Genomic DNA, 144179 nt, shown 5'->3' with positions numbered 1-144179 from the left:
ATCCAAGGGCATGGAGTGAGGTATCATCAATATGCCGATGATACCCAGTTGTACATCTCCACCCCATGTCCAGTCAACGAAGCAGTGGAAGTGATGCGCCAGTGCCTGGAGGCTGTTGGGGCCTGGATGGGTGTCAACAAACTCAAACTCAACCCAGACAAGATGGAGTGGCTGTGGGTCTTGCCTCCCAAGGACAATTCTATCTGTCCATCCATAACCCTGGGGGGGGAGTCATTGACCCCCTCAGAGAGGGTTCGCAACTTGGGCGTCCTCCTCGATCCACAGCTCACATTAGAGAAACACCTTTCAGCTGTGGCAAGGGGGACGTTCGCCCAGGTTCACCTGGTGCACCAGTTGCAACCCTATTTGGACCGGGGCTCACTGCTCACAGTCACTCATGCCCTCATCACCTCGAGGCTCGACTACTGTAACGCTCTCTACATGGGGCTACCTTTGAAAAGTGTTCGGAAACTTCAGATCGTGCAGAATGCAGCTGCAAGAGCTATCATGGGCTTTCCCAAATATGCCCATGTTACACCAACACTCTGCAGTCTGCATTGGTTGCCGATCAGTTTCCGGTCACAATTCAAAGTGTTGGTTATGACCTATAAAGCCATTCATGGCACCGGACCAGATTACCTCAGGGACCGCCTTCTGCTGCAGTTAGGTCCCACAGAGTGGGTCTTCTCCGGGTCCCGTCAACCAATGTCGCTTGGCAGGACCCAGGGGAAGAGCCTTCTCTGTGGCGGCCCCGGCCCTCTGGAACCAACTCCCCCCAGAGATTAGAATTGCCCCCACCCTCCTTGCCTTTCGTAAGCTGCTTATAACCCACCTCTGCCGCCAGGCATGGGGGAACTGAGATACACTTTCCCCCTAGGCCTTAAAATTTTATGCATGGTATGTCTGTATGTATGACTGATTTTTATATAATGGGTTTTAACTGTTTTTAGTATTGGATTATACTGTTTTGTTACTGTTGTTAGCCGCCCCGAGTCTGCGGAGAGGGGTGGCATACAAATCCAATAAATAATAATAATAATAATAATAATAATAATAATAATAATAATAATAGTAAAGCCACACCCACAAAATAAACCATGCCCACAGTGCAGTAATAAAATATTTGCAGCTCTTCACTGGTCTGAAGAACCCACTCGTGGACCTGAGGGCATTTGTCCACCTCACCAAAGTAGATAGGGATGGGCATGCTTCAGATCACTTCCCTTAAATGTTGCTCTCTTATGGGTGTCTTTGGAAGTGTGTCTTTTCCATTGCAGCCCCTGCCCTATGGGATATCTTTCTCTCCAAGATCCAACAGGCTCCACCCTTCTCACTTTCTGGAGAGCCCTTAAAACAGCACGGTTGGATGAGGAATTCTGAGAATTGAAGTCCACAGGTCTTAAAGTTGCCTAGGTTGAACACTCCTGCCTTGAAACCTGGGTCTTCACCAGTAATGGGCTGAACCTTGTGGGTTCAGTACAAAACCTTAAAATGTTACTGTGCTCCTCAACAAATAATGCTGTCTATCACTTGTCCTTTTTGTGGCTATTCAAATAATGTGACTTAATCAACTGAAAAAGAGTCCAAGCACCTACTTGAAAACTTACCTTGGTCGGTAAGCCATTCCTACCCCGTCACATGGCCGGCAAGCCACACCCAGACAATGAGCCACATCCATAGTGTGGCAATAAAAATTTTGGCAGCCCAACACTGGTCTTCGCCCAGGTGATGGGATAGAGTGAAGTCAGGATGAGATGTGAATGTGGGTTGCCAGATTTTTTTTTCCATTTTCAGTTTTATTGTTTACGCAATTTCATATTGCCTTATACCCTCTGATTGATTTTAAGCTGCCCAGGGTCATTTTGAAAACGGGTGGATATGTAAAGATTTGCACAAATGCATACATTGCTCTTGCCAATATGTGCTGGAATTTCTTCCAAATAATTAAGCACCCTCCGAGCTTTTCCCTGCTTTCATGCCATGCTTCGCCGGTGTTGCCACCAAACTTTGCCAGCAAAGACCAGATTGCACACACAAGGCATCTGTTGAAGCACAAGAACATTCTGTGCAGCTGATAAATTGCAGAATAAGTTGTGCTCAGCAAAGCTGGGTTGGCGGTTGCTGCAAAGCAGGCTTACACCCTAAAGTAGCAAGGCGACATTTTGATAAACCACCCACATCCCAGTTACAAGCCTCGGTTAATACACATTCTCCCCAACCTGGTTGCCCCCAATGTTTGTTTATTTGTTTGTTTATTTGTTTAGTTGTTTATTTGTTTGACTTCTATGCTGCGCAATCCTGAAGGACTGAGGGCGGCTTAGAAAATAATAAGATACAATACAGAAAAATAAAAGCAATAAAAACTAAGTTGAATATACAGTGGTACCTCTACCTAAGAACACCTCTACTTAAGAACTTTTCTAGATAAGAACCGGGTGTTCAAGATTTTTTTGCCTCTTCTTAAGAACCATTTTCTACTTAAGAACTCAAGCCCAGAAAATTTTTCCAGGAAATTTGAGAGCGGCACAAAGACCCGGTCAGTTTCCTGCCATTCCCCCTTTAATCCAGGTCATCTTGGGCTTTTCTGGGCTGCCAGAAGGAGCCTTTTGGTGGCGCTTAATGAGGCTTTGGCAGTCCAGACCAAATGAAGCATTTTCCTTTCTCTGGGTGCTTGGAGAGGGAATAAATCTCTGCCAGCGCCCAGAGAAAAGAAACACTCCCTTCACTCTGGGTAGCCCAGAGCGAACGGAGCATTTTCCTTTCTTTGGGCTCTTGGAGAAGAAATAAACCACTTCGCTGTGGTGACTCCCTCGCGCTGCCTCCCATACACCTGTCGCGAGGTTGCCTACCAGACTGTCTGGGCGTGGAAAGGCAAAAAGAGCCACTTCACCCGGCCAGATCAACTCACCTTCAACCAAACTGAGAAGTCACCACAGTGAAGCAAAGGCGCTGGCTATAAAGCGAGAGAGCGAGAGGAGAGGGGAGCCCTTCAGCATGGGAAGAAAGAGGAAGCAGGTAGCAGCAGCAGCAGCAGCATCAACCGCCTTTCAGTCAAAGGAGCAGAAGGTTCACCCCTCTTGCCTGCGTAGGTTTCTCTCTTTGGCGCAGTGTATGGGAGGCAGCCTTGCGCCGGGTGTATGGAAGGCGCATGCTCCTCCTCGCCGTCTCAGAGGCCCTCTTTTTTAAAAAAAAAGCCTTAAAGTTTTGGATTTTTTTGATTCCCCTTACCTTACCTTCTTCCTTCGGCAGCGACTGTCCCCCTCCTCTTCCCCCCACCCAAATTCCAAGCTTTTATTTCTTTCCTAATGGGTTTGCACGTATTATTTGCTTTTACATTGATTCCTATGGGAAAAATTGCTTCTACTTACAAACCTTTCTACCAGGCCTGCCGGCAAAGCCAGATCTTCATGGCCTTGTGGAAGGCCAGTAGGTTGGGAGCAGTATGGACATTGGGGGGTAGTTGGTTCCACAGAGCTGGGGCAGCTGCAGAGAAAGCCCTGCCCCATGGTCCCACCAACCTGTATTGTTTAGTCGACGGGACTTGGAGGAGGCCAACTCTGTGTGCTCTTATTGGTCTCTGGGAGGTATGTGGTATGTTCACAATGTCAACCCACCATGTGGTTTTAGTGCATTAATTCCCTATTGTGTTTATTTGTTCATTCCACTCCCTCCCTCATCACAGTATGTGACATATTCTCTTTTGTTGATACTCAGATGCAATCAGAATTTAAGTCAATTAATTAGATTCTGAGGAGGCAGCATTCGATTAACAGTATATACCTAGAATAAAGAGTTACATGTATAGAAACCAGTGAAGGGCTGTAAATTTTTTTACTATCACACTGTGGGTGTGGCTTATTTTATGGGTGTGGCTTGCTGGCCATGTGACCAGGTGGGAATGGCTTGATGATCATGTGACCGGGGTGGCTTAAAGGTCATGTGCCTGGTTTAAAGGTGGCCAACTTGACGTCAGTCATGTCAAGGGTTAGGGTGCCTGGCCTCTCCTTGCCTCAAAGAGATACAATTTCCCTATCTATTTACTATTACTGAACATCCAAAATATACTATTTAATTCTATGTATATATGCCATATGTGTACATACATATTACACACAGACACACAAAAATATATACTGCTCAAAACAATAAAGGGAACACTCAAAGAACACATCCTAGATCTGAATGGATGAAATATTCTCATTGAATACTTTGTCCTGTACAAAGTTGAATGTGCACAACAGCATGTGAAATTGATTGTCAATCAGTGTTGCTTCCTAAGTGATTTCATAGAAGTTTAATTTACTTGGAGTTATATTGTGTTGTTTAAATGTTCCCTTTATTCTTTTGAGCAGTGTACATTATCTACTATATAAACTGTATGTGTATGTACAAACAGACACACAAGCACAGCTCTTCTAAAATTGTATACATTTAACCTCATTTACTGCATTAGAAAAATTATACCCAGAGCCCAGAAGGGCAAAATAGAAAAAAAAAATCCATTTTTTTCTACTGGTTCTGTGTACCTGACTACCCGTAGGAGCCCATCATTGATAGAAACGATATAAAAAACACTGAGTTTACAAGGGACACTGATAATTTAAAGATGTACGGAAATATGTTATCAGTCTCTTAAATATAAAATGGATTAGGATTAACTGATCTAAGTGTAGTTCATAAAATCATATAGCAAAATGTTCTTCCTGTTAATGATTACTTCACTTTCAACCACAAGCACATAATAGATTCAAACTAAATGTAAACCACTCTAAACTCGGCTGCAGAAAATACGACTTCAGCAACAGAGTGATCAATGCCTGGAATGCACTACCTGACTCTGTGGCTTCTTCCCCAAACCCAAAAACTTTAACCTTAGACTTTCTGCAGTCAACCTCTCCCTGTTTCTAAGAGGTCTGTAAAGGGCGTGCAGAAGCGCACCACGGTGCCTCCTGTCCCTGTCCTCTTTTATTGTTACTTTTTACCTAGGTTATGTTTATACAAACTACTACTATCCTATACATGTTTGACAAACAAAGAAAGAAACAAACAAAAATAAAATAGAATCACTCAGGGAAATGTCAAGAGGGTAAAAGAGGAAGTAGAAAGGGAAGGGAGAAGTGTAGAGGGGAGTAGGAAGAAGGAGATGGAGATAGAGGGAGGGGGAAAGAAGAAAAACAGACTGATAAATAATGGCATACCATAGGTGCAAATAGGATATTGATTCATGACTGGTTGGATAAAAATGTATAATTATGTTTCTAACTGATATGTTTTAAGGTACAGTGGTACCTTTACTTAAGAACTTAATTCGTTCCGTGACCAGGGTCTTAAGTAGAAATATTCTTAAGTACAGTAGAAGCAATTTTTCCCATAGGAATCAATGTAAAAGCAAATAATGCGTGCAAACCCATTAGGAAAGAAATAAAAGCTTGGAATTTGGGTGGGAGGCAGAGGAAGAAGAGGAGGAGGACAGTCGCTGCTGAAGGAAGAAGGTGAGGTGAGGGGAATCAAAAAAATCCAAAACTTTAAGGCTTAAAAAAAAAGAGGCACTCTGAGGCAGCAGCCAGAGAAAGGAAAACACTCACTCTGGGCTGCCCAGAGCGAAGGGAGCCCAAATGCTCCCTTCGCTCTGGGCAGCCCAGAGCGAGTGTTTTCCTTTCTCTGGGTGATGGCAGAGATTTATTCCCTCCCCAAGTGCCCAGAGAAGGGAAAATGCTAGACTGCCAAAGCCTCCTTAAGCACCACCGAAAGGCTCCTCTGGCAGCCCAGAAAAGCCCAAGATGGCTGGGATTAAAGGGGAAATGGCAGGAAACTGGCCAGGCCTTCCTGATGATCTCAAATTTCCTGGGAAATTTTTCCAGGCTTGGGTTTTTAAGTAGAAAATGGTTCGCAAGTAGAGGCAAAAAAATATTGAACACCCGGTTCTTATCTAGAAAAGGTCTTAAGTAGAGGTGTTCTTAAGGAGCACTGTAGGACAGAAGGAAAAGGGGGAACATGATCGAAACATTTAAATATGTTAAAGGGTTAAATAAGGCTCAGGAGGGAAGTGTTTTTAATAGGAAAGTGAACAGAAGAACAAGGGGACACAATCTGAAGTTAGTTGGGGGAAAGATCAAAGGCAACATGAGAAAATATTATTTTACTGAAAGAGTAGTAGATTCTTTTTTTTTTTTTTAAATAATTTTTATTGATTTACAAAAGAGATTATGTACAAAGGGAGAAAGATACATCGATTAACAACATTGTGATAACCTAACATACTTGCAGTTATACCATAATTGCTCCATTCAATTATTTACATATCATAACTTATTGTGGTTAACATAATACCTCTCTATAGTTCGTTATTTTTTGGATCTTTGGATCTTCCTCCCAACCCCTCCCCCCCATTGAACTGTAATAGTTCTAAAAGGTCTAGATTGTTTATTTGGGCGGCATATGGAAGCCGCGGTTTCGTTAGTGTAGTATTTATATCAATATGTATTTACATTTGAGAAGAAATCGTGCTGGATTGATCAAGATGTTCTTAGTAGTCCGATATTATCCTTCAGAATTCTAGAGTTTTTCTACAGTCATTTCTACGCTTTCCACTTATATTTTAATATTTTAGCATTTTAATATATCTACTTTTTGTAGTATTTCGTTATATTTTCCCCTTTTCTTCATTTATTTCTTTTCTTACTTTTTACCCAATTGTAAAATTTTTCCCAATTTTTGTAAAATTTCGAATCTTCTTTATTTTTGAGTTTTTGAGTAAGCCTGTCCATTTCTGCACAGTCATAGATTTTTTTGATGATTTCTCTTTCAGTTGGTATAGTATCTCTTTTCCAGTTTTGTGCTATTGTTATTCTAGTAGCTGTAATTATATGGTGTATCAGGTACGTGTCTTCTTTCTTGTTTTTCAAATCAATTATGCTCAAAAGGAATATTTCTGGTGTGAGTTTTAAGGAAACTGTTGTGATTTGTTGTATCCATGTTTGGATTTTTTTCCATAGCTTTTTGATAAGGGGGCAAGTCCACCATAAATGAAAAAATGTTCCAATTTTGCTATTGCACCTCCAACAGTTTGGTTTTATGGTGGGATAGATCTTGGCCAGTCTCGTTGGTGATAGGTGCCATCTATAAAACATTTTTTGTAGGTTCTCTTTGTATGGAATTGATTTAGTAATTTTCAGGTTTCTCCACATTTGTTCCCATTGTTCAATGTAAATGGGATGCCCTATGTTTTTAGCCCAGGTAATCATATTCTCTTTTACTAATTCAGTTTCCATAGAGTACCCCATTATATAATTATACATTTTGGTTATAAATTTTTTCGGATATCCTAATAGTATTTTATCAATTATGCTTTCTTTTTCTTGGATCCCTTCTTTTTTTTTGTCTCTATTCCATTTCGTCAAAATTTGAGCGTAGGACCACCAGTCAATATCGATATTTTGGTTTCTTAGTTGTTGTCTGGATTTTATATCTCCTTTCTCATCTAATATGTGATTGTAGTTCAATATTTTTGGTGATTGAAATAAGTTTGGGTGTCTGAGCGCTTCAAGACTGGAGTACCATTTTGGAATTCTGTGGTAATGTTCTTTTTTAGTTTTTAACCACACATTTATTAAGGAGTCCCTAATCATGTGACATCTAAAGTATACTGGCGTTTTCCCTTTTTCGCTCCATAGGAAACTGTGCCATCCTTGGAGGATGTTATGGCCCTCCAAGGCCAAAAGTCTTTGATCTTGGAGCGTTATCCACTCTTTAAGCCATAGAAGGACCGATGCTTCGTAATAGGCTTGGAAGTTTGGTAATCCAAATCCGCCTTGTGTTACTCTATCTTGTAAAGCTTTAAATCTCACCCTTGGTTTTTTCCCCGCCCAGATAAATTTTGAAATGGTTGTATTTATTTTGCTGAAAAATTTTTGGTTTAATTTTATTGGGATCGTCTGGAATAAATATAAAAATTTCGGTAGTATAGACATTTTAATTGTGGCTATCCTCCCTGATAATGAGATATGAATTTTGTTCCACCTTATTAACTGTTGTTCTGTTTTTTTAATGAGGGGTTCGTAATTATCTTTTTGTATTGTACCACATCTATTCGTTAGTGTTATGCCCAGGTATTTAACTTTTTTAACAGTTTGGATTCCTAATAATGTCTCTAATTCATGTTCTTGTTTAGTGTCCATATTTTTGGTTATAATTTTAGTTTTTTGTTTATTGATTTTTAGGCCGGCCACTTCTCCATACCGTTGTATCTCTCTCAGCAGGTGTTCCCCTGTTTCTATTGGATCCTCCAAAATGAATGCTAGGTCATCTGCATAAGCCTGAACTTTAAATTCGTGTTTTTTTGTTCTAAGACCTATAATTTCCATGTTGGATCTTATTTGATTAAGAAGTGTTTCTACTGCCAGGATGTATAGAAGTGGGGATAGAGGACATCCTTGTCTAACACCTTTTGCAATTTGAAAAGATCTTGTTAATTCCCCATTAAATATAATTTGAGCCGATTGCATATTGTATATAGATTGGAACATGTTTATTATTTTTGGGCCGAATTGCATTTTTTTAATTAATTCAAGAATAAACTCCCACCTTAAATTGTCGAAAGCTTTTTGGGCGTCCAAGAATATTAATGCTAATTGTTTTCCGGAGTGTGTCTCATAGTATTCTAGAGTGTTAAGAATTATTCTTGTATTATTCCTTATGTATCTGCCTGGGAGAAACCCATTTTGATCTTCCTTTATTGTTTTGTTTAAAATTGGTTTAAATCTTTCCGCTATTATTGTCATGAATATTTTATAATCAACGTTGAGGAGGGATATGGGCCGATAGTTTTGTATATGTTTTCTTTTTTCCGGGTCTTTCGGGATTAGACTTATCAAGGCTTGTGTCCAGGATATTGGTAGCAAGCCTTTTTCCAATACTTCATTAAATATTATTACTAGGATTTCTAATAAATAGTCTTTTAGTTCTTTGTAGAATTCGGCCGGTATCCCGTCTGTACCTGGGGTTTTACTGTTCTTTTGTTTGGTTATTGCATATTCCACTTCTAGTTTGGTTATTTCTTTGTTTAGTATGATTTCATCTGATTCTGATATCTTTTGTATTTCCGCTTCCTCAAGATATTTATTTAATTGGGATTGGTTTGTTTCTTCCTTTTGGTATAAATGAGCATAATATTCAGTTACTATATTCTTTTTTCCCCCCAGTGTATGTTGTAATTCCCCATTTTTATCTTCTAATGTTTGTATGTATCGTTCTTCTTCTTGCTTTTTTAATTTATAAGCAAGCCATCTGCCTATTTTATTCGCATTTTCAAATTGATATTGATTGGTCTTCCTTAGTTTTGTGACAATTTCATCTTGTATCATTAAATTGATATTGTGCTTTATTACATCTATCTCTTCTCTTATTTTTCCGTTTTGGAGGTCTTTTTGGGCTTCTAATTCTGCGTGTTTTAATTTGGTCTTGAGTTCGTTTAGTTTCCTATCTTTCTGTTTCTTTTTTTTTGCTAAATAAGCTATTGTTATGCCTCTCATAAATGCTTTTGTTGTGTCCCAAATATTCTGAATAGTGGTATCAGTATTCCAATTATCTCTTAAAAATAATTTTAATTCTTGTTTGATATGTTTGATATAATCCTGATCTTGAAATAACAGTTGATTTATGGACCACCGGTGTTGACCTGGGGTCGGTATTTTAATTTTCATCAATATTGGTTGGTGGTCTGCCCAAATATTTGGACCTATTTCAATTTCATAGATTAACTTCCCAAAATTTTGGTCTGCCCAAATCATATCAATTCGTGACCATGACTTTTGCGGTGATGAGTAAAAGGTGTATTCCCGTGCAGATGGGTGCCTTTCTCTCCAGATATCTGCCAGTCTATATTCCCTTGCTATTTCCTGGAATTCTGGTGGTAGTATTTTCCTGTCTTTTAGTTTTTTCTTTGCAGATTTAAAATCTTTTTTGGGATCACTCACTGCATTATAGTCTCCAATAATACAGATGTCCCCTTTTTGTACCTGTGCTAATTGTTCAGCTAGTTTTTGATAGAATTGTTTCTGTTTTGTGTTTGTGGCGTAGATCGCCACTATCGCTATTTCTCTATAACCTATTTTAATTTTTACAATTAGAATTCTGCCATCTTCATCTGAGTAAATTTTTTCCGGTTGGTAAAAGTCCTTAATGTACAAAGCAATCCCTCTCTTTTTTGAGTCTGATAGGGCTGTGAATAATTTACCTAATTTTTTATTTTCTAAAAGTTTACAATCTTGCTTCCTAATATGTACTTCCTGAAGACATGATATATCTGAATTTTGTTTTAATAATTTTGTCATTATCTGTTTTCTTTTTATCGGAGAATTCAATCCGTTGATGTTTACAGAGATCAACTCAAGTATCTTTCGCGTCATTTTCCTCCCTCTTCTCTCCGGTTACCTTCTCTTCCTTTATTGACGTTTAGCCGCCGCTCTCGTTGTTACCCTTTGTTCTTTTTGTTGTCTTTCCTCACCCTGTTCTTCCTCTCCTCCATCCTCCCTCCGTCTCTCCTCCTGCGATAGTTCCTCTATGGTCTGGCGAATCTCTGTGTCTTGCTCTAAATTGTTTTGAATAAAATAGTCCGCTTTCTCGAACGAGTCTATTTTAATTTTTTTTCCGTTCCATGTTACTAGAAGACCGTCCGGAATTAGCCATCGGTATGGGATTCCCCTTCTCAGTAGTTTTGCCGTAAGAAAGTGGAATTCTCTTCTTTTCTCCCTTATTCTTTTCGGAATTTGTTTGAGTATTATAATTTCTTTTTCTTGGTACATAATTTTCCCGCTTCTTGTTGATTTGTATATTTCATCCCTGATGGACTTTTTCGTAAATTTTACGTGGACCTCTCTGGGTAATCTATGGTTCTTGGCATAGTTTGTTTGTATTCTATAAATTTCGTCAATGTGGTCCTTGACCTCCTCTAGTTCGATCTGTGTGTTGTCAGTAATCAGCTGGGCTAATTTGTTAAATAAATCTTCGTCTGTATTTTCCGGAATGTTTTGGAAGCGAAGGAAATAAGCTGCTTTTTCCATCTCCAGGATTGCTATTGAATTTCCGAGCTCATTATTGGCCGCAATTAATCTTCTTTCTGATTCAATTCTTCTTTCATCGATTCTTTTGGTGTCTATTTCAATATTTTTTATCCTCTGTTCATGGTTTATTATAATTTCTTGTATACCTTCGAGTTGATTTTCCAGGCCTTCCATCTTTCCAGACATCTTTTCAAAGTTTTGTTTTGTTTCCTCGTGGTTTTGCCTAATGGTTTCTTGGGTAACTGTAGCTACCTCTTGGCTGCGGACCATAAACTCTTGAATCAAACTTAGTGAAGCCTGAATTGATTGCAGAGAAGTTTTGTCGGTGGTTGCCATTTCTGTGTTTGGTTTTACAGTTTGCATTGTCGGAGTTCCTGGTGTAGCTTTTTTTTGGTATTTAGAGAAATTAGTTGTCATACTCCCTAACCAGACGAGGATAGTTGACAGATTGTCTAAATTGTCCAAATTATCCCAAAGTAGTGACCTTTCCACGTGTTCAATTGCGTCGTAAAGATAGGGATGTTATTTAAGTCACAGTTCAAAAATAGTCTTGTTTGGGAGGTTGAAATAATTAGGCTCGTTCTAACACAGCCGAATTCTCCAATATTAGTAGAAAGAAGTTAAATACAGAGTGCAAAATTTCTGATTTCTACTTTCTAATTAATTATATCTATGTCTATCACTTAATTGTTCACTTATTGGCAGTTAGTCAATTACAACAGTGTTCAATCAGAATATGAGTAGAATTTAGATAGAAATAAGGTTTAAATACAGTTTAAGATAAATAGTTACTCCTTCATAAAAACTATACTCTAATATTAATGTTAATAGTAATCAAGATTGTGTGAATTGATTTAGTAATAAAAGATAATAAATAGTATAGATATTATAAATATAAATATTATAAATATTATAAATAGTATAGATCTATCTTAAGTTAATTCAAGCTTAGTCTTAAAAAACCTTACAACGTTCTATAAGTACTGTTATAAACACTATATATAATAATTATTAATTAATCCTTCGTAGTATTGTTTAATATCAACTATCAAGTATCAATTAATTTAAGGTTCTTGGTATAACCCCTAAGCCAATAATCAGTTAATCACAATTAATCACAGTTAATCATTTTGGACTGTTAAACCGAGGGAAATCAAGACAGAGACAAGATTTCTTAATCTTAGTTAGAGGAGGAGGAGGGGAGGAGGGGGAGAGATTAAATTAGGGAAAGCACATGGGCATAAGGAAGGGCAAGAAAAAAAAAATGTAAAACGAGAGGGAAGATAGGCAAGGATGAATCAGCAAAAAGGAAAAAAAGAAAAAAAAAACGAAAGAAAGAAAGAGTGGGGAAAGAAAACAACACAAAACTAACAGTTACAATGGTCAATATTGATAATAGTAAGAGTGGTAGTAATAATGTTAATAAAATATACTAATGTATTAAGAAAATAAATGACTAATATAAGTAGTTAACATAAGTAGCATAAGTGATTATAAATACGACACGTTTCACTCGGCTCCAAATTTGCAGCGTTGGTTTCAATTAGGCGTCAGCAGTTCAGTCAGTAACTTTCAGCGGCGCACGATGTCGACAACGATTTCAATTCTCCCACTAGGCAAACAGAAGAGAGGGACGTCTTCTCTTCTCTCTGTTCTTCTCCTTCTTTCAGACAGCTTGAGTTTTACAACCCCCCACAGACCATACCGAAGCAACAAGCTTTTTGCTTTTAGCTTTTAGCTTTTAGCCCTCCTTCACCCTCTTCCGCCTCTTCTCTGTTGCCTCACAGCTGAGTTTCTTTGATGGTGGCTGATTCTCTGGACTCGCTGGAGGGGAGGAGGGGCAAGTAGCGCAAACGGCGGTTGTCTCAGCTCTCAAACCTCTTGCAACTCACGCAACTCCTCTCGCCGTTCTTGCTTGTCTCTTGCTTGTTTCCTTCGGGGTGATAGATGGCTGTAGAGGAGTCCTCTTAATCCAGCAGCACAGCGTCCCCAACACTCCAAATCTCCCTTCTTGTTAACCGTTCCCGAATCTCACTCCAACTCGTTGCAGCGCTTTCCCACCACGCCACGCCAGCCTTACAGCTCCGGTCCTTCTAGGCTCTCCGTCCCGTTCTCCGCTCCCGAGCCTTCAATATAAGCTCTCCAGCCAGCTGCAACTACTTCCGCCCACCATCAACGACTTACTTTTCCCTCAAACAATAACGCGCTCCACTCTCTTCAATCGCCGCTTCTTGATTATAGGAGGCTATATCATTGTTTTCCACCTCTGAATCTTCCTGGGTAGGTATTATTAATGTTGTTGTAGATATATATAAAAAGAATTTTTTTTTTTTCCCCAAACCGCTGGTGCCGCCGCCGCTCAGTTTTTTTTGCTTCCTGATGACAGTTTAGCAAGCCAGGCCTTCGGGCTGAGGACAAAACCCCAGCTTTTTTCCCCGCCAAAACACGGGAGTTTCCCACCCGCTAGGGGGGGGAGAGTTGCGGACCCCCCAATAGCTGGATGCTTCCCCTCACTGTAATTCTTCCCACCAAGAAGAATTAACACCATTAATTGGTTTTTTAACGGGAAATCTCGAGTACAAACCAGGAGCTTCTGACTTGCACGTCGCTTCAGCCTGGCTCCACCCCGGAAGTCAAGAGTAGTAGATTCTTGGAACAAACCTCCAGCAGACGTGGTTGGTAAATCCACAGTAAGTGAATTTAAACATGCCTGGGATAAACATATATCCATCCTAAGATAAAATACAGGAAATAGTATAAGGGCAGACTAGATGGACCATGAGGTCTTTTTCTGCCATCAGTCTTCTATGTTTCTAAGTAGAGATACCACTGTATATGCATTGACAGATGGAAACTGTGCAGGAAAATACAAAACAAAAAAAAGAATTTAGGTTGATCACATTGGTCCTCAAATCAGCTGCATTCCATAAACCAGGGATGGCGAACCTTTTCTTCCTCGGGTGCTGAAAGAGTGTGGGTGCGTGTTATCACACATGTGTGAGTGCCCACACTCATAATTCAATGCCTGGGGAGGGCGAAAACAGCTTCCCCCGCCCCCTGGAGGGCCTGTTTCCCAACTTCTAGTGGGCCCGGTAGGCTCGTGTTTCGCCCTCCCCAGGCTGCAATGGCTTCCCTAGAGCTGGGCAGGGTAAAAATGCCCCCCCCGAGGCTCTCTGGAAGCCAAAAACACCCTCCCGGAGCCTCTGTGTGAGCCAAAAATCAGCTGGCTGGCACACACATGCATGTTGGAGCTGAGCTGGGGCAACATGCCCCCAAGGAGAAAGCCGAAGCAGCCGGGCGTTTGACAAGTCTCGGCAGCTTGGGAAGTTCTCCTCTTCCTTCTCCTCCCGTGTGACTCCTTCTGGCCAGCTACTTCAGTGTGAAAGACCAGGCGCCTCAGCTCCTGAGCGCCTTCTCCTTCCCTCCCCTTCCTCTTCTTCCTCCCCCCCCCCCTCAGCCAAGGCACGATCTTCAAAGGGACTCTCCATTTAGCCCTCTTGCTGAACCCTGGCTTCCAAAAAAAATGGGGGAGGGGAAGAGGAAGGGAAACAGAGAGAGAGAGAGAGAGGGAGAGGGAGAGGGAGGGAAGGGGGGACAGAGAAAAAGAGAGAGGGAGGAAGAAAGAAAGAAAGAAAGAAAGAAAGAAAGAAAGAAAGAAAGGAGGGAGGGAGAGAAAGAGAGAGAAATAGCGAGAAATGGGGAAGGAAGAGAGAGAAAGTGAGAGAAAAAGGAGAGGAAGGAAGAGAGAAAGAGAAAGAAAGAGAGCATGGGGGAGAAAGAGAGAAATAGAAAGAGACAGATGAAGAGAGAAAGAAAGAGCTAGAGGGAGAGAGAAAGAAAGAAAGAGAGGGAGGAAGAAAGAAAGAAAGAAAGAAAGAGAAAAAAGAGATTTTTTTTCTCCATGTAGACCAAATTTTTAGTCAAGGACCCCCCCCCCCACCGCCCCCACCACCCGTCAATGGTGTCCCTCTTTACCAATGTGAAAATCTGGTCACCCATGCCATAGGTTCGTCATCACTGCCATAAACCAGGGCAGAAATACCAGGCTTCCTAAATGCCTGGGCCCATTTTGCTGAAATTTCAAGCCAGATGCTACCCAAGACTTCCCAGTAATAAAGCTTCGGTTTCATTTCCTTTAACCTAATAAAAACTGGGGGAATAAAAGGCTGAATGTTTTATAGAAAGAGAGAAAGCTCATCTTCCCGGGTTGCCCCCCCCCCTCGCCCCAACCAGAGCAAATCACTGTCTTTGTGAGGTGACTTTGGCAGGTGGGCACAAATGACCTTTCAAAATTCTCTAGAGCGTTTATGGCAGGAAAGTGGGAGGGGGGTGCGTATGGAAATGATTTATTGCAATATCTTCCAGCAGAGGAGAAATTCTTCAAGAAGGACAGGACTTTCTTAGAGAGGGCAATCAGAGCATTACTGAAATAAATAAATAAATCATAGAATCGTAGGTCTGGAAGGGAGGTCTTTGGAGGTCTTCAAATCGAATGTCCTGCCCAAGGCAGGATATCTTGTTCCATCCCAGCCAAATGGCTGTCCACGTTTGGCTTGAAAACCTCCAACAATGAAGCACCGCCAAACAAATTTGTCATGAATACTTCAATTTGGGAATAATGAGCTGAGCAGAACACAGGGGTAAAATCTGACAGGTTCTGACAGGTTTTGGAAAACCAGTAGTGGAAATTCTGAATAGTTCAGAGACCAACAAATACCGCCCCAGAGTGGGGTGGGAATGGAGTTTTTGCAATATCCTTCCCCCTGGAGTGGGGAGGAAATGGAAATATTACAGCATCCTTCCCCGAAAGTGGGGAGGGAACCAATTTTTTTTACTATCAGTTCTGTGGGTGTGGCATGGTGTGGCCTGGCAGGCATGGCAGGAGAAAGATACTGCAAAATCTCCTCTCCCTCCCCACTCCAGGGGAAGGATACTGCAAAATCTCCATTCCCTCCCCACTCCAGGGGAAGGATACTGCAAAATCTCCACTCCCTCCCCACTCCAGGGGAAGAATACTGCAAAATCTCCATTCCCTCCCCACTCCAGGGGAAGGATACTGCAAAATCTCCATTCCCTCCCCACTCCAGGGGAAGGATACTGCAAAATCTCCACTCCCTCCCCACTCCAGGGAAAGGATACTGCAAAATCTCCACTCCCTCCCCACTCCAGGGGAAGGATACTGCAAAATCTCCACTCCCTCCCCACTCCAGGGGAAGAATACTGCAAAATCTCCATTCCCTCCCCACTCCAGGGGAAGGATACTGCAAAATCTTCATTCCCTCCCCACTCCAGGGGAAGGATACTGCAAAATCTCCATTCCCTCCCCACTCCAGGGGAAGGATACTGCAAAATCTCCACTCCCTCCCCACTCCAGGGGAAGGATACTGCAAAATCTCCATTCCCTCCCCACTCCAGGGGAAGGATACTGCAAAATCTCCACTCCCTCCCCACTCCAGGGAAAGGATACTGCAAAATCTCCACTCCCTCCCCACTCCAGGGGAAGGATACTGCAAAATCTCCACTCCCTCCCCACTCCAAGGGAATGATACTGCAAAATCTCCATTCCCTCCCCACTCCAGGGAAAGGACACTGCAAAATCTCCATTCCCTCCCCACTCCAGGGGAAGGTTACTGCAAAATCGCCATTCCCTCCTCAGTCCTGGGGAAAGGGTATTGTAAATCCCCAATTTCACCACTAGTAGAATATGGACCCAATCATCTATTAGTCTGCAATCTTAGCTTGCCTATTTATGTCCCACAATTCCACCCTTGGAAAAAATACCTGAAGAGGAAAGGTTTGGCAGATGGAACTGGCAGCTGGATCCAGGCAGCAGCTGGAGGTATGACAAAGGTAAGGTTCGAAAGCTCTATTGTGGAGACCATTGCTGATTGAAAAATGGATATAGCTGGATGTTGGGCACAAATGGGAAAATATTTTGATCAACCAGCAAGAAGGTGTAGGTCACATGTTATGATTTAAGCTACAGCTCCTAGACACCAGCCATGCCAACTGATGTTGATTTCATCCAGATTCCTGTGAACAGAGTTTGTATAGACTAGTGATGATGAACCTATGGGTGCCACAGGTGGTACACAGAGCCATATCTGTTGGCATGTGAACTGTTGTCCTAGCTCAGCTCCAACATGCATGTGTGTGCCGGCCAACTGATTTTTGGCTCACACAGAGGCTCTAGGAGGGCGTTTTTGGCTTCCCGAGAGTCTCCAGAGGTATGGGGAAGGACGTTTTTACCCTCCTCTGGCTCCAGGGAAGCCTTTGGAACCTGGGGAGGGTGAAACATGAGCCTACTGGGCCCACCAGAAGTTGGGAAACAGGCCATTTTCACCCTCCAGAAGGCCTCCTGGGGGTGGGGGAAGCTGGGGGAAGCTGTTTTCGCCCTCCCCAGGTATTGTATTATGGGTATGGGCACTTGCGCATACACAATAGTACACGCCCACGAGCTTTCGGCACCTGAGGGGAAAAAGGTTTGCCATCACTAATATAGACTCAAACTGTTGGCAGACCATCCATTTGGGGTATCAGGTGGTCCATTCTTGCCCTAACCAACTGGATATCAGGTGGAAAGAATCAGGGCCATTCATAAGGTTGCATCAGAGGAGGTTTATTCAAGCCTATACACAAAGTTCCAGACTAAATTGGCACCAGATAAGGGCCAATGCATTTCAGGAGGGATTCATTTTGGGGCACTTGTGATAATGCAGCAACTAAGCTCATGACTCACTTAATTGCCTGCTCTTCTCCTTCAATGGGTTTGGTATTCAGTTTAATTGAATTAAATTCAGGATTCAAATGGAATCCTTCTGTAAACTCACCAGAGTCACCATGAGTGAAATAAGAACAAAATTCTCTCTCCTGTTGTCAGCGAACCAAATAGCATCTGAGAAAATAAATCAACTTCCACGTCTTATATTTTTAGCACAGGGTCCGATTTATTAACAAAGCCAATTTGGATTCTGCATGATTCATTCCAACTTAAGGTCCCTTCAGATTACATCCAGGTCAAAAGCTCATCTCCCATCCCCCCCCCCCACAAGTGCAATCATGAGGACAAATCTGATGCAGGGATTTCTAATTCCTTCCTGTGTTCAATTTACTTTGGATTCTGCATAAAGGAATATCTCTCTCACTCTCTCACTCCCCCGTTCTTTTCTCACTACCAAAACTGTGTTAGGCCAACATTTGACTTCACATATTGACTTTGGGCCTGACATTTGTTGCAGGACCCAAACTCCATCCTCATAAATAAAATCAAGCTTTTCTTTACTATCCATCTGCAGTCTGACACTCACATTAGATTAAGATTGTAAGGGGAGGGTGCATAAATAAGTCTTTTGCTTATTCCACAAATTCTTGTTATAGGTTAGAATAAAATATGAGTATAGATATAGATAAGAGTCAGGGTGGCACAGTGGTTAGAGTGCAACATTGCAGGCTACTTCAGCTGACTGCTAGCTGTAGTTCAGCAGTTCAAATCTCACCACCGATTAACTCAGCCTTCCATCCTTCCCTGGTGGGTCAAATGAAGACGCAGATTGTTGGGGGGCAATATGCTGATTCTGTAAACCCCATAGACAGGGTTGTAAAAGCACCATGAAGTGGTATGTAAGTCTAAATGCTATGCTAGATAATTTCCAGCTAATCTGGAAAATTGTTCTAAATAGAGATGTGTGTGCATGTGTATCTATTTAAATCATTTCCTTTTCCTGATTATCTCCCATACTTCTTTTTTTTTTTTTGCATTAATAATCAGTGCCTGAAAATACAAGCTTGGAATTGATTACCGTCGCAAGTGGAGTTCCGTTCATTCAGGAAAGGCATTGCACTTTTGCACCTCAGTTCTGGTTCAGAAACAGGCACCGATAGTTAATTACACAGAGTGTAGAAGATAACTTGGAAGGAGACACGCTGCTTTGCAGTGTATGGAGGCCATCGGTCCATAAATAAATGCATCCCCTGCATAAATGCAAATGAGCGAGCAGCCACTGGTGCAGAGAAGACAACGACTTGACAGGCTGGAGCCTCAGGGAAACAAGCCTCAGGAGTCCTCCTGCCGCTCCTCCGCTTTCCTCTGGCTCCTTCCTTGCACCAGCTTTACACAATTCATTAACTGTTTGTCTTTAACCCTTTCAACCCTCCCTTTTCCCTCCCGTCCCTCCTCTATACCATTAATCCTCGACATGCGACCATTGGCTGCTGATTGGTTTCCGGACACAATTCAAAGTGTTGGTAATGACCTATAAAGCCCTACACGGTATCGGGCCAGATTACTTGCAGGACCGACTTCTGCCGTATGAGTCCCAGCGACTGGTTAGGTCCCACAGAGTTGGCCTTCTCCAGGTCCCATCAGCCAGACAATGTCGCTTGGCGGGGTCTAGGAGAAGAGCCTTCCTTGTGGGGGGCCCGGCCCTCTGGAATCAGCTCCCCCTGGAGATTCGCACTGCCCCAACCCTCCTTGCCTTCCGTAAGAGTCTTAAGACTCACCTATGTCACCAGGCTTGGGGCAATTACGTCTCAGCTCCCTGTATGATTGAACTGTATTCTTATATTATATGCTGTGAGTCGCCCTGAGTCCTCGGAGAAGGGCAGCGTACAAATCTAATTATAAATGAATAAATAAATTTCTTTTAAGACAATTCAAAGTTACAACAGTAACTTTTCGTCACCGGGGACAGTTAGCCACCAACCAATCAACTAGCTGCCAAAGCCAGCAGCCAGAAGCCATGGTGCGATCGATCGCAGTAGTGGTGGGATTTTGTTTTGTCCCTCTTTTGACATCCTTTCTGTTGTGTCTAGAGCAGTGTTTCCCAGCCTTGGCAACTTGAAGATATTTGGACTTCAATTCCCAGAATTCCCCAGCCAGCACTCACTGGCTGGGGAATTCTGGGAGTTGAAGTCCAAATATCTTCAAGTTGCCAAGGTTGAGAAACACTGGTCTAGAGGACAGTTTGTTATGGGTACCCACCCCTATGTTTTGGGTGGGAAAATACAGAGTTTGGATTGGTTGGCTCAGCCTGGCAGCAGGGCTACAAATAGCTGCCAGGCACGGCCATCTTGGTGATTATTGTTAGCAGTTTCAGTTACTGGTTATTGTTGTTACAAGTGAAATAAACCTTACGAGTTCTGTGGCCTACGGTGTCCTTATTGGCAGACTAAATACTTTCTTTAATAGTGATAGCACTTAGACTTATATTCCACTTTACAGCCCTCTCTAAGCAGATTACAGAATCAGCATATTGCCCCCAACAATCTGGGTCTTCATTTTACCCACCTCAGAAGGATGGACAGCTGAGTCAACCTTGAGCCTGGTGATTGATTCTATTCCTCTATTTCTTCAATGTTAGTGTAGACTGTAGAGAGTTGTCCCTGGTAAGTTGTCAGAGTAGATCCATCCAAGCTACCTTTCTTGTTGACTCAATGGAAAATGAGAGATTCCAGGCAGCAAAGCAGTGCTGCCATCTGGTGGCTTAAAAAGTCATCTGATCCGAGAGTCATTCAAGAGCAAGAAAGGGATATACTGTATTTTAGGTCATAAGTTATGACTCATAACTTGAACAGAACAGAATAAGAAAGTTGGAAGGATCTTGGAGGTCTTCTAGTCCACCCCCCTGCAGAAGCAAGAAACCCTATACCTGTGATGGCGAACCTGTGGCACTCTGAGCCATATCTGCCGGCATGCTCGAGCGTACATTTGTGCACTGGCCAACTGATTTTCAGCTCACATAGAGGTTCTGGATGGGCATTTTTGGCCTACAGAGCAGTGATGGGCTGCTGCCCCCATGTGGGGAGGGGGAAGCAGTGGGGGTAGTAGGTTTATGCTCTATTTATTGAATACTTAATAGTTTTTATATTGTCCTCCCTTCTCTAGTATGATCCTGAAGTACTTTTAAAATAGGAAATAATTAAATAGTATGTTTTTACCCATAAACGATTAATCATTTTAATCATTATCTACAACTGAACTTTCATAGCAATGAAAGAAAATTGAGCTACTTGCCTAATGAACCTTGTGGGTTCAGTACAAAACCTTAAAATGTTCCTGTGTTCCTCAACAAATAATGCTGTCTATCATTTGTCCTTTTTCAAATAATGTGACTTAATCAACTGAAAGAGTCCAAGCACCTATTTAAAAACTTACCTTGGTCGGTAAGCCACTCCCACCCAGTCACATGACCTTTAAGCCACCCTTGTCACATGATTGTCAAGCCACTCCCACCTGGTCACATGATCAGCAAGCCACACCCACACAATAAGCCACGCCTACAGTACCATAGTAAAAAAAAAATTGCAGCCCTTCACTGCTCCGGAGGGCCTCCAGAGAGGGCAGGGGAGGGCATTTTTGTCCTCCCCAGGCTCCAAGAAAGTCTCTTGAGCCTGGGGAGGGCAAAAAAGAGGCTTACCAGGCCCACCAGAAGTCAGGAATCTCAGAGCCCGAGGCTTTGTGTGGGGGGGAGGAGTCATGCGTTGATGCACAGGGGGGCTTATTGAATGATCGGTGTGAGCACATGCATGCGCGCTTTTGGCACCCAAGGGAAAAATGGTTTTCCATCACTGCTCTGTACTATTCTGGACAAATGTCTGTCCAATCTCTTCTTTAAAAACTTCCAGCGATGGAGAATTAACAACTTCTGAAGGCAATCCTTCCAATCCCTTCAGTCTGAAAAATAAGCTTGCAAAGATGATCACTATCACAGTTTCTCCAACTAGGAGTAAAAGACTTTATCTAGGAGCATCACCATCACCTGCAAACAGTACAGGTAGCCCTTGACATATGACCACAATGAGGACTAGAATTTCCATTGTTAAGCAAGGCAATTGTCAAGGGAGCTGCATCCCAATGTTACAATTTTTCTTGCTACAGCTGTTAGGCGAATCACTGCAGTTATTAAGGGACTCGTGTGGCCAGGAAGCAAATCTGGCTTTCCCCCCTAGACTTTGCCAAGAAGTTGCAAATGTTGACCACAGGACCCCGGGATCATGGGTGGGCTGCTGGGGGTTCACAGTGATTCCGGAGATAGCTAAGATTGTTTGTTTGTTTAATTAATTGGATTTATATGCCACCCCTCTCCAAGGACTCGGGGCAGCTTACAACATACAAAAAAACCAAATACAATAGCTAAATCCAATTAAATTAAAACAGAACAACAATCTAAAATCCCGTTGTGATAAAAATCAGTCATACCCATTCAAACAACAGCCATACAAACATTCATGCACCAGGGGTCTGAGATCTAATCACCCCAAACCTGGAGGCATAAATGAGTCTTAAGACTCTTGCGGAAGGCGAGGAGGGTGGGGACAGTGCGAATCTCTGGGAGGAGCTGATTCCAGAGGGCCAGGGCATCCACAGAGAAGGCTCTTCCCATAGACCCAGCCAAGTGACATTGTCTGGTTAACAGGATCTGGAGAAGGCTGACTCTATGGGACCTAACCAGATGCTGGGATTCATGCGGCAGAAGGCAATCCCTCAAGTAATCTGGCCCAATGCCATGTAGGGCTTTATAGGTCATTACCAACACTTTGAGTTGGGTCCGGAAACCAAATGGCAACCAATGCAGTCCGCGGAGTGTTGGAGAAACATGGGCAGTCTAAGAAGGCCCATGACTGCTTGCGTGGCTGCATTCTGCACAATTTGTGGTTTCCGAACACTCTTCAAAGGTAGCCCCATGTAGAGAGCATTGCAGTAGTCAAGCTTCAAGGTTGCAAATGGTGATCACAGGACCCCAGGATCAGGGGTGGGCTGCTGGGGATTCGGGCGATAGCTAAGATTCTGTGCAGACTCAATTTTAAAAATGCAAATGACCAGCCATCTGCAAGGAGCATAAATCTTTCCATTCCCCACCATCCAGTCAGAGCTGAAGAAGCTTCCTGGCTGAGAAAAGAAACGTCTTCAAAGAAAGTCCAGAAAGTCCAGTTGCCTCTTGAAAAAAAAAGCACCTTTCAGACAACCATGATCCAGGTGACTGAAAATCTCCAGAGACATTTACAAGTCCAAACCACAGCTTTCCTTATCAAGAACAAGTACAGATAACCCTTGATTTGACAACAGTTTGTTTAGTGATCATTTGAAGTTACAACAGCAGTGGCAAAAGTGACTTATGATGGTTTTTCATACTTACGGCCACTGTAGCATCCCCATGGTCGGGCGATCAAAATTCAGATGCCTAAAAGGCGACTCATATTTAGGAAGGTTGCAGCATGGGGGGGGGGGTTGTTGTCATGTTATCCCCTTTTGCAAAGTCTGATTCCCTTAACAACTCTTTTACTAATAACTGCAGTGATTCACTTAACAACCGTGTTTGAGAAAGCTCATGAAACGGTACAAAACTCACTGAACAACTGTCTCGTTTAGCAACAGAAATGTTGATTTCAATTGCAGTCGTAACCCGAGGATTACCTGGGTCTGTTGTCTTCAATCTATATAGCAGAAGCTGTTTTATCTTTAGCCCTGGTGAGTAAGTACAAGTTGCAAGATCTAACATTCGTTCTTCATCCTGCAATGCAGGGATTGCCTGAAAGTGACAAATTGAACTGGAGCCTCAAGCCACACAAACAATCTGGTCTTTCCAGCTCTACCTGAATTTGATAGGGATTTAATCTGAGACACCTTGCATGCAGGTTATTTTGCACTGGGCTTCAGCAGAAGCTGTGATTTCATAACATACCCTATTTTTCGGAGTACTGTATAAGACTCACCTTGGTTTTGGGGGAGGAAAATAGGGAAAAGGATCTGCTTACCAGATATTCATCTGGCTAGCATCCTTAGTCTGCTCAGCTTTAGCAAATTATTTTATCCCCTGGTTTGGGCTTTTAAAAAAAACCTTATTCAGAGAGAGTAGCAATGAAAGAATTGCAGGCCAGTAAGAGCTGGAAAATCCTTAGCACCTATTTAGGGCTGGAAAGAAACATATGGAGCAACTTAGAGCAATGAAAAAACCCTGCAAAGACTTAGGGCTTGGAAAACATTCTTTGCAAAGAGTAACAATGAAAGAGCATGCAAAGTAAGAGCTGGTTAGGGCTGGAGGGGGGGAAGCTTCGAAAAAAGCTACATTTAGAGTGTAAGATGCATCTGAATTTTCAGCCTCTTTTAGGAAGGAAAAAGGTTCGTCTTATACCCCGAAAAATACAGTACAGGGAAAATTTTAACATAATGCTCCTAGAGAAATCGGTCTGAAATAACCCCTTTTTTGAATAAATGGCTAAAAAATAACAATCCTGGATTGCATCTTATAAAATCATTTTTACAACCTACTTATCTCCTGGCTGTACAATGGTGCAGCTAAATTCCATTATACCGAGGCTGTGGACATAGCAGGATTCATTTTTTTCAGCCTTCTTTTTGTAAATTGGTCACTAGTAGTGCAAGTTCAGCTCTAAGCATTCAAATCTCAGTGACCAAATATCCTGGGGCATTCGAAATTATGTTGTAGAAGCCTTGTTATTAAATACACTACGGTAGTGTTTCTCAACATTTTAAGATGGGTGGACTTCAACTCCCAGAATTCCCCTACCTGCTTTGCAAACAAAGATCGGGTTATTTTGACAACCCTAATATGAGAAGCCTGTCCATCGTTCAAAGTGGAATTAAAGCAGCACAGGTGACAAAGCGTTGTTTTTGCTGACGCCTCTTCTTCATCCAAGCACATAAAACAAGCTACGTAAAGAGAACTGATCAAAATTTCCAAACTCAAATTCAGCATCCCCCCCAAAAGCCAGGATTTCTCACATTTACTCCCGTCTTGCAATCCCTGCTTGGAAAAGAACAAAACAGAAGTTCTGGTAATTGGACCTCAGAAGGAAATTGGGCTGGTTTGGGGGGCTGCCAGCAAGCCAGGAATCCTGGATTTTTGTTACAGGACAACTGAGTTTAATAAATAACTGCACAAGGTTCAAAATATCATGATTTTTTAAAAAATCCCTGAACCTGTTGTAGAAGTAAATACACAAAAATTAAAGGGAACACTTAAACAACACAATGTAACTGCAGGCTACTGAAGCTGACTGTAGAGCTGTAGGTCAGCAGTTCAAATCTCACCACCGTCTCAAGGTTGACTCAGCCTTCCATCCTTCCATCCTTCTGAGGTGGGTAAAATGAGGACCCAGATTGTGGGGGCAATATGCCGGCTCTGTGGTGTTGCTAACATGTTATAAGCCGCCCTGAGTCTAAGGAGAAGGGTGGCAAAAAAATCAAATAAATAAATAAATTTATTCATTAAACCCTTTAACATATTAAATGTTTTGATCATGTCCCCCCTTTTCCTTCTGTCCTCCAGACTAGACAGATTGAGTTCATTAAGTCTTCCCTGATCAGTTTTATGCTTAAGACCTTCCACCATTTTTGTAGCCCATCTTTGGACCCAATCAATTTTATCCATATCTTTTTGTAGGTGAGGTCTCCAGAAATGGACAGTATTCCAAATGGGGTCTCACCAGCGCTCTATACAGCTGGATCACAATCTCCCTCTTCCTGCTTGTTATACCTCTAGCTATGCAGCCAAGCATTCTACTTGTTTTTGCTAACACAGAACTGCCAATTCTCAGATTGAGAATTCCTTTTCTCCAAGAGCCTATACAGAGCCACAATGGTGCAGTGGTTAGAGTACAGTCCTGCAAGCTACTTCTGCTGATCACCAGCTGCCAGCAGTTTAGCATATCAAATCTCAGTAGGCTCAAGGTTGACTCGGCCTTCCATCCTTCCAAGGTCGGTAAAATGAGAAGCCAGATTGTTGGGGGCAATAGGCAGATTTTCTATAAACCGCTTAGAGATGGCGGTATATATGTCTAAATGCTATTGCTAATGCTAATCCTCAACTTACAACATTTCATTTAGTGACCGTTTGAAGTTACAGCGGAACTGAAAAAGTGACTTATGATTGTTTTTCAGAGTTACGACCCTGCAGCATCCCCATGGCCCTGTGATCAAAATTCAGATGCTTGGCAATCGACTCGTATTTATGACGCTTGGAGTGTCCTGGGGTTGTGTTTTGTGACCTTCCAACAAGCAAAGTCAATGGGGAAGCCAGATCCACTTAATAACCATGTTACTAACTTAACAACTGCACCAGATTCATCTAACAACTGCGGCAAGGAAGATCATAAAAATGGAGCAAGAACTCAACCATCTTGTTTAGCGACAGAAACTTTGGGCTCAGTTGCGCCCTTAAATCAGGGGCTATGTGTATAGTCACCCTATGGGGAATTTACCTTTGCAAGTCCTTCTGAAATGCCAAAACCTAATACCCATGTTGAATAAAGTATTATTAGCTACTTGGTATTCATTCAAGAAACTTCAAGAATCTTTAAAAAAAACCTATGATGGCGAACCTTTTTTTCCTCACATGCCATAAGAGTGTGCACGTGTGTTATTGTGCATGCATAATTCATAATTCAATATCGTACATAATTCAATGCCTGGAGAGGGAAAAAGCAGCTCCCCCTGCCCCCCGGAGGCCCTCTGGAGGCTGGAAATGGCCTGTTTCCCAACTTCTAGTGGACCCAGTAGGCTTGTGTTTTGCCCTCCCCAGGCTGCAAAGGCTCCCCAGGTTCCAATACCCTCCCCAATCCCCCCAAAAGTTCTATTAAAGCCAAAAACATCCTCCCAGAACCTCTGTGCAAGCCAAAAATCAGCTGGCTGGCAAACACATGCATGTTGGAACTGAGCCAGGTCAACAGCTCGTGTGCCAGCAAATATGGCTCAGCGTGCCACCTGTGGCACCTGTGCAATAGGTTCACCTTCACTGACCTATGAAGTCTAAAATCATGCATCGTTTTCCTTCAAAGCTGTCGCCACTAGTGTTGGGAGAACCTAACTTGCAAAGTTCCGCATGCTGAACCCGAACCCAATCGGCTTTGGCGTTCGTGAAACGCCACCACCCGGAAGGAGAGTGAGGAATCCCATCGTGGGATTCCCCACCTCCTTTTGCTTGCAGTGCTGCAAGAAAAAGGAAGTGGGAAATCCCATGATGGGATTCCCCACTCTCCTCCTGGGCAGCAGCGTTTCATGTTGTTCGGCCAAATGCCAAACCTAAACTCTAATCGAACTTTTTTAAAAAGTTTTTAAAAGCATTGCTGCTGTTTGGGTAATGTTCAGGTTCGGAAAACTCACCCGAACTTCACGGCAATGTTCGGGTGAGTTCACCGAACCCGAACTTCCTGAAGTTCGCCCAACACTAATCGCCACCACTCATAAGGAAATTCAGTCAAATAAACATGCAAAGGTTTATTTATCCAGATGACAGTCCTAATGAGGTTGGACTTTAATCCTAATTTCTAGACCTAATTTCTGTGTTAAGTCCATGAAAAGCCAGCTTGCATTTGCCTTAGAATCTTATAGCAAGACCATTAGAAATAATTCCCCATAATACTTTTAATACTGGGGAATTATTATTATTATTATTATTATTATTATTATTAATTGGGGAGGCTTACAACATATAAAAAAGAACAGTACAATATAATGTGCTAAATCAAATTAAGTAAAATTTAAATGAACTACTCCAAAATTGTTAATTCTATTTAAAAAAATAATCATACTCATTTGAACCACAACCATACATAACATTTTGCCAGCTAGGGGGTAAAATCTAATCACCCCAGGCCTGGCTATGTAAGTGAGTCTTAAGACTCTTACAGAAGGCGAGGAGGGTGGGGGCAGTACGAATATTGGGGGGGGCTGATTCCAGAGGGCTGGGCCCCCCACAGAGAAGGCTCTCCTCCTAGGCCTTGCCAAATGACATTGTCTAGTTCAGTGTTTCCCAACCTTTTTTGAGCCGCGGCACATTATTTACTTTTAGAAAATCCTGGGGAATAGTGAGGGGGGGCCCCTAAAAAAAAGTTTACACAAAAAAATCTCTCTCTTCCTCCCTTTCGCTCTATTTCTCTCTCTCTCCCTCTTTCTCTCTCTCCTTTCCTTCTTCTTTCTTTCCCCCTCTCTCCATCTCTTTGTTTCTCCCTTCCTTCCCCTTTTTTCCCCTTCTTCTCTCTCCCTCCTTCCCTCCCTCTGTCTTTCCCTCACCCTCCTTCCCCCTCTTTCTCCCTCTCTTTCTCTCTCCCTCTCTTGCTATCTGTCTCCCTTTCTCTCCCCCCTCTCTCCCTCTTTCTCTTTCCCTCTCTTGCTATCTCTTTCTCTCCCCCTCTCCCTCTTGCTATCTCTTGCTATCTCTTTCTCTCCCCCCTCTCTTTCTCTCCCCCTCTCTCCCTCTCTCTTTCTCTCCCCCCTTTCCCTCTCTCTTTCTCTCTCTCCCTCTCTTGCTATCTCTTTCTCTCCCCCCTCTCTCCCTCTCTCTTTCTCTCAGCAGCCGCATTGGGCAGTAGCCGTGGGGCGGCGGCAAGGTCGTCAGCTGTGAGGCGGAGCTCCGGAACTGAGGCACAGACGGCGGCAGCTAGACGTGTTGCTAGACGCCGTACATGCTGGCGTTGCGCTGGGCATGGACGTGGGGCTGGAGCCTCCGTCCTGGCCCAGACAGCAGGCAAGTGCCAGCCACGCAATTCTAGCATGTCCAGCCGCCGCCGTCCGTGCCTTTGTTCCGGAGCTCTGCCTCACAGCTGACCACTCTGCCGCTGCCCCATGGCTACTACCCGCTGCCGCTGCCGCCATCAACCTCCCACTGCGCGCCGCCCTTCCACTGCCGCTACCCTTCCACCAGGCCCCAAAGCTCACCTGCTGCCGCCGCCAGGGAGGCTCCAGCCGGGCGGGGCGCTGCAGTTGCCGGAAAACTTGGAAGGCGCTAAGAAGGAAGCTCAGCTTCCGTTCTCACAACTTTTTGCTCTTCGCAAAAAGTTTCGAGACCAGAAGCTGAGCTGCTTTCTTCGCGGCACACCTGACCATGTCTCGCGGCACACCGGTTGGGAAACACTGGTCTAGTTCACTGTGCCGCGATACATGGTCAGGTGTGCTGCGAAGAAAGCAGCTCAGCTTCTGGTCTCGAAACTTTTTGCAAAGAGCGAAAAGTTGTGAGAACGGAGAGCTGAGCTTCCTTCTTAGCGCCTTCCAAGTTTTCCGGCAACTGCAGCGCCCCGCCCGGCTGGAGCTTCCCTGGCGGCGGCAGCAGGTGAGCTTTGGGGCCTGGTGGGAGGGTAGCGGCAGCGGAAGGGCGGTGCGCAGTGGGAGGGTGATGGCGGCGGCAGCCGCAGCCGCAGCAGGTAGTAGCCGTGGGGCAGCAGCAGAGTGGTCAACTGTGAGGCGGAGCTCCGGAACAAAGGCACGGACGGCGGCGGCTGGACATGCTAGAATTGCGTGGCTGGCACTTGCCTGCTGTCTAGGCCAGGACGGAGGCTCCAGCCCCACGTCCATGCCCAGCGCAACGCCAGCATGTACGGCGTCTAGCAACACGTCTAGCCGCCGCCGCCTGTGCCTCAGTTCCGGAGCTCCGCCTCACAGGTGACGACCTTGCCGCCGCCCCACGGCTACTGCCCAATGCGGCTGCTGAGAGAAAGAGAGTGGGAGAGAGGGGGGAGAGAAAGAGATAGCAAGAGAGGGAGAGAGAGAAAGAGGGAGGGAAAGAGGGGGGAGAGAAAGAGAGAGAAAGAGGGAGAGAGAGAGGGAGAGAGGGGGGAGAGAAAGAGAAAGAGATAGCAAGAGGGAGAGGGAGAGAGAGGGAGAGAGGGGGGAAGAGAAAGAGAAAGAGATAGCAAGAGAGGGAGAGAAAGAGAAAGAGCGAGGTGGAGAGAGAAAGAGATAGCAAGAGATAGCAAGAGGGAGAGAGGGGGGAGAGAAAGAGATAGCAAGAGAGGGAAAGAGACAAAGAGAGGGAGAGAGGGGGGAGAGAAAGAGAGAGAAAGATAGCAAGAGAGGGAGAAAGAGAGAGGGAGAAAGAGGGGGAAGGAGGGTGAGGGAAAGACATAGAGGGAGGGAAGGAGGGAGAGTGAAGGAGGACAAAAAAGAGAGGAAGGAAGGGAGAAACAAAGAGATGGAGAGAGGGGGGAAAGAAAGAGGAAGGAAGGGAGAGAGAGAGAGAGAGAGAGAGAGAGAGAGAAATAGAGCGAAAGGGAGGAAGAGAGATTTTTTTGTCCAAACTTTTTTTTAGGGGGCCCCCCCTCAATGTTCCCCAGGATTTTCTAAATGTAAATAGTGTGCCGCGGCTCAAAAAAGGTTGGGAAACACTGGTCTAGTTGATGGGACTTGGAGAAGGCCGACTCTGTGGACCTGAGCGGTCACTGGGATTCATGTGGCAGAACAAGAATAATACTAAATAATTCCCCAGAAATACTACTGCTTGCATCCAATTGCCACCAATCTGCCACAGGTAGCCCATCACAATCAAATGCAAAATTTCCGCTGTGGTGCTAGGCATTTATTAAAGTGAGTTTTGCCCCACTTTTGTGACAGTTTCCCACCACAGTTAAGTGAATCACTGCAGTTGTTAAGTGAATCATAAGCCATTAAGCAAACCTGGCTTCTCCCACTGACCTCAATTGTCAGAAGCCAGCTGTGGAGTTTACAAATGGCAATCGCAGGACTCCAGGTCATAGAGGTAGGGCAAAGTTGGCTCTTCTGACTTTTGGACTTCAACTCCCAGAATTCCTGAGCCAATCATGCTAGCTCAGGAATTCTGGGAGTTGAAGTCCACATGTCATAGAAGAGCCAACTTTGCCTACCCCTACTGCAGGACAGCGCAATTGTCACAAATATACGGCCGTTACCAAGGGCCCAAATTTTGATTACATAACCATGGGCATTTCAACAGTCGTTATGGTATGTTATGTTGTGTATCTGTTTTTTAAATGATGGGTTTTTAGTTTTAATTATTAGATTTGTATTGTATATTGTTTTTCTATTACTGCTATGAGCCGCCCCGAGTCTACGGAGAGGGGTGGCAGACAAATTTAATAAATAAATAAATAAGTGCTGTTGTAACTTCAAATGGGCACTCAACAAATGGCTGTTAGGTCAAGGACCACCTGTTTTTGCCAAGCAATCCCCAAATAGGCATCGGGTCCATTCATCAGGAAAAAGACTAAAAAAAACCCTCTTGTGCATGTGGCATGACAGAAAAAATTGAGAGGGGACATTACCCAATGTGCTATAAAATTATTCTGGTTTTAATCAAAAGCTGGGTTCTGCTTCTAAAAATAAAGAAATATATACTTGCTATTTGTAGGCTATCACCAAGGCATAGTTCCCAGCAACTGGTCATTATCCATGATCTATTCACAACCTGTAATTTAGGGTAGTACTTTGGAACTCTTTCCCAGCCTGGAAACTCACATTCCTTTCCAATTACCCTGAAGTTTAGTTTCAGCACTTTGAAGCACAACTGAATCCTACGCACTGGGAGTACAGATAAGTTCTCGAGTTACAACTATTCCTTTGGTGAGTGTTCGAAGTAACAGTGGCACTGAAAATTAGCAATAGCGCTTAGACTTATATACCGCTTCACAGTGCTTTTACAGCGCTCTCTAAGCGAGTTTTCCTGGCAAATCTCTTCTGGTCTTCTAGTTGGTAATCTAGTGCTGCAAGAAGGATTTATGGCAGTAATGGCGAACCTTTTTTTCCTCAGGTGCCATAGAGCATGGGGGCGTGCTATCGCGCATGCACGAGTGCCCATACCGATAATTCAATGCCTGGGGTGGGTGAAAACACCTTCCCCCACCCCTTGGAGGCCCTCTGGATGCTGGAAATGGCCTTTTTCCTAACTTCTGGTGGGCCCAGTAGGCTTATGTTTCACCCTCCCTAGGCTCCAAAGGCTTCCCTGGATCTCTGGAAGCCAAAAACACCCTCCCAGAGCCTCTGTGCAAGCCAAAAATCAGCTGGCCAGCGCACACATGCACGTTGGAGCTGAGCTAGGGCAACAGCTTGTGTGTCAGCTGATATGACTCTGCGTGCCACCTGTGGCACCCTTGCCATAGTTTCGCCATCACTGGTTTATAGTCTAGTTAAGGAAAGCCTTTGGAAATTATCACACCAGCAGCATAAAAGATAAGAAAACAATTTCTTGGTATAATGTTCAGTCGTTTCTCCTGGGCCAAAAGAACAGAACGATGGGAATAGCAATAGCAATAACACTCAAGACTTATATACCGCTTTACGGTGCTTTACAGCCCTCTCTAAGCGGTTTACAGAGTCTCCATATTGCTCCCAACAATCCTGGTCCTCATTTTACCCACCTCGGAAGGATGGAAGGCTGAGTCAACCTTGAGCCTGGTGAGATTCAAACTGCCAAATTGCAGTCAGCAGAATTAGCCTGCAATACTGCATTCTAACCATTGCACCATTACGTCTCGGACATATGACTGTTTTTCACACTTTCAAACATTGTAGCGATCCAAATTCAGACACTTGGCAACTGACTCATATTTGTGATGGTTGCAGCAAAGTCAATAGGGAAGCCAGATTCACTTAACAACCGTGTTGCTAACTTAACAACTGCACTGGTTCACTTAACAATTGTGGCAAGAAAAGGTTGTAAAATATGGCAAAATTCATGTTGTTGAGCAACATGAATTTTAGGCTCAGTTGTGGTTGTAGATCGAGAACTATCTATACTGTATAGTCATTGTATGGAGAATTTACCTGGCTGTTTAAAGTCCTTCTGGAATGCAAGACCTACTCCACCTTGAACAAAGGACTGGATACCCCACAAATTAGCTATTTGATACTTATTCAAAGAATTAAAAAAACCCACATACATTTCAATTAGAATAAGAAAACACACATATTGAATAAAACTTGCTGCTATATGAAGGATCAGAATTTAAACAATTTTTCCATGTGTTTGACTCAATTTAACATGCAAAAGCACTCTCCAGAGTATATTTATTTATTTATTACTTAGATTTGTATGCCGCCCCTCTCCGAAGACTATATGGTACTTGACCAGGTTTTCTCCTCCAGCCGTATTAAGAATTCCAGTTTTGTTACTAAAAGTTAATCTGCATTGTGGCATGTGACATTTTGATATAAGTGTTTCAATGGTCATCAGAGATAAGGGGAAAAAAGTAGATTACTAAAGGAGCAAGAGAAAATACCATATTTTTCTTAGCATAAGATGCACCTCTCCCCCGCCCCCCACCCCCACCCCAGCCGTCATAGGATGTCGTTGCATCTTATACACCGAATACAGCCATTTTTGGCCTCCAGAAGCCCCACCCCTGCATCCCATTTTTGCCAAAATGGGATGGACAAAGGATTCGGGAAGTCTACATAGGGCTCCTGGGGATCGGGGAAAGGCAAAAACGCCATTTTGCAAAAACGGGGAGGGGGTGTTTTTGCTTTCTGATTACTGGAGAAAAATTCTGGGAGTTGAAGTCCACTCGTCTTAAAGCTGTCAGGTTTGAAGGTTTAAGCAGTCAAGTTAGAGGTTTAAGGGTCTTCAAACTTGGCAAGCTTAAGACTTGCGGACTTCAACTCCCATTCCTGAGCTAGCATGACTGGAGGAGGAATTCTGGGTGTTTGAAGTCCACAAGTCTTAAAGTTGTCAAGTTTGAAGTTTGTAAAAAGTGTACATGGTTGTAAAAAGTATTCTGCTACGTTGGTATTTTATTAAATAGGTGTTGATCGCTTACCTGAACGCCTCTTCTCGTACGCTGAGCGGGTACAGCAGTCACGTGGGTTGCTCGCTGTCCAATCCACAGAGGACCGAGCCTAGTCTTTAAAAAGCCTGCTGGATTCGCCCCTTCCCCAGAATTTGCGAATCCATAGACTTAGGCTCAAATGTGGAGGCTCAGATAGTGTTCAACTCTCATGATAGGAAAAATTAAAGGTTAAAGAATATAACCACAGTTAGAATAGAAAAAGGGAGGGAAGTGACTGCTGTACCCGCTCAGCGTACGAGAAGAGGCGTTCAGGTAAGCGATCAATGCCTATTCTCCAGCAGTCACGTGGGACATACCCAATAGATGAGTCCCTAGGGAGGGATTAGTTTGCTATCGTGAGAGATAACGGATTGGAGGACTCTTCTGCCAAAGGCAGCACCCGCTGAAGCGTAAGAGTCAATTTTGTAGTGTCTTATGAAAGAGTTTGGAGAGGCCCAAGTGGCTGCTTTGCAGACTTCTTCCAATGGACCTTGAGTTGCCCATGCGGCAGATGTGGCTGCACTTCTTGTGGGGTGTACTGTGATACCTCTGGGTATGCTGAGGGAAGCTGACTCATAAGCCTTTGAGATGGTCCCTCGGATCCAACGGTCTATTACGGTTGAGGATACCTTAGAACCCAGGGATCTGGGATGGTAGGCTACGAATAGGGCTTCTGACCTTCGGATGGGTCTTGTCCGTTGGATACAGATTCTCAGCACTCTGGTGAGATCTAAGGTGTGCCGTCTGACCACAAGTTGATGGTTCTGATTGGAACAAAATGAAGGCAACACAATGTCCTGGGATCTGTGGAACATGGAACTGACCTTGGATAGAAAGGTGGGGTCCAGGCGCAGGACTACTTTGTCTGGATGGAACTGGCATAGATCCTGTCGAATGATTGGGCTGCCAATTCTGAAATGCATCGGGCAGATGTTATCGTCACCAGGAATGCTACCTTGTAAGATAGGTACCTGAAGGATGCTGACCTTAGGGGTTCGTATGGTGCCTGAGTGGTAGGTCCCAGGATGTGTATCTGTGTATCTGTGAACCTTGGAAGGCCTGAGGTTCGAAATGCCTCTTAGAAATTCTTGAATTTCCGGGAAAGAGCGGAGTGGTTGTCTGTGGGGTCCTGCTAAGACCGAAGATAGAGCAGCTAGATGACGGCAAATGGTGCTAGTTGAGAGGCCTTGATGGAAACCTTTCATCAGGAAGGCTACGATTCTGTGAATGGGAATGCACAGAAGTGATAGGTCTTCCTGTGAGGACCATTGGTGAAACCTGGACCAGGTGTAATCATAAATCCTATTGGTGGAGACTCTCCTGGCTTTCAGGATTATTTCTATAGTGTACGGGTCGTAGCCTCGTAGATCTAGGTCGCGCCGGATAATAGCCAAGTGGTGAGGTGGAACCACTCCGGATCCGAATGTTGAGAGGCCCCCTGCTGCAACATATCCTCCAAAACGGGGAGTCGCCAGGGATCCTGGACAGACAGAAGTTGTAGGTCCTCGAACCAAGGCCGACGTGACCAATGAGAAGCTATCAGTATCACCTGGGCCTTCTCGAGGATGATCTTGTCTGGGAGAATTGGAATTGGAGGGAAAGCGTAAAGCAGCCCTCGAGACCAGGGGATTCTGAGTACATTTGTTGCCTCCGCTCCCGGGGATGGGAACCTGCAGTAGAATCGAGGGAGTTGAGTGTTGGTCGCAGTCGCAAACAGGTCTAGCAATGGGTAACAGAATTTGAGGCAGGTTTGCCGAAACAGAGCCAGATGGAGGCTCCACTCTCCTGGGTCCAGAGTCGACTGGGAGAGCCAGTCTGCCTGTGCGCTCTCTACATGGGGCTACCTTTGAAAAGTGTTCGGAAACTTCAGATCGTGCAGAATGCAGCTGCGAGAGCAATCATGGGCTTTCCCAAATATGCCCATGTTACACCAACACTCCGCAGTCTGCATTGGTTGCCGATCAGTTTCCGGTCACAATTCAAAGTGTTGGTTATGACCTATAAAGCCCTTCATGGCACCGGACCAGATTATCTCAGGAACCGCCTTCTGCCGCACGAATCCCAGCGGCCAGTTAGGTCCCACAGAGTGGGTCTTCTCCGGGTCCCGTCAACGAAACAATGCCATTTGGCGGGACCCAGGAGAAGAGCCTTCTCTGTGGCGGCCCCGGCCCTCTGGAACCAACTCCCCCCAGAGATTAGAATTGCCCCTACCCTCCTTGCCTTTCGTAAGCTACTCAAAACCCACCTCTGCCGCCAGGCATGGGGGAATTAAGACTTCTTCTCCCCCTAGGCTGATACAACTGTATGTATGGTATGTTTGTACGTATGTTGGTTTTATACATTAGGGGATTTTAAGTTAGTTTTTAGTATTGGATTTTTACTGTATATTGTTTATGACTGTTGTTAGCCGCCCCGAGTTTTCGGAGAGGGGCGGCATATAAATCCAATAAATGAAATGAAATGAAATGAAATGAAATTCCCGATATGTGGTCAGCCCACAGGGACTTTAGATGTCTCTCTGCCCAAAGACCCAGCTTCAGGGCTTCCCTCATCAGGGCCTTGGACCTGGTACCCCCTTGTCTGCAAATATGGCTGTTTGTGGCTATATTGTCCGTGAGAATGAGTACGTGTTGATTGATGATGTTAGGTTTGAATTGTTTGAGGGCTAACGACACTGCTCTCAATTCCAGCCATTTGATCGGTCTGGAAGCCTCCTCCGCTGACCAGGTGCATCTGTGGTGATAGTAAATTTATCTGGACACCTGAAGGAGAATCCCTTGTCCAGAGCGGGGGAGGTCCACCACGTAAGAGATCTTAGGACTGTGGGTGGAACGATGATGAGACGTGCTGAGTTGCTGTTCCCCGATCTCTGGAATGGTAACAGAAGCGATTGGAGATCCCTGGCGTGAAGACGAGCCCATGGGATAATACCAATGCAGGACAACATCTTTCCCAGTAGGGAGGACAGGGTAACAATGGAAATTTTATTTATTTATTTATTTATTTGATTTTTATGCCGCCCTTCTCCTTAGACTCAGGGCGGCTTACAACATGTTAGCAATAGCACGTTTTTAAACAGAGCCAGGCTATTGCCCCCACAATCCGGGTCCTCATTTTACCCACCTCGATGATGATGAGATTTGAACCGCCGGTGATGAGATTTGAACCGCTGACCTTCAGATCTACAAGTCAGCTTCAGTGGCCTGCAGTACAGCACTCTACCTGCTGTGCCACCCCAGCTCAGAAATCCTTTTCTGAGACCGTATCCTGTAGATAAGCTCCTTGATACTGGCTTTTCTCTCAGTAGAGAGAAAGACCTGAGAGAAATCTGAATTTATAATAGCTCCCATAGAAGTAGACGGCTGGAGCTGACTTTTTTTGAAATTAATGGAAAAACCATGATCCTGTAGCATAGACATGGCAATATTGAGGTCTGAACGGGTGCCTTCTTTAGAGGAGCCATGAATTAATATGTCATCCAAATAGCATAAAATATGAATGGGCTTGACTCGAATATGAGCTGCCAGGGTGCCTAAGAACTTGGTAAAAATTTGAGGGGCCGAGGATAGCCCAAAGAGCATGGCCCTATACTGGTAATGTTTGCCCTGGAAGGTGAAACGAAGGAATTGCCTGTGGCCCTTAGCAATAGGGATGTGAAGGTAGGCTTCCGTCAGATCCAGAGAGACCATAAAATCTCCTGGATGGATAGAAGCTAGGATGGATGACAAGGAGTGCATCTTAAATTTCCTATATCTAATGAACTGATTTAAATTTTTGAGGTCTAATATGGCCCTCCATCCTCCAGATGTCTTAGGGACCATGAAGAGGATGGAGTAGAAACCAAGACCTCTCTGGGGAGAGGGAACTGGTTGGATAGCCCTGATAGCCAACAAATGTTGAATAGCCTCCTCCATTCGAATACGAGATGGAGAAGAACTGGGGGATGGGCATGAAATGAAACGTTTAGGAGGCATGTGAATAAACTCCAACTGGAGCCCCCATTCCAGTGGAAATAACCCAGGGGTCCTTACAGGAACGGCGCCAGCTGGAGGAGAACCAGGCCAGGCGCCTCCCAATGAGAGTAGAATGGAGATTACCGTCTAGGCTTTCTGGAAGCTCTGGTCGAGGAGGAACCTCTTTGAAAACGGGATCCTCTTCCCCCAGGGTTTCTGCCAGCTTGGGAGCGAAAATGAGGGGAATACTGACCTGAGCTTCTCTGGAAAGCGAATCATTGATCCTGTTGACGGCTAGGACGTCGAAAGGGCTGCGTTTTGGTAGCCTTCTTGTTGGTGGGCCCGAAAACTTTCTTTTTGTCAGCAGTCTCAGTGAGAAGGGAGTCCAAGAGGTCGTCAAATAGGTCGCGTTTCAAAGGACCCATGGCCAGCTGCCATTTTTGCCTCACTCCCGCCTGCCAAGGGCGGAGCCATAGAAGTCTTCTGGCTGTCGTTGAGGCCGCTACTGACCTTGCTGCAAATCTTGATGATTGCAAGGTAGCATCCGCTACATAATGGGCCGCTGCAAAAACTTTATTGAAGTCTTGTTGGCCCCGTAGATCATCAAGGGGAATATGCTGCTGGAGCTGTTGAAACCATAAGAGAATAGCTCTAGAGAAGAAAGATGCTGCTGCTGCACTCTTGATAGCCCAGGTATCTGCTAAGAAACACCTTTTGAGCATCTGCTCTAGGCGTTTGTCTTTGGGTTTTAGCACCTCCTCAGCTTCATCAGGCATAGCAGCCGCAGAGTGTAGAGTTTTTACCGGTTCATCAGCTTTGGGACAGACAAGAAGATCCTCATAAGATGGAGAAAGCTTATATAACTTTTTCTCTTTAGTTGTGGGATTGAAACCGAAGGCAGGGTGGTCCCACTGCTTGAGCAGAGCATCTTTGAACAATTTTGGCATGGGGATGACCTCATTGTCTTCCTGTTCCTCCATAAAATAAGGCAGGTTTTCCTCATGTGGATCTGTGGAAGAAGCAGGTTGTTTATCTTGACCATCCAAGCCTGTGGCCACTCTTGCCTTGAATAGAAGGGATTTGAAGAGTTGGGCTGGAAAAATTGCCACAGGAGTTGGAATCTTGATTTGTGATTCCTCATCCTCTGACAGGCATTGGAATGGATCATCCCTGTCCTCTACGTCCACATCCTCATTCTCATCCTGGGAGGAATCCGAGTCTTCAGGCACTGGAATTCTGTAGGATGAGAAAGAACTCACGGGCCTAGGGGCGCATGGAGGGGGACGAGAGAAAGAAGGCACATTGATAGCCGAGAGCTTGGCATCAATGGCTTGAGACAAGACAGAATACATAGATTGAAGCTCTAGAGGAAGATTAGTAATGGTAACCGGTAAAGAGGGAGATGCCCTGTAGGCCTGGTTCGGAAGGATCTTCCATCATAATATCTGGCTCCTCTGGGCCTAAGCCCCATAGGTAAGGTTGGGGTCTGTTTAGGTTTGGCTCATCCAGAGAAAGCACAGGGACACCAGAGGGAGGCAGTTTAGAAGCCTCTGGAGGGTCCGGGCTAACGTGCACTTGGGCCTGTACTTTTAAACATTTAGCCGATTTCTCATGCATCCTTTGCAGAGCTTGGTCCCTTCTCTTCTCAGCCCTGGTGGGTCTAGCCATTAAAGGGGCTATGGAGGAAGAGGAGGAAGAGGCCTGGGGGATATTTTCAATTTCATCGCCAGTAGGCCTAACCTTTCTGGGACCGTTTGAGGTGCCTCTCTTGGGAAACGAAGTCATGGCCTGAACAAATTACAGGTGGAAGACTTGAACCAAAGGGATGGGAGAAGCTCTAAAGGGCAACGTTCCCAAGAGGAAGGGGGCCCTGCTCCTAGTCCCAGGAACCTCTGCAGCTCAAAGTCAATCTGGCCGGTACCAGAGTTCGTGCCAGTGAGTACAGAAGGGCAGGCCTCGCTAACCTTAACAAGTAAACCAAGGCACACTGGTTTGGAGGCCTAGCCAGGGAGAAAAGGCCTGAGTGACTCACAGCTTACTCCAGGGCCAAGCGGTGGACTTAATGGCACCAGGCGGGACACACATAGGCAATCCACAAGGGCCGTTTCAATTACTGGGCGCTGAGGGCCTTCACGCCAAAATAAACCGCTCCAATGTCTTTGCTACAGACGGAGGGAAGACTAAAGTCCTGGGGACAGTAACAGTCCCACTCCGCAGGAAGATAAAAGCCCTTTTTTTGTTTAAAAAACAGTTCCTTAGGTTGCTGGTAAACCTCCTGCCCGATTAGATTTTTTAAAAAAAATACAATCTGGCTGCAGCGCGAGCAGGGTGCTTTTACGAGAGCAGCAATAGCCGCGCCACCGCTTCTCCCCTGGCGGCGAGCCTAGTAAGGCTGGTGCGAAAACCAGGCAAGCTACAAGTAAAAGGTAATTGTAAATTTTACTTATCTGGTAAAAAAGGAACTAAGGGAAGGTGTTATAGAGAGGAGCGAGCCATCCACATGTCCTGCTGGATCGCAGGATCGAACAAATTCAGGGGAAGGGGCGGATCCAGCAGGCTTTTTAAAGACTAGGCTCGGTCCTCTGCGGATTGGACAGCGAGCAACCCACGTGACTGCTGGACCCGCTCATTCAGTACGGATAATAATACTGTATATTACTACACCATTTGGTTCAGAATACTTTTTTCCTTGTTTTCCTCCTCTAAAATCTAGGTGCATTTTATACTCCAGTACATCTTATACTTCAAAAAATACCGCAAATGGCTTTAGAAGAAATACGACAGATACATTCAGCCATGTGGTATGTCCACATTGGTTTGGTCAAAAGCCAAAGTTGGTACGAATGTCCAGTTTGTGCGCTTATAAAACACAACAAGCTGCAGAAGTCCATTTATCCTAATTGAATGTCTTAATCATTCTCCAGATGATGGGTTGGCTTTTATTACTTTTGATCCTGACTCCCAGTTTTATTATGATGATGTAGGGTGTTGTTTTTTAACCTGATTGTATTTATTTTCAATCCCAATTACAAACTAGGGAGTTGTATACTTTTCAGGATCAGCTGAAGACAGTGACTTAAAACTCCCATAAGCAAGCAAGCAAATAAATAAAATAATTATTGCGTAGATACACCACATTGAGGTTCATCTGCAGAATGCCATAAAATATTTGACACTATTATTCTGAAATGACTGAGATTTTAAAAAACCAAAAGAGAAACCAAGGAAAGTCTCAGAACATTGATTAGATATTTTGAAACTTTTTGTTTGTTTCTTTCTTTATGGTTATTTTCTAAGCTCAAATGATCTGTCACCAAAAGAATCGGAGATATTAAAAACTGGAACTACAGTAGCATCTGTAGTGCTATTTCTATGTGCCCCAAATACTGCATCTTACCCAGGCTATGTTTTACAATCTCATGAGATGAAAAAATAGTGGATTTAGATTTTAAAAATAAAATAAAATTGGCAACCAAGAGGCATCTTTGAAGTGACAACTATGGACAATGTGAAAAGAAAAATGAAAAAAGAAAGAAATAGGTAACAGTGTTAAATATGAATTTGAAAAGACAAATCTTATTATCCTATATCCTTATTATCTTATTATCCTATAAATATTCTCTAGGACAGTGTTTTTCAACCAGTGTGCTGTGGCACACTAGTGTGCCGCGAGACATGGTCAGGTGTGCCGCGAAGCTCAGAGAGAAAGAAAGCAAGAGAGAGAGAAAGCAAGAGAGAAAGAAAGCAAGAGAGAGAAAGAGAGAGAGAGAGAGAGAGAGAAAGAACTAGAGAGAAAGAAAGCAAGAGAGAGAGAAAGAGAGGGAGGGAGGGAAGGAGAGAGAGAGAAAGACATAGAGGGACGTAGGGAGGGAGAGAGAAAGAGAGCAAAAAAGAGAGGAATGAAGGAAGAGAAAGAAAGAGGGATGGAGAGAGAAAGAAAGAGGAAGGAAGGGAGAGAAAGAGGGAGGGAGAAAGAAATAGAGCTAAGGGGAGGAAGAGAGAGAATTTTTTTGTTCAAACTTTTTTTAGCTCCCCCCCCCCCCCCCCCCCCGCTCAATGTGCCCCAGGGTTTCGTAAATGTAAAAAATGTGCCGCGGCTCAAAAAAGGTTGAAAATCACTGCTCTAGGAAATTCTAATGGAGAAACACATCAGGATCAAAGAAGAGTACAGATTATAGTACTGTACTTTTTAAAGATACAGCATTTGTTATTTGGTAGGCTTGGCTTGACTACAGACACACATGCGCCCTATATTATTTTGTGTGTTTTTATATGATTTTTTTTAGGGGGGGAGTGTGAAAACACACATATTTACTGTAACCAGGAAGCCCTCAAAAGTTAGTTGTGTAAGTGGGCTCTCATTACAAACCAACAAAAAAGACTCTACCACAGTATAAAACAGGCCAAGAGTTAAAAATAAGGAAACAGCTCATTCATGTCACTTGTTAACGTTAAGTAGAAGATTTGGTATCAAGACAATAGTGGAGCAGCAACTTCCAGAGTTGTTAGCAGATTGAAAAGTGCTCCTACTCAGGTTGATTGTGGCTGCACCTTGTCCCTCATCATGCTATGTAGGAGCACTAAAACACTCCCCTACCCACTAAATACTAAGGCTAAGAACTGATGCTCAACAGGATCTCACGTTTATTATTGAGAAGTGATTAATGGTGAAAGAAAGGCATCACCCATTCCTCATTGGCTTAACAAGAAAACTGAAGAAACATTCACTACACAGTTTACAATATTTTTTTTCTTCCAAAATTAATTTTCCTGTAAACGAACAAGTTTTTACCACTGTTCTCAGCCTTCAAATCAAATCAAGCCAGACTTAATCTGTAATCCATATAATGCACAAGAACAGAACATTGCTTAGGACTCTTCGTATTTCGCTTTTGAGAGAGAGAGAAAGAGAGAAATGAACCACCCCTTCAGACATGACCTCGTAGACAAATCCCATTCAAATCTTCTAGGCATAAAAAAACCCTCAGAATTCTTCATAAAATTCCTGTTTCCAGTCCATGGAAAAAAGAGTTACTCATTCCACTTCCCATGGTGGATGTCCAAAAGAAAGTCACAACTCGGTGTTCCAAGTGCAAATATCAAAAAGAAAAAAAAATCAGGAGGAAGAGGGGTTCAGAAGGCCAGGAAACCAGGTAAGCGGCAGATTTAAAAATTAGAGGAAAAAATAGGGCATATGCCATTTGCGGATTTTAAAATCCGATAACATAGTAAAAAGACAAACAAAAAAGAAACAAAAACCCCAAAGCGTATGGTCTGAAATTACAACCAAAGCCAAAAGAAAGGGGGACAGTTTTCACTTCTACTCTACCTAGAAGGGGGGTTTTTTTGTTTTTGTAAGTCCTATGTCTCTTGTGAAATTTCAGTATTTTTTTTTCTTAAACTGTACGTTTATAAGAGTTTGTATGGAGTCAATGAAATAAGTCCTAATTCTTTCTGGTGTAGTCTTTCTTCCTTTTGAAAGATATCCGAGATGCATCATCTCTGTTGCAGTCTCTATGAAAGGGCCCGGCGGTTTATTTGACACGGCCTTGACGTTCCTATAGGAAAGAGAATAGAAGAAAACAGAGATTTTTAGTGGAAAGCAGTATTGAAATGGATTACAGTACCACAAGATTTAAGCTAACACTGAGACAATTTTCCATATTCATATGCTAGAAATACCTGCTTTTTTGCCAATTTTCATACCTAAAACTCATAGCTTCTGAAACAAAGTGGGTTGCTCAAAAAAAAGTCTAGGGAGATTCTCAGCCATCCAAGGTCCTGGTTGTCCCAAAGGAGCTTTTTTCAAGAGGAAACTGGACTTCCTGCTTTTTCTTTGAAGACATTTCGCCTCTCATCCAAGAAGCTTCCTCAGCTTCTTCAGAGCTGCCTTCAAAGAAAAATCAGAAAGTCCAGTTGCCTTTTGAAAAAAACACCTTTGGGTTACTATAAAAAAGCCTTTCTTCTATACCTTCTCCAGCATATTCCAATTCTTTGAAATCTCATGCAAATAAATGTGTTTCACATACCTAAACCATAGATTATCTTTGCACCAGAGGTCCTCTGCCTTTACAGTCATAAGAGTAAAAACTGCTGAACAAACCAGTACATTGCCCCATGTAATTTGTTGACAATTACAAATGCCACTTTATAATGTGGAAAAGGTAAATAAATGTCTGTTGCGTTATTTGCTGTCTACACTCTAAGTCATCATGTATATAGGCAAGTGATCATTTTTTCATTATCTTTGGAAAAGATGTTTGTTCAAATCAAAACACACTAGTAGGATTCCCCGGCCTAAAAGACGCTATTTGAGGAGAAGGAACTGCAGCTCTAAATACAGAATTGTCTGGTTCCTCTGAAATTTCTTTTTCTTACCAAATTATATTGGCACATTGGTAGGGTTTCTCTCTAGAAATTTTAACTTCATAATTCTTGAGATTCTGTAAAGCAGCCTTGGACAAAATAAATTTTAGCAGCTGCCACAGAATAGTTCAGGGAAGAATAATTTGTTTGAGAAGTGACGGAACAGAAAACTTTCTAGTACAGTGGTGGCAAACCTTTTTTCCTTGTGTGCACACACAATCCCCCCCCCACATGCGCGCCACACTGTGCGTGTGCATCCCTGTGCATTTGTGCCCCCCCACCCCAGTTGGGCCGCTTTTCACCCTCAGGCTTCCCTGAAGCCTCCAGAGTACAAACAATGGCCCAACAGTTAAACCAGAAGTTTGGAAAAACGGAGTTGGTTTGTCCTTTGGGCTGTTTTTCGCACTATGGAGGCTTCAGGGAATCCTCCTGAAACCTGGGGAGGATGAAAACGGCCTTCCCCACGGCTGAAAATCACTGGCCAGCATGCGCATATTCAAAGAAGCTGACATAGGGCAACACCTTGCTTGCCCTCAGATATGGCTCCACATGACACATTAATCTATACAATCTGCCCCTCCTGCTCATCAGAGATACACTTGCTCTATTCTTGCTTATTCTGTGCAAATAACAAGATCAGCTTGTACTGACTTATGTCTGAAAGGAAGCCATGTTCATGCAATCTAAAAGATCAAGGCTAGTGGCAATTGCTAACAAGTACGAACAAATCTAGTAGCTATTCAAGCATGACCATTCCCTCCTAAATTATTCAAAACAGCATGTCAGTTGGTTATCACACACTGGTATCAAGACTGGGATTAAAAAAAATGCAAATACCGTTCTTACATACAGCTAAAAGAACATGCTAGAACAATTGTGAACCATCTGTTATCTACTCCCAAGCTTTGGATTACAGTCTTATCAGTGACCCTGGGCATGATGGCTAAAGTCTATAGAAATGTATAATGCATAAGCCTTGGCCTAAAGAGTTAAACCACACAGGAAACACATGTAAAAGTCATCCAACCGTCCACATATTTCTTTTACTTTGAGCTGGTGACATATGGTTGCACCTGTTTTGAAACAATCTCCCTTGGTTATCGAATTAGGACTTCTGAATTTCTCAAATATAATATGTTCTTGCCTCCCCCTTCTGCAAATAGGGTCTCAGGATCCGTTTAGATTAGGGACATCCAAATTTGGCAACTTTAAGATCTGTGGACTTCAACTACTTGAATTCCCCAGCTAGCATGGGGAAGTTGAAGTCCATGTGTCTTAAAGTTGCCAAGGCTAGATCTGGTTTAGATCCTGATCTACCTTTCTTAGAGTCAAGCCAACTTTCTTCTAGATGTTTTTGCATTTTCCATCCCCATTTCCCCATTCTCCTTCTTTGGTACTATACATTCTTTTTTGACTAAAAGTCTATGGATAGGGATTGCCTTTCATTATTTCATAAATTACACTAGGTATCTTTTAAAGAGGGATGACTTTATTTAGAGTATTTATATCCTGTACTTCAACCAGAAAGGTTCCAATGCAGCTTATAAACCAATAAAACTAGAAATTCCAACCAGCAAGTTTAAAGTCTGAAATGACACGACAAATAAATTAATGAAGGAACACTAAATGACATTTCTTAGTACAAGGTTCTCAATCTCCCAGAGTTCACAGGAATGGCTATAAGGGAGGAAATAAAATCCAATTCACAAAAATAGATTAAACACTTTACTTTGTAGAAGCAGAATGCTTTGAATGCAGTTAAATAAATTGATATCAATGCTCTAACTATGTCTTGTTTCTTATTATGTGATAAGGCATTTATTTCACAAGGCATTCTCTGCTTTTCCATGTTTTATTAATATTGTTTGGGGTTTTTTATTATAGTTTTAAACATCAATTTATTCCAGGCAAGTTATACTCAACTAAACTATGACGTCTGGCGGGCCCCAGGGAGAGCCTTCTCTGTGGCGGCCCCGACCCTCTGGAATCAACTCCCCCCAGAGATCAGAACTGCCCCCACCCTCCTTGTCTTTCACAAACTACTTAAGACCCACCTATATCGACAGGCACGGGGAAATTGAGACATCTCCCCCAGGCTTTTTATAGTTTTATGTATGGAATGCATGTGTTGCATGGTTTTTAAATGAGGGGTTTTTAGATGTTTTTTAATATTAGATTTGTTTACACTGTCATGCTGTTTTATTATTGTTGTGAGCCGCCACGAGTCTTCGGAGAGGGGCGGCATAAAAATCTAATAAATTATTATTTTATTTTATTTATTTTTATTTATTGTATTTGTATGCCGCCCCTCTCCGAAGTATTATTATACTGTACTGGAAAGAGGGAAGGAAAAGCCACACAAATAAAATGAATCCCCACAGTAAAGTACCATTTTCTGTTTTTCTTTTTAATAAAGGACAGTTTGAAGTAATGCTTACAATACTTCCTTATTCTAATCCAGCCTTTCTTGACTGGGATTTGGTGAAAGATCGTGATTAAAACCAATCCAAACAAAATCCAAACATTGTATTCTAAATTTTGTGCACTGTACAATACTACAAACCACGATACAACTGCCTGCCTCACAAGGTGCTGTTGTTGTAAAACATAGATTGCAAAGATTAGACATGAATTGCATTATAAAATGTTCAAAATGATTTTTCAATTTTTATGCAGGGATTCCCTGAGACTTGAAAATTATTTCAAAATCCTTCAGAGTAAAAAGTTGTTCTCTGTCTATTCTATTCTAATCCTTTAGGATCAATCAAATTGGGCGCTTTGACCAGCGGAAATAGGGTTTAATCTTATTCCATACTTTTGTCTCACTAGTCTTGGCCATAACATTTTTTTTACATGTATTACAACATTTTATTCCAATTTACGTTTTTTACATTCTGAAAAGAGTTCAACAATATTCTTAGTTCATGTATTGCAGTTCTGGTCACCTGGGGATAGGCTCCTGCTTCTGAGAAATATTTACCAGTCACCACTTAATGCAAGATTACTGGAAAACACACAGAGGAAAAATAAAATGCCATAAATGCTAGTAACATAACTTTATGCAACATTCTGTGAAAGAATGTCAGCATACACACAACCCATGTCAGCATACATCTTATGGCAGTGATGGTGAACCTTTTTTCCCTCAGATGTGGAAAGTGTGCGCAAATGCCCATACATAATGCAATGCCCCTCCCACACATCCCGCCTTCTGCACATACACATACAACCCACTGCGCATGCACGTGCGAAACACCCCCATCCCCAAACTGAACTGGGAAGAGGGGAAAGCTTCTTTTCACAAACGGAGTTGGGGAGGGGGAGCCTTGCATGCCCTAACAGTGCTGGGATGGAATCTCCAGAGATCTGGGAAGGCATAGGCCGCAGAAAGGGAGGAGAAAACATAAGCTTGTCTGACCCGAAAATCAGCTTGCTGGCAGGAGCCACTAGCTGGCAGGAGCCACTAGCACAATGGGGCTGAGCTGGTCAACAGCTCATGTGCCTGCAGAGTGGGCTATGTGTGCCACTTGTGGCATATGCGCCATAGGTTCTCCATCACGGGCTTATGGAAAGGTCAATAATCAGATAAGATACTACCCCAACAACTGATTTTTATACACAATTGTGAAATTTGAGAGGTAGTCTCGTATTTAATACAAAATGTCCCCCTCATTTTATTTAACCTTATTTTAATACAAAATTGTAAGCGCAATAACTCAAAGTATTACTTTACCAGAAGAAGTCTGTTCTTGATAACTAATGTACAAATTCAATTATGTAACTTAAATGCGTTGCCAGTCACAGTACAGTACAGCAGTTATCCCCAACCTTTCTGCCACCACAGAGCAGTTTCGGAAGAAAAATTGTCTTCCTGGGAGGAAGAATGGTTCTGCCTGCAATCTAGATCAGGGTATCAAACTTGATTTCCTTGAGGGATGCATCAGGGTTGTGTGTGACATCAGTAGAGGGGCGTGGGGCATGGCCACTTTGATGTCATTTGTGCTGGGGGCACCTATGGTGGTCGGGGCACTCTGCCAGAAAAAACAGGCTCCAGAGCTCCATTTTCATTGGCAGAAGCACCGTCCGTAGGCCAGTCCTTCATTGTTTCCAGGGCAGGCCCACAGGCCAAATCTAAATACCACACAGGCCTGAAGATTGATACTACCTGATCTAGATCCTGTGCATGCGCAGATGAAACTTTGCTTGCTCACTGCTTGTCCAGCCCAATTCCCAACGGGCCACAGTACCAGTCCACAGCCCAGGAGTTGGGGACCCCTGCAGTACAGCTTTGAGGAATACTTTGCCTTGGACTCTGATTTAATTTTGGATACTGTTTGGAACCCTGACAATAGCATTGTTCTGTTATTTGCAAAACCTTAATTTATACATAAAGTACACCTAAGATTGGGGCACAAAACCTTTTTAGGTTGAGAGATCATATCTACATCCTGATTCTCCACCTCCGATTTTGTCATAAATCTCAGAATGGAACAAATTATAGCTAAACAGGGAAGTACTGTAAAACTATTGACTGTAAATTATCTCATGAAAATGCTCCTGTTTCCATAACACAGGCATTCAGGTTTTCCCCAAAACACCCAATTTTAGATATACCGTAAGCCTGCAGCAATAATAATAATAATAATAATAATAATAATAATAATAAATTTATTAGATTTGTATGCCGCCCCTCTGTAAAAACATAAGGGAATATCTACCAATTTGTACGGAAGAAATTGCTTTCCACTTTTTCAATGTCTGCATGAACACAATTTAAAGATTATTCAAACATTCTCAGGCCTTTCGTGAGATAATTAAACCCTTCATTTTATTGTATCTAGTCCGTTACACTTGTCATCTTTTAGTATTGTTTTTGTTTTGATTATAAATTGATTGTTGTGAGCCTCCCCACTCCATCCAACATTGAGTCTGGTGTCATACAACTTGAATTAAAAAAATTAAGAGTTTTCTACACCATATTACACTACGATTTATCTTATTTTATATTTTATATTCTATGGCCTAGTTTGTTGCCCATTAGAAATTCTAGGCAGAATGTTTCAACTGTCCTTGAGAGATAGCCTAAAATCTAGAAACACACAGAACCTTCCAAAACCTTCCAGGTGAAGACAGAGAAATTTTTCCTTCTTCTTAAGAGCATTTATATATTGTCCCAATCACAGGACTTTTCTATGTATCCTAAGCAGCACTCTAGATGCCTACAAGCACATCCAAAAATAAGCAAGCTTATTTTGGTCAAGGAGCAGCTTCAAGTTGAAATCTCAAACGCATTGTCTCATGGCTCTGCATATTACTGGTAGTCCTTACAACAGCTTGTTTAGTGACTGTTCAGAGTTACATGGCACACAAAAGAAGGCTAAGCTTTTTCAAAATTTACAACCATTGGATGGGTGTCAACAGACTCAAACTCAACCCTGATAAGACGGAGTGGCTGTGGGTTTTGCCTCCCAAGGACAATTCCATCTGTCCGTCCATTACCCTAGGGGGGAAACACTAACCCCCTCAGAGAGGGTCCACAACTTGGGCGTCCTCCTCAATCCACAGCTCACATTAGAGAAACATATTTCAGCTGTGGCGAGGGGGGCGTTTGCCCTGGTTCGCCTGGTGCACCAGTTGCGGCCCTATTTGGACCAGGAGTCACTGCTCACAGTCACTCATTTATTTATTTATTTATTTATTTATTGGATTTGTATGCCGCCCCTCTCCAGAGACTCGGGGCGGCTAACAGCGACAATAAAACAGTGTACAATAGTAATTTGGTATTGATGATTAAAAATCAATTAATATAAAAACCAAACATACATACATACATACCATGCATAGAATTGTAAAGGCCTAGGGGGAAAGAGGATCTCAATTCCCCCATGCCTGGCGGCAGAGGTGGGTTTTAAGTTGTTTACGAAAGGCAAGGAGGGTGGGGGCAGTTCTAATCTCTGGGGGGAGTTGGTTCCAGAGGGCCGGGGCCGCCACAGAGAAGGCTCTTCCCCTGGGTCCCGCCAGGCGACATTGCTTAGTTGACGGGACCCGGAGAAGATCCACTCTGTGGGACCTAACTGGTCGCTGGGATTCGTGCAGCAGAAGGCGGTCCCTGAGGTAATCTGATCCGGTGCCATGAAGGGCTTTATAGGTCATAACCAACACTTTGAATTGTGACCGGAAACTGATCGGCAACCAATGCAGATTGCGGAGTGTTGGTGTAACATGGGCATATTTGGGAAAGCCCATGATTGCTCTCGCAGCTGCATTCTGCACGATCTGAAGTTTCCGAACATTTTTCAAAGGTAGCCCCATGTAGAGAGCGTTACAGTAGTCAAGCCTCGAGGTGATGAGGGCATGAGTGACCGTGAGCAGTGACTCCCGGTCCAAGTAGGGTCGCAACTGGTGCACCACCTGGGGCGGAACAACTTAATCGGTTCCGCCTCCCTGCGAGGGAGGATTGGAGCCAGGAATTCAAGCCGCAGTAGAAAATGGTCTGACCATGACAAAGGCAATACTTCTAAGCCCCTTAATCTCAGACCATTACTCAGTTGCTCAGAGAGGAATACCATGTCAGGTGCGTGCCCTCCCTTATGAGTTGGACCCTGCACTACTTGAGTCAGGTCCATGGCTGACATGGTGGCCATGAACTCCTGTGCCAGCCCAGAGGATCCGCCGAGCGACGGCAGGTTGAGGTCCCCCAAGACCATAAGCCTAGGGAACCTCACCGCCAGCCCGGCCACCTCCTCCAGCAGCACATCGAGGCTCGACTACTGTAATGTTCCCTACATGGGGCTACCTTTGAAAATGCAGCTGCAAGAGCTATCATGGGCTTTCCTAAATACGCCCATGTCACACCAACACTCCGCAGTCTGCACTGGTTGCCGATCAGTTTCCGGTCACAATTCAAAGTGTTGGTTATGACCTATAAAGCCATTCATGGCACCGGACCAGAATATCTCCGGGACCGCCTTCAGCCGCACGAATCCCATTGACCAGTTAGGTCCCACAAAGTTGGCCTTCTCCGGGTCCTGTCAACTAAACAATGTCGTTTGGCGGGACCCAGGGGAAGAGCCTTCTCTGTGGCGGCCCTGATTCTTTGGAACCAACTCCCCCCAGATATCAGAGTTGCCCCCACCCTCCTTGCCTTTCCTAAGCTCCTTAAAACCCACCTCTGTCGTCAGGCATGGGGGAATTGAGACTTTCCCTCCCCCTAGGCTTATAAAATTTATGCATGGTATGTTAGTATGTATGATTGGTTTCTAAATTGGGGTTTTAAATTAACTTAAACTTAAATATTAGATTTGTTTACATTGTATTATTATTGCCGTGAGCCGCCCCGAGTCTGCAGAGAGGGGCGGCATACAAATCTGATTAATAAATAAATAAATAATAAACCCTGTGTCACGTGATCAAATTCAGACGCTTGACAACTGATTCATATTTGTGATGGCTGTAGTGTCACAATGTCATGTGACCACCGTTTGCAAACTTCTGACAAGCAAAGTAAATGTGGAGGCCTGATTCAATTTAACAACTGCATTACTCATTTAACAACTGCAGTGATTCACTTAATAAATGGGGCAAGAAAGGTCATAAAATGGGGCAAAACTCAGTTAAAATCTCACTTAGCAACGGTATTTTGGACTCAACTGTGGTTGTAAGTCGAGGATTACCTGTATCTGATTATAGTAGTACCTCTACTTACAAATGTAATTCGTTCCATGACCAGGTTCTTAAGTAGAAAAGTTTGTAAGAAGAAGCAATTTTTCCCATAGGAATCTATGTAAAAGCAAATAATGTGTGCAATTGGGGAAACCACAGGGAGAGTGGAGGCCCCGTTTCCTCCCAGGAGATTCCTAGAGAGGCCCCACGGAGGCTTCTCCCCACCTTTCCCGGTTAGTTTCGGAGGCTCGTGTTTTTAAGTGGAAAATGGTTCTTGAGAAGAGGCAAAAAAAACCTTGAGCACCCAGTTCTTATCTAGAAAGGTTTGTAAGTAGAAGCGTTTCTAGGTAGAGGTACCACTGAACTTCAATCGATATAGTAAAAGCTGTTACTCTAGAGGCCAGAGGTCCTCAAACCAGCTGCTGACTGGAGAATTCTGGGAGTTGAAGTCCACAAATCTTAAAGTTGCCAACTTTGAGGACCCCTGATATAGGCCATTAAAAATCTTAGTCCTAGCAAGTAAGTACAAGTTTCTATTTAAAAGTGAAATTAAAATATGAAAAAGCATATGAACACTCTTTTCATGTCAACCATATTAAACTACTCCCAAAAAAAAGGGTAGACTTCCTGTTCTTCATACTTAGCCTGGCAATTATTGTTGACTTCAGTTAATCTGATTTACATTACCTAAGTGTATTTTGTCCAGAAAAGCAAATGAAAAGCAGACTGCGATCATCAGGCAAATTCTTAAAGCTTACACATATGCTTTGTTGATGCAGTTCTGAATATTAGGAAAATACATGCATTACAGCCAAGATAGCATATTACATCTATAATTGATGAGCTGGGAATAAATTATTAGTAGCCATCCTACCACTAGCAGAAGTGCTGGTATACACTAGATTAGACAATTTATTTTTGTTATTAAGCAACATAAAATATTTTATACATAAACATTTATAATACTGTAATGCAAATAGAAAAATTACTTTAATTAAATTTGGAGAATTTGCAGCATACACTGGAATAAAATTATTCAATCCTTGTTTTCACTTTAAGGCTGCAGTTCTTGGTTCTAACATCTTATCAATAAGATGTTAGTGTTTCAGAATATTGTTATACATCCAGAGAGATGTGGAGATACAGTTTCTTCAGTTTTACACAGGAAGAGGTACACAGTAACAAATAATTATAAAATCAATGATACAGTGTAACTCTTTTAAAAAAGATGCACTAGTAATGAAATTGAAAACCTGAAGCTTCAAACACAAAAGCTGGAAACATTATTCCCCAACTGTGAGAACAATCAGTCTTAGAAAAAAAGCATTTTCAGTTTTAACCTTTAAATATCAAATCACTTAATCAAATACTTTTAAGATTTTAAAAAATCTGCCTTTACATTAGTGTTGACACCCAGACAGGTTCCTGCAATTCTCTTGGCAAGATTTGGGAGTGGTTTGTCAATTGTCTCTTTCTTAGGGCTAAAAGTGTGAGACTGGCTCAAAATCACCTGTCTGGCTTTGTGCCTAAGGTAGAACTAGAATTCACTGTCTCCTGGTTTCTCACCTAGCTAGTGCCATCACTACTCACTGCCTATTAAAAATAAAGATAATGAAGTACATCCAAGCAATATATTTCTGCTGGCCTGCTATTCTTCACAACTGTATTTTCTTTATTACTTTGAATCTCCATGATGAATTTTAACATTAATTGCTTCTTCCAGATGCTTTGTTGACATGGTTATCCTAAAAATATTATACCTGTAAATTTTCACATTTCTGAGTTCTACAAATGATAATTTTTCATTTAAAGACTACGATTGTCTACATTAATCTTTGCATGCCACTACCACATCGTAACTAACATGTAACAGCATAAATTATACCCACTGTAAGAAAACACATATTTCAGCATGAATATCAACAGGATATAAATCAATATCTAAGTCAATGTCTTAGATTCAAAGAACTACATAGCTGATTCCAAATGCTCAAAATACAACGTTTGTACATGAGTCTCATGTTAAAGGACATACTTTGTTTTTTAAAAAAGAAAAAAAGCCCACACCTTTTAAGCAAGTTGGGAAAATCACCAATAACTAGAGCAGTGGGGTTCTCAACTTTTTCTTTGTGACAGAGCCCCTTTAAATAACTTTCATGGCCACAGACCACCAAACCTTAACTCAAAATTTAAATCATAATGTTTCTTCAAGCTGGTCCCCCAGGGATGAAAATTAGAATACAGTGGTACCTCTACCTAAGAACTTCTCTACTTACAAATTTTTCTAGATGAAAACCGGGTGTTCAAGATTTTTTTTACCTCTTCTCAAGAACCATTTTCTACTTACAAACACGAGCCTCCAAAACTGTAACCGGAAAAGGCAGGAAGAATCCTCCATGGGGCCTCTCTAGGAATCTCCTGGGAGGAAACAGGGTCTCCACCCTCCCTGTGGTTTCCCCAATTGCACGCATTATTTGCTTTTACATTGATTCCTATGGAAAAAATTGCTTCTTCTTACAAACATTTCTACTTAAGAACCTGGTCACGGAACAAATTAAATTCATAAGTAATGGTACCAGTGTATATATTTATCAGTTTTTAAGGTACTTTGGTGGTATAATTACCAATTCCTCATCAGTTCATACATCCAGGAAAAAAATAACTGCAGAATACAAAGCTAATTTTATTCCTTGAGTATAAAAAAAAGTGACACTGTAAACAAGAGGAATCATGCCAAAGATATTGATTGAAAAGCATTTCCACCCATAATTCAGTTTATTTAATTCAGTTAACGAACAAAACTATAAGTACTATTATCCAGAATATCTCATGGGGAATGGGAAAAAGTCTATTTGCTGCCACTATATGCTTAAATGTCATGCTTTTTTATACTACACAAATTTTGTACAGTAACTGCAATCTATCTAGAGCAGATTCCAATTTAAATATCATTGCCATAAGTTACATACTTAATGATAACCTCTGAAAATCGATTTGGGTATTGATGTTCACAACTTATACAGCAAGTCAATCTTATACAGTATACAGTAACATCCAGCCTCCCCTTTATTTCTCTGCTCAGCCAGTTACCTTTTTCACATTTTCCTCCTCTTCCTGGCGTTTCTCATAGTGTGAGAAGTCATCAAAGATGGAAGTGGTGTGCTTGTAGGTAGCAATGATTTTCAGCACCTGTTTGGCCTTTTCCAGAGGCACCTCTTGAGTGTCCCTGGAGTTGGTCACTGGTTTATTCTCATTGTTCTCTAGGCGAATGTGCCGCAGTTGGCTGTTTGGAACGTCCTTCACAAAAATCCACCTGACATCAAATCGCCCCTTCCATTTGTCCTGGGACCACACGCCAGCACACGTATTGTAGTCCACAGCAGATTTCATTTCTGCAACTCCACAGAAATGACCACTGCCGTTGACACTGAACAGTAAGTAAACAGGACCTTTTCCATTCATGGAGCGATAAGCAGCATCCAGTCTCTTATTACCATGCTCTGTACTGCACCAGATGTTATATTTAATGGAACGGTGGATATCGTCTTCAGAATAACTCTTGATAATGAAGACCCTCCCGTGTTTTGGGTTCCAGTCAAAATCCTTTGGGTTATAGTTGTTGATAGATCTCAACTTCTCCAAGACAGGGTGGGGCTCCAAAGGTGCAGACCCAGAGGTGGTTTGAGACTGTCCTACTGCATTGCCATCAACTCCATTTTGGCCAAACCCATTTCCACGGTTACGAGGTGCAACCCAACGGGCAGGCTGAGCTGCCTGTTGCTGAACTGGCAACTGAGTTGGTTGAGGTGGTGCAGGTGGCAGAGGTTGTGGCTGTTGTCCTGCTGAAGGCTGCATTGCTGGTGGGCTATTATTCATCTGTTGACCCATTGGTTGGGGAGATATTTGGGTGGGTGGCTGACCAATATTCTGAACTAAAGCCTGGGAAGGGTTTTTTGCCACTGGTCCTTTATTATCCCAAGTTCCAATGTCCATGTTATGTTTAATGGGAGGTGGTGGAAGACTTGAGCCTGCAATCCCATTCTTGGTCTTCAGCTTGGGCTGTTGTTTGGCAGGTTTGCTTGCAATATCAGCCCAGGATGTCGGTTTGGGAGGAGCAATAGTAGCTGGGGGCAAGCTATTAGAAGTTCCAATATTACTGGCAATAGAGCCACTGCCAACGGCAGAGCCAACAACTTTTGGGACATTGCTTGCTACATCAGTGCTGCCTAGTTTCAAGGCTGCCATTCCTTGATCTATGGTGTTCATGCCAGGTGCCTTATTCAAGGTGTCATTAGCAAATGCTGACTGTCCATCAATCATAGCTCCACCCAATGAACTTGGTGCATAAGCATAGTTGCTACTATATCCTGAACTTTGAGTTGACTGCCCCTGAGAACTGTTATTACCCCAAGCAGAGAAGTCAATTCCACTTGGAAAAAAGTTAAAGCCATGCTGTCCCAGAAATGGTGTGCTGCCAAGGGCCCCTGGCTGTCCAAACATGGCATCTGGGAGAAAATGAGGCTCTCCATTGCTTAGCTGTCCATAAGAAGTCAAATAGGGCATAGGTGGATCACCCCCAGTAGACCAAGCAGCTTCACCCAAGGAGTAGGAAAATCCAATGGATGGGCTGTAGTAATTCGGCATGTAGGAATCTGACATTGCAGTATATGCGTTGTTCTGGAAGAAAAAAGTAAGAACTAAAGAGTTAGACTGAATAATATATGCTATAGCATGAAAACTAGATTAAACCCATGTGTAGATCATTCTTACATGTTATCCTTTCAAGCTGAAATTTTGCTTTATAATACAGGGCTACACAAAAAAAGTGAGATACTGATTTCAGAGCATCAGAGAAAATGAAGCCATTCTACATCTTATCCAAACCTCAAAAAGAAATTCACTCTTGCCACAAAACACCATCTAGTGTGGGGATTGGAGCCCTTTATTGAGGTATAGGTGGAGGATGAAACACACAGGAAGATCAATTACAACTAATGCTACCTTGCTTCCTTTAAAAAAAGAAAAACAGCTACTGAAATTTAAATCATTTGTAAGCAGAGCAAAAATAATTTAAATATTGTTTATTTAAATGGTTTATGGGGAAAGGAATTCCACCCATCGCCTTAAAGTAACAATAATAATGCAAGTTAAAACATTGCATAAGTGAAATCTTGGGCTAGGCCTTTACAAGCCAATGAGAGCACATCAAAAAAAGAAAGAAAGGTTCACCTATCATATTTCAATACCAAATTTCTTAGCAATAGAATATTATACCTTCTCAATCAAACCATTGGAAATATCTCGTGTATTTTGAATTAAATTAATTGGCACCAAAGGGAAGACTATTACTGACTATAAGGAAGCTATCATTTCATTCTGCAATTTGACCACTAAAACCTTTAAATTTCTCATGTATGTTAGTTCAGAATTAGAAAGAAAGAAAGAAAGAAAGAAAGAAAGAAAGAAAGAAAGAAAGAAAGAAAGAAAGAAAGAAAGAAGTGGCAACTCTTCACTATTAACAGCTTTGGATAAAAGTATAAGGCAATCTTCAGTTTACAGTATTTGAGTGTAGGGATAAATAGCATTATATTCTAACTAAATATAAGACTTAAGCACTAGAAACAAATGAAACAACTAAATGAAGAATTAGTCATCTGATTACTTGATCTTGAAATGCTGAAAGGGATTATACTCTTTTAAAGGAAATATTTAGGTCTGATTTAAAGTCTATGCTGATCAGCAATTGCCTAACAATTACTCTAAAATGATGCCTAGGAATGACGATACTGAGATTGTCCCACCTTCATTCAACTGAATATTTAAGAACTATAACAGCAACAGAGAAATACAATTCCATAATTATATTTGCTACATGACCATTAATTGAACCCCAAACATCAGATGGCTGAACATAACTCATGTTTAATGTTAGGCCAAAGTTTTAATTTGTTAACATTTATAATATCTGTGCATCTGAAGTGCACTTTAAAAGCAAAATAACTTCCTAAAGGTCCAATTGCTTTAATAACATAAAGAAATTAAACAAACCTATCAGATTTTTAAAGGTATTATTAAACAGGGGGGGTGAAACGGAGTATGGTACTGTACGCACACACAAAAATGTTCTCAATATTCATTGAAATTACTTAGAAATGGATTTTGCCATTAACGCCATAGATTAAGGTTATATCCTGTTGCAGCAAGTGCGTGATAAGCTACAACACCCCTCTGCTCACCATTTAAAGGACTTCCTAGAATGACTCAATGTCTCATAAACCTTTCTGATGATTGAAGTACAGTAATGACAAAGCTCAAATGCATGAGCATTTTATCAAAATTGGATTAGTATTGCAGGTTGTTCTTGCCAGTGAAATTCCAATTTATAACAGGAAATTAAAAGGCTAATGAGGATGCATCCTTTCTTAGTAACAACTCTGCTGTCACTGCTAGGAACAAACTAAGATGAAACAACAAAATAGCCTACAAATTAATCAACATGTACATTTGTGTAGATCTCCCTCTCTCTCCCTCTACATACATACAATGACTAAGTCAAGCCACCTTAGGACCTATCTTTTAAATAGAGCTTATTCTATATAAACTTAAACTTGGGCAGGTTTGCATTTACTGTACAGGTCTGTTCTTGTTTTTTAGGTATTTGGAAGGAGAGAAGTCATTCCCGTCAACAACAAAGATATAATTACAAGAGTACAACTGCAAGTTCCACTCATGTGCACAGTTTTATAATTGACAAGTAGCCAAGAAACTGGGCAATGAAATGCTTATTTTACAGCAGAAAAACTGTATAGGCTTTGACAATTATTTGTGCCTTGAAACAGAAAAGACAATGTACTGCAATTTACTAGATCTTGGAAAAGTTCAGAAATACCCAATCATACATTATCCAGCTTTCAGAATTAATAAGTTACACAGCAATCCACTGTGCGGGAATTTCTGGAAAAAAAGGTCAATTAGTTCCCTACCCTGACACTTCTTGGTAACTTTCCATATCACGTTTATGGATCTATTCCTCATACAAAGACCTATTCATTGAAGATTAAGTGAAAACCCACATTAGATGCCTTAAGTATGTTCACAATATTATATTTTCTCACAATGTAGATCCTGTTGTTAAACTTTGTTGATTACTGCGGAGAGGGGCGGCATACAAATCTAAATAAATAAATAAATAAACTGGAACAGAAATAATCAGCAGTGGACAGAAACTAGGTAGTCAGCTATATAAATCATAGTTCACCCTAGCTGAATGACCCCCAACATTTTGGTCATCGGGGGCTGGTTCAAGGTGATACATGTACATGATACATGTTGGGAACCCCTGCCCTAGTTATCTCCTAAACTAGAACTGCAAGTTTTCTGTGAAGTTCCTCAATCAAAAGATTGCTCGTTTCTTCAATTTAAAGTTGATACCTATCCTTTATTTTATAACTTGAAAGCTTATCTACAATTATTTAGTTTATCTTTTTTGAAAGACCTCTCAGAAACTGCACAAAGATGTTTCAATATAAGCTTAGCAGCGGACTCAAGAATATTTTATAACAGCATTTTGATGCCTTCCAGCTATGTTCAAACTACAAATCAAATTCTCCAATTGTTGGTTGTGAGCAACAACTACTGTGCAATATTAACACATGACCATGTCACTGAATACTAGAATCCAGGAGCATGCAAAAATTCCTATGGTGCTTTTCCAAATGGAATTCTTGCTCCCAAAATTCCTGCAAAACTTTGCACATAGGAAAATATATGTCACTGTTGTCCTTTTAAACAAAGGAAATGAATTTAGAGCTTACAAACTAGAAGATTGAATCTAACTATACACTGAACTGCTTCTCAACACTTAAACTGCTAAAGGTAATTTAGAATAATGACAGGTAAGTAAAAAGGACATTCATTTTGACTAACTCTTGACTATAGAAGACTAAAGGACATTTCTATAAAATTTTCTTGGCAACCAAACAGAAAAAAAATGCCATTATGATTTGGAGGGTATTTTTTTCTATTTAACGGTTTAGTTTACAGGTTATATTTCCTAACTCTTCTACCCGAACACTAACAAGACTCATCCCTATTTAGCTTTTGGGTATCAGCCAAGACCTGCCATGTAAGAGAACATATTCTACATATAGTTTACTAGCTCTCAACCTCTGTGAAATGTTAGGCCTTACTAGATGTATCTCAATAGGAGTGGGTTAAAATCCAAAAGCTAATTAAGGTAGAGTACTTAATTTCAATCATAATCCACAATTCATTTCTATAAGTTAACAGTGTTTATTACACTACAAGGTGAAGTAAAGTATAAACTGCCTAGAGATGCCTTTGGCAGAGATAGACAACATAAAAGTTTAATAAATAAACATATATGGACTAGAATTGGTCAGCTTATTTTAAATATACTCACTCAAAAATTCAGACAATTCTGTAGAAAACTATTCGTTAATGTATTAAAGTCGGTCCTACTGGAGAGGCTTAAAAGATTTATAAAGTGTAAGACACTGCTATAAGCGGCTAGCAAGCATTAACAGCTAATTAGTGAATGAGCTGAGTATAAATGACCAAAGCAGAGAAATAAGCTGAATTCTAAATGGTATGAGAAAAAGAGATTGAACAAAAGCAAAGAGCATCATGAAACAAATAAATACATTTTCTAGCACTCACCGGTCTGGCCTGAGGACTCAAGTAAGGTTCAATATCATCATCATTTAAGCTGTCTTTCTGATGCACTGATCCATTTTGCACTAAAAACAAATGTTTTAACAAGGTTACTCAATTCTGATATTACTCTTCAATAATTTAACACATGAAATTGAAGAACCTTTTGTCAGAAACTGAACATGTTTAAGATTAGTTATTACTGCTCAAGGATAAGAGAATACACTCATTTCTCATAGTTTCATTGGGGATTAGTGGTAGGTAGTGAGGTTAAATTAAGTCCTGCAAATATATAATCTTTGTAAATAGTTCCAATGTATTTTACTAAAAACTACAATAAACCTGGGAACTGGGTGGGGTAAAAATGTAATAGTAAACCCATCATGTAATGTGACTACCCCCCATGAGGATCTGAGATTCAAAGGGAAGCTTTAATTGACTAGCATATGCAGTTGGGGGGATAGAACCTATCATCCAATATACAGTGGGCTGTCATGCAGAAAGCAATGTCAATATCTTCCTGCTGCGCCAAGAGTCAGGATTATCACTAATTAGGTGGAAATTACAGAAAAATCAATCAATGTTCACATGTTAGACATGGTTTAAGTATGAGCATATATAATATACTATCAAAAACCAGATTATAACAAATATGACCTGAAAATTCTTCCATCTATGGCACAGATGTTTCCTAAAAATCAGAGGTTTGGGTTTTCTTTTCTTTTCAACAACAAAGCAATATTCCTAAGAGGAATTTATTTTTGTTGCTTCTTTCACTACAAGAAAAAGCTAACCATTTCTCTCAAAGATGTTGTAGATATATCTACGCATCTGAGGAAGCCAGGTGCAGCTCAAACAAGTTATGTCTTTTAGTAGAATTTGTTAGTTTTAAAAAAAAGGTGCTACCAGATTCTTTCCCCAAAATATTATTACTGCAGATACAACACTAGACTAAATGACCTTCAAGTTCCCTTCCTTTGTTTGGATTTTAAACTTCTGAATTCCCAATAAAGCTTACAAGCACTTCCTTTTCTGACAATCTACATCACATTCATAGGTATTTTAAGAAAAGAGAAAGAAAGTCTGGAGTTTTAACTTTGCTTCTGGAAACCATAAATTGGGCCCTTGAGGCAGCTTGACTATGCACACTACTCTCACTTCAGCCTTCAAAGGCTACATTTAGAGCAATGCCTACTCATTAAAACAAGGAAGAAAAGTTAACTAGTTTTATCTTTCATATTTATTTTTTTTATCTACTGATCTCTGATCAGGCCATTCTTTTCCCCTTTTTGGTTTGAGTACTGCAGATCCAGCTACTTAAGTGCAATATTTTTTTTAAATGACAGTTTTTAAGCAAAAGCCAGTTTTGCTTCTTCTTTTTTTTGTCTGCCTGGAAGCTGCCCTCTCAATTTTTTTTCACTGGGCCACTTCACACCAAACCATTCCTTTTCACCCTTCTGCCAATATGGGTGGGTGGCCGAATAGGAGAGAAGGAATACAAAGAGGAAGGAGAGAGAGGAAAGGGGAAGAAATTCACCTACCAGAAAGGCCAGCTGTGAACCGTTTTTTTAAATGAATTGTTTTGGGGCTTTTAATTCTGAGTCAACTTCTTTTTTTAACAGTCCTCTACAATCCTCTCCTTACCCAAGCCTGATAAAAGGACCTATTCACGGACTGCTTGGCCTTTTTAATTTTTTTTTTTTAAATAAGGAGACATTTTAAAACTTTATCCTGGCCAAGCCGGCAGTTTTGAGAATAGCAACTCTCTGCAGGCAGTGCAAGAGGCTGCGACATCTTGGGGGGGGGGGGGAGCTTCCCGCTTTTTAGGGTTAACCCCCCTTTCTTTCTTTCTTTCCTCCCTCCCTCAGAAAGCGAGCGACCCCGGGCCCACCCGTGGCAGAGACAAGGGACGCCGCCACCAGCTGAAACTCGGAGTCGCTCCCCCCCCCCACATTCTCCCCTCTCCCGAGGTCCCCCCCCCCCTCAGAAACCCGCCGCCCAGGACGGAGCCTCGCCCGCCTCCCCAAACCGCGCCTGCGGCTTCCTCACCTTTGGTGCCTTGTCCCTTCGGTCTCTGAAGCGGAGGCGACGCGGCGGCGGCCAGAGCGAGGCAGGAAGAAAGAAAGGGGAAGAAGAGAAGAAGCCATAAGTCATGAGGCGGCGAAAGAAACAGGCCCGGCCCGGGTGAAAGGAGGGAGGGGAAGAAAGAAGCCGAGCCCCAACCTCCTAGGCCGCTCCCGCGACCTGCCCTGTGCGGGAGACGGGAAGAGAAGGCAGGCCGGGCCCGTTCGTTTGCGAAGGGAGGGACGCGAGGGGAGTGGAGGCGCGAGCCTCCCTCCGTCCGTTTGGTCGCCCACCCGCTTCCCCGGCTAGGCCTGAAGCCGGGGCCTTTCCCAGCGTGGCGCCCCTCACGCCTGGGGGCGCCGCTCTTTCTCTCGCTCGCTCGCTCGCTCGCTTTCTCCCACTGCCGGCCCCCCTTCCCCGGCTTACCTGCTCCAAGAGGCTGCTGGCCGACATGGCTCTCCGTTCAGCTGCGGGGTTCCGAGGCGAGCTGCGCGGCGAGGGGCGGGGGTGGCGGCAACGGCGGCGGCTTTGTCCGGGGAAAGAGGAGAAGGAGGAGCAGCAGCAGACACACCGCGCGGATCGCTCTCGGCTTCCTGGCGGACTCTGACTGGCTCGCCCCGCCCCGCGGCTCCGCCCGCTCGCCTCGCGCTGCGTCGACGCTCTAGCCGCCCCGACGGCTCGCCCACCAGCTCAGCGCTCTATGGTTGCTCGGCCGCTCGCCAGATTGCGCGCGCGCGCACTCAGCCGCGGAGGCGGGGGGGGGGGCACGAATAGGCGGGCGCGGCAGGCAGGCGGGATGGTTCGGCTCGGCTCGGCTCGGCTCACCAGGCGACGGTCACGCGGCCAAAAGCCGAGGCTCTAAAGGAGGAGGCGCGAAGCCAGGCGGAAAAAAGGGAGGGGGGAATAAAAGGGCGGCGCACGGAGTTGGGGGGCGGGAGGAAAGAGGAGGAGGCGGTAGCGGCACCCGCGAGCAGCATTGGTGAGAGAAAAGCACGACGGGTAAAATGGCTGACGGCGTTTGTGGGGCTGTTTGTAAAGAGGGGTGCCTGCAGCGCCCCCTTTGGGGAGGTTTGGAAAGACAGGCAAGGAAATGCCCCGGAGAAAGAAGTTGGGAACTGTGCGGCGCGACTTTTTTTCTCCACGCGTGTCTATGAAAATGGGTTGTATGAATCGGTTGTGGACGAGGAATCGGGACCGCGGGCGATAATGACTCTTCATTTTCCACTGGGTTTAGTATAGAGTAGAATAGAATTCTTTATTGGCCAAGTGTGATTGCACTTGGAATTTGTCTTTGGTACATATGCTCCCAGTATACATAAAAGAAAATATACATTTGTCAAGAATCATGAGGTACAATATTTAATGGTTGTCATAGGGGTCAAATAAGCAGTCAGGAAACAATACTAATAAAAATCTAATAAAAACAATACTAATAAAAATTTAGCAACAAGTTACAGTCATAGTCATAACTGTGAAATGGGTGATAGGAATGATGGGGAAAAACTAGTAGTAATAGTGGTGCAGACTTCGTGAATAGTTTGACTGTTGAGGGAATTACAGTACAGTATTTGTTTAGCAGAGTGATGGCGTTCAGGGAAAAACTGTTCTTGTGTCTTGGTGTGCAGTGCTCTGTAACGATGCTTTCAGAGTAGGAGTTGAAACAGTTTGTCCAGGTTGCGAAGGGTCAGTATTTTCACAGCCCACTTTTTGACTCCTGCAGTATACAGGTCCTTAACCCTGCTGTTCTGTTCGGGTCGTATGTGACCCGAAACCAAGTTTGAGTCCCCTGTAAAACATTTTCCCTGCATATCTGAAACTTGAAATTTCATGAATTTTCATCATTTCAGGGGTTCTCTCTATGAGAATTTTTTTTGGGGGGTGGGGGGCTTAGTTTTTGCTGGGCAAAAAAACTCCCTAATGTTATGTTCCCGGGTCTATTTGACCCGGACTGCAAATTGATCATTTTAGATACTTATATTTGGTCTTTTTGAAAGCTTTTTTCATCTGGAAACAAGTTTGAACATTTCTGCACACAATGGAATGAAAATTGAACTGAAAAAAATAATCCTTATTGGTTTATTTTGCACATAAATGTGCCTCCCCCCCGTTTTTGTGAAAGTTTTTTCAATTTATGGATAGTTTTGCTTGCAAAATGCATTCTATTTTACTGGAGTTGGTGTGGGATTGGTAGCTTGAACATTTCTGAATATAAGAAAAATATAAAGGAACTGAAAAAAATGATTCTTACTGTTTTTTTAACATCAGAAATAAGCCCCCCCCCCCCCCTTGGCTGCTTGCAACCATTTTCACTTTTTATTTTTTTTATGCTCCAAATCCGAAATATTCTTTAAAATCTTAGGCATTCATTTACTCAATTTAACAATGCTGATCATCAAAAAAATATTTGTGGGGGTGGGGGGGAAAGTTTTTTCTTGGCAAAAAAAAAGTCACGTTTACTCTGTTCGGGTCATATAGACCCGGATCAAAATGATTTTTTTTAGGTACTTGAATTTGGTCTTTTTGAAAACTTTTTCCACTGTAAAACTAGTTTGAACATTTATGAACATAATGATATGAAAATTGAACTGGAAAATTTGAGACTTATATTTTTATATTGATCAAAAAGCCCCTCCCCCCATCCTTTTTGAATTTCGTGTCAATTTATATTTTTTAAGGCTACAAATCCCTAAGGAATTTTCCCCCAAAAGGTTTGATATACTAAATTGAACAATCCTGAACATAAGAAAAATATAAATGAACTGAAAAAAATGACTCTTATTGGTTTATTGTTTTATACTCCAGTATAAGCCTACTCGAGTATAAGCCTATTTGAGTATAAGCATGGGGGCCTATTTATGAGCAAAATAAACCAATAAGGATCATTTTTTCAGTTTTATTTTCATATCATTATGTTCAGAAAGGTTCAAGCTACCAATCCCACACCAAAATAGAATAGTAAAATAGAATGCATTTTGCAGGCAAAATTATCAATAAACTCAAAAGTTTTGATATACAGTGAACCCTCGAGTTTCGCGTCCTCAAGGATCGCGAAAGGGCTATTTCGCTAGTTTTCAACCCGGAAGTAAACTCCACCATCTGCGCATGCGTGCCCTTCCACGCATGCGTAGATGGTGGAGTTTCCCCGCCCGGCAAAGGCTTCCCTGGGTCTTCCCCCTCTTGCCCCGGTAAGACCCCAGCGGCGGTGGGCTGGAGCGCGAGCTTGGGGCAGCCTAGTTCCGCTTCCCAGCTGGGAAGCGGAGCCGGCAACAGCGTGGGCGGGCGGGCGGCGCGCGCGAGCTTGGGGCAGCCTAGCTCCGCTTCCCAGCTGGGAAGCGGAGCCGGCAACAGCGTGGGCGGGCGGGCGGCGCGCGCGAGCTTGGGGCAGCCTAGCTCCGCTTCCCAGCTGGGAAGCGGAGCCGGCAACAGCGTGGGCGGGCGGGCGGCGCGCGCGAGCTTGGGGCAGCCTAGCTCCGCTTCCCAGCTGGGAAGCGGAGCCGGCAACAGCGTGGGCGGGCGGGCGGAGCGCGCGAGCTTGGGGCAGCCTAGCTCCGCTTCCCAGCTGGGAAGCGGAGCTAGGGTTTCCCCAAGCGCGCGCGCACCCCAGGCGCGAGCAACGGGGTGGGCGGGCGAAGGGCGGGCGGCAGTGGAAGTAAAAACACCATCTGCGCACGCGCAGATGGTATTTTTACTTCCGCACCGCTACTTCGCGAAAAATCGATCATCGCTTGGGGTCCTGGAACGGAACCCTCGCGATGATCGAGGGTTCACTGTACTAAATTGAACAATCCTAAACATAAGAAAAATAGAAATGAACTGAAAAAAAATGATTCTTATTGGTTTATTTTTGAATATAAGACCATATCATTTTATACTCGAGTATAAGCCTCCTCGAGTATAAGCCTATTTGAGTATAAGCATGGGGGCCCATTTATGAGCAAAATAAACCAATAAGGATCTTTTTTTTTCAGTTCAATTTTCATATCATTATGTTCAGAAAGGTACAAGCTACCAATCCCACACCAACTTTAGTAAAATAGAATGGATTTTGCAAGCAAAACTACCCATAAATTGAAAAAACTTTCACAAAAACGGGGGGGGGAGGCACATTTATGTGCAAAATAAACCAATAAGGATTAATATTTTTCAGTTCAATTTTCATTCCATTGTGTGCAGAAATGTTCAAACTTGTTTCCAGGTGAAAAAAGCTTTCAAAAAGACCAAATATAAGTACCTAAAATGATCAATTTGCAGTCCGGGTCAAATAGACCCGGGAACATAACATTAGGGAGTTTTTTCGAACAGAACAGCAGGGTTGGAAGGCAGGTTGGCAGCAATTGTTTTTTCTGCAGTTCTGATTATCCTCTGAAGTTTGTGTCAATCTTGTTGGATTGCAGAACCCAACCAGACAGCTAAAGAGGTGCAAATGACAGACTCAATGATTCCTCTGTAGAATCTGTTTACATCAGAGTGACCTTTAATTCCTAACTAGCATCTCCAAATCACCCCTATTCTGGAGGATCCCAAGTGGGGAGGGCAGGGAGTTGAGTTTCACGTTCATGGCAAGCTCAAAGTGTTAACTTGCAGGTTTCTCCTTCCTCTCTTGCTGACTTCACCATTTAGCCTGCAGTCTTGGACTTCTCTCATGACTGCAGATCCAGGTATAAATCAGGAAGGAACTGATTAAACCAGGAAGAAACTGGTTTGCCTATTTAGCTTTCTGTATCTGCCCAAAGTTGGCTGGTGATTAATATCCAAATGATGGGCTTGTTTTGGTTTGGCTGGTCGTGTTATGGGAATACAGTCACCGTGATTTGTAACATTGTTGGATTGGTACATATTCTGCGATCTGCTTGAACGAGGTTGGGCTAGAAGGACTCCAAGATCATTTCCAACTCTCTTATTTCTTTTTGTTTTCTCCACAAGACCATTGCACATCAGAACTAGACACAATTGTTTTTTCACTGTCAAACTATTTCCTAAGTCTGCACTACTATTAATCTTCTCATCATTCCCATCACCCATCACCTCCCACAAATGGCTGTATGACTGTAACTTTGCAATTTATATTGACTGGTTCCTAATATGATTGGATTGCTTATCTGTACTGGAACTATCATTAAGTGTTGTACCTTATGATTCTTGACAAATTTATCTTTTCTTTCTTCTATACTATTATTCCCCAGCCAGGAATAAACACTGCTATAGACAAGCCAGTGACCATCTTCTGGTTAGGAGATGCCAATTCAACATTTGGTAGGAATTTTCCTTTTGGTTTTCTTGTATATATGTGATCTCAGCTTTCCAAAGAAACAGAGGAAAATTATTTCACTTTGACATCATCAACAGTAGACCAACTCTGCTGATTCTCTTTACTATCTACATTCTTGAAAGAAAATAGTGAGTCTAATCATATCCCACTGATTTTTAACTGATTTTAATTTCCCCAAAGAAACTATACAGTATGTCCAGATAGTCCTCAACTCATGACCACAATTGAACCCAAAATTTCCACTGCTAAGCAAGACAGTTGTTAAGTGAGTTGTGCCCCATTTTATAACTGTTTTGCCACAGTTGTTAAGTGATTCACTACAGTCATTAAGTGAATTGTATGGTGTTAAGGAAATCTGGCTACCCCCATTGACTTGTCAAGAGCCAGCTGGGCAGGTTACAATTGGTAACCCTGGGACCATGCAACTGTCATAAATCTCTCCGAGTCTTCGGAGAGGGGTGGCAAACAAATCTAATAATAATAATAATAATAAATACGTGCCAGCTGTCAAGCATCCAAATTTTGATCAAGTGAGCATGGGGAATGCTACAGTGATCATAAGTACGGAAACCAGTCGCAAGTCACTTTTTTCAATGCCATTGTAACTTCCAACAGCTAAACAAATAATCATAAGTCAACTATGTGTGGTCACACTGCAGCCCCTCTTTATGGCAGGGGCTCAGCCCTCCTGATTTCTGCAGAGAGAACGGTGGCATAGTCCAGGAGTCCCTAAACTTGGCAACTTTAAAACTTGTGGACTTCAACTCCCAGAATTCTGGGAGTTGAAGTCCACAAGTCTTAAAGTTGCCAAGTTTGGAAGACCTCTGGCATAAATGCTGCAATTGCTGATGGATACAGCTGAACAGATTTCCTTTTTGCAAGACTCTTCATTCTGAGAAGCAGAGAGGTTTTTTTGGCTTCAGGCCCTTCCCTTTAAATGCTCGGTCATATTTACCCTTCTTTGAATTCTGATCTCCCAGCCGCCCTTTTAGTGACCTTTGACCATTCCAGCTCCAAAGAGGACTACCAAAGTTATTCTTCATGAGGATAAAAGCAGAGAAATGAATGGAGACCGTGTCATCATAATGAGCAGTCCTTTTAAGCTTTTGCTTATCTTTTTTAATGCAAAGAAAACCCAAACAAAACAAATGGTGTTACCCCACTCCTGTGGGGGTGGGTTTTTTTTAAAATTGCTGTTTAACTCTTTAACAACTGGCTTACTCTTCAAGTCTTCCAACTCTGAATTCTAGCTTCTTAAGATATGCAGAGGGAGACCATAAGCATTGCTTTAAGACCAATAGGGAGGTGGGAAAGGAAATCCTTTCCACGCGCACGCACACACACACACACACACACACTTCTTGCTCTTGCCTTAAGGAAGATACTCAAACAACCCCCAAACACACATCCAGCCCAACAGAAAGGGGGACCAGACAGCCACATCGCTGAAGGGGATGTGCCATCCAGATTTCTGTAATCATTCCCCTCTCCCTCCCCCGAAAAAAAATTATGAACATCAAACATACAGAAACTCGCACACACCTAAGCCAGCATGGTATGGTTTCCCAGAGTGCTGAATAAATGGCAGGCATGCCCTGTTTACTGAGCCTAATTCTCCCAGCATGTCATATACAGAAATCCAGGGTTATCAGTTCTTTATTTGAGAGAACAGGCGGTCATTAGGCGTTGCGTCTGCCATATCAGTTCCTAGTTTTCTCCCTGTATGTGCCTGCATGTGTATAAAGCGTAAGCATTTCCTAGAAATCGTGTTAACAACCGAGGGAAAAGGAAAACCACTGGAGAAAGTACAAAAAGGAAGAGCCAAGAATCTGATTTTTGAAGCCACAAATGGGCAAACAGCTTAAGGAAAATATTTTGTTTAAAAAAAAACAACGCAGTATATTCCAAAGAAGGGTTGGTGACATAGATCAGGGTCCTTTGTTTCTTCCGCCATGTCCCAAAAAAGCAAAAAAGTCAGAAACGGACATGGAATCTCCCTTCCTCGGATGAAGAAGAAGCGCTAAAGATCCAGACAGAAGCTCTTGTCATTCCTCATCCAATTGTTACATTTCCAGGAGCCGGCTTACTTTGTTTCTGAGACAGACAATCCAAGAAGGATCGCTTCATGTGTGGGTCTAGGGACTGCCACCCCTCCTCACTGAGGGATAACAGCAATGGCTTGTTTCCCCTTTCACTGGGCAGGTAAAATTCTGACCTCTCCCCTTTTTCCACAAACCATCATCCGCACTGGAAAGCGCACCCTGCTTGCTCTCCACCACCACCGCCCCCATTGAGAAAATGACTGTTTAAAATTGATCATCAGCATTTGTGTGAACTTACCTGCAAGTCTGTAAAAAAAAGGGGAGGGGTCAAAGCAATTTTCAAAAGGTAAAAGGTGAACAATCACTTTAAGCAAGGCAGGATGACTTGCTGACTAGTCCTCCAAGACTACGATCTCCACATTATGGACCTGATGCTGATGTTCATCAACCTCAGCCACCACCTTCTCCTCAGTCCTCAACTCTGCCCCCAAAATCACAGCTTTCCCCCCTGATTCTTCAGGATCGGCTTCTGCGTCAGGCGCTGGGTCGATTTCTATGATTGTCTGAGCGTCCTCGGAAGTGCCTTCAACAGCCTGGATGGTAGAAGTCAGGCCAGACTCCATGGCTACCAGTTCCACAGGATTGACCACGGTGGCCACGTTAGCAAGAGTCCCATTGTCCTGCATCGCTGCCGAGCTCAGCAGGGCTAAGCTTGAGGAGGGGTGAAGTGTCACCGTGTCGGAGGAGCTGGTTTTGGAGGAAGAAACCACGGTGGCATAGCGGAAAAGCTGGGAACCTGAGGGCAGTGTGTGGACAGTCACTGGGCTGGAGCTCTGGCTGATGGTGGCCATTGGAATGTTGCTAATGGAAAACTGCTGTCCCATGGGTGCGATGGTGATGGGCGAGATGACGGTGAATTGAGGTTGCTGGATGGGAGCCGAGGGGCTTAGAACTGTGGCTGAAGCTGGACGTTTCAACCGGGGCCTTTTAGGAGGCTTTGGAGTGTTGACTGGCATCAGGACCACATTCTGAACAGAGGGATTCCTGGCAAACTTCTTCTGGTCTTCTAGTTGGCGATCTAGTGCTACAAGAAGGATTTATGGTATATCAAGGAAATGCTTTGGGAATTATCACACAAGCAACACAAAAGAAAAGAGATAGGAAAACAATTTCTAGGTATAACATTCAGTCATTTCCCCTTCAAAAGAATAGAACAATGGACGGGAATAGCAATAGCAGTAACACTCAGACATATATACTGCTTTACAGTACTTTACAGCTCAGAGTCTGCATATTGCCCCCAACAATCTGGGTCCTCGTTTTACTGACCTCAGAAGGATGGAAAGCTGAGTGAACCTTGAGTCTGATGAAGTGCCAAATTGCAGGCAGCCAGCAGGCAACAGAAATAGCCTGCAGTAATGCACTCTAACCACTGCACCACCACTACTCATGGCTGTCTTGAAGATAACTCCAATTATTTCGAGAACAACCAAAAAAGATGGAGAGGAGAAACTAATTTATCTCTCCAAGTGCTGCTTAACCCCATCTCAGAACTGCAGAAAACAGCAACTTTAAAATTAAAACAGCATCATATGCACGTTTTCAAACCTCCAACGTATACTAAGACTGCCAAAAATATTACAGCAAAAATGCTGGTCAGAATATACCTAATGTCTCTTGGGAAAAGGTAAAAGTGTATGGGTCCAAAGATGCTTTTCCAAAATGCAATTGGATTTTCTTGTGGTTTTTTTCCTTGAAAATATTTTGCTTCTTATCCAAGAAGCTTCTTCAGAACTGAGGAAAATATGAGTTTCAAGGAAAAAAACAAGGAAGTCTAGTTGCCTTTTGAAAAAGCACCTTTGGGACAACCATCACCTGAATGATTGAGAATTGCCACAGACATAAAGGTGTATTCAATGCGACTAATGTCATACTTTTGGTAATTGTAAGGAATTGGCTGTATTTAACATAAGGACAATACAAGAGGAAGAGGAGGAAGGGAAGGGGGAGGAGGAGAAAGGGGGAAAAGGAGGAGGAGGAGAATGCATGTTTTACAAAAATGCTTAATTTAGATGGGTGTTAAACTGGCAGCCTGTGGGCCAGATACGCCACGCATAGGCCACACCCATCCCAACTCCACGAATGGGAAGAACGCCATGAAACATCACGTGACGGCAACATGACGTGGCAAGTTTGAAACCCATGATTTAGGATCAACAGACCATTAGCTGCAGGAGTACAATATATGTGCTTTAACCTTAATAAAGTCTGGAGTGTTTATCCTCCTCATCAAAATAGCAGTTTAGAGGGGAAATGAATATACTACAGCAACCAAGACATATTTCTTGCACAATTAATTGTTGAGCTAAGAAAGTTCCAATTTCAAAATTACCTGCCAGAGTGTTAAGAAAGTGCTCCTCTCCCTGGTCTGTTTGACTCTTCCTGTTATCCAGCACTCTTTTCACTGTGTCCATCAGACCGAAAGTATGAGCGACATTATTTAGAACAGCAGCATCTACAGGAAGACATTCACAGGTATTGACTAATATTCTAAATGGGATCCAACTCCCAGGCAGAAAGACCTGAGCTATTCCTTCTTGCCCATGCAGGATTACTTAACACTTTGGTAGTCTTGATTATGCAAGATGCACTTATAACACCCATGGAAACTGACACTAAGAAAGGAGTACTGTATTTAAACCACTGGAAAAAATAAAAATAAAAAAGAACATAATACTACTTCCCTGAATTTTTATCAACCTACTTGCTCAAGAATCCCAAAGCAGGAATTGTTCTATCCAATTTAGTTTGCAAATAACAGTGTACGTGAAACCACCTCAGAAGTTTGATAGTCAACGAGTGCCAAATATATTATTATGTAAATTGCATGAAAAATTTTGCAGAAAATAACAACATCCTGAAGTATTTTTTTCTCATTTAGTCTGAACGGTAAACCCTCATAGCATCACTAATCTTATATTTTCAGCATTAGGCAGACCCCCTTCTTCTTCCCCCTTCTCTTATAATTATTTCTATTGTTATCAGCATTTTCATCTGGTCATTGTAGTTTGCTTTATGAGGGGTCCTTGGTGTTCTCTGAACTTGCTTGTTTTCTTGCAGACATTTCATTACTCAAACTACCATAGTACTGATGGTATTACCTAGTTTGGATAATGAAACGTCTGCAAGAAAACAAGCGAGCTCAGAGGCCACCAAGGACCCTTCATGTCAACCCTGACCTACAAATATTCTCCTTTATAGGTATGCTTTATAGAAGTTTCTTTTTTCAATACTTCTAGTTTTATTTATGATTGTAAAATATGGGAAGTATGATAAACATTAGACAATGAAAACATTCTGAAAAAAGATTATTTGCAACTGATGAATTTTAATTGGTTTTGGTGTTTTCCTGTTATCGTTCCCTATTTTTGATTTTTTTTTTTTTAGGATTGCATTGCATTTTGAGATTGCTACTCATAAGAAAACTATAATTGGAGAATAATTAATAAAGTGACAAAACAAGCACTATCAGGACATATAATTCACAAAGCATCAATACAAGTAGTTCTTGACTTACGACCACAACTGAGCCCAACTTTTCTTGTCCCCATTGCAATTAATATGTTAATCTGACATCCCCATTGACTGCTTGTCAGGAGGCTGTAAAAGGTGATCAGGTGATCCTGGGACATTGCAACCATCATAAATAGAAACAGGTTGTCAACCATCCAAATTCTGATCACATGACCATGGGAATGTTGCAATGGTTGTAAGTGTGAAAAATGGTCATAAGTCACTTTTTTCAGTGACTTTTTTAGATTTGTATGCCGCCCCTCTCCGAAGACTCGGGGCGGATATTGTAATGTCAAACAGCCACTCAATGAATTCTTGTAAGTCAAGGAGTACCTGTAAGGCAGGAAGTCTTCCCTAGTGGTTATCATTTCATATCAATATGGAGACTGCTGACCTCTTACCCACCGGTAATCTGGAACGGGGACTGGGCAAGCCTTTGCTGCACCCCTCTTAGCACCTCCTCTATCTCCTTCTGAATATTACAGACCACTTCTTCCATCAAGCCCACATCAGCAATGCCTTTCCAAAACATCAGCATCTCCTCTGCCACAGAAAGATAAACATTTTTAAAGAAAAAAATCTGGCAATTATACAGAAAAATTTCTACTGCTGGGACTAGCAAACTACTATACCTGTGATGGTGAACCTCTGGTATATGTGCCAGAGGTGGCATGCAGATGCCTCTCTGGATATGTGCACTGTCACAAGCTGCTCTTCTGGCTTCTGGTGCGCACATGCACACGGACCAGCTGGTTTTTGCAGGTGCCAGAGCACTGGAAAACAGGCTGAAAATGTCTCCCAAAATGACCAAAAGAAGAGCTGTTTTCCACACCGCTTTCAGGCTGTTTTTCAGCTGTTTTCCAGACCAAAAATAGCCCTGAAAACAGCCTGAAAAATGGACAAAAAACAGTAATGCGTACATCAGCCAGCGAGTTTCCGGATTTCCAGTGCTCAGCACATGCACATGCATTCCAGTTTGGGCACTCAGTGCCAAAAAGGTTCGCCATCACTGTACTATACACTATCAAGCACCTTAAGGAATTGATTACTTGGAAATATCATTGAACTAAAAAATGCCCACTCCAGACATACCTAGACCAGTGTTTCTCAACCTTGGCTAACTGATGATGTGTAGACCTCAACCCCCACAATTCCCCAGCTAAAATTCTGAGAGTTGAAGTCAACGCATCTTCATGGAGTCATGCATTGAGAACAATGGACAGTACAGACTGTCCATTGACCACTTACAAATTATGCTTGCAGCACATATGTGCTCACAAACAGTTGCAACAGATTGAAAACAGCTTTCAGGGCATGTCAAGTAAAACACTAGAAGCCTTTTGTCTTGGTGCAAAGGATCATTCAAGGAAGGTGCGTGCCACTGCTGATGAGTCAGGTTTAGGACCAGTTTTTCCCCAAATTGGCACCCTACAGAAAGACTGAGGATGCAGGGCCAAGTAATCTCAATCATCACTGGCAAAAGTTTGCTTCTGTTACTCCACTTCCTCTCCTTTCCAAAGTGTGCAGGGGAAACGAAAAAAGCATGCAAGCGGTACAGAGAAACGGGAAGGACCAACCTGAAATCTCCTCTGGATCTTTCTTGATTCCCTCATCAGTTGCCATAGTGACTGCTGCTGTCATAGCAGAATTCCATTCAATCCCTTCTTCTACACTTTCCTCAGACACTGCAATTTGGGTGATGCTTCCTGCACAAGAGAAGACCGGTCTGGTACTCTGCTGCTACAGTAACTCCTCCCCCACCCACACATCTGGATGATACATCAGGATAAGTTCTGTTAAGACAACTATTCATCTGTAAGTCTATGACTTGATATGACATGATGATAGGGTTTACACCATAATTTCCAAATCGCAGTGGCTGGAACATACAAAATGCAGCTCAAAGCACATTGGATCTTAGCGCTATCTGTAAATTCAGTTGTTCCAGACCAGCCTTGCCCATTTGACACTCTACATAGGGACATCAGTTCCTCAGATTCTCAGCCAGCATGGTCTCAATGCTGGCTGGGCAGTTTGAGAATTGCTCTCTGAAGGTGCCACATTGAGCAGGTTAAGCAAGGTTGCTTTGGGCTGATCAACATATCCTCAGGGCTGGCACAATAAAGCCATCACTTTTGAAATGTTACATAAACTCTGTAAATGCTGCAATGAATGAAGAAATGTTTGGGTGTAACTACCACATTGGTACACTACACATTTGTGACTTTCAATTCAATGCTGCCTGAGGAATTCTGAGTGTCTCAAGACCACACATCTGAAAGTGGTTGAGGATGACAGTCCCTCTTTTATACAAATTGTCTTTTTCCTTTTAATGTTTTAAAACTGCACTTCAATTGTGCAAAATATTTGTCACATGGCTTCACCTTATACATTAAACTTGTTATGCTCTAATTCAGGAATGTCAAACTATTGGCCCACAGGCCAGATCCAGCCTGCAGGATGCTTAGATATGGCCCACAGGGCCACCATGGAAACAGCAAAGGACTGCTCTGTTGTGCGTCTGCAAACAAAAATTGAGCTGGGGAAGGCCATGTGCAGTCCCCTCCCCCAAAGCTCTATTTTTGCTGGCAGAGGGCTCTGGAAGGCCGTCGTGGTTTAAAATGGAGCTTAGAGGGACAGTGTATAGCCCCCTCCCCCCAGCTCCATTTTCCTTGGCAGAAGGCTGCAGACTATCACAGCCAAAAACAGACATCAAGCTGGCCATGCCCACGCTGCCATACCCCTGAAGTCAAGCACAACCCTGATGCGACCCTCAATTAAATTGACTCTAATTAATTGATTGAGCTGAACTAAAAAAGAAATCCTTTCTCACAAATAGAAACAAAATGTGGAGTGGGAAGTAAGGTGCCAAATTTTTAAGAGTATAAGATGGATCTGGTTGCCATAATTGAGACATGGTTTAAGGATTCTAATGAATGGGAAATATCCATACCAGGATATACACTGTATAGGAAGGATAGAATAGAGAGAAGGGGAGGTGGAGTAGCCATTTATGTTAAAGAAAGTCTAAAAACAACACTAATTCAAAATACATGTCAAGATCTGGAGACTCTCTGGATTTGCATGCAAATAAAGAAGGTTCTGTCATTAGAACTGGGGTGATCTATAGGCCTCCAGGGCAATCTGAGGAATATAACAACAAGATAGTGGATGAAATTACCCAAATGGCAGTAAAGGGAGATATTGTGGTTATGGGTGATTTCAACATGCCTGATGTTGACTGGAATATCCCCAGTGCCCTTACATGCAAAAGTAAGAATAGAGTAGAGGCCTTTACAGGAGCAGCTCTGGCACAGCTGGTTGAGACACCAACTAGAGGGGAGAATATTCTAGATTTAGTTTTTACGAATGGGAATTGGGTTTCAGAGGTCAAGGTGGGAGAAAATTTAGGTTACAGTGACCATCTATGTTTGTGGTTTGATGTAAAAACTCATTGTGAGCAATCCTATAATGCAGCCAAAGTATTGGATTTCAGAAAAACAAATTTTAATGCAATGGGGGAATATTTAGATAATGAATTAAAGGGGAGGGATAAAATGGTAGGAGTGAGCACCCAGTGGACTGTATTAAAAAAGGCCATCTTAAAAGCCACTGGACTGTATGTAAGACAAATAACTAAAGGTAAAAGGAAGAAGAAACCGCTATGGTTTAGCAATGATGTAAGGGCTATAGTCAATGAAAAAAAGGCTGCCTATAGGAGGTATAGAGTCTGGAAGTATAGCTGATAGGGAGGTGTATAAAATGAGATAGAAGGAGGCGAAACAGATAATATATGCTGCTAAAGCCTCAAAAGAGGAAGAAATTGCCAAATCTGTAAAGAAGGGGGATAAAACCTTCTTCAGATATATTAGTGATAAGAAGAAAAACTGCGGCATCACGAAGCTTAGTACAGGGAATAATACATGCATTAATAGGAATAAAGAGATTGCTGACCATTTCAATAGCTACTTCTGTTCAGTTTTCTCAAAAGACACCTTACAAAATAATACTATAGAGGGATATAGCATTGCTTCCAGCTGTACGGATTCAGCTCCAGTGATCTTAGAAGCTGATGTCTTAGAAGAACTTGAACAATTAAAGATAAATAAGGCAATGGGTCCAGATGGCATCCACCCCAGAGTTCTTAAAGAACTCAGATCTGTCATTGCTACCCCCCTGACTGATTTGTTTAACCAATCCTTGTTAACAGGAGAAGTTCCTGAGGATTGGAGAATGGCCAGTGTTGTGCCTATCCACAAGAAGGGCAGTAGAGAAGAAGCTGGTAACTACAGGCCAGTTAGCTTGACATCAGTTGTAGTTAAAATGATGGAGACTCTACTCAAAAAGAGGATAAATCAGCACCTAAAAAACAATAACTTATTGGACCCAAATCAGCATGGCTTTACTGAAGGCAAATCATGTCAGACTAATCTCATTGATTTCTTTGACTATGTCACAAAGGTGTTGGATCAAGGTGGTGCGGTGGATATTGCCTACCTGGACTTCAGCAAAGTCTTTGATACGGTTCCACATAAAGAGCTGATAGATAAATTAGTGAAGATTGGACTTAATCCCTGGATAGTTCAATGGATTTGCAGCTGGCTGAAGCGTAGACATCAGAGAGTTATTGTTAACGGCGAGTATTCTGAGCAGAGACAGGTTACAAGCGGTGTGCCACAAGGGTCTGTTCTGGGACCTATTCTTTTTAATATGTTTGTGAGTGACATAGGGGAAGGTTTGGTAGGGAAGGTTTGCCTATTTGCCGATGACTCTAAAGTGTGCAATAGGGTTGATATTCCTGGAGGCGTCTGTAATATGGTAAATGATTTAGCTTTACTAGATAAATGGTCAAAGCAATGGAAACTGCAGTTTAATGTTTCCAAATGTAAAATAATGCACTTGGGGAAAAGGAATCCTCAATCTGAGTATTGTATTGGCAGTTCTGTGTTAGCAAATACTTCAGAAGAAAAGGATTTAGGGGTAGTGATTTCTGACAGTCTCAAAATGGGTGAACAGTGCAGTCAGGCAGTAGGGAAAGCAAGTAGGATGCTTGGCTGCATAGCTAGAAGTATAACAAGCAGGAAGAGGGAGATTATGATCCCGCTATATAGAATGCTGGTGAGACCACATTTGGAATACTGTGTTCAGTTCTGGAGACCTCACCTACAAAAAGATATTGACAAAATTGAACGGGTCCAAAGACGGGCTACAAGAATGGTGGAAGGTCTTAAGCATAAAACATATCAGGAAAGACTTCATGAAATCAATCTGTATAGTCTGGAGGACACAAGGAAAAGGGGGGACATGATCGAAACATTTAAATATATTAAAGGGTTAAATAAGGTCCAGGAGGGAAGTGTTTTTAATAGGAAAGTGAACACAAGAACAAGGGGACACAATCTGAAGTTAGTTGGGGGAAAGATCAAAAGCAACATGAGAAAATATTATTTTACTGAAAGAGTAGTAGATCCTTGGAACAAACTTCCAGCAGACGTGGTAGATAAACCCACAGTAACTGAATTTAAACATGCCTGGGATAAACATATATCCATCCTAAGATAAAATACAGAAAATAGTATAAGGGCAGACTAGATGGACCATGAGGTCTTTTTCTGCCGTCAGACTTCTATGTTTCTATGTTTCTACCCCCCCCCCCCCAAAAAAAAAGAGGCTGAAAATTTGGGTGTGTCTTATACTCTGAATGTAGTTTTTTCTAAACTTTTTTTTTACAACCCTAATGAGGTGCTAATGATTTTCCCTGCTTGCAGGCTTGTTTTCATTGCTACTCACTCTGGAAAAAGGTTTTTTCAGCCCTAACAAGGTGCTAATGCTTGCAGGATTTTTTCATTGCTATTCTGAAGTAGTTTTCCATATTTTTCTCCCCCAAAACTAAGGTGCATGTTATACTCCAGTGTGTCTTATAATCCAAAAAATATGGTAATATTCACTGGGCACGATGCCCTTCTGTCTCAAGCCCCTCATAATATATCCCAGGATGAAACCACATGATAAATATTTCACATAATTCAGGCATATTGTCATCCCTTTAAGGTAGACAAAATCAAAAAATAGGAGTCCCTAGAAATCTTTGGAAGTACACAAATATAGTTTGGCTATTGTAACCGAATTTGTAAATCTGCCCCCCACCCCTGTATTTCAACTTACACTTAATTTAATCAAGGCAGAGTTTTAATAAGAGAGAAACCTACCATCAGCAGAAGTGGGGGTCTGTACCAGGCTTGTTTGTCCTGGTACTGGGGCCCTGGCACTGCTGAACAGGAGATCAAACTTGGTGCTTCGGCAGGTATTGGTACACACTTTGTCATGCTGATAGAAATCAATTTGCCCAGAGTCCATCATCTTTCTGCACAATGAATGGAAAACAGAACAGTTATCTGAAGGGATGAAAATCAGTTCAAAGAATTGTCTAGGAGAAAAATGTAAAAAGACAAAGCCTTTAAGTGTGATGCATCAAACGATGCTCAGTCCCATTTAGCTTATGCACAACTGCAGTTATATAATTCAATGGTGCTTTAATATGAAGTGCATGGTTCTGTCGTAAAAAAGGATTCCTCTCCACATGTCTGCACCAGAGTTTGGTACAGGTAGTCCCCGACTTACAGTCATTTATTTAGTTCAAAGTTACAACAGTGTGAAAAAAGTGACTTACAAATGTTTTTCACACTTAAAACCATTGCAGCATCCGCACAGTCACATGATCAAAATTCAGACACTTGGCAAATGGCAACTGGTTTCTATTTATGACGGTTGCAGTGTCCATAGGTCACTGGTTTTGCAATCTTCTGGCAAGCAAAGTCAATGGAGAAGCCAGATTCACTTAACAACTTTGTTACTAACTTAACAACTGCAGTGGTTCATTTAACAACTGTGGCAAGAAAGGGGGCAAAACTCACGTAAGAAATGTCTCGCTTAGCAACAGAAATTTTGGGCTTAACTGTGGTTGTAAGTTGAGGATTACCTATACATGACAAGACGGTTACCTCAGCATGATTCCTCCTAGGCGGATGGCTCGCTTCCAGTCCTTCAGGGTGGATTTGCCAGCCAGGTGAACAAAGTGCTTGGGGCTGATAAGCTGGTCGTTGAACTATCAAGAGAGGGAGGAACCATTTTATTTTTCTCATGGTAAGGATATACTGCAACCACTCAGTCTTCAAGTCAGCACCCATTATTCATGGATGTATGTGATCAAGGCCCACTAGGACTTTGTTAATACAATCTGGGCTTTATGATTCCAGATACTGTACTGACCCTGTGCATTATGTAGAACTGTTTGGGGATAAAAATGAAGTGGGTAAGTGGGAAAATATTTGCCATCCAATTATATATTGTAGAATGGGACTCTCACAAGAAAAACATCTATTTCGTCAGCCATAACCCAACATTCTTCCTACAGTAGTGTCCAAATCCTTGTGGCAGAGAGGGAGGTGCCTCCTCCTTGCAGGAGTGAAATAAAGACATTACTTTCAACTCTGCCACTTAAATAGTTTATTGCTAAGGGTTTTAGGTGAACCAAATACTCTTGCGCATATCCAGTAGAAAGCGGCACATTTTTCAAAGGAAAAGAATGCCCCGGTCAGAAACCCAGCAACACAGAACAAAGAGAGCTGGCAAAGTCACGTTCACCATGCTATTTACCTTAACACACTTGACATTAATTCCTGGGCACACAAATTTCTTCCAGAGCAAAATGGCCTTGCTATCTCCACAGGTAATGGGGTAGGCAATCTCAATTTCCTCATTGCTTTCAAGGGCACTGGCATCTACAAATGGAAACAGGGAAGCATTGAGAGACGTGTAGAGATCTCCATGCTGATTCATCTCACCATAAGTTCCAGCCTTGGCAACCTTAAGACACATGGACTTCAATATCCAGAATTCCCCAGCCAGTATAGGGAATTCCCCAGCCGGCTGGCTGGGGAATTCTGGGAGTTGAAGTCCACAAAACTTAAAGTTGCTAAGGTTGGCTACCCCTGATCTAACATAAATTCTGAAAAGGATTCTAAAAAATTGAAGCATTTTCTCATCATATATCTTTTAAACTGAAGATCCCAAGTCTGAATTTGGGATACCCTTGCATGAAATCCACATTCTAAGCCATCACATCTTTCTTAAAAACACTGATAAAATGATATAGTTTGTTTCATCTTTACAATTTACGATGGAGCCATAAATAATATATTGTATGGTATTTACGCAAGCATCAGAGTACAGTTTCATAACAACCAGAAGAGTTCAGAAAGACAATATGATTCGTTATTGTTCTTGTTGCCATTAACAAGGCAATGTTTTTTATTACTGTACTATATGTTCCAATTTGTTTAACTCAGCCATAAATCATGCTATACAACCCAACTCAGCTATAGGTTGTAGTTTATACATGAGCTGCGGTGGTGCAGTGGTTAAAGTGCAGCACTGCAGGCTATTTCTGCTGATCACCAGCAGTTTGGCAAATCAAATCTCACCAGGCTCAAGGATGACTCAGTCTTCCATCCTTCTGAAGTCGGTGAAAAGAGGACCCAGATTGTTGGGGGCAATATGCTGACTCTGTAAACTGCTTAGAGAGGGCTGTAAAGCACTATGAAGCAGTATATAAGTGCTCTTGCTATAAATCATGGAATCGTAAATCTCAGTGGCTAGACTTACATTATACACCAAGTCAAAATTAAACTACAATGTAAGGGCAACGTACTAACTTCTACCTAGAAAATATTTTTTTTGAGAAAATACAGTTCTTTGGGATACTAGGATCACTCTTGAATGTCCAATATAATATGCAAATTTCCAGTTATTCTGAAGTGATGATGATAGGAAATGAAATTTGGATAGTAGTCTGACAAGAACTGCCTTGTGTCTGTAGTTGAGCTTCAGAAATGTGAACCTTTAGGAAACACCTTCCCAGGAAGAAACAATGAAAGAAAGCTCTCAGGGCCTCTAGGATTCTAGATTTTCGCGGTGCTACAGACTTTATTCCACCTAATGCAAATACATAGAAAGGTTGGTACTGTATAGGGGAGTACATAGAAAGGTTGGTACAGTGGTACCTCGAGATACGAGTTTAATTCGTTCCGGACCTGGGCTCTTAAGTCGAGCAGCTCTTATCTCGAACGACTTTTCCCCATAGGAATTAATGTAAATAATTTTAATTGGTTCCAGCCCTCAAAAAACTCACAAAGTTAGTCTAAATTATGCAGAAAGACATGTTTTTAATGAAGAAATGTACATGTACATATAAATGAATAATGAAGTTTCTTTCACTTAACTTGTAAACTTTCTTAAACTTTTAAATTTACATATGTTCAACTTCTCTGCCACCCAATCCTGTAGGACAGAGGTCCCCAACCCTTTTTGCACCAGGGACCGGCTTTAAACGATCAAGAGAGGAATGGGTGAATGAATGGACGGAGGGTGGGAAGGAAGGAAGGAAAGAAAGAGGGAAGGGACAGGAACAGAGGAAGGAAGCAAGGAAACTTATGAAAGGGGAGAGTAAGAGAGGAATGAGTGAAGGGAGGGAGGGAGGGAAGAAGGTGGGAAGGAGAAAGAAAAGAAGAAATAGAGGAAGGGAAGGTAAAAGAGAGAAAGAAAAAGAGCAAGAAAGAAAGCTGCAAGCCCCCCCCCGAGCCCCCCAGGCCGGCTGCAACCTTTTAAAACACGCGCGCCGCTTCGCAGCTGTCTCCTGAAGCCGAACGCGGAAGTTAACGTTTGGCTTCAGGAGACAGCTCCTTGGCGCTTGTATCTCGAATTTGGGCTTGTAAGTAGAACAAAAATATCTCTCCCCTCCCAGCTCTTATGTCGAGTTGCTCTTAAGTAGAGCAGCTCTTATGTCGGGGTTCCACTGTACTGAGTAAGGGAAGAGCCATCATCCATGCAAATAACTATTGCAGAAACTGTTATACTTCAGGATCTGCCCATGTCCACTTTTGCTGAGCAAAGTTTTGGTCTGGAGGAAAGACAGTAGACATAGTATTTTTTCTTCAATTTTGCCCTCCCAATATTAACCCAAGGATGTACAATCGATTAAGAGGCAGTGACTGTATTAAAACCATCCAGTGCCTCTGAGTACATCGTGTCTTTCTGGTTCTGCTTCAGTGCACTAACCACTGCACATGCTGCCTGCAAGCTTCATCCAAAGTACCCCTATTATGCTGCAATACAATTGAGCTAAAGAATGAAATTGATGCATCGTTATCACTGAGAACTCACCAATGCCATCTTCAAGTTTGTGTATGGTATGTGTTTCTACAGCCATCACAGCTGCATTAGTTTCAGAACTCTCTTGATAAATTCTGCTGTAAAAATGGCAATAAGTAAACAAATGATGCAGTTATTTGAAAACTAGTTATATGAAAGAATATCTCCTCCACATTAATCTCTGTTACCTCAGAAGATGTAACATTTATTTATGGGATTTTCAATCAATAATTCTGTACTTATGGAATTTGACACTTTTCAACAGTAACCCAAAATCTTAATAGATCAGCTTTTGGTTATTTCCACTGCTGTCAGTTTATGTGGCAATAACTTGCTGTTAGACTTATCCATGTTAGTTTGATATATTTGACTTATTGACATTATACAGGTTTCCTTACACAATAGTTTATTTTGGATTATATAAACATTTATATAAAAAGTAGTATTCACAGCAGTATTTTTTACACCAATTTTATAAGGGATATCGTAATTTTTATCTCCAAAGAAAGTTGCTATCATGATAATGAAGTTCTCTTGCTGTAGCTGAAAGGACTCAAATCTACATACAAAAAGGAAATTCTTATTAAATAGTGGAACTTGTTTTAATACAACTTTCTTCACAGTGGAATGTATTGCCTGGGGGGGGGGGGAGCTGACCTCTTCCTTATTAGGAATGCTACACCAGTTGACCAAATTGTCCTTAACTTTATGGTTTATGAATGAGAAAGCATCAAATAATATATGTGAGTTCCTTCATATTTTTAGGCATATCTAAAATCTCCCACTATCTTAAACTCTTGTTAAAATTCAGTCATCTGGGGAGGAGGGCATGGCCAAATGCCAAGGCAAAACAGGTGTCCCCATGCTCCGTTGGGGAATCTAGATATCCCCACCGCTAGAAGGTCTGGCTCAATCAGAAATGGACCAGAACCCTGTAGGGTTGGGAGAAAAGAGAGGCGCCTGCTGGCAAGCTGGGGAAATGATTTTTTTTAAATTGAATTGGGTGTTTATGGTTGGGGAGGGGAAGGAAAAGATGAGCTAAGATATTAAAGGAGAGGAAGTAATAAGGCCCAAAACTAAGAAGTACAAGAATAACAATTAGCTTGTAAAATATAACTCTAGCAACTAATCTGGAACAAAAATTGAATTGGTTGGGGATAGACCCAGGAGACAAAACTAGGTAAAAGGAGACAGCACCGGTTAAAATGTATATACCAAAAGTTAAGATTTAAATATAATAGATAGGAGATTTAGAAATAAGAGGGATGATTTTTCAGGAAAATTATAGAATGTGCAGAGCTGGATAAATGATGACAAGGCGGTTGAACAATCAAGAAGAATCAGAATTTTATAAAATTTGGGAAAGGGTTTATACTTGGTTGAATAAAAAAAATGCTTAATGAATTATAAAAATATTTGAATTTATTATTCTAAAATGTTTCCAAATAGAGAAATGTAATAGACATTTTTTATTCCTCTGAATTGATCTAATTAACAATAGCTTTTCCTTTTTGTATTACGAAGACTTCTATTTTGAGCGGAGCGACTATAGCTCCTCTTTATGTTATGTGTTTTGTTTGGTTTTTTATGTTTGTGATGTTTTGTTTTTTGAAAATAATAAAATTTTAATTAAAAAAAAGAAATAAGAGGGATGAATATGAAGGGTAAGATCTAGAGAAGCATTCTAGTCTGCCATGTAATTGTAGTAGAATTATCCAGTTAGGGAAGGATTTTGAGGGTGGATGGGAAATAGGAAAGAAGGAAAAATGGGAGAGAGTAGAGGAAGAGTAGAGAAAGGAGGAGGAAGGAGAAGGGAATGGTAGTAGGAGGGATAAAGAGTAAGAAAGTAGGTAGTAGATGCGGAACAGCCACTTGTGATAAAAAGAGGGGAGAGAAGAAAGATGAATACAGATGAAACAATATAAAGCAAAATTGGAATGTGAGTTTATTGTCCTTGAAAAATGATATATGCATATTAAGTTATATTGAATGTATATGAAGTTGAATGTAGAGAAAAATAAAGATTGTTATAAAAAATTTAAAAAAATTCTGTCATCTGCACAAGTGCTAAATCACAAGAGGTTTCTTCTTTTAAGCCTGCATTTTCAATTCTCCTTGGAGCAGAGTCCTCTAAACCCTCAATGTGGGCAAAACTACTTGGGAATATTTTATTTTGCTATTGGCATGTCACTCACCCTTGTTGTACTGGCTGTAGTTGTAATATAACCTGGGTTTTGGTATCTTCTGGGTTTCCCCCCTCTGTTCCTTCGGTTGGCACAACCACCACATCTCCTACAGGAATGCTTACTTCAGCATTTGCCATTTGTTGGGTGACAAGTACGCTGTAGCAGACAGTAAACAACCAAGGCAATCTTGATTTGGGAGTTGAGAACTGTCATGTCTAATTACACACAATTACCATATTCTACAATAGTAGGTCAAAAGGGACCACATATGCGACAGAAACATCCTGGGCGCCTTTGGGGCTTCTCTTAATAGTCTTAACCTCTCCTCACAACCTAAGATGGTTCTCAGAATAATTGACTAATCTGCCACTATTGCCTTGGGAACTCAAAAGTGACTTGGCCTTGTTGGCTTTCTTGTAAGGTTTAAGAGGCTATTATGACAGCAATTAAAGATGCACAGGCATTCTCTTTTCTCTATTCTAGACTGCACATGCTACAGTAGATGCACAAGCCATCTGAAAACAAAATGTTTTTTTAATAGAAGTTATTTTATAATGAATTTGGATTCATTAGAAAGTGAAGGCTGTGGTCCTATATACAATTGGCTTAGACTGTATCTAGTACAATTTAGAACAGTGGGCTCCAACTTTGGCAACTTTTAAGACTTATGGACTTCAATTCCCAGAATTCTGGGGGTTGAGGTCCACAAGTCTTAAAGTTGCCAAGGTTGGAGCCCCCTGGTCTAGTAAGCTGATTTGCTTCTGAGTTCATAGTCAGTTTGGAAGGGGTTTAAACCAACCAATTAGTCTGAAGCACTGAGCACTCAAAAGCGAAGAAATCTGCAAAGCCATGTTGCAATGATGTTGTATCTATAAAGGTCCTGAAAAATATGTAAGAGGTGCCTTGGATCTTGGTGGGAGGCATTTACTGCTTTTTTATTAAATGATTCAGGATTGTGGGAGTTGCTTTTGCTTTCTCTTTGTTCCTTGATGCCAGAACCAACCCCCGCTCCCACAATACATTGGTTGTAAACTAATGACCAAAAGGATCCCCAAATGCAATTTTGGCTATTGGTTGCTCCTAAATCAGCAAATAAGCTGGGAAAGCAAGGATATATGGAATTTCCAGTAAGAATGGCCATACACATGATTCTTTGGAAAAAAGAACTTTAACACAAAACCCCATTTCATGAGAGAGTGTATGAGTTTCCTTGTTTTCAGATTCAAAATCATAGTCTATTGTTACTGTTGGATCAGATGGTCAGTCCAACAAATTCAAGTTCACACTACCAACCAACCCCTCCTGCTGGCTATAGAAAACTCATTAGCAGTAGACAAACCTAATTCCATTTCTTCATATTATTTTACATCAAAGGATACCCAGAGAAATACGCTGTGGTGATGTTGAATCTGCAGGTTAGCTATAACTCTTAATGACTTTGCTGTCTAATAATCTTTCCTAGAGCTGTTCTAAACCCCTCCAAGCTATCATTCTACTATACAGTGGCAATTTAAAAAAACTATTCAATATATGAAAATGTATTTTATTGTGTCTCTTAAAGGCAAGATTGAAATGATTCAATTGCACTGTGTTTGAATAGTTCTTTAAAGACATGTCTGAATTCAAAATAAATTGAATGAGTGATTGCTCATTGGGTCAATGATTATTAGCTAGTTATTTTATATAGCAAATGCTAGGTATCTGCCTCAGATACCCCTGGATGTTAATGGCATTGCTTCTACTAAAGCAGAAAAAATATCACAACTTTCCTTATTTATTTTTAGGTAAGTCCAAATGGATTCAGTACTGTTTAGGTCAAATCACAGCCATTATTTTAGATTAGTTGAAGTGGTGCCATAAATATTGGCAGGGCTATAATAGAAGGGAAAACAAAAGTTGAGGCAAATAACTTATTAAACACTATTTGCATCTTTATTTTTTTTAAATAAATTTTAGCAGTTGCCTTCACGTGAAACAGACTTGTCCAATCAACAATGGTATCCTTCCAAAAATGGTGCTAGATCATCAATTTTATCCTAATTTTAAAAAGCCAAACTAAAAAAAAAATCCCTTTTAACACTAAATAGAGAATGGGTGATAGAAGAGGGACATTTAAGGAGCATTTCAGCTGTCGTGGGGGGGGTTTTGGGGGCGGGGAGAGCACTTTTGAAATGTAATCCCAAACCCATTGTTCTGGCCACATTAGCATTGCCATTAAAAAAGGAGCATCAAATGCAATTGCTCTTTATTGACTTTCTGCTACAGAAATCAAGGCAGTCTTTTAATCAGAGAGGGACGCATACAAGTCCAATTAAATAAATAAATAAATTGTCACTTATAAAGGCCAATTCTTTGATCTCCGCTATCCCAACAGGTTGTTTTAAACTCATTTATCCTACATCACACTCTAACCACCACCAACCAGGCAGTCATCTAAAGCCATCTCAGTCTGTAAAAGAATGTTATCATAAATCAAAGGGAGATAACCTGGCTCCTGCTCTAATAACGTTATTAAATTGAAATCCTGCCCAGAGACCCAGGCTGTTAATCATACAGTATTCCTAATTTTGTCGTTTCAATATTCGCTATCTACTTAAAACGGGGGGGGGGGCTTCTCTTTCAACCAATCGGTATAGAGCTGGGAGGATCTTTTAGAGGTCTTCTATCCCACCCACCTCCACCATCCCCTCAAGCAGGAGGGCCCTATACAGTATATCCCATTCATTTTCTCTAGGGTTTTGATGGGAATCTTTAAATAGTCCAGGAACAGGATCTTGATTAACCCAGGACGATTTTGTCACTTGAACGGGCTTTTAAGCTCGGCCAGAGAATCCGGCCGCCTGAGGAAAGAAGTGAGAGTTACGTATGTGTTATTAGGGTTTTTAATTAATATTTTTAAACTGTTGTTTTTTCTTGCTGGAAGCCGCCCAGAGTCCTTCGGGAGTTGGGCGGCATACAATAAGTAAATGAAGCCGGGGCTTGTTGGGACTGAAAGGCTCGGGAAACCGCGAACGCTAGTGAAGCGTCCCTCAGAACTCCGCGGATGAAAGGCGGCGAGTTTAACCGGTGAGGCGAGTTTCCACTGGCGAAACTCGCTACGCGGCCAGCGCGTTTTTTGTTTTGTTTTTAGCGCCAGGCCCGACGACTCCAACTGCCATCATCCACAGCTCGGCCTGGCCGCTGTGGATGATGAGAAGTGACGGCGGCCCGGCGTGAGGAGAACGAAGAGGGATAAACCCGAACGGGCCGCCCGCGGAAGGCTTTCCACACTGGCCACTGAAGGCGAGTTCGACCTCGACCGCGCCCGCGCAGCTGAGGGGAAAACCCGCCTCCCGTCTTCCCCCCCCCGGGCCCCGCCCCCTCGCTTGCCCCGCGAGCCCCTCAGCCCTCCGTGGCCCCGCCCCTCTTCCCCTCGCTCCAGGCCAGGCGCAGCCGCCTCCTCCTCCCCCTCCTCCTTTCCCCACCCTCCACTCCCCCCCCCCTCGCAGCGGCGCTGCGACGTCCGCTCTCCCGGCGGTGGCACGTACGGAGGGGTAGCGGCCGTGCGCTCTCCCAACGCAACCCCCTCCCTCATCTCCACGCACACTGCGTCCCGGCTCCCGTAGCGCAGCGGCGGCAAGTGCGTCGCCCTTGCGTTCCCTTCCCTCCCCCCCCCGTTTACCGTCTCCGAGCGGCCGAGTCCGGGCTTGGGGGGGGGGTTGGGAGGAGGGAGGGAGCATGCGCAAAAGCGGCAGCAGCTCGCCTGCCAGGACTTCCGGCCGCCTCCTCTCTCTTAAAGGGACCGCGCGAGAGACAGTGCTGGTTTTGCGCTTCCGAGGTTGTGTTCGCCATGGGGGACGGAGAATGGGTTGCATTTGCAGCCTTTTGGGCAGGCCGATTTCTGGCCGATCCAGGGTGCCGACTACCAGAGGCGCCGCTGCTGCTGCATTAATAGTGTCTGCATGTTTTGCAGTTACTGTATTGGATATTGCAATAGCATTTATACTTATACACTGCTTCATAGTGCTTTAACAGCACTCTAAACTGGGAGTTGAAGTCAAAAGTCTTAAAGTTGCCAAGTTTGAAGACCTCTGCTCTAAACGGTTTACAGAATCAGCATATTGCCCCCCAACAATCTTAGCCCTTGGCCGATGAATGGAATGTATGTTTGACTGTTTGAATGAGAGTGATTGGTTTTTAAGGAATTGCTGTTTTAGATCAGTTAGTTTAATTTTAAATTTGGATTTAGGATGATTATTATTATTATTATTTATTAGATTTGTATGCCGCCCGTCTCCGCTTTTACATGTTGTAAGCTGCCCCAGTCTTCCGAGGTGGGTGGCATATAAATCCAAATACCGGTAATCAAACAATCCATCTGGATTCTCATTTTACCCATCTCGGAAGGATGGAAGGCTGAGTCAACCTATATATAGCAGAGGTCTTCAAACTTGGTGACTTTTAAGATTTGTGGACTTACAACTCCCAGAATTCTCCAGCCAACACATAGCTGGAAGTCCACAAGTCTTAAAATTGGGGACCCCGATATCTAGCAATAACACTTAGATTTGTATACCGCTTCACAGTGCTTTACAGCCCTCTCTAAGCAGTTTACAGAGTTAGCATACTGCCCCACAATAGAGTTAACTTGTTCAAAACAGGCAGGCATAGGAATCGCAAGGCAACATGCTCAGAAATGTGATCATTAATTGCATGCACAGATCATTAAGTTTCCTTCTCTAGATCAAAACATGCCCTTTTTCATTCTAATCCAAATAACGGTGTTCTCACTTCTAAAGCTACCAGAAATCCAGAGAGCTACTAGATGGCAGGCTAGAGATACATAGAACTTGGCTGCCAGCTGCTGCCCTGTGGATATTTCCAGCTCCAATCCCATCACATTACATTTTGTGTTATTTAATGGAAACTCCTGCTAAATCGAGGAGACCCGAGCCCCTTCTTCTTTCAGCAAATGAATGTTATGCCAGCTGATGGCGCCAATGGCCTTCTGATTGGTCTCAGAGGCACCTTTGTCTTTAAGATATGTGGACTTCAACTTTCAGAATTCCCTATTTGGACTGGGGAATTCTGGGAAGTGAAGTCCGCACATCTTAAAGGGGCTGTGGTTTAACAAACATTGGAGCCAGCTTAGGGCCCAAAGCAAAAGATTCACTGTTATTAAGTAATAAGATTGTCTGCAATTTGTTTTTACAGCCACATTTTTATAGCTTTAATCCCTAAAAGGTATTGACTTGATTCCTAGGGGGCATAATAATTTGACTTTACCCAAAACGCTCTACGGACTTAAATAACACAATTGGAGTTATTTAGCAAATGGCAACTAGGTAAGTCAAAGTTTAGAATGATGCAGGAATCTAGCAGTGGAGAAATCAAAAGGCCCCAGCCCAGATAATATCTAATCAATAATGTTCTGGCACAACTTTGTACTTTTGTCATCTCAGTCTTGCAATGAAGATAACCTGTCCGCTGTCCCATTGGATCAAAGAAGCAGAGCTGACATTGGACAGAACCTAGAATGCAAACCCCCAATAATTAATTTTTTCCCATCATCCCCAAAATTAATTACCAACCTGGGGTGTTGGGGGAAAATAAAGATTGCTTGATATAGAATGTAGAATTCTTTATTGGTCAAATGTGGTCATAAAAATACATCATAATTCATAAGATACAACACTTAGTGATAGTCATAGGATACCTAAATAAGCAATCGACATAAACCATACTAGGAATCAAAATAAAACAATATACTGTAAATCATAAAGATACAAGCAAGTTACTGTCATGAGTAGAGAAGGAGATAGGTAATAGGAAAGATGAAAAGAATAATGGTAATACAGCCTTACTAAATAGTTTGACAGTGTTGTGGGAATTAGTTGTTTAGCCGAGTGATGGCATGGAGGGGGAGAGAAACTTATTCTTATGTCTAATTGTTGTGCTATAGTAGTGATGGCAAACCTTTTTTTCCTCAGGTGCCGAAAGTGTGTGTGTGTATGTTATCATTCATGCGCAAGTGCCCACACCCATAATTCAATGCCTGGGGACGGCGATAATGGCCTCTCCTGCCCATCCCAGAGGCCCTCTGGAGGCCTGAAATAACCCATTTCCCAAACTCTGGTGGGCCTGGTAGGCCCGTTTTTCGCCCTCCCCAGGCTCCAGAAGCAAAAATGCCCTCCCCCATCTCCCTAGACCAGTGACAAGTGCCATAGGTGGCACGTGGGGCCATATCTGCTGGCATGTGAGCTGTTGCCCCAGCTCAGCTCCAACGTGCATGTGTGTGTCAACCAGCTGATTTTTGGCTTGCACAGAGACTCTGGGAGGATGGGAGATGGTGTTTTTACCCTCCCGTGGCTCCAGGGAAGTCTTTGGCCCCACCAGAAGTTGGGAAACAGGCCATTTCTGGCCTCCAGGGGGCCTCCGAGTGGGTGGGGAAGCTGTTTTCACCCTCCCCAGGCATTGAATTATGGGTGTGGGTACTCATTTAATTTAATTTATTAGATTTGTATGCTGCCCCTCTCCAGAGACTCAGAGCGGTAGGTGTGATAGCACACGGCCATGCTCTTTTGGCACCCGAGGAAAAAAAGGTTCGCCATCACTGCCTTAGATACTCTCTGGAAGCTGAAAATGCCCTCCCAGAGCCTTCGGGCAAGCTGAAAATCAGTTGGCTGGCACACACATGCACATTGGAGCTGAGCTAGGGTAACAGCTCGCATGCCTGCAGATACGGCTCCACCTGCCACCTAGGGTACCCATGCCATAGGTTTGCCTTCACTGCCCTATAGCATCATTTTGAGGGTAGAAGTTGATATATTGTCAGTCTCCCATAGCATAATAAACTCATCAAAGGTAAACCTAAAACCAGATTTATGTAGTTCTAAACCATAGTTTAATACATTAGAATGATTTTCATTTAAAATGCTATGTCTTTAAACCCTGGTTTCTGAATCTGGATAGCTGACTTACATTTGTTTTTTGGCTCAGTGATGTGTCTCAAATCTCTTACTGTCATTTTTAAATTTTATTAATTCATTTTGACTTGTTCTTGATGGCTGATTTTGTAATTGAAATGTTTCGTTATTACAAGTACAGCAGAATAAATACATTTCAAAGGAATTCAACACTTGTACGTATTTATTAGAGTTATATCCCATCTATTTTGTACAGGAACTCAAAGCAGATTTTGTAGTGTTCTCTCCCCTTGTTTCTCCCAACAAAAACCATATGAGGTGGGTTGGACTGAAAGTCACCCATCTGACTTTCATGCCTGTGGGACTAGAAATTGCCCTCGCCTGGTATACAGGCCAGCATTTTAACCACTACACCAAACCGCATTCTGCCGCATGAATCCCAGCGACCGGTGAGGTCCCACAGAGTTGGTCTCCTTAGGGTCCCGTCGACCAAACAATGCCGGCTGGTGGGACCTAGAGGAAGAGCCTTCTCTGTGGGTGCCCTGGCCCTCTGGAATCAGCTCCCCCCAGAGATTCGTACTGCCCCCACCCTCCTCGCCTTCCAAAAGAGTTTAAAAACTCAACTTTGTCACCAGGCCTGGGGTTCCTTAGATCTTTTCCCCTGACCAATCGGGACCTAGAGGAAGAGCCTTCTCTGTGGGTGCCCCGGCCCTCTGGAATCAGCTCCCCCCAGAGATTCGTACTGCCCCCACCCTCCTCGCCTTCCAAAAGAGTTTAAAAACTCATCTTTGTCACCAGGCCTGGGGTTCCTTAGATCTTTTCCCCTGACCAATGAATGCTTTAGTATGATTGTTGAATGAATGATATTGATAGTTTTTTAATTAGAATTTTAAAGATTATTTTTAATGTATTAATTGGGTTTTCGGAGAGGGGCGGCATATAAATCCAATAAATCTAATCTAATAAATCTGTTATTATTATTCTTGTTTTTTTTCTGTACATGCTGTGAGCTGCCCCGAATCCCCAGAGAGGGACAGCATTCAAATCCAATTAAATTTAAATCCAAATCTGTCCAACCTCACTACAGTTCTTTGTCCTCCTTCAAAACTAAATGGAGTGTTTCACCTAAACTGTTGTCTCTTGGCTGATTCAGTCTAATAATTAAAGGGTTGATTTATAATAATCAGCCAAAGATGTTGATGGTAGTGACTGAATGTAGTACATGCACAGATTTACAAGAAGTTGGTTAAGTTCCAAGTTGAAGAACAAAATAAACGGAGTGAGTGTTGAGTTTAGGAAACTCAAATTGGTTTGTAGTAGAAAAGCCATGTTTAAGAAAGCAAAACAGAAGTACTACTGTATAATTACCGACCACAAAACCAAGAATAGTTAAAACAAGTCAATCGCTTTGAACACACAAGAAAGCAGGCAAAACTATAAAGAAACGATGCCTGACTGATGAAGTTAGTTGCCAAGGTTGAACACCTCAGGTTTAAACCATGATAGAATGATGTTATTGATTTACTTGGAATTAGACTGTGTTGTTTAAGTACAGTATTCCCTTTATTTTTTTGAGCAGTGTGTATGTATGTATGCATGTATATATGTTTTATATATGTATATATGTTTTCGTAGATTTTCACAGGTACAGGTATGAAAGTCTTGGCATATTCGGGTTTCTTCCCGTGCAGAGATTTCTGGTGACGTTTCGACAAGGTCCCACTCGTCATCTTCAGGCTGGTATTTCTGTCCTTGTTCTAGAATACATACATACATACATACATACATACATACATACATACATATATACACGCACACACACACACACACACACACACACACACACACATATTCCCTGGTACTGCCTTACAAGGCAAAGGTTGCAGGTTCAAGTCCCAGTGAGGGTATGGCTAGCTGATGGGGCCAAAATAAGGCTCAAATAGATCTATCCTAGACTCCCTTAATTTTCAAATTCAGCCAAAACATATGGCATACACACACGCACACACACATACATACATACACACATGCTATATTAGCCACCCAGAGTCCCTTGGGAGTTGGGCGGTATACAAATCATAATAAATAAATATTGTGAGCACCACCAGTGAGCTTTTCTTTTTCAAGAAAAAGGAACCTACAGTCAAGAAAAACCACGTTTATCAAGCCAAGGTTTCAAGGTGGCTTAAGTAAGGGACCCTAACCATATTTATACCAGCTCTTTTTGGGGGCTTCCACCTCGAACTGGGACACCGATGACTCCTGATCCACCCTCTTCTCCCTTTCTAAAATGGTTTCTACTTCTGCTAACTGCTAGCAGTAGTTCAGCAGTTCAGATCTCACCACCGGTTTACTCAGCCTTCCATCCTTCCCAGATGGGTCAAATGAGGACCCAGATTATTGGGGGGCAACATGCTGATCCTGTAAATTGCTGAGAAAGGGCTGTAAAAGCACCATGAAGTGGTATGTAAGTCTAAGTCAGTGTTTCCCAACCTTGGCAACTTGATGATATCTGGACTTCAACTCCCAGAATTCCCCAGCCAGCATGGGGAATTCTGGGAGTTGAAGTCCAGATATCTTCAAGTTGCCAAGGTTGGGAAACACTGGTCTAGGTGCTATTACTATTCTACATTTATTTGTTTTTTTCCGACGAAGGGGGCTCCTTCCGCTGTTTTTTTAGCCAAGTGGCGGGCTGGGCGCCCTCCACTCTTCCTCGACGGGGCGGCTGGACCAGGTTTGGGAAAAGGAGGGGGGAGTTAGCCGGGCGGGTGGGGCCAATGACCGAGGGGAGGCTTGGCCCCTTCAGCCAATCGCGTGACGTGGGGGTCCGAGGGCGGGTGGAGTGAGCTCCTCCGGCCGTCGTCGTCGCCAGCTGCAGTACGGGCGCTGCTCGGGCCGGGTGGAGGCGTTCGAGCCGGCGGTCGACGATGCGCCCGGGATTCCGCGGGGCGCTCCGGTTGCTCCAGCTGCTGTGGTGGCCCCTGGGCTTCTCGACGGCCGGCAGTCAGGCGGGTAGGTGGCGGTGGCCGTCGCAAGCGCGGGGGAAGCGGAGCGGCTGGGAGCGAGAGGGGATGCTGAACGGGGAAAGGAGCCTCTGGAAAGAAAGGAACGGGCGGCTTGAAGGAAATAGCAATAGCAACGGCACTTGGAACGGAATGGAATAGAATAGAAAATAGAATAGAGTAGTGAAGAGAAGAGAAAATAGAACAGAATAGAAAAGAAAATAGAATAGAGTACAGTAGAAGAGAAGAGAAAATAGTAGAGAATAGAATAGAATGGAATAGAAAATAGAAAAGAAAATAGAATAGAGTAGAGTAGAAGAGGAGAGAAAATAGAATAGAATGGAATAGAAAATAGAAAAAGAAAATATAATAGAGTAGAAGAGAAGAGAAAATAGAATAGAACAGAATAGAATAGAATAAAATATAGAATAGAAAAGAAAATAGAGTAGAGGAGAAGAGAGGAGAGGAGAAGAGAAGAGAAAATAGAATAGAATAGAATAGCAAATGGAATAGAAAATAAAATAGAATAGAATAGAAAATAGAGTAGAGTAGAATAGAATAGAAATTAGAATAGAATAGAATAGAATAGAAATCTTTATTGGCCAAGTGTGATTGCACACACAAGGAATTTGTCTTCGGTGCATATGCTCTCAGTGCACATAAAAGAAAATACACATTTGTCAAGAATCATGAGGTACAACACTTAATGATTGTCATAGGGGTCAAATAATCAGGAAACAATCAATATTCATACAAATCTTAAGGATACAAGCAACAAGTTACAGTCATACAGTCATACAATCATGTGGGAGGAGATGGGTGATAGGAATGATGGGGAAAAACTAGTAGTAATAGAACCACAGACTTAGTAAATAGTTGGACAGTGTTGATGAAATTATTTGTTTAGCAGAGTGATGGCGTTCGGTGGGGAAACTGTTCTTGTGTCTAATTGTCTTGGTGTGCAGTGCTCTGTAGTGATGTTTTTTGAGAGTAGGAGTTGAAACAGTTTATGTCCAGGATTTGAGGGGTCAGTAACTATTTTCACAGCCCTCTTTTTGAGGTCCTCAATGGAAGGCAGGTTGGCAGCAATTGTTTTTTTCTGCAGTTCAGATTATCCTCTGAAGTCTGTGTCAGTCTTGTTGGGTTGCAGAACCGAACCACACAGTTATAGAGGTGCAGATTACAGACTCATTGATTCCTCTGTAGAATTGTATCAGCAGCTCCTTGGGCAATTTGAGCTTCCTGAGTTGGGCGGAAAGAACATTCTTTGTTGTGACTTATATATTGCTTTGCAGTGCTTTACAGACTTCTCTAAGCGGTTTACAGAGTCAACCTATTGCCCCCCAAAATTTATTTATTGTTAGAGTTGAAAGGGACCATTCAGGTAATCAAGTCCAACCCCCTGCCTGAGCAGTAAATCCTATAGCACCCCAGCCAGATGGCAGTCCAATCTCCTCTTGAAAGTGTCCAGAGTTGGGGAGTTCACAATCTGGGTCCTCATTTTACTGATCTTGGAAGGATGGAAGGCTGAGTCAATCTTGAGCCCGGTGAGATTTGAACTGGTGAACTGCAGCCAGCAGCCAGCAGGAGCAGCTTGCAGTATTGCACTCTAACCACTGCACAATCTTCTCTCAAGCTCTGCTTTCCAGAGGCCCTGGCACGAGGGTGCTGATGAGGGCACTTGTAGCCCAGTACCTCTGGAAAGCATTAGCATTAGCAAAAGCATTTAGAGTTATATACTGCTTCATAGTGCTATTTACAGCCCTCTCTTAAGCGGTTTACAGAACCAGCATATATTGCCCCTAACAATCCGGGTCCTCATTTTACCCACCTCGGAAGGATGGAAGGCTGAGTCAACCTTGAGCCGGTGGTGAGATTTGAATTACTGAACTACAGCTAGCAATTAGCTGAAGTAACCTGCAGTGCTGCACTGTAACCACTGCGTCACCCCGGTTCTTGTAAGAAAGGAGTGGGGCAGCTTGAAGGGAAAATGCTGGGCAACGGTCTTCTCCCAAGCTCTGCTATCCAGAGGCGCTGCATGAGGGTGCCAATGATGGCTCTTGTAGCCCAGCACCTCTGGAAAGCATCAAGGAAGAAAATGCTTAAGAAGGAGGGGCGTTTCATACAGGTAACAGTAACAGAGTTGGAAGGGACCTTGGAGGTCATCTAGTCCAGCCCCCTGCTCATAGTCCTCCAGTTACGACCATAATTGAGCCCAACACTTTTGTTGGCAAGTAAAACATTTCTTCCAGTAGAAGTTTTTTTTATTTTTTTCCAACTTAAAAGCATACGTACAACACATATAACTTCAAGGCCTAACAGTATACAGTGCTCTACCTAAGAATGCCTCTACTTATGAACTTTTCTAGGTCAGAACCAGGCATTCAAGATTTTTTTGCCTCTTCTCAAGAACCATTTTCCACTTACAAACCGGAGCCTCCGAAACTGTAACCAGAAAAGGCAGGGAGAAGCCTCTGTGGGGCCTCTCTAGGAATCTCCTGGGAGGAAACAGGGACAGAAAAGGCGGGGAGAAGCCTCCATGGGGCCTCTCTAGGAATCGCCTGGGAGGAAACAAGGCCTCCACCCTCCCTGTGATTTCACCAATCGCACACATTATTTGCTTTTACATTGATTCCTATGGGAAAAATTGCTTCTTCTTACAAACTTTTCTACTTAAGAACCTGGTCACAGAACAAATTAAGTTCGTAAGTAAAGGTACCACTGTGTTTGTAAAATCTCTTATATGAAAATTAATAAAACATCCTAAATCGTATTTCAATTCATCACTAATTATTCCGTCTGTGTAAAAAAAAAGCACTAAAAAAAGGACTTTGTATGAAAAGCTGAAGTGTAATTTCAATAGCTAATTGAAATTCTTATCTAAAAAGAGACAGACTAAGCAATTTTTCTTCATTTTTCAATTCTAGTAATCATTTTTCTTAAATCTTACATTTCAATTCAAACCTCTTCTAATTTACATTTGAGCATGTGTCACATATTTATCTCATGCTGCCTCCTTTTCTCTTTTTGTCAATTGGGTCCTCTCAATCATTTTTCTCATTCCTTTAAACTCTTTTTACATTAATTTTATATTGTTTTAACCATTATTATTTTCAATCTACTTATAAAATTTTCCCCATTTAAAATTTAAAAATTTCTTCTTTATCTTTAACTTTCATTGTAAGTGGCAATTGTGATCTTTCTTAAGGGAGCTTTGCCCCCTTTTACAACCATTTCTTGCCACCGCCGTTAAGTGGATTGCCACAGTTGTTCATAACATGGGGCGGTGAAGGGAAACTGGCTTCTCCGTTGACTTTGATGGTTAGAAGGTCACCAGAGGGACATGACCGTCAAAACATGAGTCAAGTGGCCACATTTCAATCACGTGACCATGGGGGCTAATGCACTGGTTGTAAGTGTGGAAAATGGTCTTATTATTATTTTTATTATTATTGTTATTATTTATTAGATTTGTATGCTGCCCCTCTCTGAAGACTCAGAGCGGCTCACAACAACAATACACATATGAGATTTCCCTCCCCCCCCCCCACAGTCATGTTGTTAAGTTCGTTGCAACTTCAAACAGTCACTAAATGAACTTCCAAAAGGCTTTGTGCCTGCAAGCCTGGGGCCGTTGAGCGATAGCATTCTGCTCCGTCCAGTAGTATGAATGAGTGATGGTTGTATGTTTGCTTTATATTGGGTTTTAAATTTTGTATTGGGTCATTCTTTGTCAAGTGGACCAAGTGAAATTGAAGCCTTGTTTGAAAAGATACCATCACCAAAACAACCTATATGATAGAAAAATGTGCTCTTTCTAATGAAATAAAAATGAAGTTGATTGAAGGTGAGGAAAGAGAGAGTGATAGAAAAAATGATTGAAGGTGATGAACCACAGCTCTCTGTTTTCTCACCTTCAATCATTTTCATTTTATTTCATTAGAAAGGATAAATTTTTTCTATCATATATGTTGTTTTGGTGATGGTTTCTTTTCAAATAAGGCTGCGAATATCAGTCAAGTGGACATCAGGTCTACTTGACAAAGAATGACCCTATTCGTTTTTAGTGTATGCACTTTGGTGTATTTTTTTTCAACTGTTGCCATTTTACTGTTGTACGCAACCCTAATTACAAATTTGAAAAATAAGTAAATAAAATAAATGAATAAATAAATAAATAAAAGTTAATTGAAGGCGTCTTCCAAATCAGCGAGGCTGACTTCCAAGGAAAACTAGGGCTCATTCTAGACTTAGACCTTTGGTAAGAAGTAGCTTCACTATTGCTTATTGCAGAGGTTCTCCAAATCTAGCAACTTTACGACTTGTGGACTTCAACTCCCAGAATTCTCTGGCTGGAGAATTCTGGGAGTTGAAGTCCACAAGTTTTAAAGTTGCCACGTTTGGGGACCCCTGGCCTATTGAATCAATGTCTAGGTTTGTGCCATACTGTAGACTGAACTCTCACAAGCCATTGTCTGCAAACTCCAGTGGCTCTGGCGATATGCCAAGACACAAACCAGTCACCTTTTGACAGAACAGCTGAAGGAACTGAAATGGTTAAATTGGTGCTTAAGGCTGGAAGAAACCTAGTATTTTAGATTCCACTTCGGAGCAATCACTTAAGGTAGATCATAAGTTTTCCCCACCACCAAAAGCTAATTGATGCAAGGAAAGTCACAGTTGTTTCTTTTGTGTTGTGACCAGTAACTCAACTCTTTGTGCTGTTTTGCTTCTGATTAATCATAAAATGGCCACAGTCTGCTTTCTTTAATTCAAGGAGTTGGAACTCTGGGAGAAAGGCAGTGGATTGTTTTACAGAAGGTCACTGTTCCAGGATAGCACATTTATTTATGTAGTTATTTATTTATTTGTTTGTTTTATTTGCTTGTTTTGTCATGTACATATTGGTGGTATACAAAGATATTATAATATTCATATAGATGATACTAGTAAAAAAAATGAAACTTTAGTACAGGGGATGGAAGGCACGCTGGTGCACTTATGTAAGCCCCTTACTGACCTCTTAGGAATCGGGAGAGGTCAACTAAGAATAAAGTTTTGGGGGTTTAGGTGATAATACTACAGAATCAGGTAGTGAGTTCCATGCATTAACTACTCAGTTACTAAAGTTGTATTTCCTGTAGTTGAGTTTAAAGCGGTGTACATTTACATTACATTTGGAGCAGTTTACATACGTTTGCCCAAACAATGCCGACTGGTGGATCTGCGGGGAAGGGCCTTCTCAGTTGCGGCTCCAGTCCTCTGGAACCAACTCCCCCCCGGAGATTCATACCGCCTCAACTCTCCTTGCCTTTTAAAAGACGTTGAAAACACATCTGTGCAAGCAGGCCTGAGGCTGTGAGCATTAGTTCCCATTCCGCCTAGTAATGTGAATGAGGGATGGTTGATTTTTTTATACATTGGGTTTTTTATTTTACTGTGGGGAGGTAGAGCGGGAACAGAAGTGAGGAAGGATAAGGAAAAAAGAAAGAAAAAGAAACATTGACTTCCAACACACTCTCTCTCTCTCTATTGCAATAAAATAAGGCATTACCATCAAATCACAACTTTTTGTTTTTTTAATAATAATATGAACAAACCATTTCAATCTAATCGGTAAAACCCAAAGTCAAAGTCAAAGCAATTATTGTTTGAAGACAATGTGTTCCAAACTTGGCAGTTTTAAGTTGTGTTGACTTCAACTCCCAGAATTCCCCAGGTGGCATGCTCCCAGAATTCTGGAAATTGTAATCTGCACATCTTAAAGTTGCCAAGCTTGATGAAAACTAACCTAAATGTAAGTTTATAGATACAATCAATCTGAATAAAATTCTTCTTGGAAAGAATGTTTATTTCTCATCTTTGTTGTAGAGCCAATCAGGAAGATTTTCTACCCCTTCTGGGAACTGCAGCAAATAACTGAGCAATCACTGTCTTCATTTAAAAAGGGGGGGAGGGGGGGTTGAAGTTTTTAACTCAAGAGAGAAAAGTATTTTCTCCATTCTTGCAACATCTGTTCTATTTGGTGTTTCCCACATCCTGCTGAAAAATATACTGGCTAGGTTATTTGGTTAATGTGCTACGGTCTCACTGTTGAATAAATCTAATAAAAAAAAGAAGAGTAGGATAGGATAGGATAGGGGAGGGGAGGGGTGTGGACTGGACTGGACTGTGGAGTGTGAAGTGGAGTGGAGTGGGGAGGAGAGGAGAGGAGAGGAAGAGGAAGAGGAAGAGAATAATAAAATAGGAGCAGAGCGCAACGGAATGGAACTGAATAGAATAGAATAGAACAGAACAGAATAGAATGGAATAAAATAGAATATTGGGCTAAGTGTGATTTGTCTTCAGTGCAGAAGCTCTCCTTGTAGATGCAAAGCAACAGAATAACATTGTTATTCTTTTTGATATCATATTATGATTATTATTATTCTGTAGTGATCTTAATCATGTCACATCACTGGCCACACTAATCTAACCCACCAAAACGTTGTGGACAATTTTGCTTCTGGTCACCAAACTGTGGCCCTAATGAATCCACCATGCCCCTATGTCCTGACCTAAGGTAAGAACAAGCAAAGAACAAGTGGTCATTGTGTGATGTTCTACTCAGGCCATCACACAAGATAAATATGGAATGATTTCTTTCCTTGCCTTCCAGGGGACGGTTGTGGTCATTCAGTGCTCACGTCTTACAGTGGGACTTTGTCTTCTAAGAACTTTCCAGGCACGTATCCAAACGCCACGTCTTGCGAGTGGCAAATTCACGGAGTGGCAGGAAGCCCCATCAGCCTCACATTTGGAGACATGGACATCGAAGCTTCTGAACAATGCAAAAATGGCTTCTTGTTGCTTTCATCTCCTTCTGATGGTTCCAGCTTTGGTAAGGACATTCCTTGACCTCATTCTTAAGAGACAATGGTACAGGGCAGGGGTAGGCAAAGCTGGCTCTTTTATGACTTGTGGACTTCAACTGCCAGAATTCCTGAGACAATCATGCTTAGCTCAGGAATTCTGGGAGTTGAAGTCCACATGTCATAGAAGAGCCAACTTTGCCTACCCCTGGTATAGGGCAATGATGAGGAACCTTTTTTGTGCTGAGCAGTGAAGGGCTGCTCGTCTTCGGTGCTACTGGTGCTCCCTCTGTGGCTGCCGTGGGCGTGTAAGTGTCTGGTGGTTGCACACACACCTGTCAGTGTGAAATTTGGCTTCTGAGCATGCACACTAAGTGAAATTTTGTGTGAGGACATGCGCGCGAGCAAGGCTTCAGCTATTTTCACTAATATTTTTGCTTCCGTGCATGTGCAAAAGCAAAAAATCGGTGAAAATCATTGAAATCTCACTCACGCAAGTGTCTTCATGCAAGATTTTGCTTGCTGTGCATGTACAGAAGCCAAATCGGCTGCGTATGCATCCCGGATTTCCCTACCAGGACGGCGCATCAGATAACATAACTTGGAACCCATTACTGATGCCGTGTGCCCAAAGCATGTGCAGGTTTTCTAAGCTCAAAATTTGAAGTCAGGTGGAATAAGGTATTCTATTGCGAGCAGAGGAGTGGAGGACTCTTCTTGTGAGATATTTCTGGACTCTCAATTGTTTTAATGTCCTATATGCAGTGCAGATTTCAGACAGGTGAGCTGTATTTGAGGATTGGTCTGGCAAATGCTTTGTATGCTCTGATTAGCAGTTTAATATTGCCAGTTTAATCTTCCATCTTTACTAATATTACAGCTTCCTCTGGAAGAAACTGGATCTTTCCATAGTGTGTCTCTTATTACAGCCTATCTCAATAAAATGTAGTTTTTAGTCTTTGTGTGGAATTATTTTCTTTATTTGGCCTACCTCAGATAGCTGACAACTGGGGACTTTAAAACAGAAATGCCTTAATTTCCGAATCATATTCTGTTCTTGAAACTTTTTGGTATAGTCAGAAATCTTTACAGATACCCAATTTAGTACCCAATTATATTTAACAGAAGAATTGCGCTCTCTCTCTTTTTATCTCTCTCTCTTCCACTTTCTTCTTCCTCTCTCTCTCTCTCTCTCTCTCTTCCTCTCTCTCTTCCTCTCTCCCCTATTTAACTTATTGTCATTTCAATCACATTGAAATTCATCCGATTTAGATTTAAATATCAGATTTATTAGAGTTGGAAGGGACCTTGTAGGTCATCTAGTCCAATCCCCTGTTCAAGCAGGACAGAGACATTTGAGACAGATGGCAGTCCAATCTCCCCTTAAAGGTCTCAAGTGTTGGGGCTTAGTTTAGTTTTGCTTTTGACCACATCAGTTATGGCATGTGTGCAGTCATGGTCATGGGCTGCTGCCCACTTGCGGGGGGACAGACGCAGTGGGGATTGCAAAAGAGGAGCTTACATAATGTATATTTTTGAGTGCCTGTGTATAATATGTATGTACACATATGGCATATATACATACAGGATTAAATAGTATATTTTGGATGTTCAGTAAATATCTTGTATCTCTTTGAAACAAGGAGAGGCCAGGCATCCTAACCCAAACCCTTGATGTGGCCTTTAAGCCAGTCACATGACCTTTAAGCCACCCCGGTCACATGATCATCAAGCCATTCCCACCTGGTCACATGGCCAGCAAGCCACACCCACAAAATAAGCTATGCCCACAGCATGGTAGTAAAAATTTTTGTGGCCCTTCACTGCATATATGGCTCCTACCTAAATGGGCCATCAGAAGGCTGCAACCCATGATTTATTATTTATTTTTATTTATTAATTGGATGTATATGCCGCCCCTCTCCGAGGACAATTAATTCTGTTGCTAGTAGATTGCAACTCTTTCCAGACTCTTGCATGGTGTTTCTATGCTTTTGATTTGTCAATTGCCATTTATCTTGCTTTAAGCAGATTTATATACGCCACTTTTGAGTCCCTTGTGATTGGAGCAGCCGCTGTGTCCTGTTAAACTACCTCATGCCCAAACCCTTGACACACAACAGATACAAACTTAAAGCTCTAAACTCAGCTGCAGGAAATACGACTTTGGTAACCGAGTAGTTGATGCATGAACTCATTACCAGACTCTCTAGTATCATCACCTAACCCCCAAAACTTTACCCTTACACTATCCACTGTTGAGTCTTAAAAAGTCAGTAAGGGGCTTGCATAAGTGCACCAGCGTGCCTTCCATCCCCTGCCTAATGTTTCTCTCTTACTATTATCATGTATATAAATATGGTTATTTATTTATTCATTCCATTTTTATGCCGCCCTTAGACTCAGGGCAGTTTACAACATGTTAGCAATAACACTTTTTTAACAGAGCCAGCTGCACGAATCCCAGCGACCAGTTAGGTCCCACAGAGTTGGCCTTCTCTGGGTTCCATCGACTAAACAATGCCATTTGGCGGGACCCAGGGGAAGAGCCTTCTCTGTGGTGGCCCCAACCCTCTGGAACCAACTCCCCCCAGAGATCAGAGTTGCCCCCACCCTCCTTGCCTTTCATAAGCTCCTTAAAACCCACCTCTGTCGTCAGGCATGGGGGAATTGAGATATTCTCCTCCCCCTAGGCTTACAAAAAATTTATGCATGGTATGTCTGTATGTATGATTGGTTTATTAAATTAGGGTTTTTAAATTAACTTAAATATTAGATTTGTTTATATTGTCTTATTATTGTTGTTAGCCACCCTGAGTCTACGGAGAGGGGCAGCATACAAATCTAATAAATAAATAATTAAATAAATAAATATTGCCCCCACAATTCGGGTTATATCTTTGTATACCACCAATACATACTTGACAAAATAAATAAATTAAGTAAACAAATTTAAAAGTTAAATTAAATTGCAACAGGATTGCAGGGTTTGTGATCCGGTGCTCCTGACAAAACCCAGGCATTCCCTGCTAAAAATTACCCAAGTTTCCCATCTCGTTTGAGTTAGCTGGACTTTCTCCACCAACCTCCTCTTTTGGCAGCCGGGACTTTGAATGTTGACAGCAAAAGTGTCATGCATTTCCAGGAATGTGCGTCCTTGCCCCACAGTTCCCTCCCGCCCTCAATTGTCTGGCTCCAACAGAAGCCCTGTGACAGCGCCTTTCCCGTCTCCTTCCAGCTTTCCGCAGAGTTGCTTGGGAGGGAGGGCGTGCAATTCTGTGGCCTGGGCCTTGCGAGCAATCTGACCTGGGAGCCGAGTGCTGCCCTTATGACAGGGAAGGGAGAGAGAGCATTGTTTTTGCTCGGTGGGCGAGGAGGAGCAGCAAGGGAAATGGGGCAGCTGCTGGGAGGCGGCAGGCAGCCCAAGGATAAAGGAAGCCGGATGGACTTTGTGTATTTATTGCTTTTGTATCCCACCCCAATGGCTTTATGTTTAAGCATTTCATGTCACAACATTGTAGAGAGGAGATGGAGGCAGCTTAGGAAGCATCTCACCTGGCTTGAACCCATTTACAGGTTCTTGGCTAGTTGTTACTTTGGCTTCCCCAAGCTTGTTGCCTCGTTCTTCTCCTCCCTCCCTCCCTTCATTTCTTCTTTCTTCCCTCCCTCTTTCCACTCCTTTCTTTCCTCTCTCTCCTTCCTTCCTTCCTCTCTCTCTCCCCTCCCCCCTCTTCTTCCTTCATTCCTTAATCTCTCTCTCCCCCCTTTATTTCTTCCTTCCTTCCTTCCTTCCTTCCTCCTCTCCTGCCTCCTTCTCTTCCTCTTCCCCCCTCTCTTCCTCCGTCCCTTCCTTCCTTCCTTCCTTTCTCTCCCTTTATTTCTTCCTTCCCCCTCACTTCCCTCATTCCCTTTCTTCCTTTTCCTTCCTCCCTCCCTCCCTCCCTCCCTCCCCCTCCCTCCCCCTCTTCTTCCTTCATTCCTTAATCTCTCCCCCCTTTATTTCTTTCTTCCCTTCTTCCTTCCCCCTCTCCTGCCTCCTTCCCTTCCTTCCCCTTCCTCCGTCCATCCCTTCCTTCCTTCGTTCCTTTCTCTCCCTTTATTTCTCCTTCCCCTTCTCTTCCCTCCCCCTCTTTCTTCCTTCATTCCTTCACCCCACGGGCACAGTGAGTGATCTTGTTACGATCTCCTCTCTAGGCTTAGAGGCCCTTTTGATACTCTTTGGTGCCTCCATTAAACATGCTGGTAAGGATGGTGGTGGGGGGAAAAGTTTATCCAAGAGGTGTAGGAATTTGGCAAGATTGAGCTCAAGGGAGGGAGGGTGTCAAACATGTCATTATTCACGAGTGTCATCATTCCCACATCTAAGTCAAGCCCACCTTGAATTCCTTTCCATCCTTAATTTCTCTTGACCGTTAGTGGTTCAAATTCTTGTAGAGAGCTTAAGCTTGCAATCAATTTATACCAGTGCTTCTCAATTATTTTCAGTTACGCACTCCCCCCAGGAAGAAGTAAACATTTCACAAGCACCAACTCTCGTACCCCCCATCTCGTTCCTCGGCATTGTGTCCAGGCAGCCCGTTCTAAAAGAAAACATCTCGTGAGTTTGAGAAGTTTGATTGAACTCACAAGATGTTTTCTTTTAGAATGGGCAGCCCTGGACACAATGCTGAGGAACATGCTGGAGGTAGGATGTGCATGTGTCAGGTTGGATGTGCATCCTATTCCCTGCGGCAAAATAAAGCATGTTACCAGGGTCATGCCTCCCCCCGGCATCGCTCGGCACCCCCCCAGTGAGGCGCCCCCCATTATTTGAGAAGCACTGATCTATACAGTGATCTATAGCCCTTGACTTATGACCACAATTCAGCTATGTTGCTAAGTGAGACATTTGTTAAGTGAGTTTTGCTCCATTTAATCAGAAGGTCACAAAAAGTAATCACATGACCCGGGGGCGCTGGGACTGTCATAAAGAGAAACCAGCTGCCACGCCTCTGGATTTTGATAACATGACTGCAGGGAAAATGTGAAAAACAGTCATAAGTTGCTTTTTCTGTGCTGTTGTAATCTGAACAGTCACTAAATGAACTCTTGTAAATTGAGGACTATCTGTTTTCATTTGAACTTCCTGAATCTCCTGATTTCTCTGGCACTTGACATTAGACTTTACTTTTCAGTAATTTTGGAAATTCCAAAATTTCTTCGTAGTAGAAAAAGAATGGCTTCAGTACATAATTGAACTACCGTATTTTTCATAGTATAAGATGCACTGGAATATAAGACACACCTTGCTTTGGGGGAAGGAAAATGGGGTGGGGAGAAATCTACCTACTAGGTATTCATCTAGCTAGCATCCTTAATCTGTTCAGTTTCAGACCATTATTTTACTCCTGGTTAGGGCTACGTCTTTGCAGGCTTTATCCTGTAAAGACTTAAGGCAGGAAAATAATAATAATAATAATAATAATAATAATAATAATAATAATAATAATAATAATAATTTATTAGACTTGTATGCCGCCCCTCTCCGAAAACTCCCTCTGCTTCTGAGGGAGTAGGAATAATAATAAATGCTGTTAGCCAGGAAGATTGTTACAACCCCATTAGGGCTGAAAAAACCTTTTTCAGAGGGAGTAGGAATGAAAACAAGCCTGCAAAAACTTAGGGCTGGGGAAAAAGCTACATTCGAAGTATAAGACTCTCAGAGAGAGCAGGAAGCCAGGAAGATTGTTAGCACCTAGTTAGGACTGGGAAAAAAGCTACATTCGAAGTATAAGACTCACCCAAATTTTCAGCCTCTTTTAGGGAGGAAAAAGGTGCGTCTTATACTCCGAAAAATACGGTATCTGGGAAACCCACAGCTTTTGGGAAACATTCTTTTCCCTATTACTATTACCACGGATATTACCAGACATGATGAGATTAGACCAGGAATAAAGTGTTGGGAAACAGTAGACTAAATCCTCTGCTGAAGACCAAACCCTACGTCCTGTGCAGTTGCTGCTCCTTAACGCAGAAATTGCAACTTCATGTAGACTTCAGCCCTAACATTCTACTTCCGGAGACACAGTGTACAACTTGAAAATAGAGGCAAAACCACCCAGGTCAGGAAAGACAAGGTCAAAGCAGGAAACAGGATGGATAAACATCAATTCTTTTTAAAAATCATATTTTTGTTTAAACCGGGTTCTTTAATTTAAATTGGATTTTGTTTTATTTTTATCAAATGTATACTGCTCAAAAAAAATAAAGGGAACACTTGAGCAACAGAATATAACTCCAAGTAAATCAAACTTCTGTGAAATCAAATTGTCCACTTAGGAAGCAACACTGATCGACAATTAATTTCACATGCTGTTGTGCACATTCAGCTTTGTACAGAACAATAAGAATATTTCATTCATTCAGATCTAGGATGTGTTATTTGAGTGTTCCTTTTTTTTTTTGAGCAGTGTATTTTAATAAAATGTTTTTGGAGTAAAAATCTATCTAAAGACAGTTTTCTATTTAAGATACATAAATAATTTAGCTTATTCGGCACACAATGGAGCTGAGTTATGTAGCATGAGGCTGTATATTCTGCAATATTTTTATTTATTTATTTTATTTCATTTATTTGTTTTGTTAAGTACATAATAGTGGTATAAAGAAATATAATAATATTTATATACATGATACTAGTAAAAGAGAAACATTAGGACAGGGCACTCTGATGCACTTATGCACGCCCCTTACTGACCTCTTAGGAATCGGGAGAGGTCAACAGTGGATAGTGTAAGGGTAAAATTTTGGGGGTTAGGTGATGATACTTCAGAGTCTGGTAGTGGATTCCATGCATCAACTACTCGGTTACTCAAGTCGTATTTCCTGCAGTTGAGTATAGAGCAGTTTATTTTAAGTTTGTATCTTTTCTCTTGTGTGCTCGTGTGTTGTTGCGGTTGCAGATGAAGTAGTCATTGACAAGAAGGACGTTTTAGCAGATGATTTTATGGGCTATGCTTAGGTTGTGTTTAAGGCGACATGGTTCTAAGCTTTCTAATCCTAGGATTGTAAGTCTAGTTCCGTAGGGTATTCTGTTGCGAGTGGAGGAGTGGAAGGCTCTTCTAGGACATTTTCTAGAGTGTTTATGTCTGAAATGTGGTGTGGGTTCTAGACAGATGAGCTGTATTCAAGGATTGGGACTGTCAGTGAATCAACAGAGGGTCAAAGGAGGAGTTGATGCGGGACAGAGATAACAGTTGCTCTTTAAAAAATTATGATGTAAATCGAGTTGATTTAAATCAAGCCTTTTTACTAGTGATTGATTTAAATCAAATCCGCCCTGCCAGAAAAGCATGCTGACAAACCTGCTGTGTTTATCTTCGCTTTACCATCTAGTCCACAATTGTTTTCCTTCGCTGCCTTGTCTGTCTACTCGGTTAAATACATTTTCTCTTTGCCTTGTTAGCTGTGAGGGTCATTCCAAAGAGGCTGGGGGGGGGGGGTTGAGGTATACAATCTTGCTTAAGGGAATTTTGAAGGATGAAGACAGAGTTGGCCTGTGGAAGAAATTCCAGAGGTTTTCCTATAAATTATGGTCCTGGGATTTTGTGCGTGGGAGTGCGGAGCATAGTAAGGTGGGGATGGGGGCAGGATTGCACACTGTTGACTCAGTTGTGGTTTGTGGCTATTTAATCGAAGCAGAGACAGTGTTGCATCATATATTCTATCGTAGTCATTTTTCCTTTTTAGTTTTAGAGTTGTTTTTCTGTGCTTGGTGTTGTTCCATTCCTTACATGTTCATTTTTATATTATTAAATGAAAATTTTAATTTTAAAAAAATTAAAAATTTTGGGAGGAACGTGAGAAGAACTTTGCTCCAGCATCTTGCTTCTCATAGGCATTTCCAGGCAGAGAATTGAAAGAAAGGACTTCCCCTTTAGTTATTTTTCCCAGCAACTAGCAAATTACCATTTCTGCATGCAAAAGTTCCCTGGAACAATAAATCAACTCTTTCCAACAAGGATCCTCTGCCAACAGAAAGGAAGCCAAAGCTGAGGCATGGGAAATGAGAGGGCTGAATCAACAGGCTCGGGGCCAGTCCGAAATTTGGCAGAGCTGTGTACTAAATCCTAATAAGGATCTTCTCGGTAGAACACAGACACTTTGCAGTGGGCTGCTGATGTCACATTTCGGTTTTCTTTCTTTTTCCTTGTCGCTTGCATTGTGACCTTTATGGAGTCCAAACTCTAACTTTTGGGGACAGTGAAATCTTAGTCAGCCGCCCACTACTGTCTGACTTGGAGTGGTGCTTGGCTGGGAATGTCTGCATAAAATCTAAGTCTATAACAAGGATGCGTAGGATGAGGCTTAAGCATTATAAAGCTGGGCTGAATATAAAGAGTGAAAGAAAGAACAAATCGTGCACCCAAAGGCACTTTCCTCTCTTCCTTGCCTAGCATTACCACTTTCACTCAGTTGCCAAAATGAAGTTCTTGATGGAACAAGGCCCAACCTTGCCGGCAATATAAAAAACTTTTACATCGCCGACGATGTAAAACTTTTCAACATCGCTGACGATGTAAAACTTTTCCATACCACCGATAACACAGCTACTCTACGGTAGTGTCTGAATGGTCAACTGGCAACTCCAAATCTCAACCAAAAATACTGTCCTACACATTGGCAAAAAGAATCAGAACATTAAATACAAGCTGAATAAACAAGACCTTACAGACAACCCTCTTTTCATAAAAGACTTTGGAATACTTATCTCAAATGACCTAAGTGACAAGGCCCACTGCAGCAACATAATAATAATAATAATTTATTAGATTTGTATGCCGCCCCTCTCCAAAGACTCGGGGCAGCTCACCAAACATCACCAAAAAGGCTTCAAGAGTTATTAACCTAATCCTATGTAGCTTCTGCTCTGGTAATCTCAGACTGTTAACCAGAGCATCTAAAACTTTAACCAGACCAATCCTTGAATACAGCTCATCTGTCTGGAACCCACACCGCATTTCAGACATAAACACTCTAGAAAATGTCCAGAGCTACTTTACTATAAGAGCCCTCCACTCCTCCACTCACAACAGAATTCCCTACGCAACTAGATTTATAATCCTAGGTTTAGAAAGCTTAGAACTACATTGCCTTAAACACAATCTAAGCATAACCCATAAAATCATCTGCTACAATGTCCTTCCTGTCAACGACTACTTCAGCTTCAACCGCAACAACACGCGAGCACACAACAGATACAAACTTAAAGTAAACCGCTCTAAACCCAACTGCAGGAAATACGACTTTAGTAACCGAGTAGTTGATGCTTGGAATTCACTACCAGACTCTGTAGTATCATCACCTAACCCCCAAAACTTTACCCTTAGACTATCCACTGTTGACCTCTCCTGATTCCTAAGAGCTCATTAAGGGGCGTGCATAAGAATACCAGCATGCCTTCTGTCCCCTGTCCTGATGTTTCTCTCTTACTATTACCATGTATATAAACATTGTTATATCTTTGTATACCACCAATATGTCCTTGACAAAATAAACAAAGAAACAAATAAATAAATAAAAATAACTGGATGAAGTTTTGCTGGGAGAATAGAGGTTCATTTATTGTTGCTGAAGGATACATCAAATGGCTAGTGTGACTCTGAATAAAAAAAGTCCATAGTTTATAACCCTTCTTTCTTGTTTTCCCATTCCAGGTCCATTCTGTGGCAGTGCCTATCCTCCTCGCTCCATCTTGGTGATGAATTCCAGCTTCATAACCATCTTATTCAACAGTACAAAACACCGGTCAGGCCGTGGCTTCCTTCTTTCTTATGCCAGCGGCAACCGGTCAGGTAGGGAAAGCGTCTCCGTCGCATATTGCTTCAGCTACTGATGCTGCACACTATTAAAAACCAAAACAGCACTGATGATGTTTCCTAGTTAGGTAATGAAATATCTCCAAGAAAACCACCAAGCTCGGAGAATACCAAGAACCCCACTGTGTTCAACCCTGAGCTACAAGTATTAATAATAATAAGAAGAAGAACAACAACAACAACAACAACTACAATAACAACAGCAACAACAACAACAGAGTTGGAAGGGACCTTGGAGGTCTTCTAATCCAACCCCCTGTTTAGGCAGGAAACCCTACACTACTTCAGACAAATGGTTATCCTCTATGGGTACAAAAACAAAATGTTGCAACCAAATTTGCAAAAAACAAAAATAAAAGTTGCACGCAAGGGCAACCAAAGTGGCAAAACCAAAAAAAAGGGTGCATATTGTCAGGTGCAAATAACAAAAATGTCTACCGGCCATTGGTTTATCCAATATCAAACAGTAGTTCTTCAGTTACAGCCACAATTTCTCCGAGAATTGTTGCTTTCTTTTCATGTGAGTGAAAGGACCATGGTATAGTTTCTAGTACAGTACTTCATTTTTAAATGTAGAGAAAAATGTATTGAAGTTCAATTACACCAAGTTAAAAATGAAACAGTAGTGAAAGGTAATTTCAGGATTCAGAAATCCATGAAAATAAACCTTTTTAAAAACAGGTCAGACAGTTCCATGTGACTTTACAAAGCATTCTGGCACGTTTTTCCTCAGAATTTTTCTTTCTAGATTACTGACTGGAGTATTTGATGTAGTGATTTGATTCACTTGCATGTATAATGAAAGACCAGAGAATAATGTCCAAAGTGCATCACCCACTATCCAAAGTACATTACACACTTAAAGTTTTTAAAATAATATTTATGGTCTTCTATTTTCAGTATTAATATTTTCTCTGCCTGCTTTTTCTAAACAGGCAAAAATGTAGAAATACTCAATTCCTGAGAATTCAGCAACTATCTGTGTAGCCAGAAGGGAAAAGGCTGTGCAATGTTTACAGAAAATTCAATAAACACCAGTTGATTATATAAACAAAGTCACAAAGTCGTTGTTTGCATGTAAGAAACTCCTGCAGTGAGCTTGTATCATCAGTTGAACAAGAGTTGCCTCAAATCCTTTTGCTGCAAGATGACTTTCCCATTTCAGCACCTCAGAAAACCAGGATGGCAACTTGATCCCATTGCAGATTAGTTCATGAGCCAACTTGACAGATGCAAAAATAGTCAGGAACCAGGATAGAGTTCACAAGTACTACAGATTTATTTCATGCTACCTATGCACAAGAGTTTGAACTACAAATGATCAAGGCTCCAATCCACATTATGATAGTGATATGCAGTGATGGGCTAATTAAATTTTTACTACCACACTGTGGGCGTGGCTTATGCATTTTGTTTCAACATCTTTCAGTGCAAATTGGGTGCTCTGGGGTGGAGCTCCAAATTTTGCTATCGGAACTGTGTTCCTGACCATTCCCGTATGAGCCCATCACTGGTGATATGGATAAATGTGACTGAATGTTTTTAATGGCATGGGTTTTTAGGCATGTTTAAATTGGATTTTAGTATGTTTAATGGATTTTAGTTTTTAATTGGGTTAGTTTTAATTTTCATTTCTACTGTTTATGTTTATGTATTTATTCTTTAGCAGCAGCGGGGATTCATCGCAAATGTTCTGTTCTCCTATTTTCTCTTTCAGATTTGATTTCATGCTTACAAAAAGGCATCCATTATAACACTGAAGAAATCAGGTAAGAATGTTTGATAAAAACCCATCCTGGTTGCATCTAAATAAAGGAAGATCTTTATTTATTTATTGTTAGAGTTGAAAGGGACCTTACAGGTCATCAAGTCCATCCCCCTGCTTAAGCAGGAAATCCTACAGCACCCCAGCCAAATGGCAGTCCAATCTTCTCTTGAAAATGTCCAAAGTTGGGGAGTTTACAACCTCCTCTGGCAGGCTGTTCCACTGGTTGATCGCTCCGACCAACAGGAAGTTCTTCCTTATCTCCAGGTTGAATCTTTCCTTGGTCAGCTTCCAACCGTTGTTCCTTGTCTGGCCCTCTGGTGTCCTGGAAAATAGTGTGACCCCCTCCTCTCCGTGGCAACCCCTTAAGTACCTGTATACAGCTATCATGTCCCCCCTAGCCCTTCTTTTTACTAGACTATCCATGCCCAGTTCCAGCAACCTTTCCTCGTATGGCCTGGTCTCTAGTCCCCTTATCATTTTAGTTGCTCTTTTCTGTACCCTTTCCAGAGTCTTTATATCTCTTTTGAAGTGTGGTGACCAGAACTGGACGCAATACTCCAGGTGTGGTCTGACCAGGGCCTTATAGAGTGGTATTATTACCTCTCTGGTCTTGGAGTGTATTCCCCTGTTCATGCAGTTTAGATTGTGTTGGCTTTTTTAGCCGCTGCTGCACATTGCTGGCCCATGTTTATCCACCAAGACTCCAAGATCCCTTTCACAGTCACTTATGGTGAGTGTGGTTTCACCCAGTTTGTATGCATATTTTGGGGGGGGGGGTTTCCCTAGGTGCAGGATTTTACTTTTCTCTACATTGAACTTCATTTTGTTCATTTTGGCCCACTGTACAAGTCTGTCTAGATCTTTCTGTATCCTGAGCCTATCCTCTGGGGTGTTGGCCACTCCCACCAGCTTGGTGTCATCTGCAAATTTAATTAATTCCCCCTCTATTCCCTCGTCTAGGTCGTTGATAAATATGATACCCAGCTGTACATCTCCACCCCATGTCCAGTCAATGAAGCAGTGGAAGTGATGTGCCAATGTCTGGGGGCTGTTGGGGTCTGGATGGCTGTCAACAGACTCAAACTCAACCCTGATAAGACGGAGTGGCTGTGGGTTTTGCCTCCCAAGGACGATTCTATCTGTCCGTCCATCACCCTGGGGGGGGGGGAATTACTGACCCCCTCAGAGAGGGTCTGCAACTTGGGTGTCCTCCTCGATCCACAGCTCACATTAGAGAAAGATCTTTCAGCTGTGGCGAGGGGGGCGTTTACCCAAATTCACCTGGTGCACCAGTTGCGGCCCTATTTGGACCGGGAGTCACTGCTCACAGTCACTCATGCCCTCATCACCTCGAGGTTCGACTACTGTAACGCTCTCTACATGGGTCTACCTTTGAAGAGTGTTCGGAAACTTCAGATCGTGCAGAATGCAGCTGCGAGAGCAATCATGGGCTTCCCTAGGTATGCCCATGTTACTCCAACACTCCGCAGTCTGCATTGGTTGCCAATCAGTTTCCGGTTACAATTCAAAGTGTTGGTTATGACCTATAAAGCCCTTCATGGCACCGGACCAGGATATCTGCGAGACCGCCTTCTGCCGCACAAATCCCAGAGGCCGGTTAGGTCCAATAGAGTTGGCCTTCTCCGGGTCCTGTTGACTAAACAATGTCGTCTGGCGGGACCCAGGGGAAGAGCCTTCTCTGTGGCGGCCCCAACCCTCTGGAACCAGCTCCCCCCAGAGATCAGGACTGCCCCCTCCCTCCTTGCCTTTTGTAAACTTCTTAAAAACCCATCTCTGCCGTCAGGCATGGGGGAACTGAGACATCCCCCCCTTGCCTATGTAGCTGTATGTATGATATGTTTGTGTGTATGCTTTTTTATATACTGGGGTTCTTAGGCTTTTTAATGAAAAATTGTTATTTTAAACTTTAATATTAGATTTGTTACTGTATATTGTTTTTATCACTGCTGTGAACCGCCCCGAGTCTGCGGAGAGAGGCGGCATACAAATCTAATAAATAATAAAAATAAAAATAATGTTAAAGAGTACTGGGCCTAGGACTGATCCCTGTGGTACCCCACTGCCTACCTCTTTCCATGTGGACTTGGTCCCATTGGGGGCTACTCGCTGGGTGCGATCTCTTCTACAGTAGAACAAAACCTAATGTTTATAAAGCACAACTACATGCAACTGCAATAGAAGGGAGATGAAACGTGGATTAATTTTCTGCCAACCCTAATTTTAATTTTCTAATTGTTTCACAAATGGTAGCTTTGGAAGCAATTTGCAACAGCTTAGGGATTGCAGACCTTATTTCGGTAAAGAAAAGGACACATTAAATATTGCTTTGATCAGCTATATCTGACTATTATCTTTAAATTCTCTGCCTTTGTTTTAAAAAAATCACTATGGTGTCCTGCCAACTTTCGCCGCTCTCAAAAAAATGCAACAGATGCAGTTTGTGCTGAATTTTGCTGTATTTCCTGAGATCAGTGTTTCTCAGCCTTGGTAGCTTTAAGATATGTGGACTTCAATTCCCAGAATCCGTTTTCATTTCTCAACCCTGGCAACTTTCTCAGCAGGTTGGTTGGGGAATTCTGGGAGTGGCAGTCCACACATCTTAATAGTTGCCAAAATAGAGAAACATTGCCTTACATCTTGCTGTTACCCTAAAGTAAAAACTGGAATCAGTCTGATTTTTGGAGCAATTGGCTCATTGTGTGTTTTTATGCAGTTTGCTGAGTTGTTATAATGTGATTAAAAAGGAACCCCCAAAACATAAAAAATACAATCTGAACTATTTAAACAGTCTTGTGTCTGTCTTTCTCATTTGTCAGAAATGGTATAGGCCAGAGGTCCCCAAACTTGGCAACTTTAAGACTTGTGGACTTCAACTCCCAGAATTCTCCAGCCAGCATAGCTGGCTAGAGAATTCTGGAAGTTGAAGTCCACAAGTCTTAAAGTTGCCAAGTTTGAAGACCTCTGGCTGTGGGGTATACTGTTTGAATGAGGGGGCTGGACTAAATGACCTACAAGGTCCCGTCCAACTCTGTTCATCTGCTGAAACTTTGAACTGTCACTGGACGAACTGTTGTAAAATCATGTTCTTCTCTATTTATTTTTATGTAGAGTTTATTGTCCTGCAGGCTGCAAGGGAGTGGCAGGTGACATTTGGGGAAATGTCAACCAAGGATACAGAGATGTGAGTTGTTCACTGTGAATCATGCATTCAAATGTACTCTTGTTCAGAAGGTTGTTTTCCCGAGGACATGGAACCTTCCAAAGGCTGTCTGGTTGCAAGGTTCCTGTTATATTACTGATTCCTGTTTCCATTTTAAGGGAAACTTGGCTTGAGGCAACCAAGTTCAACTTCTTTTGTGAGCCAGGCTCATAGTGCGCTGACCACGGTCCTGACTTTGTTGGTCTTGCTCTTTGTTAAGTTAGGGGACCGCCTCTGACCCCATACCTCATTGTGGCCAGTAAGGGCCCACAGAGTCGGCCTTCTCCAGATCCCGTCCAGCAAGCAATGTTGGTTGGCAGGACCTCGGGGAAGAGCCTTCTCTGTGGTGGCTCCGACCCTGTGGAATCAACTGCCTACTGGTTTTCCGGGAAGCCGTTAAGATCTGACTTTTCTGGTAGGTCTGGAATTAGATTGACTTTAGTGTACGTATAGTTCTTTTATAATATTATTGTTTTATTATATTACTGATCTTATTGTGTATTCTGATCGTATTTTATTATTGTTGTATTTATGTCACTTGTTAGCTCCTATGAGTCCATTTTGGAATGAGCGGCATATAAATACAATAAATATATTATTATTATTATTAGTAGTAGTAGTAGTAGTAGTAGTAGTAGTAGTAGTAGTAGCAGCAGTAGTAGTAGTATTGGTGGCATAGGTGGGTTTTTAGGAGTTTACAAAAGGCAAGGAGGGTGGGGGCAGTCCTACTCTCTGGGGAGAGTTGATTCCAGAGGGTCAGGGCCACCACTAAGAAGGCTCTTCCCCTGGGTCCTGCCAGATGGCATTGTTTTGTCGACGGGACCCGGAGAAGGCCAATTCTGTGGGACCTAATCGGTCACTGGGATTCATGCTGATTCGTGTTGATTATATAAAATCAGAGTCCTTAAAGGCAGCCTAATTATATTTCTAATTAAGAATGGATCTTTGTATGGCCCACATTTTAAAGAAAGATTAGAAAAGCATCATGATTCAAGGCAAAAAACCAACCAAAATCTGCAACAAATTATAGCAAAAAACAAACCAACCAAGAGCATTTTAAACAGCAGCAAAACATATAATAATGTCACACAAAACCTCTTTAGTGGTTAGTATTATTATTTTTATGTTTATATTTACCTCGGATGGAAGTTTGGAATCCGGCCCATCCATTCCACAGGCCGAATCTGTTGCTCTGATCAACCCTTCAGCTCTTTCAGCCATGTGAATGAACTGAGCCTAAGAAAATGTAATGAAGAGCAGAATTGTTCTTGTGGCGCTTTTTCCACTTGATTTCTGTTGCCGGGAGATTTGTCACAATTGCCCCCTTTTGTTTGTTGCCCTCCAGACTTCTGTTCTGTGCAAAGCAGCTGTCCACGCTGGGGTGATCTTGGACGAGCTGGGAGGACCGGTCGTAATATCCCAAGAGAAAGGAGTCACCCTGTACAAATCCAGTGTTGCAAACGGACTGCATTCAAAAAGGTGAGTATCCAACAGAATTGTCAAATTGCCGACGACAGGGATGGGGAACCTTTTCTTGGTTGGCGTGCCAAAAGGGCTTGGATTCCAGACCCAACCAGCTCTTTGAAAAGTTGATTGCTTTCCAAGTGCAACCCATGTAATATACATTTCAGTAGGTACATAGCAAGGAGAGAGACCTGGAGGGAGAGAATGAGAGTGAGGATGAAAGAGGGAAAAGAGAGAAAGAAAGAAAAGGGAAAGAGAGGGAGAGAAAGAGAAGTGGAGAGGAAGGAGGGAGGGAGGGGAAGGAAGGAAGGAAGGAAGGAAGGAAGGAAGGAAGGAAGGACTTATGACCTTCACAGCAGTCCCACGCTCGTGTGATCAAAACTTGGCCACCGTTTCATATTTATGGCTGTTGCTGTGTCCTGAGGTCACATGACCCCCTTTTGCAACCAAAGCAAAGACAATGGGCTTTAGATGATCAGTTGATCCTTTGCAGTTAGGTCTCAGATAAATTAAAATAATCCTTATTTTGCTACCTTCTGTCGTTTTTCATAAAAATGAAAATCCTAGTATCCTAAGTTCTATTGCTATATTATGGAAAAATCAATACTGCCAATGTTAATGCACAACATATTTATCATTTTTTTGTAAGCAGGCAAGATATAAGATACAAATTGGAAAATTGTAGAAAGACACGGTCCTCTGAGATTGTTCATGACAGCGGTCGCCCTTACAAAATGTGCAGTAGTTATTTTTCACAAACTAAAGTAAATAAATAAAATTCTACTGGACAGCAAAACCAATTCTCATGCTGTGGCAACATCTGCTTTGCATCTTCTCTAATGTCACAAATATGCTTTTTTCAGGAGGCAACTGGACTTGCTTGGGTTTTTTTTTCCTTTGAAGACCTTTCTCATCCAAGAAGCTTCTTCAGTTCTGACAGGAGAGTGAGGAATGGAAGGATATATATTCCTTGCAGACAGGTCGTCGTTATCATCCATTTAGGGAGCCCTTGAAGGATGCAAATGACCAGCAAAGAATTAATTTAATTTGTTTGTTTGTTTGTTTGTTTATATGCCACCCCTCTCCGAGGACTTGGGGAGTGACTTACAACATATAAAAAGAAACAATAGTATACAGTAGGCTAAATCCAATTAACTAAAACTAAGTAAACTAGTCTAAAATCCCCAATTATATTAAAAATCAATCATGCCCGTTCAGACAACAACCATACATACCATTCATCAGCTAAAGGGCTAAGGTCTAATCGCCCCAAACCTGGCGGCATAAATGAGTCTTTAGACTCTTGCGGAAGGCAAGGAGGGTGGGGGCAGTACTAATCTCCGGGGGAGCTGATTCCAGAGGGCCAGGGCCCCCACAGAGAAGGCTCTTCCCCTGACATTGTCTAGTTGACGGGACTCGGAGAAGGTCAACTCTGTGGGACCTAACCAATTGCTGGGACTCATAAATCCTTCCAAGAAGCAAAAGATCTTCAAAGAAAAAATAAGAAAGTTCAGTTGCCTCCTGAAAAAGCACCTTTGGAAGAACCATGACAAAGGATGACTGAGAATCTTTACAGATTCTTCTCTAATGGTTTCTACGTGGGAAAAAAAGCGTGAGGAATTCTGACAGTTGAAGTCAATAAGTCTTAAAGTTGCTAAGGTTGGACATCTCTAATATAGAGTCCCTTGCTCGGCAGAGGTTTGTAGAACGGAGAGAGGTTCAAAGAGAGACAGAGTCCACCGTAGGAGCAAGAGAAGCCAACTTTATTCTTTTCGCCTAGCTTTTTTAATAATTATGTTATCTCTATGCTGCTTCAGCTATGTACATGCATAATTTTTTCATGATGTGGTAATGTGCATTCAATGAAGTGTAGCATTCATAATGTTGCAAATGCAAAGACAAACTCTAAGGAAATTTTTTAGCAGTGAGCAAAGAATGTGCTTTGAGGTGCCAGCAAGCACACTCCTCTTACATTTTGCTACAAGCTAGAATTTCCCCAGGCTTGAACTTTCCCAGGCCTACCCAGAACTTCGTGATTGTAAAGCCTGAGCAAAACCCATGCTAACTTATGCTAACAGTATAATGTGAACTGAGCATCCATATGTGGCTTTGTGTCACATCTGGGCTTGCTCAACCATGTGCCCTTTGAGCTACGCAAGGAATACTACAGGGGGTTAAACTGGAAGACCTCTAAGGTCCCTTTCAACTCTGATATTTTGTATTCATTGATGTGTGTTTCATTTTGAACAGGGGATCATTATCAGAAAAACGCCTCATCTTTTACAAAGGCAAGTCTTTCAACTGCATCCATTTCTTTGCATGCCCTCTTTGGGGGGGGGGACCATCTGTTTCCAACTATCAAGATTGCAAAATAACCATTTACAATAAACTGGTGCTATTAAAGCAGCAAAGTGCTGTTGAGATCAGCAATTTGGGTTTCTTCTAAAAAAAAAAAGAAGCTACCAGGGAGAATTTCTATAATAGGAGTGCTCTATTAAAAAGGGCCTCTTGATGGATGACAATGGAGCAGAAAGTTATTGAATTTTGGATTTTAAAAAAAAATCAGCTGTATTTAAAGGATGTTAACTCCAACTTATTTAAGGGCCCCTTCCCAATCTAGAATAGTTCAACTGTCTTGAACTAAACCTCTTGTCTCTTCTATAATTCAGCATTTTGGGAGAAATATTTCATATTTTTCATATTTAATTAGATTTCTTGGCCGCCTTTCTCCTATTTTTATTTTCTGTCCTGGCCTCATGGCTACTATTTAGAGTGGTCCCCAAACATGGGATCTATGAATCAGAGTTTTGAACCTACTAATTTTGGACACAAAGGAGGTAAATGTCACACACAATCCATCTCCATTTCGACTTTTTCCTCTGTATCCCAAATGTAGTGATTACGGAAGCTATGGTGGCTAGAGAATTCTGTAAGACAGTGGGTGAATGCAGCCAATCTCTCTCAGCCCAACCTATCACCTATTTAAACCTTAAGAACATAAGAACACAAGAAGAGCCATGCTGAATCAGTCCAAAGCCCATCAAGTTCAGCATTCTGTGTCACAGAGTGGCCCACCAATTGTCCATGGGGATCTTGAGCAGAAAGAGAAGGCAAGACCCTCCCTTTCCCCTGACCCCCAACAAATGGTACTCAACCAACATAGAGGTGGCACGTGGACATGTTTCAATAACCACTGATGGCATCCATGAATCTGTCTGAAGCTATCAAGGCTGACAGCTGTCATGACCTCTTCTGGAAGTGAATTCCATAAACCAATGACCCTTTGGGTGAAGAAATATTTCCCTTGATTTGTCCTCACTTTTTTACCTATGAGCTTTAGGGAGTGCCCTCTCGTCCTAGTATTGTGTGATAGAGAAAATAATTTTCTCTATCCACCTTTTCTATCCCATACATGATTTTATACACTTCGATCAAGTCCCCTCTTAAACGCCATCTTTTAAGGCTGAAGAGACCAAGGCGTTGCAACCTAGTTTCATAAGGGAGGTGCTCCATTTCCTTGATCATTCTTGTTGCCCTTTTTTGCACCTTTTCCAGTTCCATTATATCCTTCTTGAGGTGAGGTGACCAGAACTGTACACAGTACTCCAAGTGTGGTCTCACCATCGATTTGTACAGAGGCAATACAACACTTACTGGCTTATTTTCGATTCCCTTCCTAATCATGCCAAGCATGGAATTTGCTTTTTTTACTGCTGCTGAGCACTGGGTTGACATCTTCATTGAGCTGTCCACCAAAACCCCAAGATTCCTTTCTTGGGTTGCCTCAGAAAGTTTGTTCCCCATCAGTTGGTAGGTATAATTGGGGTTCTTTGCCCCAGTATGCATAACTTTGCACTTGTTTAGGTTAAAATGCATTTGCCACTTTGTTGCCCACTCACTCAATTTCGAAAGGTCCTTCTGGAGCTCCCGACAATCAGTTTCAAACCTTCTTGAACATTCAAAGAAAAGGTGGGGTAAAAATGCAATACTAAATAAATAAATAAACTGACAATATTTCTGGGGCAATAGAAATCGTGATTAACTGGCAAGTAACTGTGAGGCCAAACAAAGAACCTCTGCTTCCTTGTTTCCCTAGACTGTGCCATGGCTTTGGAGGTTGCCAGTTTCAACGCTTCTTCCTGCTGGCATGAAGAGAATGTTCTGGGGGACCATCATGCTTGGGCCGCTGAGCAAGCAGCATTGGCGACGGAGGGTTCTTCTTGGGCAGCAGATCACAGCTCTGCAAATGAGTGGCTGGAAATAGATTTGGGTGGAAAGAGGAACGTCACAGGTCAGTAAGTATCACCAGCCTTTTCCTTTGTCTAAAACAGTGCTTCTCAAATAGTGGGGCAGAAGGGGGGAACGAGACCGGGGGGGCGTGTGACCTGGGGGAACATGCACTTTTTTGCTGCAGGGACAGATGGGCAGCAGCCAGTGTGGTCAGGTGCTCCGTCCCAGTAAGAAATTCTGGGATGCGCATCCCCGATGCAGCCACACATGCTCCCGTATGAGATTTGGCTTCTGCGCATGCAGAGCAAGCAAATTCTTGTGTGAGGAACTCGCAGGAGCGAGACTTCGGCGATTTTTGCCAAAATCTTTTTTTTGGGGGGGGGGGGAGGGGAGGATATAAAATTTTCTTTATTTTTCCTTGAATATACAGTAAAAACAACATGAGCAGTAAAAAAACCCACAGAATCAATGCCTAAAATAATAATTGATATTTCTTTGGTACGTTAAACATTCAGAGAAAAAGAAATGCGAATAATGCTTTTAATATGTATTTTTTATCCTCTTCTTTGCTAAGTTAATTAAAATTAACTACACATGAGACATATTTCATCAACAGATAGCAATATTGTAAAATCTAATGCCTTATATTCCCTTTTTCTATCTATAATAAAACAAACATCTTAGCATCTTAACTCAACATCTAATTTAATCCTTTCATCTCTGTATTAACTCCTTATCCAATGCTGCCACCAATCCTTATTTCGTCATCTGGGTCTTTAATAGATTAAAATTAAATCATCATGTATTTCTTCAAAAGTAAAATTACTTCTCAATTATTTTTAGTTTCCAACCATTCATAAAACATTCCCCAGATCTTATAGTAATCACACTCAATCTTGCTCACGCGCGTGTCCTCACACAAGATTCCCCTTGCTGTGCATGCTCAGAAGCCAAATCTCACGACGATGGGCATGCGCATGCCCACCAGACACAAACGCACCTGTGACGGCCTCGGAGGGTGCACCGGTAGCGCCGAAGACGAGCAGCCCTTCACTGCGCAGGGAGTAGGAGCTTTTTGCACCAAGCAATAGCACACAGCACAGAGCAGGAGATATGAAGTGCAGATCACAAACCCTTAAGAGACACCAAGGAAAAATATTTAACAAGAATGAAAAGAAAGGAGGAGAGAGACGGAGATTGTGGGACAAACTTTAAGTCTCCCGAAAGTTAAGATGGGGAAATATGATGAAGTGCATGTAGTGCTTGGCTTCACTGTGACTACGGTGGGAAACGAGGAAAGACCAGTATGTTTACCATGTCTAAAAATGTTGGCAGCAGACAGCATGAAGCCAAATAAATTAAGGCGTCACTTAAACACATTACACCCCAATCACACTGATAAGACACTTGAATTTTTTCAGTGAAAACGTGCCGAATATTGCAAACAATCATCCCAGTGGAGAGCTAGATGTGCGTGTGTGAAATGTTTACTTCTTCCTAAGTGAAGGGCGTAACAAAATATAATTGAGAAGCACTGGTCTAAAACACGCATGTCCAACCTTGACAGATGGAACAATTTGTGGACTTCAGCTAGCTTGTTCTTCTTGCTTCTTCAGCTAGCTTGGGAATTCTGGAAGTTAAAGTTCACAAATCTTAAAGTTGCCAAGGTTGGGCACCCTTGATTTAAATCAAGTCATATTCTGGGACACAGTATCGGATCTGACTGCCTCCTTCGTTTCTGGTCCATTTTTGGCCTCCACCCTTTCATTCTCTCTGCCTTGCTTTTCCCGGCCCGCCTCCCTTTCCTCCTATCTCATCCTGTTCCATATGAAAGATGGGTGGACTGAATGAGCCTCATATAGCCTGGCAAATCCACCCTTTGTTTCGAGATGCCTGAGACCACATGAGGCTTTGCGTGGCCACCCTATAATGGAGCTTCTTTGGTGAAGAAAATGGAGGCATTGTAAGACGGAGGGACTGGAGACCGAGTGGAATGCAAGATGGGAGAAGGAAAGTTATCGCACATTTCTCTCAATTGGTATTGTGTGGACCAAAGAGGCAACATTGGACATCCAGCTAACCAACCTGAAATTCTCCAAGTAAAGTGCTCTGCTGAACATCCATTTCTTTTTCCTTCTGACCACAGCCTTTCAGTTCAATAGGGAAGAAATTGCTTTTGATTTTTTTATCCTAAAGGAGAAAAAAATGTTAGAGAAATTCTTAATGGCTGAGTGGTTGGTTTTGATACTGATTGCTTTTACGAGGTGATTGAATACTCTGTCTTTCACTGCGGACTTGTCTCTCCCAATGTCTGCAAACTCCTCTATGCTGCTAAATGTAAAGGAAAGACATAAGGAGCAGCTGCCAGGGAGTCTGTTGTAATATTTTTACTTTTACTCCTTCTTGGGTAGAGCTCGTAGCTAGACAATTGAATATACACTGCTGAAAAAAATAAAGGGAACACTTAAACAACACAATATAACTCCAAGTAAATCAAACTTCTGTGAAGTCAAACTGTCCACTGAAGCAACACTGATTGATTTCACCTGCTGTTGTGCACATTCAACTTTGTACAGAACAAAGTATTCAATGAGAATATTTCATTCATTCAGATCTAGGATGGGTTCTTTGAGTGTTCCCTTTATTTTTTTGAGGAGTATAGTTCCATTCAATGATGGGTTTCACTTACCTTTGCTACTGGTTCGGAGATGAAGTTTCTGTGCATGCACAGATCGTCCGTAATGTCCTCCGCACGGAACCTCCCACCACCACCACTACCAGTTCGCACGAACCTGGGCAAAATGGTAGCAATCCACCACTGGTTCCATCATAAAGCCCTACATGACTTAAGGCCAGACTATTTACAGGACCGTCTCCTGCCACATAACTCCCAGAGACCTAATAAGAGCACACAGAGTTGGCCTCCTCCAGGTCCCATCGACTAAGCAATGAAGGTTGGTGGGGCCACAGGGGAGGGCCTTCTCTGTTGCCGCCCCGGCTCTATGGAATCAGTGCCCCCTCCTGATGCTCGTACTACTCCCACCCTACCGGCCTTCTGTAAGGCCACGGAGACCTGGCTTTGCCAGCAGGCCTGGGAGCCATGAATTGACATCTATCATGGGCAAATTGTATGAATGGTATGCATGTATGCTGACTGGATAGTTTAACTGTGGGTTTTAATTAGGGTTTTATAGTTTTAGAGCTGGGGTGGCGCAGCAGGTAGTGCTGTACTGCAGGCCACTGAAGCTGACTGTAGATCTGCAGGTCAGCGGTTCAAATCTCATCACCGGCTCAAGGTTGACTCAGCCTTCCATCCTTCCGAGGTGGATCAAATGAGGACCCGGATTGTGGGGGCAACAGGCTGGCTCTGTTAAAAAGTGCTATTGCTAACATGTTGTAAGCCGCCCTGAGTCTAAGGAGAAGGGTGGCATAAAAATCAATCAATCAAACAAACAAACAAATAAATAAATAAATAAATAAATATTGGACTTCTTTTTATTGTATTTGTAATTTTATATTGTTGTAAGCCATTCTGAGTCCTTTGGGATTGGGCAGCATAGAAGTCAAATTAAATAACCACCTCTATTCTAGGAATTATCACCAAGGGGTCTTCCCATAAATCCAACTACTACGTCAAATCGTACCAGGTTCAGTTCAGCAGAGATGGCAAGAACTGGAAGACCTACAAATCCAGCACCACCAAAGAGGAAAAGGTGAGGTGGATTAAAATGAGCAACTGCTTTTAGTAAGAGGGTAGAAAATACAAATTACCATTACTGGTTATTGAGATTGTTCATCTTCTTTTGTGGGATTATTGAGTCTGTCATTTTTACTTTTGTGGTTGTCTGGTTTGGTACAGCAACCAAGCAGGGCAGGTACCAACTTCAACAGGTAGTTAGGGCTGCAGAAAAAGCTATTGCTGCCAGTCCGCCTTTCATAGAAGACCCGTATATTGTGCAGGTCAGAAAGAGGGCTGAGAAAATATCTACAGACCCTTCATATCCTGGACATAAAATGTTTCAACTCCTCCCTTTAGGATCACACTATGCATGCTACTAGACCAGTGGTTCTCAACCTGAGGGTCAGGACCTCTTTGGGGGTGGTTTCACAGGGGTCGCCATGGGAAAAGACAAATTTGCCCCATTTTATGACCTTTCTTGCTGCAGTTGCTAAGTGAATCACTGCAGGTGTTAACTTGAGAACACGGTTGTTAAGTGAATCTAGCTTCCTTGTTGACTTTGCTTATTAGGAGGTCACCAAATGTGATCACGTGACCCCTGGACATTGTAACCATCATAAAAATGAGTCAGTTGCGGCTGAATTTTAATCATGTGACATGGAGGTTCTGCAACTATCATAAGTGTGAAAAACAGTTGTAAGTCACTTTTTTCAGTGCTGTTGTAACTTTAGAACAAGTCAAGGACTACCTGTATTCATGTTAAGAGAAGAAAAGAAATCTGAGGTTAGAGAAAAAGGTTGGTGTTTCAACTTTTGGGTCAAGTAGAGGGCAGAAGAAGAACTGGAAATGCTTTTGAATCTGAAAATAATCCAGTTTCTGTGGCACTCTACGTAAAGCCTTTAATTTACTTAGAGACTATTAGGAACCACACTATCTTCGGGACCATTTCCTGCTGCATACCTCCCAGTGACCGATTAGATCCCACAGGGTTGGCTTTCTCCGAGTCCTGCTGACTAAGCAGTGCAGGCCCGCAAGGTAGGGCCTTCTCTGTGGCGGCCCCGGCTCTCTGGAACCAAACTACCCCCTTGAGGTTCGTACTGCCCCCACTCTACTGGCCTTCCCAAAAGCTTTGAAAACCTGGCTTTGCCATCAGGCCTCAGGGCCATGAAAACTAATATCCTTGAATCCTGGCCGGAATATATTTTGAGGGGTGTGTGTGTTGGTATGATTGTGTTGTTTAGTTTAAGGGTTTTTTACATTGTTATAAATTGTTTTAATTCATTTTATATTATGTTAGTTTTAATCTGTTGTGAGGTGCCCTGAGTCCTCAGGGATTAGGCAGCATATAAGTTTAAATAGATTAGATAGATAGATAGATAGATAGATAGATAGATAGATAGATAGATAGATAGATAGATGATAGATAGATAGATAGACAGACAGACAGACAGACAGATGATAGATAGATAGATAGATAGATAGATAGATAGATAGATAGATAGATAGATAGATAGATGATAGATAGATAGATAGATAGATAGATAGATAGATAGATAGATAGATAGATAGATAGATAGATAGATAGATAGATAGTGTTCTGCCTGACTGGGCTCATGCAATGCGTAACAGTCCAAGGAAAAGAAATCAAATACACACGTGCTCTTCTAATCAGCAAGCTTGTATTAAACAAACAAAAAAGGGTTACTCAAAACAGTCCTTAGTGTCAGGAAACAATGATAGTGCAAGGCTTACTTCAGCCGCATACAAAAACACAGGAAAAAGCAAACACAGACAACCTGGAATGAGCAAAGACGTTTCAGGAGTCCTTTTGAATCTTTGGAGCAAACAGCAAGTCCCAGAGGTTTCACCTCCCATGTGTCTGAAAAAGCAGAAACTTCAGAGCAGGAACCACAAAATAACACAGATAAACAGCCACAGTTCCCTTTTATACCTTTAGCCCTCATTAAGGGAACCACACCCAGCCCTCAGTATAAGAACCACACCCAGCCCAGGTGCTACTCTGATGACTTGTAATGCTCCTTCAATCGATCCCTCCTTTGCATAGCTCTTCGGCTACGCAGGTCTATGTATTGATCTGCAGAAGAATCCAAGGACGAAAGACTGTCGGAGGGACTGCATGCCAAATCCCCTGGGCTGTCTGCTGAGTCCTGCGAACCAGTGGCCTCATCCTCCTGGCTGTCTGCCACGTCTTCCTGGCTGTCTGCCATATCTTCCTGGCTGTCAGCCAAGCTTTCGCACTCACTTTGTGCCGCGTCTTTCCCATCTGTGGGAGCAACGGCTGGCCCAGGCCCAAACACAACAGACAGACAGACAGGCAGACAGACAGGCAGACAGGCAGACAGGATTGTAGTTTAACCCACCTGGAGCACAAAGGCAAGGGTGGCTATGTTAGACTGAGACTCATGTGAACAGTTATGGTGTTGTTTTTTCTGTTCTTCCTTCCTCCCCTGAAAACCTTTCCCAGATCTTCGAAGGCAACAGCGACAGCTACCAGGAAGTCTCCAATGCCTTTATCCCACCCATCCTGGCCCGTTACCTGCGTGTGGTACCCCAGAGTTGGAACCAGAGAGCCGCTCTGAAAGTAGAGGTGCTGGGATGCCAAACCCTTCACCCGAAATCCATTGAGACTGAAGGTAGAGAGTTCAACGATATCTGGAGGGCAGCAATTTCCCCGTCCTTGTTCTGAAATCAGGGGGATTGGTAGCATTAGCAGACATTTAAGGGGGTTCCAAGTAACATTGACGGGATGGTCTCCTGCCTCATGCATCCCAGCGACCAGTCAGATTCCACAGAATTGGCCTTCTCCACGTCCTGTCAGCCAACCAATGTCACCTGACGGCAGGGGTGGGCTATTGCCTGGATGGGGGGAAACGCAGTGGGGTGGCAAAAATGGAGCTCCATCCTAGAGCACCCAATTTGCATTGAAAGATGTTGAAAGAAAATGCAGGACATCCTGAATAAGCCACGCCCACAGTGTGGTAGTTAAAATTTTGGTAACCCTTCACTGCATGGTGTGGCCTAGGGGAAGGGACTTCTCTGTGGTGGCTCTAGTCCTTGGGAATCAACTCCCTCCAGAGATTCGTACTACCCCTACCCTTCTGTCCTTTCACATTTTAAAAACATACCTTTACTGGCCTAGGGCCCTTGAGCGTTGAATCCTATGATTTTGATGAGACAAATCTTGGTTAAATGGTTTTAAATGTTTTGGGTTTTTAAGAGTAGGTTTTAATTACAGTGATTCCTCATCTTATGAACCCCTCATCATACAAACTTTTCGAGATACGAATCCGGGGTTTAAGATTTCTTTGCCTCCTCTTAAAAAACCCTTTCCGTCTTACGAACCTGACTACCGAAGGGATTCCTGACTGACTCTCTGACTGCCAAAGGGATTTCCTTGCCTTGTGACTGTCACCACCGGGATTTCCCATTTGCTTGCATGGGATCTCCCTGCCGGAATTCCCCGCCCTCTTTTGCTTGCACCTGAGGCGGGGAACGCCAGAGCTGCCCCATTTCCCTGCCACTTTCCCCTCTAGCCCTCCGCTTCCTCTGCTCCCCACAGCTGCCCAGTCCTGCTGCCAAAATCCCCCTTAGCCTGCAACTTCCTTTGCCCCATCTCGCTGCTAAAATCACCCCTCCAAAAGCTTCCTACACCACTCCAAATTGCCCCCAAAATTGCTCCTCCAAAAGCTTCCTATCTTGCCCCAAATTCCCCCAAAAATCACCATTCCAAAAGCTTCCTATCTTGTCCCAAATTTCCCCAAAAATTGCCATTCCAAAAGCTTCCTATTTTGCCCCAAATCACTTCCAAAGTCTTCCAAACTCCTTTCTCCTTGCTGTCTTTCTTCACTCCATTTGCCTTTGTTAGGACATTGATTTGGGTGGCATAGGAAGTAGCTGGAGGGGCGATTTTAGAAGCAATTTGGGGCAAGGTAGAAAGCTTTTGAAGGGGAGATTTTGGGGGGAATTTGGGGCAAGGTAGGAAGCTTTTGGAGTGGCAATTTTTGGGGGAATTTGGAGCAACATAGGAAGGTTTTGAAGGAGTGATTTGGGGAGAGATTTGGGGCAGCGTTAGCCTTCGTTAGGATCTCCATTCCTCACTTCTCCTCACTGTCCATCGTCTCCACTCGGTTAGCCTTCACTTGTCCACCTGTCGCTTTTTCTTTAAGCCTTAAAGTTTGGATTTTCCTAATGGGTTTGCACGCATTATTTGCTTTTACATTGATTCCTATGGGAAACAATTTTTCGCCTTACGAACTTTTCACATTATGAACCTCGTCCCAGAGCCAATTAAGTTCGTAAGACAAGGTATCGCTGTATTTGGATTCTTACATGTAGTTTTTAGCGTAGGATTTTAGTGTCAATTTTGTATTTTTATGCTGTAAACTGCCCTGAGTCCCTTGGAGAAGGGCAGCATAGAAATCCAAATAATAAAAATAAATAAAATAAACACTCCCAACGAAAGAAAACTTCCGAGGCTTGAATTTCCTCAAAGTTCCATCAAAGTTCCAGATGTCACATTGGCACGTCTGAGAAAAGCCGAATCTGAAAGCTTCCAGGTTTTCCCCACCCCAAAAAAAGTCCAAATCCCTGCCCCAGCAGCCACATGTCCATCACTTGGTCCAGTCAATGCACCATCCCAACTGGAGATGCGTCCCAGTCACACCCCTCCAAGGGCAGGGCAGAGTGTCCTTGGCTCTCTGAGAAAGGAATGTTATTTTGACTACCTATCTTCCCAGCTCCATGCAATCCCCCCTCCCAGTTTCCCACAGCGCCAAATGTGGCAAGCCTGAAGATCCAAGGTCCAAGATGGTTTCTAGGCCTGACAGCGCTACCTGTGATGTAGTACAATAAAAGACGTGCCTGAAATTATTGTCTTTGCAGGCCAGAACAACCCAAAAGTGTTCCTTGGTGTGACCAGCGCCCCAACCACTTTCACAACGACCCCAGGAGTAATGATCAATCCGGAGAAAACAGGTAAGACTTCTTGTTCATAATGCCAAGAAACATTTAGCCATTTAGACTCTGGTTGAGGGATAGCATGGAATAAAGCTGTACTCATTTGCGCAACCTTGCCTCCTGATTTCTTGCACCTGACCAACCCTAGAATATTGCTGGGGATGGGCTAGAAGCAGCCTTTTCTCTTTCTGCAGGTCCTACATTGCTGGCGATGCTCCTAGCTGGAGGTTCACTCTTGATTGCAGCAATTGTCCTGCTGATGGTCTTTCTCTGTTATAAGAAGAGGTGAGTTTCTTGCTCTTTCCTGGCCTCCCTTTATCCCTGGAACTTTTCTCAACACATCCCCAACCGAGATCCCACTGCTGCAGCAGGGGTGAAATCCAGCAGGTTCTGGAGAACCAGTAGCGGACATTTTGAGTAGTTCAGAGACCCAGTAGTGGAAATTTTGAGTAGTTCAGAGAACCGGCAAATACCCCTTCTGGCTAGCCCCCGAGTGGGGTGGTAGTGGGGATTTTTCAGTATCCTTCTCCTGCCACACTCACCAAGCCACACACACAAAACTGGTAGTAAAAAAAAATTGGATTTCCCCACTGTGCTGCAGTCATGCGGTCCACACATCACATGAGGCTCAAAACCAGCAAGTCCCATTCATTTATTTATATCCCACCTTTATTATTTTTACAAATAACTCCAGCCAGCATGGCTGGCTGGGGAATTCTGGGAGTTGAAGTCCACGTATCTTAAAAGTAGCCAAAGTCGAGAAACACGGGCAGAGAGTGTCAGAATGACTAATCCACGGTATGCTTTTCTATCCAACTGTTATTCATCCCTTATTTTATTATTTTATTTTATTTGTTGCTCCCTCCAAAACGGATTCTGAGCAGCTAAACAGTAGGAATAAATAAAACAACAATAAAAACAGTTAAAATCTAATAATAAAAACCAACAATAAAATAAACTGTAATGACATAAAAAACCATACATACTTGCAATCAAGTATTCTCTTCTCTTTGGCAGGAAGGCCCCAACCCAGAACGATGGCAGCTTTATAAAAGGTAAACTACAGAACAATGCAGAGCATTAAAATACAATAATAGGAGGTTTGTCCTGTTTGAGGTTACCAATAAAGGAGAACATTTGTAGCTCATGGTTGAAATTGGGGGGGGGGGCATTGGTGCTGAGCTTGCTTGTTGTCTTGTAGATGTTTCATTAAACTAACTAGGTAACATCATCAATGTTAGAAAGGGTACTGTTTACTATTGGTTTATTTTCTGATGGTTTGCTTGTCAGTGTTGGTGGGATTGGTCTAAGATGGGTGTCAAACTGGATTTATTCGAAGGTGGAATCAGGATTATATAGCTAGAGGTATAACAAGCAGGAAGAGGGAGATTGTGATCCCACTATATAGAGCGCTGGTGAGACCACATTTGGAATACTGTGTCCACTTCTGGAGACCTCACCTACAAAAAGATATTGATAAAATTGAATGGATCCAAAGACGGGCTACGAAAACGGTGGAAGGTCTTAAGCATAAAACCTATCAGGAAAGACTTAATAAACTCAATCTGTATAGTCTGGAGGGCAGAAGGAAAAGGGGGGACATGATCATAACATTTAAATATGTTAAAGGGTTAAATAAGGTTCAGGAGGGAAGTGTTTTTAATAGGAAAGTGAACACAAGAACAAGGGGGCACAATCCGAGGTAAGTTGGGGGAAAGATCAGAAGCAATATGAGACAATATTATTTTACTGAAAGAATAGTAGATGCTTGGAACAAACTTCCAGCAGACGTGGTTGGTAAATCCACAGCAACTGAATTTAAACATGCCTGGGATAAACATATATCCATCCTAAGATAAATACAGGAAATAGTATAAGGGCAGACTAGATGGACCATGAGATGTTTTTCTGCCGTCAATCTTCTAGGTTTCTAGGTTTCTATGGTCCTCCACGGGCCAGCCAAGGTGGGGGTGATGGGAAACAGCTGGGACGGCCTCCTACAGCTCTTCGCCCCATACCCCGTTTACTTTATTTTATTTATCTATCTATCTATCTATATTTTATTTTATTTTATTTATTTTATTTTATTTTATTTATTTTATTTATTTTATTTATTTTATTTATTTTATTTATTTTATTTATTTTATTTATTTTATTTATTTTATTTATTTTATTTATTTTATTTATTTTATTTATTTTATTTATTTTATTTATTTTATTTATTTTATTTATTTTATTTATTTTATTTATTTAGTTTGTCAAACATGTACGAGATAACAGGTATAAGTATAAACAAAGGCATGAGCACATGAAATGAGTACAAATAAATGGGGACAGTAGGGCAGGGACGGTAGGCACACTGATGCGCTTATGCACGCCCACTTTATGGACCTCTTAGGAATGGAGTGAAGTCCATGGTAGACAGTTTGAGATGGAAGCTATGGGAGTTTGAGGAAGTAACAACGGAGTCAGGCAGAGCATTCCAGGCATTGACCATTCTGTTGCTGAAGTTGTATTTTCCACAATCATGTTTACCTGTGTGTTATTGAGATTGAAGCTGAAGAAGTCATTGACAGGTAAGACATTGTAGCAGACAATTTTGTGTACTATGCTTAGATCAGACTCTGGGCGGCGTAGTTCAAGGTTGTCCAAGCCAAGAATTTAAAGCCTAGTGGAATAAGGGATTCTATTGTGAGCAGAGGACTCTTCTTATGAAATATTTCTGGACTCACTCAATTGCATTAATATCTAATATACAGTGTGGATTCCAGGCAGACGAGCTGTATTCAATTATTGGTCTGGCAAAGGTTTTGTATACCCTAGTTAGCAATGCAATGTTACTGGAGAAGAAGCTTCGCAAAATTAGGTTAATGCCTTTTTGGCAATGCTGTTTTAATTTTGGCCAGCAAAGTGCTACAGGAGGCTGTCCAGGCTGAAAACGGGACACAGTGGGGTCACCTGCCCCTGTACCCCATTTTGGCTACCAGAGGTACCATGGCCCAGTCCTTTGCTATTTCCAGACCAATCCTGTGAGGAAGATTTAAGCACCCTGAGGGCTAGACACCCCTGCTCTAAGAGATTCTTTGGTTGGGCTGTTTACTGATGGCTCTTTGGCAGCTTCTTGATTGGAGTATTGTTTACATGATTGTTGGTCTGAAGTTAACTTTGTTTAGGGTCAATGAGCAGATCCTACCTACAAAACCAAACTGAAGTAGACCTCCTGATTTGCTTATCAAATGCTTTTTTTCAAAGGCCTTTTGCCTTTTCTGATGGTCAAAATTGCCCTTTGGGTTTCAGAATTTTTATGAGTTTCAGGATTTATTGGACCAATGCTGATCATTGTGTGTTTTAAGCTGCTTTATTAATTTACAGGGAATAGGGCTTTGTTTTCTTCTTACATCCGCATACAACTTTGGGACAGACGGCATGCAAAAGTGCAGCACATTATGTCCTCAATAAAAGGACAACTTCCTTCTAGCCCCTGCCAACTTTCCCATTTATTTTTCTTTGGTTTTTTGCAGCCTCCTGATTTTATTTTGCTTTTTTTGCAACAGCTGTATTTGAGAGGAGATGCTTGCATCCTGCAAGTGGATGCTTGCATCCTGCAACTCAGAATATCTTTCTCTAAAATCTTTAATTTGCTCTACAGGGACTGATATTCAAAGCACTAAAAAGTGGAGTTGCAAATTAGGGGCACAAGGAAGGAGTTAGTAATAGTATTTGCTTTGCTGTGTCACTTCCATCCAGTTTGGATTAGGCCGTAATTCAAAGGTTTTCAACCTTTTTCTGGCTGCAGAGTTAAATTGTTTTTAAACCCAGGTTTTGCTCATCCTTTTAGCTTGTCTGGGCTGCATTGAGTGAAGAGGAACTTTGGAGTTATCTAAATAAATAAATAAACTGCCTTGGGCTGCATATAAAACAGTTAATGTATAATGTATAAAAACAACAAACTTCCTTTGTTTTTGAATATTTTTATTGTGTATAAATCTATAGATATATATTACTAGCTCTCTAGGGCAGCTTGTGGGTTAGACATGCCTGTTTTAACCTATTAGCTTTTTTAAAAAAAAAATCTCCCTAAACTCCAAACAAAGAAGCAAAGTTCTAGGGATAGAAAACTGGATGTGTTCTGGTAAAACTCTGCTCTAATTGCATTTCCTTGTTTTGAAGTCAGTTTCTGACTCTCCCTCTTTTTCTTTTCCTCACGCTGAAATTAATTCATCTGCATATTTGCAATTCATAGCACATGTAATCATAGCACCCGCTATGAGTTCTTGCAGGGTGCAGGTATTCTTGATATATGGCCATCTGTTTAGTGACCATTCAAAATTATGAATGAAGGGACTTGTAACTGAAAATTATGGCACACACACCATTGTTACATGATTAAAATTTGGGTGCCTATACTTATGAATGGGATCAGGGGGACACAACTCCCACCCACCCAGCTCTCCCAGCAGTGATGGACTGCTGCCCCCACGGGAGAGAAGTAAGTTTAGGCACTATTTATTGAATACTTACCGGTAATCGTTTTTTATTGTCCTTCCTTTTCTAGTACCTTAGTATGATCCTTAACTACTTTTAAAATAGGAAATAATTAAATAATATGTTTTTACCCATAAAGGCTTTAATCATTTTAATCATTATCTAAAACTGAACTTTTGTAGCAATTAAAGAAAATTGTGCTACTCGCCTAATCTATTATCTTACTGAACCTTGTGGGTTTAGTACAAAACCTTAAAATGTTCCTGTGCTCCTCAACAAATTATGCTGTCTACCATTTGTCCTTTTTGTGGCTATTCAAATAATGTGACTTAATCAACTGAAAAAGAGTCCAAGCACCTAATTGAAAACTATCTTGGTCGGTAAGCCACTCCCACCCAGCCACATGACCTTTAAGCCACCTCCCAGTCATGATTGTCAAGCCACTCCCACCTGGTCACAGAGCCAGCAAGCCACACCCATTTAATAAGCCATGCCCACAGTGTGGTAGTAAACTTTTTGGCAGCCCTTTACAGTCTCCCATGTATGGTTCTTTGGGGCCCATCACGCAGCCTTATTGGGTGTCAAGCCAAGTCAAAAAGCTTTAGCCACATGTTGCAAACAGTGGCAAGAGAAGCTGGGCACTCTAAAGGAGTCAAACTTACATCAGATTTAAGAGAACTGAATTTTCCTTCCTTTTGTTGATATTTCTGAAAATATTCAGGTTTTATCAGGCTGCCCACAACTTCCTCCCTCTGTGTAACATACACAACACTGCTTTGGATATATTTATAAACCACCAGATGAGATTAATGGTGGTCGAAGCCCAGTGCAAGTCTTATGGAAAAATGCCTCTGTCTACTTTTTCTTCAAATGTAAATTTTAAAAATAAATAAATCACTTCAATGGCAATATGCCCATTGGCTTCTAGCTTCTGCTGGTTTGTCTAGGTGACCCTGCAATTTCATTTTAGGTTACTTGATAGCAGAAGCCGGCCAGATATGTTCCAGGGGGAACTTGCAACTGTCTGCCTCTGAAATTGCCTCCTTTCCTGGGCCAGCAACACCGGTCAATCTTACAGGTGTTCAGTTACCAGGTAAGTTGCTTTCGCCTAGGGCCACCTAAGAGATCCTTCCTTCCTTTCGATTTCTAGGCCAGCCTTTTCCAGTGGACTCAGGGCAGCTTACAAATACAAAATTTGTGAAATCCAAACATAAAAACCTAAGTCTAAAACCCCAGACAGTTAAAACAAACCAAATTCATCCAATCGCAGTCATACTATCAGCCAGAGCAGAATATCAACGGCAAAGGTGTGTTTTTAAAATCTTTCGAAAGGCCACGATGATGGGAGCAGTGCGAATCTTTGGGGGGAGTTGCTTCCAAAGGACCGGAGCCACCACACAGAAGGCCCTTCCCCTAGACCCCACCAGGCAATATGGCTTGGCTGAAGGGACCTGGAGAAGGCTGATTCTGTGGGATCTGACCAGCTGCTGGAATCATGTATCCTCTTCTCCTGCCCTTAAAATTGGAAGGTGTAGAGCAGGGATTCTCAAACTTAACAACTTTTGTGAACTTCAACTTCCAGAATTCTCCAGCCAGCATAGCTGGCTGGAGAATTCTGGGAATTGAAAGTTCACAAGTCTAAAATTTGCCAAGTTTGAAGAGCTCTGGTGTAGAGCCACTGCGAAATCCCATACTGTACACGTTCAGGAGAATCTATGCCAGGGATGTCCAACTTGTGGACTTCAGCTCCCAGTGTTGGAAGGAGCATCCATCGGGTTCAGAGGGGGGTTCCTTCCAGTTCGCACTGGTGCACCTGACCTGGTAGCAAGCCACTGGTCACATGAGGATGACGTCACGGAACCAGTTCGATCGGTGCCAATCCGTGGGTGGCACCATCTCTTCTTTTGGGGGGGGGGGTCTGTACTTTTCTTCTTCTACACATGAACAGAAAGCAAAATCTCACGAGAGGACACATGGTTTTTTTTGCTTCCGCGCCTTCTTGCACGCATCCTCTCACAAGATTTTGCTTTCTGCCCATGCGCAGGAACAAAATCTCACTGGGTGCGCACCCATGCATGCCGACAACACAGAGCTGCACGCACAGCTCTATTTTCGCTAGTGGTACGCAGTGTGACCCGAACCAGCTAGCAACCCAATACTGTGACCTCCTTCCCTCATTTTCTCCTTCTCCTTCTTTGCAGAATATGCTGAGCCAGACCTGGTCCAAGGTAACCCTGGCTGCCAGACAACCCCATCCACCTTCAAGCCAACCATGGATGAAGGCTACACGCTCCCCCTGGTGGTGAATCCTTACGATGTCCCAGGCAAGCAGCATGAGTACACAGAGCCCTTGCCGCTGGAACCAGAGTACGCCACTCCATTCGTGGAGCAGCCTGCAGGCCCTTGCAGGACAAACTTTGGGGTCCAAATGCTCCCTTTCTCTGAAAGCCTGGGTGGTTGCCTAGCTCTGCCGGGGTCCCACCAGTCTTTGCTGCAATATGATTCCCCAACACAGTGTCCTGCAGAAAAGCTGGAAAACCAAGCGGGTGATACCGGCCGGCAGGAACGATCAATCCGGACTGATCTGTGCTGCCTGCCTCCTCCTCCTCCTCTTCCTCCGAGCGAATGGACTCCAAACCCTGGAGATAAAGCCTGCACATCCTCATTTCAGGGTCGCCATTCCCAAAAGAAAAATCCCCCTTATGGACACGTCTACCACAAGCCCTCGTGAGTCCTGCGGGAAGCAAACCTTCCTGCTGTGAAAAAGGACCCAAAGCTCCGTAGCTTCAAGTTCAAACTGACATGATCTATCGCAGTGATGGTGAACCCTTTTTCCCTTAGGTGCCGAAAGTGCATGCGCACACACTATCATGCCTGCGTGAGTGTCCAAACCCATAATTGAATGCCTGGGAAGGGTGAAACTTGCCTCCCCTGCCCCACCCGGAGGCCTTCGGTAGGCCAGAAACAGCCCATTTCCCAACTTCTGGTGGGCACGGTAGGGCTGTTTTTCACCCTCCCCAGGCTCCAGAGGCTTCCCTGGAGCCCGGGGAGGGAAAAACGTTCTTCCCCATCCCCCGGAGGCCCTCCAGAAGCTAAAACCTCTCTCCCAGAGCCTCCATGCAAGCTGAAAATCAGCTGGCCGGGGTGCACATGCGTGCTGGAACTGAGCTTGGGCAAAGACTCACATGTCGGCAGATATGGCTCCACGTGCCACCTGTGCCACCCATGTCATAGCTTCGCTATCACTGATCTATCATGTCAGCCCGGGTAAGCAGCCCAGGTTCGAATCCCAGAAGGGCATGGCTAGCTGACGAGAACTAAATACCTTGAAATAGATCTATACTAGTCTACCTTTATTTCTTTGATGGTAAATATGAAATTTAACACAAAAATAGTTTGTCACAAAGGCTTCTGGTTTGGGGTTGAAAGGCAAAAGTGGAAGCACTATGCACAGTAATAGGCTGCTGGTTACGCGGACTGGTGCGCAGCTTCAGTCATCCCTGACATAGCGTGTGACCCCTGCGAGATTTGGCTTCTGCACATGTGCAGCAAGTGAAATCTCACGTGAGGACGTTCATGCAAGTGAGATTTTGGCAATTTTCACCCATTTTTTGCTTCTGCGCCTGCACGGAAGGCAAATTATCAGTGAAAATTGCCGAAATCTCACTCACACATGCATCCTCACACAAGATTTCACTTGATGCGCACGTGCAGAAGTTGAATCTCGCACTGATGGGTGCGCATGTGCCCAATGGACATGCACGCACCTGCAACAGCCTAGGAGGGCGCACCGCTAGTGCTGAAGACGAGCAGCATTTCACTGACTCCCCTCCATCCCATATTTGGGTAGCCAAGTTGCTCTGACTAAAAAAAACCACATAATCTATCACAGTATCTTTCGTGTTGTAGACAAAGCAATTGATGCCCAGTGCCTTTTTAAAAGCAAGAATGCTCCCCTAGTTAAAAGGACCTCCTTTCTATGGGGCGGCGCTGTGGCTCTGCATTTAAGACATTGGGCTTGTTGGCTGGAAAGTCTCGGCAACCCCAGGTCCAAGACCTGAGCATCATGTGATGGAATGAGTCCCCATTCTTCCTCCCGCTCCTGCCGATCTAGCAGTTTGAAAAGTATGCAAATGCAAGTAGATAAATAGGTACCACTTCGGTGGGGAAGTAACAGCGCTTTGTGATATCATGCTGGCCACATGCCTTGGGAAACACGACTTGGGAAAGATCTTTGGACAGCGCTGGCACAATGACCTTGAAATGGAGATGAGCATCAGTTCCTCCCTACAGTTGGCAAGGACTAGCAGAGTAAAGCCTGCAGGGACTCCGTTATCTTTACCTTCTTCCTATGAAATCTGCATTCACCATCATGCTCCTAGAATGACCTCAGTATTTTACAAAGAACAAAATGTTGCCGTCCTTCCTTCATTGTGACACACAACTGCCGGTGAAGGAATTAAATCTTAACTTTATTAGGCCGATGATAAAATTGTATTTTCCAGTTGGACTGGTTTGGAGAACACAAATCAACCAGACAAAGGCACACCAGTTTCCCTCCCCATGTATCTTGCTGCTACCTCCAAGGATTTTCCATCTGAGTTCACTGTCCTTCTCTACCTAACAACAGGGTCAGCTGATACATCAACAAAGGACAATCCTTCATTTGAGCCAAATGATACGAGGGTCGCCCAGAAAGTAATGCACCACATTTTCTTGCTTCAACAATTATTTATTGAACACAATGAAACTTACACACAAGAAAGAATGATGTTTCTTCTACACTCCCTATTTTTCCACGTAATCTCCATCCCATTCTATGGCCTTCCTCCAGCGAGACACAAGGGCGTGTATGTCCTGTCAGTATCACTCCTTGTTCTGGTCATGAAGCCATTTCTGCACTCTGCAAATCACCTCTAATGGCCTCACCCTCTGTGCCCAGTGACTAACCATACTTCTGTCGACTGCAGATTCTCCATAAACTCTACACAAACATTTGTGAATGTTCCCAACAGTTTCTTTCTCCTCAGTGAGAAATTCAACGACGACACGCTGCTTCTAACATACATCACTTACGGATGATTTCGAAACATTGCTGCAGCTACACTGTCTGAAGAAACGCAACATTTATGTACCTACTCCGAAGAATTCAAATAATGTATATCTAAAGTTCCATATTCTTATCATTACTGTAGGCAGAGAAAAAACATGTGGTGCATTGCTTTCTGGGCCTTTCCCTGCCCAAGCCGAGGAACTTTCTAACTAAGTCTCGGGTTGTTAAACTTATGAGAATGACAAGTTTTCCTACAATCCTTGCTTGCCTGCCCTGTAGGCCAAAGACAACAGTGGAGAATGGGGGTGTAGAATTGCATTGTAATTTATTTTGGCTGCATTTCAAATATAATTATTGTTAAGAAAACATGTACAACATGTTACAAGATTCCCAGATGAAGGAAAAGAGCAAAACTTCATTCAGCAGGGCTCATTAAATTTACTTACTTTCTATTCTTATCCCTTTGAAAAATATTTTGTAAACCAAATTTTAAAAATTTACTGCTTTTTTCTTTCCCATCCTCCCTTGCCATCCATTACACTAACAAATCTGCTTGGAGTTTTTAATTTTTTAAAATTTCGCTCCTATTCAGAAATGAAAAATCAAAACAATTTCAAAACTATTCTCGGTGAAGGGCTGGTTTGTAAATCTTTTATAACCATGTGCAAAACAAGATACATATGACGAAACAGCTTAGCAGTGAAATGCCCTCCCTATAAACACTTCAATGTCTTTGTGCCTGCCACACTACAGTACTATGTTTTTGTAACATAGTTATGATTTTGCACCTGCCACTTAAGAACATAGGAAGAGCCAAGCTGAATCGGGCCAAAGCCCATTGAGTCCAGCATTCTGTGTCCCACAGTGTCCCACCAATTGTCCATGGGGATCTTGAGCAGAAAGAGAAGGCAAAACCCTCCCTTTCCCCTGACCCCCCAACAAATGGTACTCAAGGGAATCCTGCCTGCCTCAACCAAAATAGAGGCGGCACCTGGACATCTGTTTCAATAACCACTTACTATGTTTGTGTAAGACATCAGGGATGTCAAGCTCAAGGCCTGGGGGCTGGATCCGGTCTGCAAAGTGCTTAGATCTGGCCCGTGGGGCTGCCCTGGAAACAGCGACGGATCGGCCCACAGTGCTTCTGACCAGCAAAAACAAATTGGGAGGGCTGCATGCAGCCCTCTGGAGCTCTGTTTCTGCTGGCAGAGGTTGTAGGAGGCCGTCACAACTGAAAATGAAGCTTGGGAGCCCATTTTCACTGGCAAAGCCCTCAGGCCTCCACAGGCACTCCTGAAATGAGTGGTCAAGCTGGCCACGCCCACCTAGCCTCCAACGTCAAACACAATAAAATCAGGGTTGATACCCTTGTTTTAGACTAAAAGTTCACAATTTTGTTAAATGTCACATCCCCATCTTTCATTGTTGGTGGAGAACTGATAATGGAAAATTTGAGTTGTTTCAAAGAACTGGTAGCAGAAATGTTGAGTAGTTCAGAGAACCGGTAAATACCGCCTCTGACTGGCTTCGATCCCATCTATTCTCTGCCTCCCAAGTCCCAGTTGATGGGAGGAAATGGGGATTTTCCAGGAACTTTCCCCTGCCACGCCCACCAAGCCACGCCACACCCAAGCCACATCCACAGAAATAGTGGTAAAAAAAATTTGAAACCCACCACTGTGTGGCATATATTTAAATATAGCTGCCCACTCCCATAGAGACTCATTGGTTTACAAATACTAAACAATAAATGTGGTTAAAATATAAATCACTGTGGGCAACCCAATTAAAACAATCATTAACGGGGACAAATCAACGCCTCCACAACCACATCAACTCTCTGGCCAGAGACTGGAACCATGTCTTTGTGGTTTTCAGAACCCCAGAAGAACGGGTGCTGCCATATTTGCCAGCCTTCCAAGTAGAAAGTACAGAAAATAAAACAGGATTAGTTAATTCAATTATATTATGAGGCTGCATTAACAGAATCATGCAAGTCTGAAAACACAAATCCTCCAGCATGTCATTTTATCACCTGAAAAAGGCACCTCTCTCTCTCTCTCTCTCTCTCTCTCTCTCTCTCTCTCATCTTTCTCTCAGCTCTTTCTCCCTCTCTCTTTCTCTCTCACCACTTTCTCGTCTTTCTTTCTCTCTCATCTTTCTCCTTTCTAGTTCTCTCATTTTTCTTCTCTTTCTCTCTCTCATCTCCTTCACTCATCTCTATCATGTCTTTTTTTCTCCCTGTCTTTCATCTGTCTCTTTCTCCCCCTCTCTCTATTTCTCCCTCTTTCTCTCATTTCTTTCTCATCTTTTTCTTTCTTCCACTTACTCTCATCTTTCTCCCTCCCTCTCTCCTCTCATCTCTCTCTCTCTCCTCTCTTTTTCTTTCTCCCTTTCTCATTTCTCTCTTTATTTCTCCTTACCTCTCTTATCTCTCATCACTTTTTCTTTCTCCCCCTATCTCTCTTATTTCTCTCCCATCTGTTTCTCCATACCTCTCTCTCTCTCTCTCATCTCTTTCTTTCCCCCTCTCCTCACTTTTTCTATCTCTCATTTCTCTCCCATCTTTCTCCATAGCTCTCTCATCTCTTTCTCTCTTATCTTTCTTTCTCCCTCATTTCTTTTCTCTCATCACTTTTTCTTTTTCTTTCTCCCTATCTTTCTCATTTCTCTCCCATCTCTTTCTTTCTCCATCTCTCACTCTCATCTCTCTTTCTCTCTCATCTCTCTCCCTCTCTTTCTCATCTCTCTCTTCTCTCTCTCTGCATCGTAATGAGCTGGCAGGAGGAGGAGGGGATGCTGTCTCCCCCACTGTGAAGCACGCTAAGTTTAAAGGTTACAACAGGCACTTCAAGAGCATTGAGCAGCCATGCAGGTGGCAAGAGCAGTGGCCTTAACAGTCAGCCCAGCTAGTGTCTCTGGCGAAGAGAAACTTGTGCATTTCCCCATATTCCTCTCTCCGCCTCCATGGGCGCTGGTTCTTACAGTGCCTCGTGTGCAGCACTTAAACTTAGTGCACTTCACAATGGGGGAAGACAGCGTCCCCCTCCTCCCCCTCCTCCTGGAGCCCATTACGATGCGATGCGGAGAGGCATCTCGAGAAG

At 42.5% G+C, this 144179-nt stretch overlaps 3 protein-coding genes across 6 annotated transcripts; 1 reads left to right on the top strand and 2 right to left on the bottom strand.

Annotated features, from left to right (window-relative positions):
• Nucleotides 1–42161: 42161 nt before the first annotated feature.
• On the bottom strand, nucleotides 42162–63310 carry YTHDF2 (YTH N6-methyladenosine RNA binding protein F2). Its single transcript, XM_070764510.1, has 5 exons — nucleotides 62732–63310; nucleotides 62291–62315; nucleotides 60248–60327; nucleotides 54659–56245; nucleotides 42162–43098 (listed from the first exon to the last, which is right to left on the bottom strand). Exons 1-5 carry the CDS (start codon nucleotides 62756–62758, stop codon nucleotides 43075–43077), a joined length of 1743 nt encoding a protein of 580 aa, XP_070620611.1. The 5' UTR covers nucleotides 62759–63310; the 3' UTR covers nucleotides 42162–43074.
• A 5360-nt stretch (nucleotides 63311–68670) lies between these two features.
• Nucleotides 68671–89325, bottom strand: GMEB1 (glucocorticoid modulatory element binding protein 1). 4 transcript variants are annotated; one of them, XM_070763796.1, is made up of 10 exons: nucleotides 89246–89325; nucleotides 85594–85740; nucleotides 83411–83493; nucleotides 80846–80970; nucleotides 80191–80294; nucleotides 79399–79553; nucleotides 74767–74895; nucleotides 73595–73732; nucleotides 72009–72131; nucleotides 68671–70700 (listed from the first exon to the last, which is right to left on the bottom strand). In XM_070763796.1, the coding sequence occupies exons 2-10, from the start codon at nucleotides 85719–85721 to the stop codon at nucleotides 70009–70011; spliced, it is 1677 nt and encodes a 558-aa protein (XP_070619897.1). In that variant the 5' UTR covers nucleotides 85722–85740; nucleotides 89246–89325; the 3' UTR covers nucleotides 68671–70008. The 4 variants fall into 4 exon arrangements, with proteins under 4 accessions (XP_070619897.1, XP_070619896.1, XP_070619895.1 ...); XM_070763795.1 differs by having other exon boundaries at nucleotides 83411–83496; nucleotides 89246–89282; XM_070763794.1 differs by having other exon boundaries at nucleotides 89112–89254.
• A 5984-nt stretch (nucleotides 89326–95309) lies between these two features.
• Nucleotides 95310–139916, top strand: LOC139173819 (discoidin, CUB and LCCL domain-containing protein 1-like). The gene is made up of 15 exons (XM_070763660.1): nucleotides 95310–95501; nucleotides 102150–102371; nucleotides 112038–112175; nucleotides 113917–113968; nucleotides 117097–117169; nucleotides 118533–118666; nucleotides 120902–120939; nucleotides 122748–122942; nucleotides 126473–126594; nucleotides 129046–129214; nucleotides 131463–131555; nucleotides 131732–131822; nucleotides 132555–132592; nucleotides 136993–137115; nucleotides 138224–139916. The coding sequence occupies exons 1-15, from the start codon at nucleotides 95417–95419 to the stop codon at nucleotides 138751–138753; spliced, it is 2103 nt and encodes a 700-aa protein (XP_070619761.1). The 5' UTR covers nucleotides 95310–95416; the 3' UTR covers nucleotides 138754–139916.
• Nucleotides 139917–144179: the final 4263 nt, after the last annotated feature.

This window comes from Erythrolamprus reginae, chromosome 11, assembly GCF_031021105.1.
Source record: "Erythrolamprus reginae isolate rEryReg1 chromosome 11, rEryReg1.hap1, whole genome shotgun sequence".
In the NCBI taxonomy this organism is placed as follows: Eukaryota; Metazoa; Chordata; class Lepidosauria; order Squamata; family Dipsadidae; genus Erythrolamprus; species Erythrolamprus reginae.
Note: the sequence above shows the minus strand (reverse complement) of the source record. Positions and strands in the feature narration are given on the sequence as shown.

Excerpts from the sequence above, each read along its gene's own strand:
- YTHDF2 (XM_070764510.1), bottom strand. The coding sequence starts at position 62,758 with ATGTCGGCCAGCAGCCTCTTGGAGCAG. Across the intron at positions 60,328-62,290 it reads GAAGGGACAAGGCACCAAAG|TGCAAAATGGATCAGTGCAT; the intron begins GTGAGGAAGCCG and ends ATTTGTTTTTAG. Across the intron at positions 43,099-54,658 it reads AGGAGGAAAATGTGAAAAAG|GAACGTCAAGGCCGTGTCAA; the intron begins GTAACTGGCTGA and ends TCTTTCCTATAG.
- GMEB1 (XM_070763793.1), bottom strand. The coding sequence starts at position 89,158 with ATGAGGGAGGGGGTTGCGTTGGGAGAGCGCACGGCCGCTACCCCTCC. Across the intron at positions 74,896-79,398 it reads GACCCCCACTTCTGCTGATG|GAAGCATCACCCAAATTGCA; the intron begins GTAGGTTTCTCT and ends TCTCTTGTGCAG. Across the intron at positions 72,132-73,594 it reads GTCCCCGTTCCAGATTACCG|ATGCTGCTGTTCTAAATAAT; the intron begins GTGGGTAAGAGG and ends GTCTTCCTGTAG.
- LOC139173819 (XM_070763660.1), top strand. The coding sequence starts at position 95,417 with ATGCGCCCGGGATTCCGCGGGGCGCTCCGGTTGCTCCAGCTGCTGTGG. Across the intron at positions 117,170-118,532 it reads TCAACCAAGGATACAGAGAT|ACTTCTGTTCTGTGCAAAGC; the intron begins GTGAGTTGTTCA and ends GTTGCCCTCCAG. Across the intron at positions 118,667-120,901 it reads AACGGACTGCATTCAAAAAG|GGGATCATTATCAGAAAAAC; the intron begins GTGAGTATCCAA and ends CATTTTGAACAG.